We start from the raw sequence: 144,179 nt of genomic DNA, 5'->3' as shown, positions 1-144,179 counted from the left end.
AAGCAATGATATAGCTCTCACTAGTGTGCACAGCTCCCTCTCCAGGGGGGGCTCCTTACGAGACTATTTTAACCCAAACAAGAGTGTTATATCATGTTGTCTGATATCATGTTGTAGCATTCACAAAGGCAACGCATGGCTCTCACCTGAATACTGCTGCCGGATGCCTTCATCTCTGGAACTCTTAATTCTCTTCACAATGGATACAACTGACTTTTCTATTGAGAGTATTTCTGCCTCAACACCTTCCAGCGTTATTCTGAGGGTAAGAAAATGGCCATACCTTATATGTATACATATAAGTAAAGTCATTAATATTTGCTAATATGATCTCTCACAATTGCAAAGGATGGTTCTATGCTTACAGAATTTGACAGTTTTTTTCCAAATGACCATGACATATAACATTTATCTATTTTTTCAAGCAGAAGGTTTGCTTTCTAATTTTTTATAACACAACGTCATGTCCCCCAAAGTCTGATATCATGTGAAGAAATGGGTTCAGAAGGGGATTATATTTTTTGCTTTTTAAAAGTAATGACTGAAAATAGGGGGCTAGGATTATTTATGATAGCTGATTAAGTTAAATTTTACAGCATGATACTTCTCAACTTCTAATGTTAATATGAATTCAGTTCAATGCATAGAGAAAGTTTCTTGATACATCACTATAGGCTTTCCAAATTTCCTCAATGATTATTTACGCTCCATTCGATTTCAGCACCAGCCATGGCATATTCAATACACGAGCGACAAAAATAAATTAAAATTTCTTTTCTTTTGACAAAATCAGAAATCCGAAGCTAGTTATCTTGTATTTCAATATTTTAAAATAATTCATCATCATAAATATTGCTCATGTCATGAATTATCATACTGTATTGTTTTTGCAAAAAATTAAAAGGCTTCCCAGACGGCACAGGAAGTTTTCGTACCTGAATACGAGGGTGGACCATCAAGATACAAAAATCGCGCTTAGGAAGTTAGGAAAAAGGTTTTGTTTCTTTATTTCCTTTAATGACGAAAAAAGATGCAAGAGGACTGGCAAATTCATATCGATATCGCATCGATAAAATTGTATCTCATCGATAAAACTGTATTCGGTCTGGGACTATTTTCTTTCGCGGGTGGTGCCATCGTGCCATATCCTCCTAGAAAGATCACATGCCTTCACAAGCTAGCACAAGCCGTTGGAGATCGCATCGTTTACGTCACGTCTCACCACATTTCAGGGATTTTTGTGGTTAAGTTTGTGAAAAATAGTGTCTGGTAATGGTGAAGTTTCCCTTATTCTTAAATTTCATTCACTGGGCTTCAGAAACGTGTTTGTGAGATATTTTTGTTAAAAATGCCTTTCGTGTGTGTATTGTCGGGATGTAATGGAAACTCCGGGACATAGTTCAAGTTTTTAGCTTTCCAAAAGATCCTGAGTTGAAGAAGAAGTGCATTTGGGCGATAAGAAGAAAACATTTCACCCCTACGAAAAACTGTGAGGTATGTACTCTTTCTCGCTGTAATTATTTGGATGTAATTTTAAGTTAGAAGTGGCTTCGGGATGTTGATGCATCAACATCCCGAACTATTCAGTACTCAAGTACTATAGTACTATTCAGTACTAAAAATGGTGATTCAAAATATTGTAGCAGCTATTCTTTTGAAAATCCTTGCATTTTAGTTGTCTTTTTTGTATTAATTCATTTGGTAAACGTGTGGTTAAAGGAGAAACTAGGAATAAGCTGCCAAGTTTATAGGATCGAATATTGCTTCTTAGCTTGCCCTATGGTGTATTACACGTCGGCTTTCATCATTTCAAATTATCTTATGCTATAGTTTAAAACAATAAAAATATCAGGCATACAAATATTTACTATATTTACGAGCCTAGTAATTTGATTTCTCATGCAGAAATACCAAAAATTGGAAATGATTTGACCTAGGTAATAAGTTACATGGTATTTTATTATTTATTAATTTTAGGTGTGTGAGCTTCACATCGCACCTTGTGATATCAGAAAATAATCTGTGGCCTTGGACGAGAAGACGAGGAGAAAATTCTTGCTGAATTGAAGGTGCCCAGATTGGAGGAAGGTACCATTGCTTCACTGTTACCTGTCGCCAAGAAGACAGACATTGTGGCAGAAGTGACATATTTGTGGATGTGGATTTGATTTGTGCAAGTTGATGCTGTGATAGTGGACGTTCATCGGAGAAAGTATTGAAGATAGTTTTTATGTATCGACCAGTCCTCTTTTAAATAATTTTCTATTCGAAAGAGAATAAGAGTAATTGTTTCGCTAAATTAGATGTGGGATAGAAGAGAAAATTGGAAATATTATTGTGGTTGACAATAGAAAATACATAATATATGTATTGTATTTCTGTGGGTTTTTTCTTTCCTGCCTCTTTAAAATTTCTTGTGGTGGTGACTTCATGCAAAGTAAGTATAAAATCGGAGGTGTGATCTAAGAGATACCATGTTTTATTTTACAAGTGTTTATGCTGGTGATTTGGCAGGACTTTCATATTTTTAATAGGTTGATACATTTACTGCAGTGACCTAGAGACTTTTACTCATCCCAAATAATTTTTCAAATACTTTAGCGCCTGATATGGGTAAGTTTTAGTAGCTGAGACTGAACTATACGTTAATTTTTGCTTGCATTTTGATGAATTCGATCATACTAATAGCAAGTGTGTCAGCAATCCTGTTTCATCGGCAATTTTTATTTAAAAATTTTATTTCGTCAGGCTTTAGGGTAAGCTTTTTAATGCTCGTGGGCTATGTGATGTCTTATTTAGTGTCAAAATTAATAAGAATTTACTCTTATTAACATCTCAAGATTTCCAAGTAAGTACGAGCCACTTAAGAATGCTGGATGCTGGGGATGCGTGAATTAGCCTTGAGAATCTCATTTTTCGCAGTTATTTAAGTGGCCGAATAAGTTTTGTAAGTTCTCAATAGGTAAATAGTACTGTATCATGGTAATTAGAATTCATGATATAGTATTATTTACCTATTGAGAACTTACAATTCATAATGATTCATAACATTCTCGCTACGGTTGATAGCTATCGATTGTGTTGCGTTCGATACATTTTTCGATCGTGCGAGTTACGATATATCTAATTTTCGACCCAATCGATTGAGATTAGCCTGAGTGCTGTGTTCCTGCGCGCTTCGTATCCTATCGTACGTGCTTCATAGCGGACATTCACATGCTGCGTACGCGCTTCGTCGACAGGCCACGAATGGAAAGTATCCATTGACGAAAAGCGACGGAGCGGCATAGTATCCCCGTAGTCAATGGGTACTATGTACATACGAATTAGATACGGAGGGTTCTGATATGTTGGCAGTGGCAGTGGCAGTTGGCAAGTTTTTATATGATTTGAATATATCAAAATTCAAGGTAATTTATGTGGTGAAATTGAAGTTTCAAATTTCTTAAATTTATTTTCTAATGAATTTTTGTATTTATGATTCATTCTTCATATGTACTTATCAAAAATATGTTTTCAACAAAAAATTGGACCATGCTTGCCATGAATTCCATGTAAATGCATATCACCAATATTTCAATAGAGTGCATTATACATATGTAGTACCTTGACACCTCATGAACATATTTTATCTCTTTGGTGAATCTCGGAGGGCCTTTTTGATCTTCTGCGGTTCTCTTCCCATCCCCACACTCAACCTCCATGTTCTCAGCAAGCTCGACCAAGTAATGCAGCAGAGTAATCCTCGGAGTGTTGGCTCTTGTTTGCAGGAGACTTGGAAGGGTTGCAAGGCGGAACCCACTCGCCTCACCAGCGTAACTTCCCTATATACAAGGAGAGAGCAGATTGGATTTCAAAGACACTCACAAGTTTGTACTAGGGGCCAAAAAAAGTTTGCCAAGAAATTGAGTGGCACTGCTTATGCTCAAGTATGACTTCCTCTACTGTTGTACATGTAATTCCAAAGCCAGGCATGTAGTAATAAATTTCCATTGGGGGAGCTTGCCCAGTGAGAAATGGGTGGTGGAATCCACGTGGAACTCACGTGGAGAATTGACGTGGATACCTCGTGTTTTTGGCCGTGGAATCAACGTGGAACCCACGTGGAAATTTGGTGGAAAAATTAAAACAGCAGTTGGTGCTGTCCTAAAACCATTAAAACCTCAACCACTCTATATCTAAACCTTCTATATATGTGTCTACGATTTTTCATGTGCTCTCATGGCTGCCTTTCCACGAATTATATAAAAATAGAATGTGCGATACATTTTCACATAACTAGCGTGGTTTCAGGATGATAAATGACGCAATGTCACCAGAGAGTTAAGTTCCACAAATTAGAAATTCTGTTTAACATTTTATGATAATCACCACAAATCCACTTGAAATCAACGTGGATTCCACGTGGGTCCAACCACTCAATATCCACCACCACCAAATATCCACCACTCAACGTGGATTCCACGTGGGTTCCACGTGGATTCCACCACCCATTTCTCACTGGGTGGGTGGTTACTTACATTGATATTTTTTTGTCAATTAACGGAACTCACATCAATTGGAAAACAATGTCTTTTATTAACACGCTGCGTACCGGGGTATTTAAATTCCTAGGAACGCCGATTCTGGGTGGAGGTGTTGAGATTGGAAATATGTGCCTGTTAGGGCGTAATGCCTTTGGTTTAAACATGGTTAAAAAGCTAATGTTTAGAATATAACTTTACCCAATCAAACGTTATGATGCATCAATTCATTATGAATAACGAACAACAACTGAAAACGTACAAACAAATACGTATTGTACGCTTTAAAATTGTTTAGGTTGACGTGCCTAAATGACGAGAATCTTCGACATCCGTTCGGAATGTTCGGGAAAAAAAATGACGAGAATTCTCGCCATCCGTACGCAACGTGTTAAATCAGCTTCACATTTCATTTGCATAATCCTGAATGTTGTATTCATCTTTAACCAACATAAAAAAAAACTTTGTTAACTTCCACGGGAGTGTTTCTCCATGGTTTTTTCAAACTGTCAACATCATCGGGATACTCATTGGTTTAACATGAATCTATTCTGAGACATGCAAATCAATCACAATCAAAGAAAGAAAGATAATACCCACTGCATTTAAATAATTTCCAGATTGAAGAATCAACGCCAGAAACTTTTTCAGTGAATCATTTGTCATGAGTGACTCACATGTGGATTGTATTTTTTTGAGCTGAGGCTGAATCTCTGATATGGATGGCACCAATTCTTCTTTCTGAAAAAGAGATTGCACAATTCAATGCTAACACAATGGTCAATATTATTGCATATTCAATCATGATTGATTTCTGGGGTATGTTCTCAATATTGCATTCTTCGCATCAAAACCGTTCTGAACCAAAGTTTGGAGAGTATGAAGTGGCCCTGGAGTGAGCACTATCAATCAAAGTGAAGGCAAATGAATCAGAATGTATTGTAAGAAACTTTCACCATTAAAAATAGAGGAAAGTACAAAAATAGTTTTATTTACTTTTTTCATTGTAGTTCTACCATATTTCATGGAATACTGAAAAACTTGAATTATAAAGCAATATTCACGGTTGTTAGTGGGGATCTCTCTTTTTAAACAAATTCATTTTGGGACCTCTAAATGACATGAATGCACTTTGCACATAAATGCACCAATGCTTCGAGTGCTCCAAAGTGCACGTCGCCAATGTGCAACAATGACTGTTTCAGCATGATTGCAGTATTGATGTGCATCCAGTGATATTCAGAACAACACACCCCAGCTGATCAAGCAATTGATGATGGGAAAGATAAGGGTAGATACCAGAGCCATTGCTTCAATTCGGAGACTATACTCAGGAACAGCTGACAACTGAAGGTAGAATTTCTCGGCAGCTCCTAATAACTGAGGGTCACCTGTGAATGAAGTCACCAGAGCCAACTGCAAAGGAATGAGTGTTGATGAGACTTGAGCAACTCACACTAACAGAGAATACACGTACGAATTAGGAAAGCTCACTCCTCACTTCCACCATAGAGCATATTCATTCAGGTAAAACCAAAACCATGTCGAATCTCTATGAGGTCTTCTATACAGATATATGTCACTGATCCCCAAGCTCTGAGATCACACTTTGTAACATATTTCCTTCAGATAAAAGGCTACTGCTCTCCCATATGGACCATGCAGCTCTGACAATACATGCTTCCCACAATAAATAAACTAGCTTCATTGCTAAAATGGTCCGGCACTATTTCCCTCTACCACAATACATCTTATGGCTTGATCTTATCCTCTCTATCAATCAAACAGCTCAGCTGTCAAACAAGAAAAACAGACAAAGAAGACAAAGTTTGTTATTGAAAGCTTTCATTATAAGCATTTGCTTTTCTTTGATCATTACCCTCCTTCTGTTCATGTGTTTCTCTAGATAATCAAGAAATTGCACCCTATATTTATTATCAGATGTTTGTTTTTAGGCCTGGTTTGTGCGTTTAACTTGACTGCTAGACAGTAATTAAAAATGAAATCTATCCATTAATATGAGCACAGAAGAGTCGCAAGGGTGCCAAAACATTTCATGGCGGTAGAAGTAGAAATAAAAAGAAATACAAATGGTGTATGAGAAATATTTCATCTCCTCTGGTTTGTTGAGAAAATTTACTCAAATTTGGATTACCATTAAATAGCAATGAAAAATAAATCTTCCCATTCTTTCCCTAGTTTATAATAAGAAAAAGCAAAAGTTACAGCCCACAATTCATGCGTTATTAATTGGAATCATTACAGTTCTCGTTCATTTTAGTTATCAAAGGATTAAATCCAGTGACTTTTTGCTTCGAATACCTCATGAAGAGTCCAGCTCATCCAGAAAAAGAAATATACATGTTAGGGATGTGCGAGTAGTACTTTTTGATCTCGAGTCGAGTTGAAAACTACTCGCGAGTATCGAGCTGAGTCAAGTATGGCACTCGTGAACCAGGCAATTCAGCTTTTCTATTTTCTATTTCAATTCTATGCTTAGCTTGATGTAAAAAGGAAAAGTTAATGAGAATGTAAATCATGTCAGAATTAGCAAATCAAAGATAGAATGATAGGAAACAAAAGTATCGCATTAGGAAATATGAGCAGAACAGCGGTCCACTCCGATTACGCCGCCAAGTGGGAAGATGGTCGGCCACAGCGTCTGACCAAAAAGTATTCGCTGATCATGTTGACCACTATGGTGGTTGATTGATACATATACTACAAGCTGAACCTCATAGGTTATGGGATTAGAATGACTTATTGACCATAAAACGGTTTTATTACATGAGTTTTCTGATATAACCTCCTGTCAGCAGGTTTCTGTACTTACTATCCTCGACAGCTCTGTAACTGAAACTACTCGACTCGACTCGACATTTGTAATACTACTCGAAGCACTCAGGTCGAGTACTACGTACTCGACTTGAATCAAATTTTCGAGTACTCGCACATCCCTAATACACGTCCCTTCATTTGTCAAACTCTATCACTATTGACAATAAAAGAATATTGGTCAGCAAGCTTATTGCTGTTTGAAATCCCACTTCCTACCATCTAAGTGGCTGATGATGTCCCAATGTGTATAGTACATACATTATTGAGTTAAAATCAAGAGGGGATTAGAGTGTTGGCTTCCTTCCCTGTATGTCCAGGTTCACATACCAAAGGTGGCAGATATTTTTCATGGAATGCCTAATCCCTGCTTAAGTGCTTTGTGGAGGGGGCTTCAAGCACAGCACACCATCTTTCTGATGGGACTTAGAGCCATGGTCCCCTTGGCAGCTATCATTTAGATCAGACTAACTGGCCTATACTGGGTTTTTCTCTACCTTTTCCTCCCTCATTGTGCAAATGACCTTAGCTGTTGGCCGCCTCCTCCAAATACCTTAATGGCAAGTGAGCATTCCCAATGCATTGTTCCCCACTCTCACAACTTTCAATCATCACAAGTCACCTCATTTTGCTCTGGCAGGATCCTCTGTAGCCTCCTCAGTCGGTCTGCTCCGCCCAGCTCAGCCACTTTCCCTGACTGGATATACTCGACTATTTCACTTGGTTTCTTTTTGAACTGCCTGAGGAATATATTTACTTGCAAACTGCGCTTAGAGTCCAGCAGATTCACTTCCACTTTTGAGTCCTTGAGAGGTTTCTCTGGGCTGCCTCCTACGCTGACCCTCTGAGCATTATCTCGGCTGAACAGCTCCTCCAATTTTGAGAAGTCTACCTTCACCCTCACCGAGCCCACTTCTTTCCACACAGAGTTGCGGTTTATTCCTCCTGGGAACGAGAACAAAATCAAATTAAATGGGCATGCATGTATTTCAATTTATTGGTCCATAATAACAGGGAGTTGCAGATAAAATGGAAATGTTAACCCTCTTAGTGCTGCAGGCTGATATATTGGCTTATGCCTCTCAACAAAATAGGGCCACAAGCAAATGTATCAGCTTTGAAGTTCAAATAAATATGTAAATATACAGCACTTAAACTATGAAATAGAAACTTAAGATAAATTATTCAGTGAAAAGTTTGATACAAGAGCAAAATTTAAAAATTGGCATGTAGATATGCAGCAGACTCCTGTTAGTACGAACAATGTTGTTACGAAGTTCTTGTTTTACGAAGCAAATAGTTGGTCCCGACGAAAAGCCTATCCAGCCCATAGTAAAAGAAACATTATGGCAAAATTTCCATTAATATGAAATTACAAACCTCGGTCCCGGTCCCAGCGGTTACAAAATGGACTTTACTATGAAGTTTCACAAATGAGCAACGGTATTAACATTTTAATTATTGCGTCGCGTTTAAGTTTTCCTTGTGTACTACTCCAAGAGTGTTGATTATGGTTCTTTCTTCAGTATGCATGCTACATAATATAATAAGTTTCATCCCTGTGGAATCATGGTGACCCACTCGTTACCGCTCGTAAATTGGACGAACAGTTAGTCCTCTTCCTACGCACATTCGATTTACAAACTTTCAGAAATACAGGCATTTTATGTATTTGTGCGTAATTTAATCGCATGTAATATACACATTTTTTTAATAGATTTATAAAAGAAACGTTCCTACCAACTTCCTTATTACAAACCTCCGGTTTTTTGGTCCCTTGAACTTCGTGATAAAGAAAGTATACTGTAAAAAAATGTGACATCACAAAAAAAATTTCAAAGGTGATACATTTCTTTTAAATATTCTTAGCATGTCTCACTACGCTTTACCTTTATTGAGTAGGTGGCAGTGAAGGGCTTGGTTAAAAGAGCCAGTAAAGAGCTAAGGATTATTCCTAAAATCTAGTTGATTCTCTGAATGTTCTCAGCTGGGTACTTTGCATTTTATTTCAACTTTACTTTTTATCATTTACACTAATAGTTACTCAATATAAGAGCTGCCTATTTAACTCAAAATACGCAGTTAGTAAAAAATATCAAATGACAATCATCAAATTATTTACATAATAATTGTTTAAAAATAGATCAACAAAACAATTAACAACTAATTATATTTTGTTTGCATTTAAGTAATATTTTTGAAGAACAGAGAACAAAATTAATTCAACAAACATCTTTTCATATTGTTTCCAAAAATGTGATGCTAAATTTGATGCTTAACAAAAACTCCAAATACACCCATACACACACCATTTATCGATCTTTTGTTCCCACCACCCGTTCCCGTTTGTAATCACAAATTCACTCACCAATGGCCTGAGCGGGAATCTTAAGCCAATTCAGAGTCTTCATTTTTCTGCTTGGCCTCGGAAACGTATGACTCCTCCGATCTGCAAATGTAGACGGAGACGAAGCTTCGGAGAAGGAGAGTGCTGCGTGACTTTGGATAAACGGCATTTCCATCGCAGGAGGGGGTGGAGGTATGCCGACCCCTGGGGGCATAGGAGGAGGGGGTGGCCCACCCAACAATGGAGGTGGAGGGGGTGGAGGTGGGGGTTGAGACAACAATGGTGGAGGCAGAGGCGGAGGGGGAGGAGGTGGGGGTTGAAACGTCAATGGTGGAGGTGGAGGCGGAGGGGGAGGTGGTGGGGGTTGAGACAACAATGGCAGAGGTGGGGGTGGTGGGGGAGGGGGTGGCATTGTTGATCCTTCCACAAGTGATGATGGCTTTTCAGGATTCCCAGGAGATGACTCAATCAGCCCGTCTCGGTCAGTCTGCGAGGGGGACGACGATGACAGAGGCATCAATGACCCTGTCTGAGGTTTCTCTGTCACTGTTTGAGTTTCTTTTGAAACTGCTTGCAATAATTTAGGCTCTGAAAGGTAACAATTTCCACGTGTGATATCATTCCTAGTAGTCACCAACCCAGAAATTTCTTTCAAATGAAAAATAATTCATCCATGCCTAGGTTTTGGAATTTTATACCTAGCAACAATCACAATAATAACGATAGTGTATGTTTTTTATTTAAATCACATTAAAAGCTTTTATCGGATTTTGAAGAATATCCAAGCCCTGGTGATCACAGACACTAAATTCCGAAGCGAAGAGTGTGGATAAGATGCTTTCATTTAATAATAATTAAAAGAAATATATAACTGAAGTGGTATTGATATCAGAGGTTGACAAATATAATACCCTGAGGCTATTTAGGCTATTCTGCTTGTGCCATGTGTTCATTTATACCAGTTTCTTTCCTTTGCCCCTCCTACGCATACTAACCCTCAATTTTGCACACTTGGAGGCATAGACTTTCGTATGGAAGGAGCAAGTAGAATACTTGTCTGAATATGCAAGACAACTCCCTTCCACAACTCACCTGTTGACAGATCAGAGCCCATGATCCGAGCCACCTGAGCTGAGAATTTTCCCTCGCTCGCCTGTGCTGTCACCTCCTCCACTATCTCCCACATGCGGTCCCCTATCTCACTCGAGAAATCCACTTTGCAGAGGTTTTCCAAGGTCATTTGGAATAGAAACCATTGATGGGTATCTTGTACCTAAAATGGAACATGCAGCATCAATCTTTGAAACCATCCATCACAGTAGCATTATCTAAATATAAATATGCATATAATGCCAAGTCTAACGTGATGCTCAAGCTGTTTCCTCAAGGTTAATAGATGAACGATTAATCCTGAACAGCAATGAAACATAGGCCATGATAAAGGGTAGCTCCAAATTAATCAAAAACATTTCTATGGCATCATTTCAATATCAGAAATAGATAAAGATACCATACAGTTGTCAAGAATTTGGGAATTCTGATGAATAATTATAATGTTACATGGTAAAATAAAATCAATAAATTCTCTAAATAAATTGATAGTACATATATAAAAATAGCTGAAAACCCATAGACATCTTTTACCAATTCATACTAGGAAGCAATTAGTTACTGAATTATGTACCATTCCCTCACTTAAATTACTGCTCCTTAGTGATTTGTGGCCTTTCATAAGAAATCAAAGACGAACTTCAAAAAACCCAAAACTCAAGAATAAGTTTCATTTCTAACCTCTGCTATGATGAATAAGTGCCTTGGTTAAGGATGAATTGCCTTGGTTATCCATAAAGAGCAAGTGCTTTTACCTGCTCAGCATCTTTCTTTTCCACTTCTTCTCCGTTTCTGAACCTAAATATGTACCTAATTGACATGTGGCACTATTATATCTACCACAGTCCAGAGTTGTTAGAAGTAGGAGTCACTATCTGAATTATATTTCCCCACCCATAGAACAACCAAATATACTCCATCTCTCCTTTCATGTCAAATCAATTTCACCGAGTACAGCATACCTTTTCAAAAATCAGCTGGAATAGCTCATGGGGAGGACGCAGTTTGCTCTCATTATTGATTGCCTCGAGAAATGCAGCGGCCTTGGGGAGCGAGTCTGCATCCAAATGCCAATTTTTGTCGAACGCCTCCAGCTGCACCTGAACATTTGACGAAGAGCTCTCTCGCATCCTCGACAACACATTTGGCAGTCCTGCAGCTGTAAAACAGGCAAAATTAGCATCGCTCTCACAAACTATCACTATTGTAATTTTCTCTTTTCTACCATCTTTATGCCCTGATAAATTTTCTCCCACTGAAATTGCCCCTTCTTCTATATCAATTAAAAATTTTACTGACTTGACATCAACTAATGCAATCCGAAAAATCAATTGTATCAGTTTCTAGTTTGAATACCATTTAATTTGCAATTTTGTAAAATTCTTTCATTTATTTTTTGTTGCTAAATTAGTGCATTTTTAATTGGCAACAATGCTGTACATGAACCATTTTATTCATAGAAATAAAATATTCTTACATAAAATCTCATTCCTCAGAGCAACTCGCCTGTGAATAGGGTCAGTGACGGCCAGCAAGCAGTTGATGAAGGCAAGGGAGGTGTGGGCAAGCGTGTCGCTGCTTTCGCATGCCTCCACCACTATGACAAAGCGGTTTCTGCTCTCCGAGGTAGTCTGTTCAGAATACATTAATGCTTAGTAAAATCAATTCATATCTACCATATATTAAACCAGATATGATTACATCTGCTTCACATTAGCACTGTTAATCTTGTGAGACCACATGAAGGATTGGATGCAGCCCATTTCTTTCATTATCTGGACAGATGGACTGTTAATATTGATTGGGCCAAATTGAGCCACATTTTTGTACCATTTTCCACCCACATTTTTAGTATAGAGTTTTTTGTCAAAACATATAAGAAGCCTGTTCAAATTTAGGTAACTATCAGACTTTTTCTTTGGCACTTGGTTTTTCTTTTTTCACCAATTTTTTCCTCCATAAAATTTATACGTATACCATCTCTCATGAGTTTGTAAGAAGGTTTTTTTTTCACATACCATTGAATTTTCAGATAAATTTTTTCATGTCTTTGGTAAGTGCAAGTCATTTTTATCTCACAAATTAAAAAATATAATCTACATTTGCACAAAGCCATTCATTATAAGATTGGGAGGAGTTCTGTTGAATAGAGAAAGCACAAGGCTGAGATAATTTTACTCAAATTCCTACAAATCGGGTAAAAATTTTATCAAATGGGATAAAAATAATGCATCAATGTCCGCCAATCAATTTTAACTGTTTTATCTTATGTTCAAAGTTAAATTTACTAAGTGACTGAGGTGAAAGAAAAGAATAAGGGACAGATGATGCAATGGTCTTGATGGACAACTCAGATAGGGCTGTTTCCATTATTTTGCACAATGCAAATAACAAATTGAGGGAGCATTATTTGAGGAGAGACTGCATTGAATTATTGTTACTTCAATATTTATTGGCATCAGATCCATGACATACCCTCAAGTAACTTAAAGCATCCAAAACAAGAGAGAGGCCTTTTGATGAGTACAGGCAAACAGCACAAAGCAGCTCCAAAACATTCATTTTAACAGTAGCATTGCTTGAAGTCAAGCCTAATCAGAAAAAAAAGAAATGATAATATTAGGAACAAAAATGAAACACATTTTTTCGTTAGAACATGGGTATTTTCAAACCATGATTATAACATAACCAGCTCCTCTTTAAGATATATCCACCTCCCATTACCTCTTTTCATTCAATATATTCACGGTGCATGCAATCCTTTTTACCAAGTCCACCTTCTCATCCATACACTAACACTCACCTGTTCATTTTGTCTGATTTTGACTGATTTTGTCACCCGGCTTCTCTCTTCCAAATCAGAGTTTGCCATTCATAAATCACTGCATGAAGCAAGTGACTTTGTATGCAGTCATTTTCATGGGTGCCAAGTTTAAGTTTAAAATCTAAGTTTCAAATTTGCCATGAACCAAGACTTTGATTTAACTGGGATTCAAACCCAGATCTCCCAATTACCAGTCATATTGGCGACCAGTCGTTCAGTTAATCAGGACAGATATTTACCTCAGAAGAAGATGAGGTGGGGTAACTGGTAGCATAGAGCAAAATACATGTAAATTTACTTTACAAATTTTGAGAGAAGTTTTATGCACTCAGACGATGCAAAAAATATCCTTTGTTTACTGTTGAGCTATCGTAGATGGGAGCACAAGAAGAAAATTGACTGCAAAATATAGAGAATTCAAATGTAATTCTATCATTACACTACCCGGGATAAGAATTTCTTGATTAATAAAATTAATGGAGTCACTCTCGAGGTTTTTTATTGTATATTTTTATGAACGTTTGTTGTGCACATGGGGATCCTGTTGCATTGTGCAAGCTGGCAATTGATCACCCCCTGTCAAATATCTTAGAGGTGGATAATATGCACGGTATTATGTAGATTCACATGTAGCATAGCTGACCAGCAATTACAAAATCCAGGTTCGAATTCCAACAAAGCTAAATGAATCATTCCTCACAAATTTCACCCCTGGAGTACATAAATTTGATCTTTGATTGGATGTGGATGGGTCACATGACTTAATGACATGGAGAGCTAACATTTGAAGGAAAAATATATTTCTTGATAATAATATACATATATATCCTCCTGGATGTTGAATTTTAAGGGGGTGCACGGTGGTGATTACTGGATTACTAGGCCATGGCTGCTGATCCAAGAGCTCAGGTTCAAAACTTTAATGAAGCCTTCTGACATCCCATAATCAAAATTTCTCACTGGGTGAGGTGGCCCAGAGAAAGGAACTGGACCCCCTTCCATGAATGTGTGAAAACTTCATACACATTTGGCTTATTCCAGGGTGAGCTCTACCCACACATATCCAAACCAAACTTTGAACTGATAAGCTGAGTGGGCGAGGTTATCAAAAATACAAAGTGGCTAATCACCATAGCTTCACAATCAATGAGGACTCAAGACTTGCCCCCTATATTCTGTTCATTTTATCTCTGCGGGTGAGCTGGTGTGGCCAAAGCAAGTGGAGATGAGGGGAGGAGAGTTTCTCGACATGTAACTTTGCTTTTGCCAATCAGCAAACAGTAGGCGTGGCCTCTGTCAGTCGCTCTCAGACCTCCGGCGAGTGAACATCGTGAATCTGCCCGTGGAGCAGTGTTGCCAAACCTTACACAACCTCCTTGTATGTGACTAAGTATGCCCTCCACCAACGGTGCCTCATTCAGCGCAGTAGCTGACAATTTCATGGGCTTCTGTGAAAGGATTATCCCCAATACCTTCCAAATTAGTAGGTATATTATCTCGACGCCAGAGCCAAAATACCTGTGATCACCTATGACTCACATGTTTTCATTGACAAAGTAGGGCGGCTATGTACATTTGGCAACGTTATTTTTGCTCCTCCTCTCTCTCTCGGTAATACCCCTCCCATATCAGTGAAGCCATCCGAAAGTGTCCGGCTCTCACAAAAGCTCACCCGCAGACAAAGTGAACAGACTATAGCACCAAATGAGGTCTGCAACAATGTGCTCCACTCACCTATGGCCAATTGTTGCACGTGCTCTGGGTGCTCAATGATGGTACGCAGGCCGGCACGGGAGTTGATGATATGGCGTAGGCAGGCAACACACTTGGCCAGAGACAGTGCCTCAGCCATTCCATAGGCAGCACCATTGCCTGTGGTTACGTTCTCCCCTACTCCCTCCAGCACTACTGCCTTACCCCTCCTCCTCCTGCGCCCTCTCCTTCCCCTGCTCAGTGGCAACCCTTGCTGTTGTTTCTGTGGCTTCGGGGACAGTTCCTCCAAGGATTCCAACAATGCCTCCAGCCCACCTCGCTCCAGAAACTCCTGTAGCCAATCGCTGCAATAATTTTTGATCTTATTATATACAATCAACACTCCATTATCCATGATATTGAAGGTAAGGTACATGCCCCAATTATCATACAACACAGATAGCTGCAAATATAATGAATGTGTAGGAAAATAGATATTTTACAATGAAATAGACGGCCTCCTCCATTACAAGAAAATGAAGAGGACAGAACAGGAACCAAGATGGCATATTAAAATTCTGGCAGGGGAAGTAAATAGATAAATATTCGCCTAAGTGGTTGACAGTAAACTAGGAACTGGAGAATTGACACATGGGCACAAGGGAGAGATCGGATATGCTGAAGAGAACCATCACAGAAGTTGCTGAAGAGCAGCTGTCAAGCAAGAGAGCTAAAACAAGCCATAGATAATGACAGAGTTAAGGGAAACAATAAGAAAGAAGAAAATACAAGAACACCAGAAATGAGGTTGAGAATAAGGATCCCTACTAGAAGTAAGTCATATAAAGAGGGTGGCTTTCTTTTTTATTTTTAACTTAAGACAGCATGACTGAACGAGGTGGGTGTTTTTATCGCTTTGAAAATCCTTCCTATTTATATAGGTACCAAATTCTTTTGAAGAATTGAAGTCTCTGATCTGAATAAATGACCTCACTGACCAATTAAATACTGAGATACAATACTTCAAACTTGAAAAGCATGTCAATGCAGGCACATAGCCAGAATTTTGTAACAGGGAGGGCTTTGAAAGTGCACCTTGTATATACTATTAATTTGCTGTCAATAGGCAGCCATAGTAAACCCCTATTTTTAATTAAACTTCTTATAAATTTCATTTAAATAATGCTTAAAGTTAAAGTCATCACTTTTTAATGCTCAAATGGCTGTACATAGTTATCATGGCTTTGGTTTCCATAAGCATTTGATTTTAAAATCCGCCTGATTTTCACTTTAGGGCTCTGGCAGCATTCACAAATGCCATCCAGTTTTTAAAAATTATTCCTTCAATTGTCAAATTATATCAAAAAATATACTCATCATTGAATCATAGATACTCGTCTCCTCAAAGAAAATTCTGAAGAGATTCATTGAAAAAATTGTACTTTTTTTAGTTCAAACTAAGTAACAAGCAGATGTATCGAGGGCAGCTAGAATCAGGGAATTATTTCATTCAAGGCCAAAGCCCCCAAAGCCCTTCCTCTGGTGGCATGCTTAGGACACATAATCAGGGTGGGGATTCCGGCCCCATTTACCTCCTTCTCCCCACACCCCATCCTCCCAAAATAATTTTCCATTTTGGTAACTGCCTGCAATACATCCCCTAAGGATACTACTATCCCAGGGGATCTCACTTTCATTCCGCACCTGAGAATTGTGGACTGATATCATAGTCTCAGCAGGGACGCAGCTTGGAATTAAGGCTAGGGTGTTGTCTTACGCACAACTAATACTGGGGGTTAGGGGGATACCCGCCAGGTTAGGAAGCAATTTTGTGCGAGGGCCCTCCCCAGAAAATTTATAAGATAAATGGTTCAAAATGGTGAGTTTTACAGTTTTCTGAGGAATTATTAATCCTTACACTATTCTATAAGCAAATTAATCCAATCACGTAAAATGGATTCATCGTAAAAATTTCTCTGAGCTCTGATGGGGTTTTATCCTTCAATCCCCCCCCCTCGCAGCGCCACTGGGTTCCAGTTCCAAAACTTGTTAAATAGCGGATAGCATGATCTGTTGCTGCCAGAGTCCTTCAGTTTGAAGAAATATTTCGAAAAATCGGCTGAATTTTCTTTTAAAAAATGTCTACGGAGACAAAAACCATAATAGCTACGGCCGTTTTGGAAGGAACCATCAATGGCTATAAATGTAAACTTTATCCCAACGAAATGTATTGCTTATTTAATGAAATTTATGTTAGATCTAAGGTTTCTGCGGCGTTTCTCCATTTGAGTCTCGCCTTTCCGGCGTTCCTCCGCGTCGAGTTATCCATCGGTGACGACAGTTTCTTCAGCCATCCTCCTGGCGTCTTCAGGTCAGAACTCAAAGCGGAAGAGCACCCGAAATCCGAGACTCATGATGAAATTTATGGTTTTCTGATGCCTGAGAACTGGCAAAAATGTCCAGTATAGGCAACCGCATACCACCCACGCCCTCCTCAAAGCAAATTTCTGTCTATGTACCCAGTGGAGCGATTGGCCTTGGTGATTGATAAATGGGCGTTGAATGATTGGACGAAAAACCAACCTGGAGGCGGTCTGCAGGAGTACGAGCAGCGCCGCGTAGTTCTGCACGGCGGGGATGCGAATCATTTGGATGCAGAGGTCGGGGCTCCATCGACTCAGGTCCCGTCCCTTCCTCGCCTCTTCCAACAGCAGGCGTCCCGACGCCCGGCGATGCAACACCGACTTCCCATCTGCAATCAACACAACGAATTTATTAAGGCCGTTTTACACGGAGCGCAGGTTACAACTGCATTAATTTCTAAAATGGCGTGGAATTGCGCGAATGCATGAAAGAAATTAGAACATGGGCTCTCAGGCAAAAAAATCTGTACTGTGACTGCACTAAATCTGCACTGTAACTGGACTAAACTATGCGTTTAGCACAGTCACAGTACACTCTTCTGTACTAGACTGTACTATGGCAGCTAGAATTTGAGAAGAACTGTACTGTAACAGTGCTGGATCACTGTGCTTGAACTGTGCTAGAGCTCAGACTGCACTGTGACTGGGCTGGGTAACATGACTGGAACTGTACTATAGCTCAAACTGGACTGTGACAGGGCTATAAAACATGACTGGAAGTGTACTGTGGCAAAAAGTGGACTGTGACTGGGCTGGGTAACTGGACTGGAACTGTACTATAGCTCAAACTGGACTGTGACAGGGCTAGAAAACATGACTGGAAGTGTACTGTGACTAAAAGTGGACTGTTACTGGGCTGGGTAACTGGACTGGAACTGTACTATGGCTCAAACTGCACTCTGACAGGGCTGGACTTAAACTAGTCATTGGCGGGAGAAAGTATTTCCTATATTTACTATGGAGGACGGGGGTCCACAGCAGGACACGTGTCTATGTGCCGCTCCCGTATAACCTCAGTTTTAGTGGCTAAATCATTGATTAACTGACGCTGATTATGTCAGTAACGTCCGTGAATGTTCCCGCTGCCGCCTACTGTGAAAATATTCAAGATCCAACCAGTTTTGGCTCTTTTGTGGCGTTTTTAGTGTTTGCCTCAATCTAGCCGCTGCCGAGAAATTTCAAAGTCCCACCAATCTTAGGGGGTGGCTTTGCCCACCTTGTGATTCTATGTGCTTCTAGTGCCATTTATTCTACTGCTCCTGTGAAAGTTTCGTTTCCATAAGTGCATTTTTCTTTCAATTACAAGTGTCTTAAGTTTTCAGTTATACCGAGTTGGTTTTTGTGTTATAATTCCCTGTGTTATTGAAAATCCGTCCTAATTGAGGTTAATCAGTGTTTCGGAGTTACTTTTCCTTTATATTTCACCCCTTCAGTGACATTCTATGCCTTATTTTTGGTTATTTTTGAAGTTTTGTGTTTCACGCTTGAACATGTGTGACGAGTTGTCGATCGTGTTCCAATAATACGTTATTATTTCTTATCAGTGCATTTCCAAGTTTTTATATCCAGTGTAGAATATCAATATTATCTAATTATACTATTCTGTGTGCCTTTTATCTCGAAAAGTGAAAATCTGGGGTTATTTTTTGATGTTTTTCGTAGTGAAGGCGATCGTCCTTTGTTTTTGTCGACTGGTGTCTCCTTATAACCTCCCTTTAGAACCCAAAAATTGTGTTCCGGATCGGATTGTCAAGGTCCTGGTGTTATTCCGAACGTTCTGTGTTTATTAGGAGGCCGACAAATCATTTTTCAAATTTTAGTGATTTTTGAGTTGAACTTGCTGCGGTGGACCTCCGTCCTCACTACTCAGAACCCGCGAATCGATCCCGTCCGACCCCGTTGCTGGTGACTTGTTTTTGCTCACCATAGCGTACCAGATTGAAGGACACTACCTCACTCCACGCACGACAGTGCACCGGTGAGCTAAAGACGGTGTAGGCAGGTGAGAGACACTGCAGGCCCTTAAGCCAACAGAGGATGATACGTTAAAGTCCCACTCGGCCACTTTACGGAAAACCTCCGCGAAATGTAACACCATGAATTTATGTAAAATGAAACACCATGTAAAATTCACCATGTATTATTGAATTTCATTGTAAGATATTACATTTTATATTAAATGATTTTATATCTGAATTGGCTTTCATGTCATTTGTATCCAATATCAAAACAGGGTTTAGATCATTCCCTTTTCCAGCTAGTTTTTTGGGTCATCTTCAGAGTTTATCCATGGCTTTGGATGAAATTTAGTCAAACTTCCAGTCAGATTCTTTGTGTTCATTGAAGTGTCAAAGAGGACTCGGTTGGACATAAATATCAGTCTGGCCAAATCTGCATCGCTACTTCAGTGGATCTGATGAAGCCAGCTGGAATGTTGGTGAGTTTTCATAGAGCCATGGATAAAACGGAAGAAGACCCAAATAAATCACTTAGACTGTACTGTGGTGACTTCACTCTGACTGTGCTGAGGCGACTGCACTCTGACCGTGCTATGGCCACTGCACTCTGACTGTGCTGTGGCCACTGCACTCTGACCGTGCTATGGCCACTGCACTCTGACTGTGCTGTGGCCACTGCACTCTGACTGTGCTTTGGTAACTGTACTTTACTGTACTATGGCAACTGTGCTGTATTGTTTCAATTAAGTGCAGTCTTAAGTGCATTCCCAGTCCAGATATTAAGTGCAGTTAGAGTATAGCTTTAGCTTATTTAGAGTACAGATTTTTTTGCCTGAGCTAGCTATTTTGCCATCTCACTTCCACGCATTCTCGCATGTGTTCTAGCAATTCACCGCTTCACACGACGCCTTCGTACACACGTCAGATTGTGCAAGTACGTGCCCCGGGGAAAACGGCCTTTAAACAAGTAACAGATGAGTCTCGCTCCTGAGAATTCCCTACAGTTTGAGCAGAACATAATGGACAGCACACAATTATAATATATTTTATTTGCATACTAATTAAACATTAAAAAAACAATATAGTGCTAGAGGTTAGAAATGAGAAATTTACGGCAAGATATAAAGATGTGTCAATTGTATATCAATTTATTTTTCAAAATGAATGGAATTAAAATACAGCTTAAATGTTTCCATTTTTTTATCAACAATTTTCAATCAATGCACTTTGGACGTGACCTATATTTCCAGATTTCGCATGATGTACTTAACCCCGGATGAGTGGAATATATGTATGTATGGTCATCCATTCATACCGAGGCAGATACAACGCTCCCCGAGTTATGACCAAATTTCGCGTGCTAACCGGAAAAGCGGACTTGCGCCTTAAAAGTTAGAAGCTTGATTTTTGATACCGCTTATAGCACATATTATTTGGTTTCCAAATAAGATCGCAGCGCAGCTACGAGTTCATAGCATATAATTTGCTCCCAATATATGCAACATAGTCTTTTTGTTCGCAAGGATAAATCTTGAAAAGTTATGAACTTCGTTTATTATATCAATACGAATACATTACTCCCTCTATAATCCGGCAGTTCATTACTCCCTCTACAATCCAGCAGTTCAATTCTCCGTCCTGCCACTAATCCGGCGCATTTACACCGGCAGCTACGAAGAGGGAAACTCGGTAATTTCGAGCAGTCTACTTCGCAGGCGAGGAAGGGCAGATCCAGGATTTGTTTCTGGGGGGGGGCACCAGGGTCTGACCGGCAAACGGTCTTCTCATATTTGGGATTAAAAACTACATGCAACTATTACTATACGAAATACACTCTTCATTTTAAAATAAAAGTTATTAATACGTAAATATTTATAACTTTTATATTAAAATATAAAATTTGGTGATATTTTTAATTAAAAAATCGTCTATTATTTAAGCGTCTGGAGGGGGCGCGTGCCCCCCCTAAATCCGCCTATACAGGTGAGTATAGTTCAACCCAGAAAAAAGGGAAGTAGTGTTTACTTAGAGGGGAGCATTCCACTTCAAAGAAATAATGCAGACTAAAACGAAACAATGTGTATAAGTACTAATATAGAGTATGATACAACATATTATACAAATTTATGTTAACAATAAAACAGCTTCTTCCGTTTAATTGTCTCATTATTAGCGATTTCCAGTAATCCGGCGTTTTCGATAAGGCGGCATTGCTCTGGTGCGATATCTGCTGGATTACCGAGAGACCACTTTATATGTTAACAGACCTATTCACAGCTTATTTCTTCGTGAAATTTGGCTCGATCAGCCCGTCAACGACGCGAGTGGCGGTTTTTGTAAACCCATTTCACGAGCATTACAAAAGAGAAGCCTCAAGTCGGGCTCTAAATATGTTGTCACCCACCACGCGTTTAAATAGGTTTACAAAAGTCGCCACCCACGTCGCTGACGGACAGAGTGATCCCAGTTTCACGGGGAATTGAGGTATAATTATGGTGAGTTAACCGAAATTTACATACATAATGATGTGATTTGTCAAATGCATAACTCTTCAATGCTATTCCTCGCATTAACAAAGATTATAATGCAAAACATTGGTAAAAAAAAGTGAATCGAATTATACTCATCACCGCGCCGGGGACAGTTTTGAAAACCTTGATTACAATGCGACCGAAGTGACAACAGAAATCAGCCTTCTAAGGGATGGAATTGGGCCTCCTCTATGCAGTCCTCATGACCCATTTAAGTGAATGGTGGGTGACAACACATTTAGAGGCCGACTGAAGAATCCTCTACCGTAATATTTTTGTTTTTCCCGTCATAACTTATCTTTCACTTCCACCCGTCGAATTCTTTTGAGAGAATCGTGATTTCGGGTATGAGTGAAGGACCCTATTATCCAAAGAAACGTGCATGGAGGAAGCGCCTTCCTGCGGACTTCAAAGACGTATTATCGCAAAATAAGAAATCGGCGAGAACACTCACGACAGTTAGGGGGGGGGGGGGGGAGAAGTTCGGGCTTTTTGATATACCGACACCGGGCTGCTATCCGTTTGGCAAACGTGAATAGAGTGGGTGGAGAGATAGAGAGCCCGATCAAAGGTCAGAGTAGGCCTCTTTGAATTGGTTCCGAAAGAAGTTAAATGTAATTCATTGCCGACCATTCCACTTAAGAGGAAACCTAGTTTTATAATGATATCAAGAGATTGAGAACAGCCCTCTGAATTTTACATTTCGGCTTTATCCCCACCGGTTTCGAAATTTTTCAAGAGGACAGTATATCCTTATTTAAGAAGGGGGCCAGCCCCCTCCCTGGATGGAGAAAAACTGTCACGAAATAACTCAGAGAGGATAGCCAGAAGGAATAAAATTACTAATGATGTTTATGAAGAAAAATCACAATTTTTAAACTAAAAAAACTTTGAACGAAGCGCTCCGATTGTTGCCGGATGCCTTCGATACATCGCGATCTCCAGAAGGAAAAGCATTCGAAGTCATCAGTTGTCCAGGGCATTCGGCAATCGGGCAAACTTGCGGCCAATCGGAGAGTTTGTCTCAAAGTATTTTTTAGTTTAAAATAGACGAGTTTTCGACCTAAGCATCATTGGTTATTTTAGTTCTTACTGGTATCAGTTATCCAGGGTTAAAATTTCGTGACATATTTTTCTCCACCCTATTCCTATAGGTTATGACGAGCAGCAATAAGTGAGTTTGGCTATCATGGCTGCGAGTACTGCCACTAAGCCAATATCTCGGATAGTTCGTTGTTGGTCCTCGGAAAGATGTCATAATTTCGGAATGAGCTCTGCACTAAGGTCTATCCGAACTTTCCGTCACGGAAACTCGGCCGAGAGCGTCCGAAATGACGGAGGTTCTCGATAAATGACCTCCCGTTTATCCCGTGATGTTCCAGCTGGTAAGTTACGGAATATTTATACCGCGGAAGTGGAGCTGCAGAAGCTGGTAAGAAGTCACAAGTAATTTGCAATGCTGGCACGGTATGTGTACTAAAAATTATGGGAAATGGATTATTATGTACAAAGTTCGGAATTGAATAAGGTTTATGGAAAAACCAGTGGCCATCAAAGGCATTAACGCTTTTCGAAGCAGTAAATTGATCATAGTGGATATCATGAAAGCGCTTCCGAGTGACTGAAACGGAAAGTTCGATTCCGAAATCTCGCAAACGAGGAGACGAAGTTACTCGATAGGGCTCCAGGTAGCCCTTATTAGAAGTGGGGTCCTCGCTCTCTCGTGTCATAAGCCTGAATCACGCGATCATGTTTTTTACTTTGTAATTTCTTTTCTTTGCTCTCATAGGTTATCCTAGAGCACGATAAACATTCATTCATTCCCTTCCCGGGGACAGCTCCAGTTATCGCTCCAATGATGGTGGAAAAATGACCGTTTCATGAGATCATTTTCCGCGATGGCTCCAGGGATGGAGATCCCATCCCTTTTTCCATCACTCGGCACGTCCATTTTTCCGTCGCTGAAACCATCGCTGGCACCGTCCATCAGTCGATCAGAACGCAAGGCCGCCAACAGCGATTGTGGCGTCACGCTGAGCTTTTAATTGAATGGTAGCTCCGTCACTATGGAAATTGACGGAAAAGGCTATGCTAAAAGGGACGGTTGGAATGATCGTGTGATTCAGAAAATGATGGTCCGAGCAATCACTCTTCCGGTTCCTGAAAACTTATCGCTTGAGGTATCATTATGAGGGACGGAAAAAATGATCGTGTGAATCAGGCTTTAGCCCTTAACCCTTCGGGGCCTTTGGTCGTCTTCTTTTCGTGGAGAAATTTGAAGCTGTGAAAAAAAATTAATCGAGGATTATTACCCCTCACCCTCATCCCCTATCCATCATTATTGACCCCTCCAGGCACTTCACTTCGAATTAATTATGTCTCCAAATTGCCGCAAAATATTTAGCCAACACTAACTGTACCCACTGTAAAAACATGTAAATACCAAAACTACGTTTTCAACGTTCGCACCACAATCGCCTGAAATGAGAGAATAGCCCCCCGTAGATGGTTGCGCACATCAACCGAGATATTGGTTCCGGAATCTTAATATATTTCCTACTTGGAATATTTACACTCTACAACACCAAACCCAGCAGAAAAAACGACCACGGAAATTTAAATTTCTACCGTGCTTTTTTCCTACAGAATGCTTGTCTGAAGAATGTAGTATTTGCATTGGTTACATTCGGGCGATGAGTGATTTATAAGCGAAACTTGATATCTAAAAAGAGCCAATCCCGGCGTAAACCTTTTTTCGCTGCACATTGAAAATTATATAAGCCATTAAAGTCGAAAGTTTTTCGAATCGGTTTTTGGAGGGACAAATCGTAGTCTGACGTTACAAGCCCTGTTGCATGGGTAATTTTTACGTTTGTTATCAACAGCAAGACAACGACAATAACAAATACGTGACGATGCGATGGAGCTTTATAAGCGCTTATTTAACTAATTTTTGTTGTTTTGCAAAATTACATGAAGCAGTATTTCTTCGATCCCATCTTCCCCAGTGTTAATTTTGCAACGTCGGCTGCCAGAGCTTTACATTTTGCATGTGATATCACGGAAGCTTGATATTTACTAGTCAAAAAATCTTGTAGAAGCTGGAAAGATTCACTTATATCACTAAATGAGGAAGATGACGACCGCTCATTCCAGCGCAGGATCTGATAGACGGCTATCGCCTAACGAGTACAAAACTAACAGTATTAAAAATTTTAATATGGAGTTTTTATTTCTCAAATAGTCTTTTTCAGTTATTTCAAAGATTCCGGATTAGGCACCTTGAGTTATAATCCTTAGAAAATAATTTCAAGTACAAAGTTGGGTGGGCTCACCAGAGGCGCTGTCGTGTCCGTTGGTGGCGCCATCCTCGAGGGATCCGTGTGCTGCGCGCTCCTTGACCTGCGACCACAGCTGCCGGCCGCGACGCGCCGACATTGTAGCTAAACCTGCAAAACAAAAGAGCAGAAGATGAGGCGGCCCTCCTGGCAGAAACCAAAATAGGGTAGTTTCCTTAAACAAAGAAAATGAAAGGCATTGATTGCGATTCGTTACCGACCATTAGTGTATTCATAATTTAAATTATTTGGTTTTAGAAATCCCAGTTTAGACGAATGTTATAGGTCAATTTTCACCTATTAGAAAAAGGTGATATTGGCAGCCCTGCGATGCCACTCCACGCGACGTCAAAGGGGCCCTGATGCTATGCGAGTAGTCAGGAGTTTTACATCGTCTGAGATTACCAATGCATGCATGAGGCACAGAGCTCAGGGAAACATCCTTTAACACGTTCGCTGCCGGGCCCGAATTCTACTGTCATTCCGCGTGTGCCAGGCGAATATTTTCGAACCTATTACCAAACGGCAATAACGATATTGAGCCTATCTCCGGGTGTTACTAATATTTCTCGGTATATTTGGACTCATTATGTGATGCGCTATCGATTGTAACTTTAGTCACGTGCGACGCCATAGGGCGTCTCCCCACTTTTGACAATGCCTAAAATTTGATGAGACGCCATTTGGCGGCTCAGGCCATTGGATCTTCGTTCCAACGTTTTAGTGTACACTCAAAAGCTATGGTTGAAAATACTGTTGAAACAAATTTTAATTGTTGATTATGCTTTTAATAATATTTGCTATCGTATCCGGAGATGATTAGTGCAATGATTTATACTTGGGAGGCTTGGGTACGGCTGATCCGGAGAGATCATAAATTTTGTAGAAACACGTTTGGCTTTACTGAGGGCAACTTTGCGACTCATCGTCTGCAAGAATTATTTGTAACATCCACGACAGCCAACACGGGCTTTTCTAAAATGAAGAAACAGCGCTAATATCTAATAGTGCGAAAAATACTAATTCTTGATTTTATATTATGATAATTTTATCCTCTAAATTACCAGACTTCGAAGGCTTCCTTCAGTGTTATTTGTATTTACCAGGTAGTGCGTCAATTTTTTTAGACCCTATCAACGGAATCCCGAAGAATATGCAGCCATTCTTCTATAATTTATCGTCTTAACTACTGGAGAGAGATCATGTGGGCACCTGGATTCCGTGTTTCATTCCACAGTATAAAAGCATTAACAATGCAAGTCCAAAAAAGAGCATCATCGGCCACCTTGTGGTACCACCTTACTTTTTTTCGATGGGTGCAGTGACACAACGAAAGGGTCTCAGCAATGTCAATTCCTCCCTTTATTTTATTGTACTCAAACACCATCTTTGGCTTAGTTACCATGGCCCTCTTCGATTTCTTTCCCCGTTGGGATTATTTCCTATCTGATGGTGGTGGAGATCATGAATACGTCACGCTGATCTTTTCATTTCTTTACCGTTGCTCCACAAGTTTTTCATAGCACTGAAATGCCTTTCTTTAAGTTAGCAGTCGTTATTTCTCTTAACAGCCCTTTCCTATTTTTCCTAATGGTACCCACAAAATGAGACTTATCTCACAACATTTCTTTCCATAAGCGTGGGATGAATCAAATCACTATCTAAAGTATCTAAACATTACAGCAGGAGTAGGGGTGCCGACTTACAAAAAATATTCGGGGGGCCCAAACCGGGGACCCTGTCTCTGTAAATTTTATAAGTAGTGAATGTTATGTTTTTTAAGCATTTTAGAATAGTCATATGATCGACAGTAGAACCCTGATCACTCGAATCGCTATATCTGGACACTCCGGGGAAAATTGACAAGCATGAACATTTTTTCCTCACATCTGTAACGAATTTTTTTGGGGGCTCGGTCCCCCTCAGGCCCCATGGAGTCGGCGCCACTGAGCAGGAGTTATTAGATTGTGAATAAAAAAATGGAATAAGGAATCATACCTGTATTAGAAGAAGAAAGATTACCTGACTCTGAGGGTTCATACGACTCCTCAGACACCCTGAATTAGCGGTGTCTCCTTCAGAAAATCCTTCAAGGTCGTTGGTGGAAGCCGAATTGTCAGAATGAAACATATGCTCGATTTCTTCTTCGTTAAAACGTCTTTTTCCCCCAAGAATGCGTGACGGAGTACACATGATATATTCACTAAACTGGTTATCACTTCCGTATCGAAGGCACAGACACAAAGAATACATTTAGGCTGCTATTATGGATAAGCGTTGCAAAAAATAGCATACGCTATTCTGCGGGTCATTATAGCAACGACCCCGTATTATGAATGAAGCGTAGTAATAATTTTGTTCGGAATAGCAGCATGCTATTTCATGCGCGAGCTATTTGGAAGCTCCGCCTCTTCCCGTATGAAAAACTTTCTGAACAGTTTGCGTAACCAATGAGGGAGAAGATATTTTATATATTTTTCTGTATTTTACGGAATATTGACTTGAAATTATATATAATAGCTTTATTTACATTTAAAAATTATATTAAACCTTGGAAGTATATAATACGCTTTGAAAATCTCATTTAAGAAATCAGCTGTTTGTTGTGGTTGTGATAATTTCCCAATGGCTTCAGATAGGTGGGTTAGGTCATAATTTCGTTGTTATAATGATGATTTATCGGACATAAATATTCAATAATTTACCTATATCCGAACGGTCCTTTACCGTGAGATATATGCTATGCGAAATAATCATTGAAAGCTAAATATGTTTGATTTTCTTCGTAAATGTGTTAGGCTTCGAAGTCTGTTTGTTGCATATCAGAATTAATATATGTATCAACTTTTATTGTATTGCTCGTGACGATATCGTTTTACTGTATGAACTAGAAGCTTTCGTTTCTAATGTTATCTATATATTATATGACTCCCTAATTTCAGTGTTCATTCTCTGTTTAGGAAATGAAGTAGGTGGCAACGTCACAGCTGTGCTTTCATGTATTATGATGGAATAGTATCGATATTTCAGCTGCATATTTGGAAAAAGCAGAGGGAGGTGATGGTGAATTTGAGGATGGATGGAACAGCTGTGAAAAAGTGAATCTAGCAATAGTGAATCGTGTGGAAAGTGCTGTTGTGTCAGTTATCATTGTTTTCGTATCAGCTGATTTTAATTTGCTCACTGAAATTTTTGATAGACCCTGAACTGTGCCGATAAACTGAAACTTAATTGTGTGAATAACTTACTTGTCTTTAGAGTAAACAATTTGTATTCAATTCCACATGATATATATTGCATTAATGATGTAGTGCATGGATGTTCCATTAAACGTTTGTGGTGAATCATATTTGTTCGGAAACTTTATTGGTGTTCGGAGAAATCCTTTGTTTTCAAGCAAGTAATTCAAGTCGACTGCCCGTGTTTATAATTTAGTAAATTTTTAGTTTTAATTATAGAAGGTAGCGAATAGTGGGGAAAACAATTTCGACTCGTTGCATGTATTTGTATATACTGTCCAATTGAGGAAATGAACGGCTGATCAAAGTATATGGTATTACTATGGTAATATATGGTTTTCATTGAAAGCTATAACTATTAATATATTTGGCGAGTTAGTGTGTTAACACAAGCTTGAAATTTTTCAAGAATCGACCTGATAGCCTACATTGAGGATATTTTTAGTAGCAAGTCAAGTGATGAAATAAAATTATGAATTGTAAATATGAATAAAACACGTAAATTTTGGGCTAATGGTAGTAATTCTTTGCATTAATTGCTATTGTTTTCGTACTGTCGATGAAGCAAGCTTGTGCTTCATATATTAAGCTCGAATGTTAATTCCTAACCAAATCACTTAACTAGTTAAATATTCATCACTTATGCTACTATTATTTAATTAAAATAAAGCTGATATCATTTTATTTTTGGCTATTATTCCATTTTTCAAGGCTTGATTAGGTTACTTTAACCTCAGAAAAACAATTCGACATCGCAATGCGCACGTTTTCTGGGTTGCAATACCGAATTGCTCGGCCTCAAAGACCGCGTAATATTATTGCAACCCTATCGGTTGCAATTCGCCGTTCATAATAGTAAATAGCAACGGGCCTATGCTATTCTGAGAATTACGTCTTCCGGTGTAGTAAAAACACGAATTGCAACCGTTCGTAATACCAAATAGCATAGGCGTTGCAATACGCTATATTATAGCAACATCGGTTGCAATATCGAAGAATAGCATAATGCTATTCCATCCATAATAGCAGCCTTGGTATACTGATACGCTCCAAACTCGGTTAGGTACGAGGGACAAGTGAGGGAAGGAAAAAAACGAAAAAAGCTCTGCAAATGTAATTTGAAACATTGTGTGGAGATATAATACCTCGAGCTTTCACTTGAAGCATAGAATGATATAGCCATTGAAAAATGGCACTCTCGAAAAAAACATGAGAAACCGAAGACGAAAAAAAAATGAAATTCGAGCTGAAATGTGTTACCAATACCCTCCCTTCACAGAAGATAACATTGTCTCGTCAGTGCATAAGGAAATGTAGCTTAAATTTCAAGTTCTATACATCGCTTGATGATTCAACGAAAACGCTACTTTGACGCCCATTGGCGTCTCACTAGTAGCGTCCAGCAGCTATGCGAGACGCCATATGGCGTCTCACTAACTCGAATTTGAAGTTATGTGAGACGCCCTATGGCGGCGCGTGGCAGGGAACGTGTTAATAATCATCTATTAAAATTACCTAAGTTTGGAAAGTTTCCTTCGTTTGATAGGGTATTAATAATCCTTATTTACGCCAAGCGCTACCTGCTAGCAGCCTGAATCGTATCGGCGCTCATAGCCTCGCACCAAGGTGGCCTCAAACAGCGGCAGCCGGAACCAGAATGACGTCACGCGGGCTTTTCCCAGCATTCATACTTAGCAGTCGCGTTTTCGCGTGCTTGAAAATTTTCCGTTTTCATTTAATCGCTAAAAATAGATATCGTCATTTAAAAATCTAAAAGCGTGAAATAACGAACATTATGATTAATAACGTTTCGATTTAGGCATTAAAAAAATACGAAACCACCCTATTGAGGAATTCATTCATTGATGGGAGAGTCCAGGATATTCATTCAGAGGTATTACGGAAAATGGAGAAAGTTAGCAAAGGATAAACTTAGAAATGGTTTTATTACAGTTCGTTTAAAATGAAAACTAACTTCTCCTTCTCCGTGAGTGACATTTAAAAAATATATATATGTATAACGCTGTCGCCGGAATAATTATTCAGAATCGGGTTTCCTGGGATCACGCTCACACCGACGACATTGGGAAGGAATGTGGACACTCGCAACCGGAGTGCGAACGATTAAGGTCGACACTCAATATTGATGCGTCTGGTCCATTCAAGTCCGGTGACCTTAAGAGAAAGCACCACACACGCTTGACCGGTGTTTTATCATAGAATTAGATATTTTAAACTTGCCGATCTCATTTCACTATTCTCTAATCTCTCTCATTATACTTCTCATATGAGCTAAACACACATATACATTGTCATTTTTACCAATTCATTCCACATTATGTCCATTAATGTAAAGGGGTAATAATAATCAAGCCATTCTATCATTAGTATCACTACCATTTTTACAATTACTTTAATTGTTGTCGCAGTGCTTTCGTCATTAGAGTTGGCATGAATAAATTAATTCATTCACACGACGCCATAAGCGCAAACACACAAATTAAGTCATAGAATAGGAAAGAAAGGGATAGGAACACATAGTAGAAAAAGAACGAGGATAATTTTGCTGTGGTACATGGAAAAATTAAAAGATAAGAGGGTAAAAATGCTGCCCGACACAAAAATTTCATCCAGACCGGGAATGACCGGGAACTTGTTTCCGGCCATCATTTCATCTCCACACCACTGCCGTGTCATCGTCATGTGTTTATGTCTCTTTGATTCAATATCTGTATTTATATATGCTTGGATATTCACCTGTGGCGACTTGTGTGAACGTGACTTCGAAATTTTCGTAACCTAAATGGTTAATTTCCTCTTGTAGGGATCGGTGTTTCCCGAAACACATGTGCTATGAGTATCCTACAGTCTGTGTGTGTGAGACAATCTTTCATGTCACACAATTCTTCTTCTGTTTGGGTAAAATTCTTCCTTGGTGGCGAAAATCAAACTCTGAATAATGTATGATCCGAAATTTGAACTGTTTTCTGAAACCGAGAAACTCTCTAAAAGAGCCCTGACCCAAGGGAAGATGGGCCCGGATTGTGGTCAACAACAATGTCAACAAAGAATCACAAGAACAACAATCAAAAGAATTGTATTTAACTTTAAAAAATTCCATCATCATCACTGGTCAACAATCCCAGGATTGGTTTGATGCAGCTCTCCACTCAGTTCTCCTATCAACTAATCTTTTCACACCTACGTATTTCTTCTCCTTCACATCTCTCTTTACTTCTTCCATATATTTTGTTCGGGGTCTTCCTTTTCCATTCTTGCCTTCCACTTGTCCTTCGACGATTGTCTTCATCAGGCCATCATGTCTAAAGATGTGGCCTATAAGGTTGTTCCGTCTTCTTACTAAGGTTTTCATGAGGCTTCTCTTCTCTCCTACCCTTCTTAGGACTTCCTCGATACTAACTCGGTCGATCCATTTGATTTTCATCATTCTTCTGTAGCACCACATTTCAAAGGCCTCTATCCTTGCTTTCTCCGCTGCGGTCATTGTCCATGCCTCACTTCCGTATAGGAGCATACTCCAGATGTAGGTTCTTATAAATTGTTTCTTTACTTCCATATTTAAGTTTCCCGCTGTAAGCAGGTCTCTCTTTTGGTGAAATGCTCTCTTCGCCTGGGCTATTCTGCTGATAATTTCTTTCTTGCTTCTCCCGTCACTAGTTATCTTGCTTCCGCGTTGGAGATATTTGAATATTGAGTCTAACGTATAGCGAAAATACCTGCATCATTCGCCTCATAGAGAATTCTACCATGACCCAACGAACAGTAAATTAGTTATCGCTAGAGGTAGCCCGCGTCGTGTCGCCAAAATATGGCACGGGATTTTTCTTTTCTTTCCCTTCCTCACCTCCGACACCTCACCCCGGAGGCGTCGCGTCGGCTCGTATCGCGGCGGAGCACAGTGGATTGAAATCTAAAAAAAGTCCTAAACCTCAAAAATGTTTCTTTTAGTATGTAGGCTCAAACTTCGCACAGTTGTTTCAACAAAATACATGGCCTCAAAGTTGAAAAAAATCAAATCGTAAATTAAGATTTTTTTAAAAGTTCTTGGAAAAGGCGATAAATAAAGAACGAGGTTATTATTCTCTCGTAACTATCTAAACTTTGCATGTAACTTGATTATTTTCAATACTATAAAAGTATAGGTAGCTCAATATATCTTTTGCACTCCCCCTTGAGTTTTTTCTGTATCCTTTACTGGTGAAATCGAAGTGGTTTCAGATATAGATGTAATACAGAGCAAGAAATTTTTTTGAGAATATCACAAAAAACATAGTGGGTTAACTAAATTAATTAGGAATTTTGAATAGGAAATACAAACCGATCGAAGGGAAAAATTTAGATTAAATCATTTGCGGAAATTTCAAGTGGAATAGTCAAGAATATCTTTCATAACAAGTGCACGTACCACTAACTAATTGTGTAATATTTCTAACCCTGCCACGCGAGCGGCGGTGAAATATACAAGAATTGCCATTATAAAAAATTCCCCTGGAACGGAAATCGAAACACGGACCTTTCCGGGCCAATGCGCAGACCACTACGCTATCCAGGGGGGTTACCATGTAAATTCGAGACCGTCTTCGGATTCGCCTTCGGCACGGAATTCGACTTCGGGTCCGCTTCCGAAGGCTTGCCGAAGACGAAGCCGAAGGTGCTTCGGCGCGACCACGTAACGACCTTCGACTCGCCGGCTTCGAATTCGAAAAGCGTTTCGAAGAGACGCAATAACTCACGGATGAAACAATGACGTAATCATTTGCAGCCAATGAAGAACGTGTGCCACATTGGGTGTGTCTGCTTCCGTCTGCTTCACAAATACACAGAATAAGAGGTAAGTATGTCCATTTGAGGTAAGTAACTCGGATAGTTGCTCGTATTGTAAATATCCTTCATTACTTTTAAGGCGCAAGAAGTTGTTTTTATTGTATAAACTTATTTACGTCGATTACGGTAAATAATGAAATGCTAATGAATGATATTGAATAAACAAGGCAACGAAATCGAGGCCAACGATGCCGGAATGCCAAACAGCAGCTGTTTCAACATTCTGAGGCTTTTATTTTCGTCTCAACAATAGATGAACAACCTTTTAAAATGTGAAACAAAGTATTTCTCTCATAATACGTAATGCGTATTTCAACAAAGCAAATGTTACATGCCGCCTAATTCGTTCGTTCATCCACTGTTGGAACTCCTGAATTTAATCAATGTGAAACCAAGCGACAATTAAATTAAGGTATCAAGAAATAACTCATTAACCGAATATATCATGTGACCATATCATTGATTCTTTAATATCCATTCATTCATCAGTCACCGTTGCGGCTTCATCTATTCGCCACTTTTGGTTGCCATTCTCTCTGCACAAATTATACTAATACTGGTTTTTCATTTTAGTTTTTGCATTTAGAAAGTAAAGGAGACTGGAGCCATGGAAGGACAACATCATAAGGTGAACTACAATGTTTGTTAAGCTACTTCTTTTGAGGTAACACATACTTGATAATTTTTCAATTTCTGTAACAACTGTGAGCATTGATAGTTCCCTGAATACTGACGGGATAACCGAGAAGGCAAGTGGTATAAACCTAAAGGTATGACATAATCATTTGGCGCATTTTATGATTTAAGTGCTCTATATCACTGAGATGGTATGTTTTGCAATCACTGCATGTCTTCCTTTACCAACGAAATGGAAGTCTTATCCCGGAGAGGTAAGTTGTTTGTTTATTTGTTTTGTATACGGTGGCGGGAATATTCATTTATATGGTGGGAATGTGAGGAAATATAATAAGTTGTAAATGAATTTGCATTATGTTTTTGTACATACGAAAGGCGTACTTGATACCATGAGGGAAGGTATTTACCAGAAAAGTAATATTTAATGGATGCTAGTTACTTTGGCTGTAATAATACTTGCATTGAATTGAAATGGTTGGTAAAAAATGCCTCTAATTCTGTAGTAAAAGCATAAACAGTGACATAAATGGTTGCAATCCTCCTGAAAGATGAATTATGTACATCTTTAGTTTGAGTGTTAGTGCCATTGATGCTATTCCATGATTAGATGGCATGATTCCTGTGAGGCTTTTTTTTACTGTGTTACCCAACCTGGGTTATATTTGTGGTAAATACATTATTAATTTAATATATTAATTGAATGCCTTTCTACGTAGTTTATAAAGTGTGTTGTATTTTAATTAGATCATAAAGCTACTGCCAGTACATGCAGATGTTCCGCGGTAACAAATGTCATTTATTTTTCCAATAATGGGAGTTATATTTGTATGCCTGAGAGGCTAGCTGTTTTTGCTGTATAATTAATGTTATTTCTATTGCTTTATTATGTTTTCTAATCAAAGCTTGTGTTTCTCTACTAGCAAAGATTACATGCTGTTGTTTGTTACATGAATGAAAGGTGTGCTCATACTCAAAAGGAAAAATTGAAACCTTAAAATGCTTTTTAAAAACAGTTTTACCTAACAAATACATCTTTAAGATAATATTTTTCCCTCAGCATTCATATGTCGTCTAATCCATTATGATATTTCTAAACGATTCCTTTATTGATTATATTTTGTTTACAAATTGTTTTGGCTAGTTAAATGAATGTGAATTATTATAATTGAAGGAGATAATTGTTTTATTGTGATTGATTATTCACAATTCATCTTTGCAGAGTACTTCAATTTACAATTTCAGAACATGATGCAGGCAAAGGAGCCAATTTCAGGGTCTCTGTAGAGCAGCGAGCCATAATGCTGCAATTTATGGAGGAGCACCCTGCATTTGCTCGTGACCAATTATGTTGCCCAAAAGGAGCTGCCTCCTCCTGCCTCATCTCATGTACCTTCTACTTCACATGACCCCTCCCCAGTTCCACACCCAAACCAGCAGAGCGATGAAGGCTCTCAGGGAAAGGGGAAAAAGGAAGAGGGAAAAAAGTGGTGAGTTTTCTGGCTATCTAGGGATAAATGAATGTCAATTACTGTGCTAGAAATGAAGTGATCTCTCGAAATATAGTGACTGAAAGTAGCTGGCTCAATAAATACGAAATGCATAAGTAAGGGATGTTCAAATAGTGATATGTTTTCTCATAATAATATTCTATTCTTCACTCTTTTAATTTATTTTGTTAAAAAGTATAGATATATCCGGAGTGTATTTGGGTTACCTTTGTCTCCAATCCAGCCAGCACTAAAATACCATTAATACGGATGACATCCGTAGAAACTTTTTTCCCAAATAGCAATATGTTTATGGTTGTTAAAAACTTTTATCTTTGAATGGAATGAGATTAATACTAAACATTATTTGTAACGAAGCCTCAGTTAAGATCATTCATGTGTAATTTTCTCTGTCATAACAAACATTTTGATGTTCATGACTTGCTGTGGCCCAAATGGCGGAGACCTTCCAGGCTGTTGCGAATGAGTAAGTTAAATTGGAGAAAGGGAAAGGTATCCATACATCTTTCAACATTTCGAGAGATTAGAGATGTCTCCAAGTTAAAAAAATGCTTTATTATTTCATGCTAACATTTTCCACTGGCCACTGCCTTTATTGGCATAACATTGAATTAAGTCTGCAAAAAGGCAAATTTCCAAATTTCACAATCTAAGAACATACAAAAATTACATAGAGATAATTGAAATTTCATTAGTCGTTCTTAGAAATAATTCAGTCCTAACGGTGAACTATTTTTTTAATTGGATTTATTTGAAAAATATCATGTCAGTAGATTTCCACTAACTATCATAACATTGATGGGATGAAATGATTTTCTATTTAAAAATACGTTTTCCTGCTCTTTTGGTGCTTTGATGACTAAATAAGTCCCATCAACATAGCCTATTGTGCCAGGTATTTGTGTGACTAGGTAATTCCTGGGTGAAAAGAAAGTATATGTTATTATTAATTCTTGATTTCTCTCTTTTATAGATTCATCGAGTACCTGAGAAGGCATTAACTTTGAAATTTTTTAATGGTAGTATTTCATGTAAACCAAATTGATTTTTTTATTAAAAGTAAATGTATATTTTAATTTATTAATTTATTAAATGTATTGATAACTTTGTAATGTTATGGATAAATAAATCAAGAATTAAAATATAATGTATCCATGCTTGCGAATGATCCTGCTCATTTCCTCTCTCCTCAATGGTAAGTGGATCTATTTAGCAAGGATTTCGTTTGAGTTGAGAGCTTCTGTTAATTCCTCAATGGAATTGGACACGCTACTTTGGCAGAGTCAGAGATTACTATCGGTTCCGGTGCTTTTTTGGTAGCTTCCCTGACCATAAAAGTGAAGTGCATAGAGGACCTACGTAAGTAATTGGAATAAGTCAGTAGCGTATAAGTCACATGCAGAGATCATTTTCTTAGCCTTGATTTATTTTAACTAACTTTTGACTTAATGGGTATGGCCATGCTCCTCCGTGCCACAAATCCTTTTCACCATTCGAATTGTAGCTCCCATTATGTTATATTAGCCTAAAATATGAAAGTTCGCGAATCATCACTACTGCCACAGCCAAAATTGCAATATTTCGGAAATTAATTAATGAATTCATCGAAAATGTTTAGTGTCATCATGTTTTCGTGACAGTAATATTCCAACCTAACTTCATCAATGTGAATTGATTGTCCATATTGGACTTTTATTGAGATAATTGATTGGCTATGGCATTATGGAAACGTTAGTAATGACGATGATTACTTACCGATGCAGCTTAAAAACTCCATATTTAATTAATCGTGAAGATGCCGGCCCAAACAACGCGAATGTATTAGTTGCATTCCAACTTTCATGAAGTAAATTCGAACGATAACATAACTTGGGCATTTTAATTTGAAAACTTGACTATTTCATTACTTCAAAGGAAGCTTCAGGATATTAGATATATTCAATTTCTTACTCATACCTCAACGTAACTGTAATCAACATAATACGATAAACGGAGTCATCATCTTGGCCAAAACACACAACCGGGAATTGATTCAAATATCTACAATTCGAAGCCTGTAAATGGATTATGTTATTGTGCCATGTTTAAAATTGATTAAATTAAATAGTAGCATCATATAAGCAGCGTGGTTAACCTCAGAGGACACAAAAATTACGATATACGAAAGCTCGTCAAACCTTGAACCGAGAATCCGTGTTCGGCACTGAGTATTCGAAGCCTCAAACCCCTTCGAATTCGCATGCCGAAGTTCGATTCGAAGGTCGTGCCGAAATTCGGAATGAAATGCTTACGTGGTCGCAACAATCGGGAACCACTTCGAATGTGACGTAACTTCGGCTCCGCTTGCCGAAGTCGAAGTCGAGAGTTCGGAATCGGCGTTTACGTGGTAACCCCCCAGGTTCTTTAGTTCCCATGGCAATTATACCGAGGCTCATGGTACTAGGTGTTAGGCCCTCGCGGTCCATCAAGGATGGCAACTTTAATTGTTTTTCTATTATTAACAAGTAATTTCATTTGCATGGTAGCATATTCGCGTCCTTAGCACTCACCTAGTTTCTTGTCCGACCGCGCATCGTTATCCTGACAATGAGTACTTGGCCTACGTCCGGCGAACGAGCGCGTTTTATGGCTAGGTAAGTGCTGTCGAGGAGCATCATAATGAAGCAGTTTGTCAAGGTTCCCTCTCAATCCATGCTGAGCACACGAAGTCAAGCGGTACACATAAACCGCCTTCAATGCCTCCAGTTGGCTCTGCTGGCCGGGGTTACCGACCCCGAGGGTGGCAAACATTCCGAAGACGAAGGCGGCTGGACGAACGCCCATGCTCCCAATGGCTATTTCTAAAGCGGTGATCTCACGCGAGTACGACCTCACTAAAGGCCCGATTGCGGTGGGCCTTTGTGGTCAGTCCAAAGGGCCCTAGGTCCTTATCATGTAGTCCCAGCTGTTTCGCTGACTCACCACAACCAGCAGGTTTACAAAGACACGTGAAATGTTTTCGCTCATATGCCTGCGTAGTCAGTGCAGTGTGGTGCTCTCGCGAACAGGAAACTTTACTCCCCAAGCCCGTATCTTTTAGTGAGACATTGGACCGCACTGAGGTTTGCCACACTCGTTCAATAAAAATACAATAACTACGCTATAAAATTCGCACACACGCTCGAGCGCACACCTTTCGGACTTGCTAAGAATAACAACTGGGGGTGTGGTCACTGGCGTAAAAAACCTCCTTCCTCGACCCTTCCTCGACGATGAGGGCTTCAGGCAACCCTCGCACCAGCGGGGGTGAGACCCTGGAAATCTGACCGCGCTCGGTAGAATTTCTATTTACTATGATACGCAACGTAGCCGAAAATCATGGGCTTAATCATGACCCTCGCGTATTGGTCATAAAAATGTTTCTTTTTAAAGGACGTTCTACGATGAATTTAAGGTTTCCAGGTTTATTTTAACTGAGTTGACATGGCAATAATATCAATTTGCAATACAAAAGTGATAAAAACTACTCCATTTTTGGTAAAATAAAAAAATGTGATGAAATAAAAAATAATAACAAAATGAAAAAAGATTTTGTACGCATGTGAATTAATAAAAATAGCCATACACCAGTACATTCTCAACATAAATGTGGTCAATGTTAAGATTTAAGAGTCCTATTCATTCTAACAACACACTACACCAACTCTCGGGTTGCATGCACACTTTGTGGGAATTCGCACCACCTGCACGAATTCTCCTTGTGTTTCTGAAAGCATGTTTTAGCTTCATAGGCAGCTTGCCTTAATATATAGGATAAATTATTAACATAGCTTAAGTGTAGTACAGTGCGTAGTGCATGTTCGAGGAAGTTAACTTAAATTACCATGAATGGTGCAGTGCATGGTGAATGTTGTTGATGGTTCACTCCTTGCCAATCACCGTAAATGGCTAGCAGGGTAATATGTAGATGTTAATACGGGTAAGCAATTGCAGTTGTAAAGTTAATTTCTGATACTTTATTACTATTTTACCAGTAAATTCTAATAGACTAATATAACTAACTATAAAAATATACAAAAACTAAGAAATATAAAGAGAAAATGCAGAAAGAACATATACCAATGGAAAAAGAAAAAAAGGAATGAGTCGTCCTGGCAATTGAAGCCTTTAAATTTAATGGAGATATATTTGCTACCCCTAATAGTACGAGGAAAGAATGAAATTTCAAATCTGAGTGTTTTGCTGTATATTCCCTTTATCTTCTCCTCGTGATCCCGTCTGCCATAATCCGATGGTAAACGAAAGGTATTTTTCACATCGTCTGAGTAAAAATTCTTTGCGAATTTGCTAAGTAAATTTAGCCTTTATTTTTCTCTACGTCCCTATAAAGATCCCCTTTTACCGCATTTGGGAAGAATCGATCTATATTGACTGTGTCCATACTCGCACGGGCGTTGTCTTCCTTGATTGCGAGCCGGGAAAGAATCTAAGGGACACCTAAGCACACCCAGAAATTATTTCATCCTTCTGAAAGTTGTGAAATCGACATAACACAACACATTTAGTTACCGTAAGGCCATTCTAACATAAAGTTTTTTTAATGATACTTATACAACCCTTTTCTTACCACTGACCAACTGATTCATACAAATTTTTGGGGTGAACGAGACGAGATACGACAAAAAGTCATAGAATTGGCCTCAACTCAAAATCGTCAGAACTCATCGGAAAAATTGTCGAAATACTAAATTTTCTATTGCACTGTTGCCAACTGCCTCTATGCCTCTACTTTTTGGGGAAATTAGGGGGTATACGATGTTAATGAGGAATTAGCATCGCGAAGAAGCTTGTTAATGGGATCAAAGTCAATGTGGCACCTATATGTCCACACCTCGTAACAGCCAGAAAGTCTGTAAGCCAAGAACCGTTTGGTACTCTTAGGATTCAATTTAATTAGTTCATGGTGAAACAAAACCCAGCACTCTATCTGCCTCCCCCCCCCCCCCCCCCCAGCTTTTATACTTTGTGTTTTGACCCTCCAATCCAACCTACAATGCCCAACCTCCCTCCTCTTTTAGTTCCCCCCCCCTCCTCCTTCCCTCACACTATTATTGGATAAATAAGGCTGGACGTTGTACGCTATTGCTCTGTTAGTCTTGATAATGGCGGTGTAAACGTCGATACTAGTACAAAGTTTAAATAAAAGTTTGTGGAATAGTACTGGGCTTTGTTTCACCTTGAACATTTCATCGTTCCACCAAGTAACACCCAAATCAGTTGATTATATTCAATTTAATTAGGTTAGATATCACCGAAAAAAACGATCCTTAAGAAACAAACGGTAGACAAAAATTGTAAGAAACACCAGTGTGACTAAAAAAGACCGCAGGCCTTTTCTGGGAAATTCTGGAGAGGACAGAGCCCCCCGTCGAGCGAAAGCAAGCAAATACATATTTCTACAATTTTATCCAAATAAGTCGATACATTTGTCCACACGTAAATTTAATTTTTTCCTTTCCCATTTAAAGAGGCCTTCCATTAGACTTAGTCCCTCCGAAATTAATTACTGTGGAAGATAGTCCCGTATTGCGTCGTCCAACTTGCAAACAAATCCTGTATTAAATCTGTGACATCATCCGAATTTGAGCTCGCATTGAGAAGTGCAGAACTCCCCTCGCTGCTGCTGGCCTGCTTCAATGCAAACGCGAGAAAGAATTCCCCGGTGGAGGAATATCACTTACTCACTCACTTGCCGCAGCCCGACGACGTCGGAGTGGTGACCTCATTTCCGGTTATCGCGTTATCGGGCGTCATGGGGCGCGGTAAAACCCCGCGCTCACCGCAAACTTCCATTCACCACCATGCAACCCCCACTACAAGGTGTGAGCGAACGGAAACTACCAAATATGAATGGTTCATAATTCCATTTTGAGTTCAACCCGACACCCTACATTACCATTTTACACATGATCTAGTCTACCATAGTACGAAGGATATTTTTTACGTCGTCTGAGTAAAACTTCCACGAATATTAATGCAGTCTCCTAGAAAACTTCTCTCAGACTTTAAATGTAGCCTTTATTTTTCTCTGCGCTCCTGTAAATATTCCCTTTTGGCAAATAGCAATTTGCATAGATCAAACGGTCGACGAAAAAATCACAGATTCATTTGATTCATTCATCATTCTTCAGCAGTACCAATTTTCGAATGCTTCCAAATTTGATTTTTTTCGCTGCGGTCATCGTCCAAGCTTCAACACCTAAAAGTAAAATGGTCCATATGTCCCTTAAGTTCCTTTTGGTGGAAGGCTGGAATGCGCTCTCGGGTCCCTTTTGTACCTCCAGGTATGTTGAGGGTTAGGAGGGGTTGGGAGGGGAGGGCAGTCCCTGACCCACAAGACACTTGACCTTGCTCATCTACGCTAGGAGAGTTCCAGGGAATCTGGATTTTATGTAGGGTCACCATACATTTCATAAAAGTATGCTGCGGTTTTGAAAATAGTTTAAATAAAAATTACTTACACCTTATGTTTTTTTCCATTTTCCGACTGTGTCGTCAGACAATTCAAACAATTTTTTAAGTATAAAATAAATTTCAATGTGTGCGCCCGAAACCCGGGTTCGACATTAGCCTCCTCCAAACTAAAGGCTTCGATGGGACCACGGCTTAACGTCCCATACAACGGTCGTAGTGATGCACTTGAAATGCCCTCCTCAAGGCACTCAGTTAAGTATCGGACAGCCTCTGAAAAATCTCTGCCACCCTATCTCTTCTATCTAGAAGATGAATGGGTTCTAAGAGAGCTCTTAGCGACTGGAGGTACGCAAGTTTGGCCTTACATATTTGATTCCTTTTTTCGGGGAGCCCGAAAGTCCTCCCATACCCTCATACGTCCCTGAATTCAATTGATACATAAATTATTAGACAGTAAACATTGCGGTTTGTAAAACCAAGTTTCGAATGTGAATTCTATCCACAGCAAAACAGAGACCGTGAAGAGCAAGTAATGCGATCTGTTCAAAGGGATATATTTGTGAAGGCCACGCCGTCAAATTTTATCCTGTTTCTGCTGAAGACCGCTAGCAAATAACCGCATTACTTATTCGATGTTCAATTTATTCGTTCGTTGATCACCTTCAAAAACTTTGATTTCCTGCTTTTCTAAAATTACTAACATTTGAAACAACGTATAGTTGGTTCACGGTAATCGGTAATTTTAGGCTGATTCACTTGAAATTATTTATTGCCCCATATGCATACACAATAGCTGCAGTCATGCATTTCTCAACTTGGAAGGTGTAATGCGAAAATTCTACAAAAGAAAAACTATTCGCCTTGATCGAAATTCGAACCATGATCTTTGGAATTCGCGCCCAGATGATCCGCCGATTGAATTACCGAGACGTCATCCACGGAGTTTTGTTGGCTTAGGAGGATAAGATGGCTTATGTTGGCACCATGGATTGTGTACCGCCTGACAAGTCCGCGTTTATGTCTTCAAAATAATATCTAAGGTGAACGCCCCAGCGTTCAAAGTTCTCCCTAAAAGTAAACAAATAAAAAGGTAACGCTCTAACGAAAATCCGCCAAGCACTTATGAAACTCCTTTATTGTTCGCGGGGAAAGCTAATTCCATAACCTATACGTTCGGCAAAATATCTCTCTCAATTTATCGTTTATGTCAGATCTGGAAATAAAGTGAGATTCTAACAAGATGTTCTATGCGTAGCTTTTAAAGATATATTTTCTCTATTCAAACTATGCAAGCCTACCGCGTAGCCTCCGAGACTCTCGAGGCCCCCAAGATGATTCGCCTAAAATCTGTGAAAAGCTTTCTGTACGTTCGTCGCAGTTTTTGACGCATCGCGCAGCTTTCCTCGGTATTTTATTGAGTTCAATTTAGATACAAAGGTTAGTGCTAAATACAATGTAGAGGACCCTAAAAATTACTACAACGAAAGCTGAGTATTGCCTTCCAACATCTTAAACCAAATACCCGCAGAATATGGAAATTCTTTTCCGTATTCTATTCCGGCATTTCCGTAATCTATTTCGTCTCGGAGGATGTCACGGAAATATATGTTATAATTAGGGCTGTTAATCGAAATTTATATTAATGACGATGTTATATATTAACCCTTTCCCTTGCAATTCCTCGCTGTTTTGAATATTATATAGTAAATATTGGAAATAAATGGATCGCTCTCCACTCATCACCGCGCTCCGGATATTCTTGAAAACTGATAAAAATGCGCCAAAAGTGGCAGCAAAAATTGCTTCAACGGCACGGACTGTTACCTCGTCTATGTAGTCACTTTGTCCACAGCCTTGTATGTTTGACAGCACAATAATCTTGTCCTCTAAAGCCAAAGAATATGCAAAGGAAGGAGACGCCTTAGTATTTCAAGAACGCCTGGCGCAAATTAGAGAAATCCGTGTTCACGTCCCAGTCAAAGCACGATGCGCAATTCAGACCTATAGAATCATTTCATTTTATTTATTTCCACACCTCCGAACAAAGCACTATTAGTTTTTTATAACATTTAACAATCAAACGTTCACAAACATTCATGCCCTGGATAAGGGTAACTTACCCAGGCGGGACTAAAACCCGCGATCTTTGGTTTGGCAGGCGGGGACTTTACCCCGCCGCCGCCGAGGCTGACCTTACAATGTTGAAGTTATGCCTGATGATCCTCTCCGTGTTGCTCAGAAAGATATTTATTCTTAACAGCCAAAACAATCTAGGTCTACCACGTAGTTTCTGATCCTCAAGCGGTTGTTACCCTACTTCGTGAAAAAGCTATGTGACGCTCTCTGTTAGCTCGTACCAGTTTTTGACAAGAAATTCATACGTGAATTTTCATATCTTTACTTCATTCATTCCTTTATGGGGACTCCGTAAATTAGGATTTTAAAACCACAACGGACGATTTTATTCGTCGACCGTTCATACGATTATCGACTAAACATTCAGCGCAGAAATTTATTTAAGGTTATTTCTAAATATGTTGAGGTTTTTCTGGCGCACTAGATAATTAGTTAGGAGTTTATGAAGGGCTGGTAAAATGTTATGCCTGATAGCCAACGGTTCGCCCTTCGCAACGAACTTTAAGTTGATAATGTGGCCACTAAATCATCCTCAAGCTCAATGACCTCATGCACGGGCGGATTCACCATCAAATTAGCGGGGGCTGTGAGCTGGGTCCGCGGAGTATGAAATTCGGGAGAGAGAAGGGCCTTCTGTCGCATGAAATTTTTTGCATGGAGTGCAATGCTCTACGATAAATATAACTCAAACTTATCTAACTCAAAGTCGTGACCCCCTTAACCCTCTCCCTAAATCCACCCCTCACCTAATTATCATTCCATTTGTAAAACAAAATGTCCCCCAATATCTCGATGGAACGTTGAAATCACCGACAATTATTTGCGAATCCAAGGGCCTATTGTGGAGTGATGATTGATTGTAAATGGTCATATGTAATACGTGTTGACGACTTGTGTTTCTTTATTGAAATTTAGCGATGGTTTGATAATTGAAGATTTTTCTCTCATATATACATAGATGTTGGACAGTAGTCTTTGACTAACAGCATATTCCCTTAGTGCCATATCATAAGATGTTGATAACTTAAATCACTATCACCATGGAGACCAATGGAGACCGTCAAACAATCACGAAAACCTGCAGTCAAACAACTTTATTAATTCGATCACTTTTCCAATGCCTCGATTTTGGGCTAACAGGAGTCAGACACACCGTTTGAATTCGCGAGTTGCCATTTTTCTGGAATCTAATGACTGATCTACAATGGGAAATAATCCGTAATACGTGCGTAAGACGCATGCCATAAGGGATCTAAAATGCAATTCCATATTGAGCTCAAGACGTAATAAAGATGGTTAAGTTCATCCATACGGCTTACGTATAGCCAACTAGAGTGCGTCGCGACGCGTCGTGAGCATTCCTGCATTCAATGCACTCTTCTGCCAAACCGGTAGTGGGTTGTAGTTGATTCCATTGACCACAGCATAATGTCCAAAGAATGAACACCATAGAAGTGACATGCTTTATATAACGTAGCTAAACAAATTTCAAAGTGAAAATTATGTTTGGACTTCAATAAGCACAATATTAAATTCCATATTAATGAAATTAGTATCTTAATTTTAACTACCACCTAAGTATAAAGAAAATCATCAACAATCGAGTAACTAGTAACGAAAATTATGGGCAGAGTTTTTAGGGCGGTAGGGAGGGACTTAAATGGTAGTTTGTCCGAAAAAAGTACGAAACTTGCAAAAATGTCAAAAAACTCGGTTTTAAATAATGCTTAAAATGTCATTTTCAGAGGATAATTTTAATAAATTTTCCAAACCAGGTGCACCGGGAGCCCCCTCGTTTCACCGGAGGGTATACCATAGCCCCTAAAACCTCGGTAGGATTGTTGCCCCCCCCCCCCCCCCAAACATAAAATTCTAAATTCCACTCATCACAACAATACTTACCTCGATGAGGTTAAAAAAAATTTAAAAAATATGTTCAGGGTTATAGTGAGCGAAAAATAAGTGTATTGAGAGTTTGGAAGAATATATACTTTTAAATTTGAAATTTAGAATTTTGAAAATTAAGTGCATTGAATTCATTGAGAGTTTGAAAGAATATTTTTTATTAAAATTATGAATTTTGAAAAAAAAGGTCGGCAAACCTTAATAAGCATCATGCGAAAAAATTCTATGACGCCAAATGTATAGTTAACGGTACATGCTTTAGGATCTTAACTGTTTACGTCTCCGACTTCATTTTGAATTTTTGTCATACGGATCGCTGAATAAGCAATTCCTTGCGTTTTTCTGCATCCACCACACACCTTACATGCCGTCGTAGATCAGGAATAATTCCAACGTATTAAAGGCTCAGAATTAGGTGATCCAAAATACGAGCATATTTGAACTTAGGCGAGCACTCCATTGAGAACCACACCCTTTGAAATCACAGTCTGAAAAAAATCTCGGCACTGCCTGTGATATCATCCTTGACGGCAATAAATACACACGGCCGGTGTTCCATATTTTCTTTGAGTCTCCATTGAGATTTTTCGCGGAAATCGGCAGTCTTTGTTATGTTTGGGCGTACGCACGGTCAAATATACGGGCGTGGGCGTCATATATAGCACGACTCCGTGTTGGCCGCCGCTTTCGCGTGTCTTTCATCCGCGCCGCGCCGTGAGTCATTTGTTTTTTTGCGCCTTCCACTTTCCCTCCTTCCTCCTTCCTCGCGCGCACTTCTTCACCAGCTGGAGGTGACGTCACGAGCACTAGATGCAGATTAACGAGCGATCGTTAATTGTTTCTTAACAGTAGTCGCTGTTGTTTCCGTCGCACGCTCATCTGTTCGGCACAAGAATCCATCGGCATGCGCACGTCAAACATAACTGACGAATAACGGGTCGTGCTAATCCCAAATTAGATCTTGCGAAAAGTATTCTCGGGAAGCGCTAATCCGAGAAATAGGTAATTTTTCTCTCGCGAAACCTCATTGGGAATACGCAGCCAGTGAGTCCAGTCAATATATCGTCAAAAACGACCTTCAATAGAAAGTTTTCATTCCTTCTTTACTTCCTGTTTATCTTTTTTGTGTTGAAAGCGAACCTGAAGTTTTTTTCGACAGCAATTCATGATGAAAAATTGCAAAAAATGGCAAAAATGGGTCAAAATGTGGTAATTTTTTAATAGATTTTATGGTTGCAATAATCAACTCTTAAGTCACAAGTTTTCAGTTCATTATTAAATTACTTAAATTTCCAACAAATAAAATACGATACAATACCACAACAGAATCCACTGCGAATTGAAAAAAAGGTCTTCCGTTTGACAGTTTGCTTCATTTGTTGATTCCTTGCTCAAAATAGCCAAATAATATTCCCAGTGGCACTAGATGCCATTGTTTTTTTACCAGGGGTACAATGTGATGGTAGCGAGTTTTAATGAGCGGATCCATGTGGAAAATGGGACAGCAGGATAAGATGAGGAAAATCGAAAATATTTTTGAAAATTTCAAATTGTTATCAATTTTAGTAATCTTTCTAACTATACTAAAATAACAAATTAATTTTCTTTCTGAATACAAGACCTTTTTAAATTAGTCATCGCAGGCTTTCATAACTTCCTTATTTCCTAAGATATGATGCCGGATGCGATTTTGAGGCTTTCGCTAACGGTCGAATTTGGGTGGAATGACCCCAATAGACAAATAAAATATGTAATCAATATTACTTGCGACTGCTGTTTGTGGCAGGGGGTGAGTATGTATGCTCCAACTCAGTTATATGTAGGAGTTACCGCAACTGTATGTACATAATGCAATTACACTGCGATGGTTAGGTCGGTTAGGTCTCCCCAAGCATTCACCCTTCGTTCCGCTAAGACCCTTTTTTGTCCCCGTTAACCATTCATCACAACTAAATGTATGCAAGAACTCCACAAGCCCATCGACTATTTCGTATTACTGGACATATTACTCGGAAACAATACGAAAAAAATAACTAAGTGCCTAACGGTAGACCATTATTAATTTCGCGGCGAATTCTAATTTGGTCTTTTATTACTCTCGGGAAGAATATTTTTTTAAACTTCTCTGCTCTTGAATTACTTTCCCTGATTTTGCGTTCATCGCCCAACTTATTGTAGTACGTAGGATCCCTCAATACATCCTTAGCTTATTCTCCAAATATTTCACCCTAAAACTTCTTGAAAGATTATTTATATAGGATTCAAATGACGTTCAGACAATTGTGCAAATCGTAATCACTGAGGTAGTATGGATAATTATTTAAGATTTACTCTATCATCGTATTAATTGTTAATATACTAAATTATCAAATCGACCTTTAGCGTACCTCGCTGATCTTCGGTGTACGCTCTCTGTTAATGATTAAGCCTACCTCTGGACGGTCCAATATAATAGTAACTTACTCAAAATGAGGTCTCACGAGAGAAAAGTAGCCCATTTCTTTAACTTGGTTATCTCCATTCCCAAAACTTCTTTTCGAAAGACGTAAATTAAGATTAGTCCGATTCTTATATCTCCTCGACTCACAATCAGATATGTAGCATATAGGGTTCCCCCAACCTGCTGAAATAACAACTGCCCGCGATACATCCACTTACAAAAAATCACTTTCCAACTACTTCGCAGGTGAAACACCTGTGAAAAAATTGTATAAACCTGTATAAAATTTGTATACATTCTTAGACATTGTCATGACAATTGTCTCTCCAAGAGTTTTGAATTTTTTCATAGGAGAATACTTGGCTTAATGTATGGAATTTATGGTTTACAGATGTGTGGAAGTTGGATAATAAAATATCAGTACAGCCAACCTCCAACACCTCACCGGAGAAAATTCCTGGGCACGTGCCTTCTTCGACAAGTTGGTTCCAAGTAAGGTCATAAGTCATTTTTACAAGGTATCTTCCCTGAGGTATTTGATTGATCTTACGCTTATCGACATATTATTCCCTATAGTGCATATTCTTCCCTGCCCTATAGTATATATTCAGCCCTGGAGATAGCCATCCTTTGTTCAAAACATTCATTACCACACATTTTGCCAAATTTAACTCCAGTCGCCACCTCTTGCCAATTCTCATCCTAGAATCTTCCTTGTTTTGTTGATCTCTAATAACGCTCTCGTAGTTCTCCAGTAAACATTGACAAGCGACTGGACGGCATGGCAACCATCACCTGATCGCCGTATCCCAGACAGTTAACGCGCTGACCAGATAAGTCGCCTACGACACTCCACGTGCCTTTTCACTGCGTTCCATTCGCTACGGACGGGAACGAATTCATATTTTCTAAAATAGGTTTATAAATGACTAGCCGGCCACCTGGCGTTGCTCACGAAGTACCCACAGAAGGGGAAACTTAGAACTTGGAATTCATGGTCATATTGATCTCTCAGTGGGAAAATATGAAATAACTTTAAAAGAAACACGATTTGTCAGAATGCACGGTTAAAAGACAGCAAGGTTATTCCTGGGCCATTTACCTATGAACGGTATAAAAAAGTATTGGCACTTGAGACCGCCAAATCGGCCTTCACCTCGCACACACCGTGAACAAAGATATACAAAAATGGCAGAGTGAATGGGGATGTTATTGAAAGGTGGGAGAGATAGCAGAAGGTGGGGAATGGGGGCTAGGTGGCGCTGAGCGCACTTGCAGGGTTCGGTAATGAGAAAACGATGCAAAGTACGCGTCGGACATAACCGAAGGTTCTACCGGCTACGGGAGCATGAGATGCACTTTTGTACAAACTTTGGTCGCATCGGTGCAGCCGGGTCGCAGTAAGAAGGCCCGCTCCCAAAATCTCCGTCGACAAAAGCCCCGCGACAAAACGCCCTAGACAAAATCCCCGTGGCGACAAAACGCCCGGGACCTCAGGGGATTTAGTCGCCGAGCCTTAAGGCCGTATTACACGGTACACGGAATTGCGCAATCTGACGTACGTGCGAAGGCGCAATCAAAATTTCGTCGTGTAAAGCGGTGAATTACTAGAACACATGCGATAATGCGTGGATGCGAGACAGCAAAATAGCCCGTTCTAATTTCGTTCATGCATTCGCGCAGTTCCACGCCATTTAAGATATAAATGCAGCTCTAACCTGCGCAATTCCGTGCCCCGTGTAAAACGGCCTTAATGACGGCGGGGGTTTTGTCGCCGGGGATTCTGCGCCGGGCCTTATGTCCGTAACCCGGTGCAGCCGTTTGGAAACGCGTAGCAAACAGGCAAACAGACATCCTCTTTTCTTTATATAGAAGATACCAGAGTCTAAGGCTGCGTAAGGAGTAACAACGGCTCATGCCATTACAACACATGAAATGTATTTTATTTTCCTCTCCACGGGCAAAGTGGAATAACATCTTCTTCCGTTTTCTCAAAGGTATGCTCATCACGGAATATTACTATACTGGAGGATTTTCCTTTCGGCCTCTAGATAGTGATTTCACTCTCAGCGCACGTAAATGGGTTAACAGAAGTCCCCATTTGTGTCACTGACGACGGAGCGACTTCAAGCGATTTGAATATCACGGGGAATAAATAATTAAAACGGCTATTTCCCGATATTTTTATCCGTTAAATGTATATTTATCAAATGCTTTACTTTTCCATGATATTCCTCACGAGCAAGGCCGGATCCAGATTTTTTTCTGGGGGGTCACAAGGGCCTGGCAGGCACACGGTCTTTTTATATTTGAGATTAAAAACAAAATACAACAATTAATATGCAAAATATTCTCTTTATTTTAATATAAAAGTTATTAGTATGAAAATAGATGATAAAGGATCCGTAATACACAAAACAAAACGAACGTAATGATATCGTATTAAAAATCTTGTCCATTTTTTTAATCATTTGGGGGGGGGAAGTGCCCCATGTCCCCCCTCTCAACTCCCCTATGCTCGCGAGTGAAAATATCTTTTGCAAACATTGAGAATAAATGGATCGATTTCGAATAAAGTGACTGAAGTGGTAGCAAAAGTATATGAGACGGATTGGGGCCTCCTCCATAAAGTCACCTTGGTTAATAAACCGAGATTAGACACACTAAGAAGATATCGGTTCTATGCGCTACCCATGGGTCAACTCTTCTCGGGATTCCCACAAGGGTTAATTTTTTCATTATGTGCTACCCGTCTGAATAGAAAGCTACACCGGTCGGCAGTGACCAGGGGAAAAATTGGAAATGATCTTTGAGTAATATAATATAAGCCTCTACCTGAACCATTATCAAAATAACACTTAAATTATGCAACATTTCTATGTGAGGGAAAAATTTTTCCAGAGTCGATGTTTATTATTATTAATAGTGGTTACAAAGGAAATATGTTATTGTTGTTCTTTCAAAAAAAGATGTCATATTTTTAGCTACTAACGTGATTTTCAGGACAACAAGAATCTTACAATGAAATCGATTGAAAGGATAATAAACTTCATACATTCATCTATACTTTACTAATATCACAAGCCTCTATCTTAATTAAAAGTAACTTTAACAAAGCAAAAAAAGGAAACATCTGCTCTGGAAGTCATTCTTGGCTTATGAACCAGCAGAGGGGTCCTTTGGTCTAGTTTAACAAATAATTAATTTTTTCCTTGAAAAAATAAATACATTTTCCAACGTCCATGTGTGATGAGGATGGTTGGTGAGGTAATGCAAAATGGACAAAGAGACATACATTCGTTTATAAGAACAAATATTTAGGTCAGAAAACAAACACGTCGGCCAATGGAGCCAGGAAACGGACCTCACCCAACTAACGACCTGACAACCTCAACTTCCGTTCACCCTTTTTCGGGATATAAAGAAAAAACTGAATACCTCAAAAAACATGGTTAACGAGAGCAATTTGCTAATTATCCTACACGAGAAGACTTCATAGATGTCGCGGTTCTGTCGGTCATAAATCGTCGTTTGATGCATCACCTTTCTCCGTCTTGCTTCAAAGAATTTGAAAAACTTTCTCAGCGAATTCGGAGAGGAGTTTTTCTCGGAAGATTTGAAAAACGTCCTACTTAAACCGTCGTACTTAGGCAGAAGAGATCGCAAGTGGGAGATAAAAAATCCAGAACAGAGACATATATGGTCTCATTCTTTGCACGTACTATCACTGATAGTTGCGTAACTCATAAGTAAAATCGCTGTACTCGCCAGGATGACTGTTTGTACGTTTCATCATTTTCCATTTGCATTAATTTAATTCCTTTTCCTTCTCATCAATGTTTTAAGCATTGTTCGAACTGTATTCCTTCGCAATGCCTATTTTTTTATCCTAACCTTGTATGGATTAGCTAATATACTAACCGTCAACTGATTTTCCCTCTATGTAATTAGCGTATTCACGCTTCGAGGTGTGTTCAGAAAATAATGAGAACTAATTTTTTTTAATTTCTCGCGAGTTAGGATAGTCCGATTTTCACATTTTTATTATGTTGGTATACATACCCCTGATATTTGATAAAAATTTCAGCTGTATTCACTGTTTACTTTGTACGTGGCAACCGCTGAGGTTAGACGTTTTAAATGATTTTCGGCTCCAACTTCATTGCTTGATCTTGAATTTTTGGCCAAAAACGATACTGTAACGGTGCCTAAGTCTCCATATTCGCCAGGAATGGCTCCGTGTGACTTTTTCCTATGGAGGACTGGGAGAAGCGCCGGCACAAGTGCATAATATCTAATGGAGACTTCTTTGAAGGCGACAACATTATTGCAGACAAACAAATAAATATTTTTTTTAAATTCACGCTATTTTCTAAACACACCTCGTATATTTCGCTGATTTTATATGCATTTTTGTGTAATTTTTTGGCAGTGGAATAAATATCTCTTTTTTATTTTTATTATTATTTTTATCTCGCATTGCATGCTTGGCGAGGGCTCCAATCGCGCCTTCACGCAATGCGCAAATGTGTTGTTTTTAATTAGCCAATAACCAAGAAATGCGCAGTGATGTAATGGAACGAAGTAAAAGTAATCAAATTACTGCAAACGATTACATCTTTGGTAAGTTTTACATGTAATAGACTTAATGCTTACCTCAACTCCATCGAATTAACTCAGTCTAGTTCGTTTGAAAGCTGGGTAATGTTTTATTTCGCTCGCAATAGTTCTTGAAGAATCGCCCAGCTTTCCATAGTACTTCATAAAGAATACATTACATTGAGGCACTGAATTAGGTCATTTGTGCCGAACACAACAGCAGCGGTCCAAATAATTACGTGAGGTGATAATTTCACCGATATTTCGACCCCATTCTCCACCTCCTTGGCGATATTTGATTTGTACCCGCTTCCCTCCTTTCCTCATCACACGTTAGAATTTTCAATATACGATATTTTGGTTATACACGATAATATGTACTTGATCACGTGGGATTAATCTAAAAAACATAATTCTCATCATTATATCACAATGTTGATATATTTAATACCAATTACGAAGAATATTTACGACCACCGTAAAACGGAGCCTAAAATCACTGTACGAAAAAAGAACAATAATAAACCTAAATATGAGCTACAAAAATTCGTAAAAGAACACTCATTCTAATTTGGTCCAAGGGGACTGAAAAGTGGCTTTTGAGTCCACATGATCCTATTAAACAGGACTTGCAAGAATAATCTCATCTCAAAACAAGACTCATCAGAAAAATCACGGGAGCTCCATTGTTCATTAGCAAACGCAACATTAGCAAGTATTTGAAACTCACGCCCATCCTAACATCTATGAAAAGTGAGCAAAAGAAATTCTCAATTTCATTTTCCAAAATCGACAATAAACTTTTTAAAAAAACTTGGTAAATACGATATTACTGAAACACCTAAATATGATCTAAACTAAAGAAGCTCCTAAATGTGCCCTTAAACCTTCCCATATCCCCAAACCTAATGAACTCCAACCTAAAATGCAAATCCATGACTACCATTATCCATAAAAAAGTAAAATTTGATATATGATAGCAATTAAGAGACTTCGCGACTCCCACAGTTTATTTAAAACAGAACAACCAGTTCGGTTGACAAGCCTTGTTCAGTTAGATTGAAAAATATGGAGCAGACAGGTTTATATACACTATGGGAAGTTGCTAAGGGAGGGATCTAGGAGCTCAGGTTGGTTGAGCAGGGAGGGGAAAGGAGTGTGGGAACAAAGTATGTGTTCCTTCGTAAAATGTTCTCGGGATCGCCACTGCATAACTGACGACGTTTCGATGGCCGAGCCGGACATTAGCAGTTATGCAGTTCCTGACCCGGTGGCGATCCCGAGAACATTTCACGGAGTATATTCGCCGGGAAAGCACTAAATCTTTCTTAAAGTATGTATTGTAACTAGGAGGAAGGGAAGCGGGGGTTAATAACTCGGATAGTGGGGGTGGGGGTATTGGGAAGGTGATGAGTAGTAGGGGATATGGAGATATGGGTTGAGAAAGGCATTCATGGAGATGTTGTCCTTGTAAAGTAATCTCCCGATTTTCCAGGGCATCCAACCTCCTTCGTTTCCCGGTAAAATAAAGTATTTTCGGCTTAAGGTTGCTTCCGTGCCCCATCCCCAAAAGTTGTCGGACGAAGGCTGACGAATCGTCCTTATTCATCGCTATAATGGAGCCCTTCCACCACGTCATAGCTTCCAATTTCGATTAAAAAGATATGTGTGAATGTTACAAAAAAGGATCCTCAATTTTGCCTCTAAGTGTATTTTCACCAACCGCGCATTTAAATGGGTTTACAAAAGTCGCCACTCGCGTCGCTGACGGACAAATTGATCCGAGTTTCACGGGGAAATAGGCCATAATTAGGGATGTCAACCGAAATTTACATTCATGGTGATGTAATTATCAAATTAATAATTCTTCAATTTTATTCCTCCCACATGCAAAGACCATACTCCTAAATATTGGAAAAAAGTTGATCGCACTGCCCTCATCACTGCGCAGTGGACATTTTTGAAAACCGATCAAACTGCGACCGAAGTCGCAACTGAAATCACCCCTTTATGGGATGGAACTGGGCCTCCTCTATGCAGTCCCCTTGAATACATAAATCAACAATCTACATAAACACTCAGAAGACAACCTTCCGGCCGGTAACTGTGGCTTAACAACTGATGATATAACGTCTTGGCACGGTTAGGCAGTGGCGGATACAGTACAGGGGGCGCACGCCCCCTTTGCGGGCCCGTCCGTATTGCCAAACATTGCAGAACCACAATTATAACTTTTTTTATATCATAAGATGGCATTGTCCTATATATTCGTGTAATAAATTGAACTAAAATTTTCTTTAACTCTGCATGTGACTTGATTCTTTTTAATAGGATAAATGTAAAGGTAACACAAGATATCTTTTGCGCCCCCCCCCCCCTCGAGTTTTTTCTGCATCCGCTACTGCGGTTAGGCCGGTTTCATAGTGGCTAAACAATGTACGGGATAAGTTTTCTTGGATATCACACAATTACTTATACCTCTTTTTTACAGAGCGCGACCCGGGTTTCAATGAATTATCATAATCTTCAGGCGCAAATTATGATTTATCTTATTGTTGTTCCCTAGTTACTAGATGAATTTTAAAACGGACGCCAGAATAGGGGAAAAGGATGGGTAGAGATATTCATTTATAAGAGTAGTGTCCTGACTTTCAAATTTTTTTTAAATTTCTAACTGCTCCCTAGAGTCCAATTCACGGCGGTCATTGCAAAATTTTCAAATATTCATGTTCGCATGACCGCAATAAATGTCATTACGTAGAATTCAGCCATTTACGCCATAGAAATATGTTTTCCATAACTAGATCGAATTTTCCCGCACTTTTTCTTATTATGTTGCGGGAAAAATTACTAAATTACGCGTTACATACCGAGACCCTCATTCCCCTTACTAAACGCTTCACATAATTAATCGACGCCCCATATCCCACGCTTTGTTATGACCGACTACTATTACGTCACGTGGCTAAAGTGACCTTGCATTCTCATCTGAGGTGTTTGGGCGTGACGTGATTCGCAGAAGGAGAGGCGAGTTGAGGGGGAAATGGCATTCTCCCCGGAGAGCAAGTCACTCCAATGGGATTCACTCGAGACGAACAGGAGGAAAAAGGCGACGCTCATGCGTTAAGAGTTTAACAGACGTGAAACATGAAGTAGTACCAATGCGTGTCCCGTTAATCGATTCACTAAATAGGACTACGAAATGGCTACGAAAGAAGCAATGCGATCATGGACAAAATGAGTCCAATTTCTGCCTCTCGATTTGACTATTTCATTGACATTCATCATCGAAAATAAAGTATAAAAGTTTTTAACGGTATAAAACAAGATAATTTCTAAACCAATTTCCGACTTCTTATTGATTTGCAAATTTAATGCACGGAGAGAGCTTGTCTTCCAAAGGTCCGTGGTTCAATTCCCGATCCAGGGGATTGATATTTATATGACGAATAAGCTACTTGCGCGGATTTACCGCAGGTTCAAGGTTCTCAACAGGTTGTGGCTTCATGGAAGTCATTTCTCCCACGCATTGCCATCTTGGATGGGCCGCGTGGGCTTAATACCTGGTGCCATTAGCCTCGGCACAATTTCCATGGGAAATCAGGAACCTTGATAGCAGTGGGGTAGCCAGGAATTTTGTTAGGGGGGTCCAGAACCAGGAGGGTAATTTTGAAAAAAAGAGTACTTATTAGAGAGTTATAAACAAATCTTAACATGTTTCATAATCGACAAACTTCATTTGTCAAAGAATTCTTTTGAAAATTCATGATTTTTCGATATTTTATTATCTTTTATGAAGCAAAATAATTGTGATTTTAAATGTCGGGCTGTTCAGATCTCCCCGGATCTCCCCCCTCGCTACGCCACTACTTGATAGCGTATTGGTCAGCGCAGTGACCCGGAAAGCCAAAGGTTCGTGGATCGTTTCCCGGTCCAGGGGAAAATATTACTTAAACACTCATTTCGCCAGCAAAACCTGACATACTTATCCACTACGACTGACAGAGGTTGTCCACCGTGGTGCTGGCATCAATGGTGGCGAGAAAATTCTCCTTCCTGAACCCATCCTAATGTTGCTTTTTATGAGGACGAGACCCCTGATGTTCCTTCCCATAATGCCGTTCTACGTGAGGGTATGAAAGTGGAGTCGTAGGGAGTTGCGAAGTAAATCATTTGCAGGGACTGATTTAATTATATTCTCTTGAAGGTGGTTGTCACGGGTCGAAGGATTGCACTGCGGTGAGATTGTGCCAACGAATGTCGCGGCCAACTTTGACATGCTTTGCATGAAATCGAATTCCCCCACTTATTCCCTGCTGTGCGTGTGCTCAATCAAGCGATGTAGCCGGAGCAGGAGTTAAGAGGACGCCACACTCCCGTTTGATACCTTCTTCAAAATTTCAGGGTACAAACAGCCACAGAAGCTCCAGGTCAAATTTTTCTTGCATCATATATATTTGAAAATGTTACATCAGTATTTTATCAGATGCTATTTTTGTTAATTAAGAAACGGGCAATTGTCGACATGTATTCTCAAATTTTCAGGATAAAAGCCTGTTAACACAGTACATTTTCTCGTGTAATTTAATGTCTAAACGTATGAACGCGAGAATGAACGCCGAAATGCACCGTGTAAACCACTCGTGCGAAAGCATGAACAGAAAATAAAACCTGTTCCAATTCGATTCATGCATTTGTACATGCACCGTTCCGGTCCACAAAAATCCTTCATGCAATCAGACATTAACTCGTACGCGTTAATGTATCGTGTAAACAGCAGGGATGCCGACTTACAAAAGATATTGGGGGGCCCAAACCGGGGATCTTGCCCCGGGAAATTTTGTAAGTAGTGAGTTATAAGTTTTTTAAGCATTTAGAAGAGTTATATGATCAACATTAGAACCCTGATAACACGAATCTCGATATCTGGACACTCCGGGGAAAATCAACAAGCCTGGCACATTTTTTCCTCACACCCATAACAAATTTTTGAGGGGGCTCGGGCCCCCTCAGGCCCCATGGAGTCGCCGCCACTGGTAAACAGGCTTTATAATAGCCTAAATTTTGAAGGAACAACATGACATAAAAGTATGCAAAATATGATCGGTGGATAGAGTTGTATGCAATGCCCTCTTTTAAGGACAGCGGGGAAGGGTCGGAAACATGCTTCATTCTCTCCAAGAGGGAGTCGAATTGTAGTACAATAGTGCGCTCCAAATTCCTCTACTGCCCTTTGGTACTACGTGCTGGCCACTCATTGTCAGCCAGTTCCCGCACCTTCCCTTTTCCACACATTTTTTCACTTTTATTCAGCGCATAATCTTAAGGGAAGGAGATGCTTTCGCGGAGAATGTAAAACATTTCATGACATTTAGACCCGGCCTAGTAACCTCACAAAATCGAATGGCTTTAAACCTAGTTTACACGACGAAGTACACTGCTATATATAGCAATAGCTCCAACACGCCATCTCGCAACAATTATCAACATAGAACACAATAATACACTACGTGATGTATGAGGTAGAATAATGAAATACGTGAAGGCTGCCAAGGAGCAATATTTTCATCCCCTTTTCCTTATGAGAAAACTTAATTAAATTTTGCCTTGGCATCGAACCCTTCTGAGAAATAAATCGAACAAGGCAATCTGCAATTCTGTTTATTATCCTATTGCCCAGGGGCGCAGCTAGGAATTAAGGCTGGGGGGGTTTAGGTGCAACTAACACCGGGGTGTGTGGGGGTATGGTATACCCACCAGGATAAGCGGTATGTGCGATATTAATAAATTACGGAATTTTAAAGATAAATGGTTCAAAATAGTGAGTTTTACGGCTTTCTGAGGGATATTTTATTCATCCTCACACTATTCTATTAGTAATATCAATCCAAAATGAGTTAAACTAAAAAATTTCTCTGAGCTCTGAGGGGGGTTTTAACCCCCAAAACCCCCCCTTGCTGCGCCACTGCCATTGCCAACGTGGGTAAATCAACGATTGTTGCTTGTGATGTACCCATTACTTCCTACTGCGTTCAAAGTAGAACTGCTTCAATTTCGTGTAAAGATCGAATCGAGATCGACCACGTCCTCAATGGGAAATATTTCAACAATAGCTGTCAACTCCCTCACGTTCGAGTCGGCAGTAACATCCGACTCATCTAGCACTCCACTTCGACATGTAAGCACACAGTCCGATGATTCTGGGATCGAATAGCCTGACCGATTCGACCGCGATATGCACTCACCTGTTGTCAGCCTCGTGTCCGTCGCAGGCCAACGCAATACAATGGAGTGCCAAGCGGATGAATGAAGAGGAATCGCCGAGCCGATGGGAGAGCCGCCCTGAGTGTCCGTCCGCTTCCAGCAGCCGACTGACGAAACGGACGGCCAAGGACGCGAGTTGCTCAAAGTGAACGGGTCGCGGTGACCCGGATCTCGATCATCCGGATCTCGATGCATCATCTGCCGACTGGAGGGCGTCGCCGTCGGCTGTTTTACGCGTCCAGGTAGGTTGCCATAGCATATGGGTCTGGTAAGAGGGGGTCACGCCCCGCGCCCAACCCCCAGACAAGCACGGATTCAGGGGGGGGGTACAGGGGCCCAACAAATCCCTTCAAAACTTTTATTTTTTTATTAGTTATTGTGTCCTTGCAAAGGAGTACAGGGGGTGTATAAGCAAATGCATGTCTACAAGTCCCAAACGTGAGATAAGTTTGAGTTGTATGTATTGTAGAGCGTGGCACACCCTACTGTAAAAACACCCCTCTTTTCTAGAGGGTATTCCATACTCCCCAGACACAGGTCTTGACCCCTGCCCCCAAATAATGTTGCTGAATTCACCCCCCCCCCCCCCACAGAAATCCTTCCACCCCTCCCCCCCCCCCCAAAGAACTTCTTCCACCCCACAGCCAGAATAATTTAAATTTATGATTTAAAAAATATTCAGTATCACAAAAAATTGTTTTCCAAATTTTAGTGAAGGTTAATTGAAAAAAATACCTTCCATGTGAGAAACACCCCCTCACTCGATATATATATCACAGTGATATCCACCCAGATCCCACCGAAGAATGGGTGGTCATTTTCCCCCAGTCACTCGTTTCCAGAAAGTACATTAACCTTCATTTAACAGTAAAACAGCGTGCATGGTGAACAGTTTGAACATTTGATTAACGTTTAACCCTCAGTGGTCCAACATTGAGGCAGCAATCCTGCCAGGGGTTTAGGGGCTATGGAATATCTCCCAGTTCGGGGGGGACGTTACGGGACCCTTGCATCCACCCGCAGCATCAAGTCTCAAGGGAATCTGTCCTTTTTAGATCATCTTTTCCAATGGCCAGCCCATGTTCCTGATCTTTAGGAGAGCTCAAATGAATGTTTTCACATACTGTTTCATTGTCTCCAGTATTAAACTCTTACTGGCATAGGGGCAGACTTTTTCATGACCTACCCCACACACTGCATTGTTATTCAACCATTTTCATCCACCAGGGGGCAAAAGGGGTTTTTGACATTCAGAAGTGGTAAGTAATCAAAATTGCACAATATTTCCAAGTCAAAAAGAAAGAAACAATGAAATAGGCACGGTACTTTGTTGGACAAATTGGTACAGGACTTCTTTATCCCTCAATAATATAGAAAAGCAGCATAAGCAACCAAACTACTGCTTACCAAATCCCGAATCCCACCTTAGTTTATTTGAATCCTCTGACAAGTTACTAATATGTCCTCATATAGCTATTAAAGTAGCTTGCAGTGCAGGACATGCAGATGAAATTAAACATATTCCAGGGATTTCACTAAAATTTATTCATAGAATTAAATAATTTTTTTCAGAAAGAAAAATTTAAGGGAAGTATTGCAGTGGTTCAGATCAATGCCACTAGCACTGTTAGGTTTACAATGTTTTGATTTATAACATGTAAACATATTGCATCCAAATATGAATTTATACATGGTCATCACATTGTGTTCATAAACACATTATACTGGCAGCCAATGCCCTACGATCCACCTCTTGACAATACAGGTATATTTTGATGAGAATAATTCACAAAGCTACAATACACACATTTCTCAAGTAGGTAGTACATCATCACATTTCAAGTAAAAATTGTCATTGGCTAATGATACCAGCGGAACACTTTCATACTTCACATATCGAATAAAAAATATCTACTCACTAAAATAGTTAACAATCATTCACCAAATATCAAAAAACTGTTATCGTGGAATGTATTTAAATAAAATAGAATTGCACATCATTTATGAGACACTAGTTACGCTCAAATCATTCTTAGAGTAGAGTAAGCGTATACAACTGGATGAGTTTAGAGGATGTTCACGTATGCCTTAAGTTGAACTTTGGCCAAGATTATGACAGATGCCACAGCTCATGCAGCCTTACATCCTCACACGTCTGTTGAAATTCAAAGCACACGGTCCCTTCATGAGAGTAACACATCCAACTATTTTATGGCATTGATTATTTTCACTCTTTGAAAGAGCTTAATCAATAAACATTCATCGCTTCAAAATCACCCTAAAAATTCTGGAAAATAAAATAAAAATTCAATATAAAAAGAGATTACTCCCACATCTGTTCTTGCATTCAAACCAGCAAGTCCAAATTCACAGAATGTGGACAGTAGTATAACAAATGTGTCTTCTATCAGAATGTTTGTGTCATGACAAACCCTTTGGTCGAGTACAATTGAACCTGCTTTCTCGTGGGCACAACAAACAACAACAACACCTAACATGGTTTAACTTCACATTCAAATGGACGGGGAATGCACATGAGATGGGGGAATACGAAGATGGCCTCTCTCAGACCGCACGCTATTTTCCGTTGCTCTAGCCATCTCATATGTGTACTCACTCCTCAAGAAGATATTCAACTAGCAAACTCAATACATAGAAACCAAGATGTCTAACCACTAACGTGTCTGCCAATAAAGAGGCAGATTTTAGTCTTCTGGTTTTGTCCATTCAACCACCAAACATTTGGATCTTAATGAAATGGCTCCCATAATATTATTGATATGTTAGTGAAAAATATAAGTTACTAAGTACGTATCCCCATTTCATTATATATAGTATATTGCCCATGCATTTGTCATGGAGCCATTTTAACATTTACATTCTCTAGAGAAGGGCACAAACACAAAGGAGGAGAAAGGAGTGAAGCTAAGGTCATATGTATTTGGTGAGTATTGTTTATAGAAATTAATTCTTGCAACTGATACAGTGAAAAAAATTCCTTAAGATGTAGGCTATAAAATTGGTTTCTTTTGGTAATATTCAATTTGGTGCTGCATGTTAAAAGAAATTCATATTTCATTGAGAGATCAGGGCAAATATATATGCCCCCATCCAAAGCAGCATGTATTCCCGTAAGAGTGAAATATGTTGAATTGATCACAACATTAAAAAATCGTCACATTTGTATGAGATTAGAAAATCTATAATTTCAAAATATTCCAAAATTTTGCTCCTTTAGCATCGATTAATTGATAGGGGTCAACTGCAAAATATAGCAACAATGCGTACCAAGTTATTTTCACAATTTTCCTGATGAAATATTTGTTATTTTTTACATATATGTGACAGCCTAAACCATAGAGTTAAGCTAGTGGAGTCCATTACTCAATATTTGGAAATTAGCACTAAATAAGCATTTCATGATATCTGCAAAACATAACAATAAAATTCATGTCCAACATAAAAATTTGCAGACCGAATTTTAACAGAAAAATTTTAACAGAAATGAATAGTGAAGAGTTAATGGATAATTAACAATCTGGAGGGAAAATTCCGGAAAAAGTTGTATTAAAATTACAGTAAAAATTGTACCCAATTTAAATACTGTTCCTTAGATAAACATGTATGCAACCACACATAGGTTTACACTCAGCATTCATGTCAACTTATTTCTATCTGATAAAAATACTGACTTGCACTAACAATACTCAGTCAATAAAGAGGATATATAATTCGACTTCAATGTAATTAATCGCTGATCAGTCTGAATGATAGGGTACTCATTTAATCTTTCTTGTTAAGGGCCAAGTGAATGCTTTAGAGAAATCATATTGGGTTATACGCACATAGCATTCACATGCAACAACCATATCACTGTGGGTGTCTCCCAAGAAATATGAAATTCTCGCAAAATTTCAACGACTCTATTGAAGACATTTCTCATTAAAAAAGAGAATCAAGACTCAAAAACCAATTGAATTGATATCCTTGTACTCATAGCACCTTTCAAAATTAACTAGAGCAGCTTTCGATATTGCATTGATTGTTATTCCAGCATTTTCCATCTAACAAACACATCAACCTTCCTGCAAAGTGAATCATTATCAAAAGTGCATACAGTAGGTATACACTTAAAATTTTGATACCTATAACACATTAGATAAATTAAAAAGAAGAATAAACTGCCACCAATAGGGAACAAGCAAACAAGATATTCACTAATACATACATTAAAGGGATGCATTACTCCAACTTGACCAGTGGCACTTTGTCTTTTTATGTGATGTATAACAGATTTAAAACTTAAGCCATTAACTTGAAATTTTGTGGCACAGATCTTTGCCTACATTTGCATTTATTTTAAATATAAAAATGTGACATCTGAGTAAACTATATTAGGTGTACTTTTCAAATACGAGACACAAGAAAATATTAAAATGCCTCCACAATACCTAGCATGAAAATTTTAAGATGACAGCTCAAGCTTTAAATGAGTAATATGTCACGAAAAAAAAACTGGTTAAGTGGGTGTCATGTGCATCTGATTATAACAAAAATAATTGACATATATGTTTGGCAGTTATCACACTTGTGTTACGCAGCACAAAACACCGATTATTGGCCTCGTGTGAACCAATCTTGGCAATTGACTTCATTTAGCTGCTCTAGTTACATCTGCCTCCACACTGAGGTGTCTCAAATTTTTAAATACCGGGGTCTTGTTAAACCATTAAAATATACACTCATTTCAGTCATAAGACAGTCAATTGTTTCAAAAATTCAAAAATTACATTGCTTCAAATGAGTGACTGACAAAAATATATTTTGGTATCATAACCAATAACTTAATATTTTATTGATTATCCCCTAAATGACTGTGGTGCATAATGATAAACCACACTCCCACTGCAATACTGAAATTGAGACCAAATTCCTTATCCTAAGGTATAATGTTCTTTTGTGCAGACTCACTTAATGCATACTGTAACAACCCACATATTTATTCAACTTCAAGGATTTAATTTTCAAGGGTGTCCGAAGCCTTCACTTGAGACCCTTCCATCACTACTATAACACTTTTCCCAGAGAGCCAATGTGCTCCCCTTGCGATCAACGTAAAAAAATATTTGACAAAAATGTCATGTAAGAGAAATTTTCAATGATGACAAAAATAATTGAAGTTACCTAAAGCTGTAATGGCTTGCTTATGGAGAGGGAATTTTTTGAACCCGGAATGCAGAGACTCAGCAAGTTATGACATTAATGAAGAGTATGAGGGATACAGCAGGGGATAAAGAACACCACCATGATTTGCATGAAGTAAAAAATTAAATATTTTCAGCATTGTGTCATAAAAAATTAAATATTTTAATCAATTTTAAGAGGATCCCCAAGAACCCATCTAAGAGTACAGACCACCATAAGTCATACATAATTAGCAGACCGCCTGCATTCGCAAATATGTATGTATTATCATTAATTTTTTAACCTACCCATTGAAAACCATTACCTTTTTCTGTCAAAATAGAATCAATGTACTATAATAAGAGTATGCCAATCCAAAACAAAGCACAGCAAATCAGATGTATGGAGGAACAAAGTGTTCACTTTAAATCCAAGAAGTTCACAACTTGGTCGAATTACAAAATGTTTCCTTTCTCCCATTAACTCCAAATGTGCACAATTGCACTTCTTAAAACTGCCATACAAATATTTTCGTAGGTAATAATTCATAATTTTGAACTTATCTCTAACTTTAAGCAGCATCGTTGCCAAAAATAAATTCTTCAATGAACTAAAAAGTCAATTTGAGTGACTTTGTAATTTAAAAAATTGATAAATGAGTAAGAGGGCACAAAACAAATACTTTTAATGAAGACAAAAACCTATAGTCGATAACATGCCTAAAAATTATATCTTTTCAAAATTATAAATGAAGAGAAAACCTATTCAGTCCAACATTAGGAAGCAAATAAAATTCTGCCTGATACAGAAAAGCTTGAGAAATTGATTTTGTGTGGTATTTTATGATATGTATTAAAAAATTTTATGGACAGCAGTTTTACTCTCCATTTCCTCTGGCATGGCATTCATAATAAAACCGAATTATTACAGCACATTAGCCACCAAGGTTAAGATTCCTTGAATTTCAATGGGTTACTCATTCATCACAATGCAGAGAGCCAAATGAATTTGTAATTTTATGCACACTATGATGGTCACTTTTAAAATGTAATATGAAATTTCACCTGTAAAATGCATGTAAATGTAAAAAAAAACATTAAAGCTGCACAGAAAGTTAAGGGAACAGTCACAGCAGTAAGAATAATTCAGAATGCAAGGTGAAATTATGTGCAGTACCTTCCATGCAGTGCATGATGATGCACAAAAACACTGTTGCCATAATTTTCCGTTTATAATACGCATTATTTTCAATGGAAATTCATTAATAACATTGGGTGCGCATTTTTCATGGTTGCAAATGCGCATGTTTTCATTTAAGGATGGACATGTTTGCAGATCATTAATTTTTTACAGTTGTTCGCATTTGACATGTTGAATTCAACATAAAGTCTCCCTTAAAGGTCATTTTATCACTAAAACCTTGCAACTAAAAGTCACTCTCATCACATTTTTCCAAGTTGCGCGCCATAGTGCATAAAGTGCAAAGGCCATCCTACATAAATGTTGTTTTATACCAAGTGCCAGAGAGCAAATGATGACCGATACATAGACAAATACTGTCCTCCCAGAACGAGATGTGTATCAACATAAGATATGCATCTCGCATGGGAACAAGTAAATTATTATTTATAGTACGCTTGTAAAAACTTGAGGGTGTGCTTCGCTGGGTGCGTATTATATGCAGAAAATTAGGGTATATTCTTTGTCCTCCTTCATTGCTAACTCCAAACTTCAAGGAAAATATTATCTTGGTAATAAGGGTTTGGTTTCCTCCTCATCAAAAAATGCAATTTCCTTCTCTCGAAGAATCACCATCAATACAGTTTTAAGAGAATTTTTCTATAAACATTTTCAAAGATAGATAGAAACAGGGCACAACGTGCGTGATTATTTTGAGTAATACTCCCCCAAGTGAGAAATTCTAAATTGGTTCCACATTAAACCTGTAGATGCTATACAGTATATAATCTTTCCAAAATAGTTAAGTGCCCCTAGGCCTTAAGCCCTGGTCCCAAAAGTGAAAATATACTTTTCAGATGATGAGAAAATTTGAAGATAGGTTGTGTGTTTGTTAATAAGTAGAGATGGGTCAACTCCTCAGTTCTTTGGTTCTACTAGTTCGTGAGCTCAGAACTGGAATCCAAACTCAAGCCAAAAGAAACTGTCGGCACTTAAGTAGAAACTGCACTAAATCCAATTAGAAAACCTCCACAGAAAATGAAGGTGTCTGATTGAAGCCTTGAAAAATGCAGTAAAACCTCCAAATAATGAATTCTACAGGACCGAAAAAATGACAAACTATTTTTACAGTCCAGTTAAAACTTTGTGGCCCCTAAATGTGCAGGGTTACATTGACCACAGGAGGCAGTGCCTCTGGGGGAACTTCGGAGGCAAGGCAAACAGCTTCATACTGAGTCAAGTCCCAAGAAAAAAACTGCAATTTCCACCTATACACCCGGTGCAATACTACTACTTTAAAATATACCTGCCCAAGCCATAAACCGACGTCCATTCATGGGCCACCCAGTTTTAGACCGACTGCAAAGGGGGTTTTTGTGCGTTGAGGGTTGCATTGTTGCAGGATGAGAAAAGAGTAGACACGGATTGAAGGGGTGAGTCACAAGTATAGCTGCTGAAGTGTTATATTGTGGGGGTGTTTCATGAGGGGAAAGAACTATGGATGCAGTAACAATTAAAGCATGTCCTTTATATACATGCATGACTGTACATGTCCTTAACATACAGCCCCTTGAATGACTCAATGACTGACTCACTTATGGATTAGGATTCCCAACCACTTGCAGAGAAGATGGTCAGCTGAAATTTTTCATTGAGGTGGGTGAGAAAAAATGATTTGGAGAAAAATTCCAGAAACTCCTGATTTCCACAACCTTACCCTAAAAAAAAATTCTAAATAGCAAAAAATTCAAGTTTTTCAGTGCATACCTCTGATGCCTAATGTCCTCCGGAGATCTTAACCTAGGTCAATCATTCGGACAGGGGAAGGATTAGTGCTTCTTTTGGTGTGCTTACTTTTCTGTTTTCCATTGGAATCTGGGGGAACAAGTCAACGAGCCTGAGCTTTGATGGGTACTCAAACATACTACGGATGTAAGCTTCATAATTTTGCTCCTTGGGTATTTTAAATTATTATTTTCAGATGACTCTCGAATCTGCCGCTGATTAGGAATTAAGCAAAAATACTGTTGACCGGATATGCTTCCTCGAAAAATATCAAATACCCTAAAAATTCCCCTTCCTTCCTCTGGAAAATATTCAAAATGCATTCATTCTGGTATTTCCATGCATATCTCCAGTCAGTGGCCACTATCACTGAAAGTAAGCTCACAATCGGGGATTACTTCGCATTAGGGTGTCTTAAAGCAACAAAAGTTCTTCACTGATCTTGCTGGCATCTTTGCATTATGTGCTCTCTTCTCCAAAATCATGAATTGTGCAGGATAAAGAAAAAATAAGTGGCTGATAGCATAATGTAAGTCCCTTTTTAAGTCCGATGTCCATGGTAGGCAGAAAGATGGAGAACCAGAAAGCATCATTGCCCACGCTTGAACTCCTGCTAGATTAGCTGTACAGCTTTTAGCAATGACTATCAGAAATGTGAAAGCAAAGCCATTAGTCGCAATAAAGAGAAACTCACAGGATGATATACACCTTTGACGTGACATTGCTTATTTACTTATAGCCAAATAAGTTCAATGTGAAAAATTTTGCTATGGAGATGCTTTTTTCCGAATTGGAGCCCACATGCAGACTATATTACAAGAAGGCTTAGTAATTGAAGAGACTTCTTATTTGTGGTTGACCTTTATGCATTACGCATGGGAGGGGCCTGAGACTGAGGCTACAGCTTATAATGAGGTTTTCGTAAAATTGCACTATATGGAGGTTTGTTATTGAGGAATTTTACTGTACAACAGTAACTCAATATAAGTAAAATAATGAATGAGAGCAATGCATAACATGATGGATAAGGCATTAAAAATTAAACATATTCATGTTAAATATCAAGACAAATGACAAACAAATTCTATGCCATATTGTGTCAATGGAGTGTTTCACTGTTGATAGTATGCCATTAAGTGATAGCCTACCATTGATTATACATGGCTTGCGCATTCACGTTATATTGATTGAAGGAGAAATTATGTCTTGACAAGATCATCTGATTTCCAATACAAAAGCTTCCCAATGGTAGCTGGACAAGGATCATGTATGTCACAAAGGAAAATGCTCAGTAAGAACCAGAACCAAGAACTGGGACCAAGACCAGGAACCAAATTGGATCTGGCCACACAATGACCCATCCATAGTTATAAGTAAATGAATGCCACCATGTGTAAAATACATAGTTGGGTTCATGGTTCAAAGAGAAGAATAGTTGACAAACGCTTCCAGCCCTCATCAATGACTTGCCTCAATATTGACCACAGGAGCAATTTAGTATTTCATCACAGCTTTGCCAAATTGTAAATAGGTTCTTGCTCATCTTTTTCTGCTTCTAACTATGAATGGCATCAACTACATTCTCAAAGATACGATTTCTTTGTTTCACAAAGTCAAAGCTTTGCCATTTGTCATTGAGGAATACACACTACTAAATGCAAGCCATTAGGGACGGCCATCAATAGATATCAAGCATCTTCAGTCTTATCTTTGTCCTTAATTACACCAAAATGTGCAGAAAACCCCAAAATTATTTTCTTCTTCGATTAACAAAGACCAACTACCTATGACTCCTTTCATATTCTTTCAAACTATCTCTCCCTAAAACTTTCTACATGCTTCCTTACACCAAAGATACTGATTTACAAAATTTTAAAACCACATGAATTTCACCGCATTGTGTGCAGAAGGAAAGATTGCTAAAGAAGACGCCTTCTTCCCAAAAGCCTTATTATACATAATATGTGCCCCAGAGATAATTTTGGATCCAAATATGACTCACAGTCACACCCAGCATTACCTCTCATTGAAATCCATCATTTTCTATACTCAAGTAATTCACACTCATTCTCCAGCACAAATTAATGATAATACTGTCAGTGGGTACAAAAATAAAAAAATGCCATAGGCTGCCTCACGCACAGAGAAAGAGACATTTCCCATCCAGGTCAGTGCTCCTCCCAAAACACGAGAAGAATCACAATCACTCACTCACTCACTCACTCGTCAGATGGCGTCAGTGGTCACACGCCCGAGGCGTCGAGGAGCGCCTCAACGGGCAGGGATCCCCTTCGCTGCCCCGCCCAAGCGCCCAAGCCCCCCTCGACGAGCGGGCCCACGCTAAAGAGCTCAGGGCCCCCGGAGCTGCGTCTCTCGAGCACCTTTTGCTGGGCAGCCGCAGTTGAGAACGAGTAGTCTCGTCTGGGGGCCGACTCGTTGCCCCGACTAGTCGCCCAGTTGCCCTGCCCTAACCCACCCTCACAATCCACATTGCATCGCTGCACTTCAGCTAGGCTCCACTCCGTCCCTCCTGACAAATACAAATTGATAGCTCCAATGTCATTTGGCAACCATGCATTCAAGACAGTCGTCATCACTCACTCATTACTAAGTAACAATCATTCCATGAATATTCCCCATCACGCTATGTACAATTACATTTGGAACATCCCAATTTGCACCCAGCCACCCCACCAAGGAATGTGGACTAGGATTATTCCATGTGAATTCAACATGCCTCCGATTCCTGTGAAATCTGGCAAGACTCTTTGAGAAATGAAAAAATATCAATTTGCAGAGTTTCACAACAATTGACAAGAAAGATAGAAAACAATGGAAATTTTGTGAAATTTGAGGAAGTCTATCTACAGTTGAATAATCGTAACTTCATCCGTAATTTAAAAAAAGCACTCAAACATGCATTTTTCAAGAAGAAATTAATAGAGCTCAATATCGCTATGCAATATGGCCTAATATCATGAATTTTGGAACAAGACATTATGGGGCTTCAGTTTAACCTTGGATTTCTCAAAACACCCCCTTCAATTTTTAAGAAAAAATTATGAAAATATTTTTTGCTTAAGTGCATTTCTGTGTTCTATGAAAATATCAGATGAGGTAAATTGGAAGCACTATCCTCTCAAAAAAAAAAAGTCACCATTACTTCACTGCACCATCAAAATTTCATTATTGTCATCACCATTTGCATACGTGGGCAGGCCGTAAAACGTAATATTTTTTAATTTTCAGTAGACATACTTTCATTAGGATCTCTTATTTTTAAATTGAAATCACATAATGTTAACCCTGCAGCCAGTCTAAAAATCCAAAATTCAAGCACAGATGGGGAAAAAACTGCCTCGGAAAACTGGGATACCAACGATGCAGGTGACGATGCCAAGAATATAAGCACACTTAGATTTTTACATTTCCATCAAACTATTGAAATGTATCTAGCAATTTCACAAAAGCTATTCCATCAAAGGAAAGACCACACTTTTTTGCTAAATGACAGCTACAATGATTTTTTACATACTTTTTCTTCAAGCCAGCTCTAATGTGTACCTCTGTCAATGTTGATGCTGATCATGAAATTTAAATGGTGCAGTGACTTCACTGTAAATGTTTTTAAGAGTCACAGCACTAACTTTCCCTTCCAGAATTTTCCTGAGGACATAGTTATACAATGGAGCAATAAAATAGCATTTTTTCCAAGGTTGAAGGAGTAGGATGATTTGAGATATTCAACGCTAGATTTTCAAGTCCATGATGTCGGGTTGGAAAATGAACACAAGCAGGCCACACTCCATAGCTCCATTTATTACCTTTTCGAAAACATATATCTCAATGTCATATTTACATTTTAAATAGAGTTAGAATAATTTATCTACAGGCCAACATGCTCAAATCTCATAAAATTACCTAACTTTGGTGTCCTTTTAGCTACTCTGCAAACGGTTATTTATTCATAACTCAAAAGGGTCACTAAAAACACAAAATTATAAATAAATCAGAAGGGGATAAAGCGAAACCTTTTTGTGTGAACACGGAATGACCTGCTATTATCATGGAACTTCCCTAATTTATGCATTTGGTCGATAAAATGAGATACACTTTCCTCTTGTACAACCAACAAGAAAACTATACTAAAGGTATCATTTTTGTCAAAATGAAACAAAAGTTCAATTAAACAATCACTTACTTTATTAACAATAAAAATGTATTTGACAATAATTATATCCATTGAAATTGAAAATATTTCACAGCGACATGCATCATCACATTTGAGATCACCACTTTTTCACCAACGACAATTTCCTCCTCTACGCATATACTCTATCATACAATATGATTTGGTTCAGTTTTTCAACAAAAGATAAATATAATATTAATAATTTAAAGACATAAATAATAATTAGAGTTGCAATAATTTAAGATTTTCACAGGAAGACCACAAATGGTTCAGAGAGTGTATGCTGATCCATGAGTCCATTAAACCTCCTGTATTATGACATTACCTGATTGAAAATTTAAGCATTCTAGAAGACTGGAGGAACTGTGCCGAATTAAATCGTACGGAAGCGAGGCCCTTCTCGCCATGCACGACAGGGTATTCTCTTTTGATCCCAGCGACCTCAACACACCTACATTGGCAAAAATTAATCGGAGAATTAATCACAAAACCACGACATCTCAAGGGTGTTAATATGAATATCATTAAAAAAATTCCACACACAGTGCATGCAAATTTCAAAATTAACCCTTCCTCAGCATTATTTAACATGAATGAAGGATGATGATAAATAATAACTGATGTGAGTTTATCCTAGTGTGGTATATCTGACAATGTTTCTCAGTTATTGCACTGACAATGCCAATGATTCATTGGTGCAACCTCACACGTTGGCAACAAAGACACCATGCACGGTATAATGGGCCGTACCAAAACATACACCAAAATGCAATAAGCATGTTGAAGAAGAATGGAAATTATTAATTAGCCAATGGGACACATTTAACTATCAGGTGGTTCCTCATCTCCATTAATGATGCATAAAAACTGCCAGTTTGAATCAGAGCAATATCATACAGAGCAAAGATAACACACCATGATGACAAGTAAAGTCATCTTTAGTTAAGTAAGCGTAATTGGAAAGCATCACCTGCTGCAAGGCTTGAGAAATAGGTATTCTTAAAGGTTTACAAAAAATACAGGAATATTCATTAAGTAAATTTCACTCACTCAGTGATTCAACCCAAAGGTTGGTTTGAGTAGGTGGTAGTAGAGCTCACCCCAGGCCAAAGCCACAGGTGTGTGAGTATCACACATTCAAGGTAGGGGGGGGGGAGTATCACACATTTCTATGCATAGGCCAACTCACACTTCGAGCATTTTATTTAGGGTGTTCAAAGGCCTTTGAACCCAGGACCCTATAATCAGCAGCCAAGCACTCCACCCACTACGCTACCACACACCATGCATAAATTTATAATTATGTATTGATAACAAATTCTGTAGCAAATTTAGCATGTTGGCAATCGATTTAAAGGTGACAACAGGCTATGAGAGAATGGCTATCCTCATGGAAGCACCCCAGAAGATAAGGAATCGCTCAAGAGGCTGTTACACACCCTCTTTTTTTCCAAAAATTTTGTAGATTTCTTTGAAAGGATTAGGAATAGCAACAGGGTTGTCACACAATTCCTGAAATCAATCCTGAGTTTTCCCTAACAAAAATCTTAATTTTCCCTGACTTTTTCACACTTTCCTTTGGATAGAATATGACATTTCTGAAGGGTAAGATAAAAAAAGGCAAAATTCTAAATACAATAGTTGAAATCATTTTAAACTGTATTTCTTTACAGTGAACAAGTAGAAAAACAGTAACTTGTAATTTTAATTCCAGGCAGATAAAAGTCAAAATATGGTATCATGTTCAAATTAACATATTAAACATTTCGTTCCCTTCATGTTATTCCCAACAGCTCACATTGCCGTCAAATTTTCAACAAGAAAAACATGACAAAGTTGAACATGGAGAGGAGAAATTTGCTTTTAGAATTCGCTGTAGGAAGGAAAACACAATGAATAATAGGCGATAAATTATACTCAATAGTAAGCAATGCCATGTTACCAGAAAATCATTTCCCTAAAACAACAATTAAAATTTTATAAAGAATTCATCTACATACTCTCAAAGGAGAATATTCGACCATACCTTTTATTCAAAAATATTTTTTATTGGACTTTACCATATTTATCTTTTGGGAAATTCTGACCTCTATGTAGCACTATGTCTCCTGGAATATTATGAATAGGTGAATATTCTCAATTTCATATTTTTGTACGCAGGTCAACAGTAAATCATACATATGCATCCAAGGCCATTTCAGAATGTGATCAATTAAATTTAAAAGAGTGAAATAACAAAAAAGAAGGTAAGTCCACTACACAATATTCCACAATATTTCATAAAAGAAACATAATTACAAACTTCTTCATTACTAAACTCCTGATTTTTTGGTCCCATCAACTGTGTAATGAGGAAGGTCAACTGTAACAGCTGTGATCGACCAAGATGATGACACCAATACTGTGTTGTAAACCCGGACGGTTGAAAAATTTAAGTGAGGATTTAACCAAGTTATTTTTTAAGTATGAACTGTTACTTTTAAAGGTTGATTTGGTTTTAACTGTCTTCATGTGGATAAGGGGCAGATTTAGCGATCAAAGGGGTCATGATTCCCCTAAATTCCATCCAAAATTTTTACTTTTAATTAGTTTAATAGTTATTGCATCCTTAAATATCTAAAACTGTTAAATTTCATCTGTTGTTAAGAATAAAAAAGAAATTTTAGGCTCGAAGATGCATAAAAAATGGATATTTTATATGGGAGAACGCTCCTCTTAACCATATTATTCCATACTATTATCGTTATTGGGTATTCCATACTCCCCACACCCCAGTCATGACACCCATCCCCCAAATTCCCAAATTTAATGCTGAATCCATCCCTGTGTGGACCCTGAGGAGCTACACTACAACTAGAACCTTTTGCAACTCAACTGCCAGTCACTAAATTAAAGGTATACAAATTTAAACCGAAAGCAGCTCCACATGAGTCCCAGCAAAAATGAACAGCCCTAATGCCAATGTATAATCCAATGCACTGTGGGGAGAGGTGCTTACTTTGTCGTGGTACTTCCGCAGGCATGGATCCCCGCCGGCACGACTTCTCGGGGTGTGATACAACCATGGCAGAGAGTACGGTGCCGACCACCGCCGTCTCTACAAGGGCAGGGGGGAGTTGTGGGGGCATGGTGGCACCCTCGTCCAGCCGCAGCAGCGCAACGGGTGCCGACCCCCGCCGACACTGCAGACGCGCCAATCCCTGCAATCACAATTGATAACACATGATGACCAACACACGTATGCCCGCCCTTGATCATGAGACTGTGGTGTTGGGACTAAAACATGTGGCCACATCGTGTCTATTCTATCTAGACTGTGGCTATTTTTCTTAAGATATTTTGTTTCAACCCCAAATATATGCTCAATGAAAAATATATATTAGAAGGAACAGGCTAATTGCTTTCAATTTACAGATTGCGCTAAAGGGCAGAATGAAAAAAATTCCCAAATTGGCAATAAAAACCTAAGGGGTTAAACCTAGAGTTACAGCACTTCCAAAATCATTTGTAATGACAGCATGAAACATCTTCACCAGCCAGTCGCTTGCAGTTGTTAATTTTTTTCTAACTACAGAAAAATCTGTTATCAGTTGTTCAGCTCCTATAAAGACTCGCTGAATTTCACCGGTAGGCTTTAAATTCATATCAGGCTGGGCAGCATAGGATGTGTAGTATGCTGCTCTGCCACGTTTGGTGCTCCAATAGAAGCAACTTATGTTAATCTGAGGATATTTGACAGCATTCCTTACCTATTCGTCCCTAAAACCTTATCCTTGCCTTTTAAGTCCCTAGGCTTACAATACGCTGCTTATTAATTTTTTTCGATAAGAAAACCATAAGAAAGGATAACTCTCTCACTTTGTGCTATTTGAGCTTCAGCACTTCCAGCACAAGTAAGAGAACACATTCTACTTGGAAATGCTGATATCCTGTTACTTCTCCTGCACAACATCACTTGGCTCCTTTGGACAATCAAATGCCTACGGCAAGAGCCGTGACAAAACCAAAAGACTGTGTTGTTTAAAGTGCGGGAAATGGACATGTATACACCACATGAGACATTTGTGCAAAATACTCTCAAGAATGATAGTTTTGCAACTGCTCTCAATCTAATTAACTGAAGATAAATTTTGTTTTAACATTTGATCAAATGATTTAAATTTGACTTGCCAAATTATTCACCCTTATTTGATGGGATGTGATTGATGATGGAGCAGTAAGCAGCTTCTCTGTATTAACCTCTGTGTAAACTTCCGCATTTTATATTGTTCGAGTCTTGATCGTTAAATCATACTTTCTTACTTAGTCTAGTATTTTTAGAAACATTCCTTGTAAGCAAGTAAAGAAAATAATTACATTACTTTTTACACAGGGAATTCCCAAGGAACTAATAAGTCTTGAGAAAAATTGCATTAAAATATAAAAATCCTGGTCTTATTGCGTCTGATTTTCTTTTTTACAAAGATCACGAAAAACATCAAAAGAGGGTGAAACTCATTTACAGATAATTCGCAACACGGATTACCCACTCACGGATAATCAGTAATTTACTGAACTTAATAAGAATGCTTTTGTCAGTCAGAAAAAATACCTGTAGAAATGACTATGGAGGGATTATTCAATATTTATGATGTTTATAAACAATAAATTTACAATGAAAGACTAAAATTTCCTTGAGTATCATGAGCATACCTGAAAATGATATCATATTACCAATATTCTTTGCTATCCTGACAAGAATCCCAAAAGAACTTAACATCCTGAATACTTTTTGCTGGTTGAGACGACATTACGAGACCAGTCACACTGGCCACACACGCAAGGAATGAAAACTGTGGCACCCACCTGAGGCGTGGACTTGCGATACGTGCTCCCCCTCGCCTGATCTGCCTCGTCGGCCACCAGCGCCTGTCCTGGGTCCCGGTTCTCCTTCCCAGCCAGCAGGTGGTGGCGTGGTGAGTCCTCCGAGTCCCCGTCCAGCCGCGCCACCTTGCTACGCTCCCTCAGTCCCCGTCCCCCATCGTCCGGGGGCTCCCTTTTGCCTTCCTTGCCTAACAACCAGCTGCCGCGCCCACATCCCTCCTCACAATCAGGAGAGGACACTGCACTCGTGCGTGACGACGTGTCCGTGGACGACCGGGCCTCCTCATTGGTCCTCTCGTCGTGCGTCGACATGTCTATTGTCGTAGACATGTACCTCAGTCTTGAGAAGGGGTATCCGACGGGTTGGAGTGGGGGGAACGTCTGCTGCCGCGTCAAATACTTGGTCCCTCCGCCACCATGCAACACGCCGCTGATGCGACTCGCTTCACGACTGCTCGTCATTGACGTGATGCTGGGCTCGGGCAGCAGTGTGTCTGCACTCACGGGCCTCTGCTCTTCCCCACCCCCTCCGCCCCTGCTGCACACAGAGCAGAGCGACAGGGACGACTCACCCCCCTCCACGTGCACAATTGCGTCGGAGGGCAGGCGACGTGGTGCGCTGCCCGGCAGGCTCTCCCTCCGGATGATGGTGAGTGCCGTCGGCTCTCTGGGGGCACTGAGTGGCACCGAGTGCCGGCGCCCAGCCCTCCGGCACCACCCGCCCCCATCAACAAGAAGAGAGGGCAGCGGTGAGGGGACTGTGTCATTGTCAGGGGAGCCATCTTCCGTGGTTGAGGCCACGTCATCCACCTCAGGCAGTTCGGCATCTGAAACTTCGGTGCGAGTCTCCTCCGCTTGTTCCTGCTGTACAAGGCTATCCCAACGAGCACGGTTCGAGTTCAGGTAGTTGATCATCTCGGTGGAGAGAGATGTCTGAAGAAATCTGTGCCACTCATCAAACAATGGAGCGACCACAAACCGAAAAAACCCTGAGGATAATAAAGGTAAATAAAAATCATGATATCAGAAAGAATTTAAAAAAGTGTTTTTAGAGATGGATTGTAACAAGCTGTTTTATTTCCCACATTTTCACAAAGATCTTAAGACTATAACAAGTGGAACACCACATTGTGAGGAAATAAGTGGTTCCAATGTTGAAATTACAATAGCATTTATATTCTTAACCCATAGTTGACAAAACACAAAATTTAGTGGCAAAACATCTTATTTCCTTTTGTATTCTTGTGACATATTTAGTTTCCATGAAAGTTAGCATCAAAATGTTTGTTGAATTCAAGATGTTACTTTCCCTTCCATGTGATTTGAGTAGCCAATTATTCAAAAATTTGCCAGGAGAATTTCAAAAAAAGTACCTAAAAATAAAAGGTTTTTCCGACAAAACTTAAAAAATGTTTCTTTGATAATGGCTTCATATAGTTAGTGATTTCTTGTCTGCTCTCAACTGATAATGCTGCACTAGGTTAAACCTCAACTGTCATTTTATAGATATTTACTTTTGATTTTAATGTTTAGTGAGCTACATATGTGCATCCAAAATTACTTTTTAACAAATCACACTCACATGCCAACACATCTGCAGGACCAATATCATAAATAACATTCTCATCATTATTATTATTATTATTGTCACGTGACTTTACGTCACTAGGCAAAGACATTTCCCCTACTGACTTTAAACACAAGCAATGACTTCAATGAGAATATGACAATCAGTTTACCCAGTTCCTGATCATTTTCATTGACAGAGCTAATTTTCAGTTTTTAAGCCCTCAATTATTCATCCTTCAACAATGTTACCATTGGAGTAAGATTTGTTGAAGCATTTTGCTGAGGTAGTTATCAAAAATAGTAAGTAATAATCTGTACAAGACAGAATGGGCTCATTATAATGTAAATGTGTGGCTCAGATGAAAGATAAGTGATGGTATCTCCAGTCACTCCTACATGTTCCCCATGAATAAAATTACCAATGCCACTGGCCAACAATATTTGGAGTAACACTGAGGACCTCACACAGAGAAACGCGCTTTCTGGAGGGCTCCACAATGATTCTACCAATAATCATGAAATAGTGCTAGCACCTTACTTGTTTGAACACAATTAGAACCTATTTGTCAGTACATTAATCCTAAAATGGAGTCGGTTTACAGCCAATTTTTTTATTTATTCAAGTGGGCGGTGGGCAATACATTCTAAGAAAATGAATGACAACAAGATAGCATCTTGTTAAATTACCTGTTTGGATCTTGGGTACAGATGTTGTATGACGGTCACAGAGGGACGTGACAGGAAGGTTGAGTTTCCTCTCGTAGTCACCCTGACGGAAGAATTCTTCACACACTTTGTGGCTCCACTTTTTGCTCACTTCCCATGGGCGACAAGGATTTGAGATGTCTGCACATTTTAGGGCGATTTGTAAGATGAAGTGGCGATCAGTGGCTCGCTTCATGTCCAAGAGGTCTCCATCTAGATATCTCTGTTGAAGTTGACAAAGACAAAGAAATTAGCTTACATTAAAGCTTATTTAAACTAACTCAACTCTTGCAATTAGGGATGGGTGGGATGGGTTGGTTTGAGATTCTTTGATTCCACAAGTTCTTGAGCTCAGAGGCAGGGGGTTATTATGTACTCCCAAATTAGAACTTTGAGAAATGTATGACTCATTGGAAACTCATTTTCAGTTCCAACAGCTCTCAGAATGCAGTCATTACCATTTGGAAAGACAGAATAACTCCCCTGAAATCGGAACAGAAACCAAAAATAATCCGTACCAAAATACATAATTAGCACAAGAGTCTATTAGAAAACTAAACTATTACTTAATTTATTTTTGTATCCAACTTCCCCATAAACAGCACATAATGGGCTTTAAAACAGGGGTTCAACCATTACCAGAGCACAACACAAACATCAATACCCTGTATTGGGACCAGCCACCCACATGGGATTCGAACCCATGAACTACAGTTTGGCAGGCTAGGACTTTACCCCATCACCACCGAGGCTGGTAGAGATGGAAATGAAGGCTTTGGATTCAAGCTATGCAAAATATATTCTTCACGCACTCATCAAAAAAGAATTAAGCAAAAGGAGGAATGACAGGTATGACATATGGATTTGACTCCATCACCAAAATTATCAAGAGCCATTGCAGGTGAATCATGCTGTAGTAAAGTTGTCAATTTGTTGAAGACACTTCTGCAGCAATTTATCCTGAATTTAAAAAAATAACAGCCTAATTCTACTTGGTACCACCACCCCACTTCAGCACATGTCTTTGTTAACATGTAAAAAAATTGAATTGCATGGTCATCAAGTGCTAGCTGTAATACGATTGATTAGGCAACTGATATGCTCTTATCTCTTCGTGCTCTTTTTTTACAGTTTATTAATTTGAATAGAATTAAAAGACTATTACCCAATTTTAAGTGAAAAGAGTGTAATTTCTATCTCATCATTTAGCAAATTTAGTCTACCAAGGTTGTTGCCGTCTCCACAGTCACAGGAAAGTGGAGATACATGACAACTCTCTAATGATGATTTTCCAATAGCTAGGAGGATCACCAGGCCTCACCTCAGTCTGTGATAAATACTTACTGATATAAATAAAATGCATATGTTGACATAGCAGAAAGCTAAGTAATAGTAAAGTTGTGGAAATGCACTTTACAATTAAATCACGAATGAAAGAGTGAGATGTCCCAGTACATACTGCATTTCATGAAATTGCTTGCATTTAACGAAATTAATAACAGCTCTTTTTTTAAACATTAATGATTGAAGCTCTATTCATAGCGCATATAAGTTCGAAAAGGTACCACAATTCTGAAGAATTAAAGGGACTTGCTTCTAAGTTATCGATAACATAGTTGTTGCTTCGCTCAAACACCCTAAAACATAAGTAATTCCTTTCTTTTAGCCACAAAAAAAACTATTGAATTGTATTTCTAAAATTTACTCTAAAATAACACAGATTGAATAAGGAAAACTAAGATGTGATCAATTTTTTGATGCTCCTTTTTTTGAATCAGTTATTCGTACCCAAACTCAACAGCAAATACATACGAGGGACATCCAGAAAATAAGTTATGTTTTGGTGTGTAGATCGCTAGGGGTGCTCTTGGACAAATGTGGTAACATTGAACAAAAGAGGGGAACCTTCTGAATAGAATGAGAAGGATATGGGCTCAGTAGCCTTGAAAACATGGTCACAGCAAGTCATTGAAATGGAGCCCTCGACTTCGTGTCCCGCCACCTCACTGCCTGTTCTGTCTCGAGTTGTTGAGCACGGAGTGATTCAATTTCTTCATGCTCATGGTTTCAAATCAGTTGACATTCATCAACAGCTTGTTTCTGTGCTTGGAGAGGATGTAATGAGTGATTCAATAGTGAGGAGATGGGTTCGTGAATTTAAGTTTAAGGCGGGAAGACATTCACTTGAGGATAAAAGTGGAAGAGGCAGAACCTCAATTGTCACAGACGAACGTTGTGGAAAAAGGCGAATGCGCTGTTTGTGAAAATTGCTGTTCCACTGTGAACAAACTCCATGAAAGTTTCCCTGAGATCTCACTATCTATCATTCATGAAATTGCCTCATAAAAACTCGATTTTCGAAAAGTTTTGCACCCATAAGGTTCCAAGATAGCTGACACCTCAGACACATGTCACAACGAGTGGTTGCAGCTCGTGAATTTTTGGGCAGATACAGAATACTTTCCTCCAATCTATAGTCACTGGAGATGAAACTTGGGTGTCACACTATACCCCAGTGGAAACACACCACCTCCACAAGTGCAAAAAGTTCAAAGTTGTCAAGTCCACCAGGAAGATCATGGCCTCTGTTTCCTGGGACCAAAAGGAATCCTCCTGATTGATTTCTTGTCTCATGGAGAAACAACTAATGCTTCCCGGTAACTTTTTTTCTGGATGACCCACGCAATTTGCAATAATAGGCACAGAGGGAAATAGCTAGAGCAGGGGTTCCCAAACTGGGGGGCGCACCCCCCTGGGGGGGAGTGGAGAAAGTCCAGGGGGTGCGTGACACCCAAATGAAATAAATAAAAAAATTACAAAAATAATTTCCTCAGATCTTTGAAATAAAGTCTTTCTAAGTTTTAATAATTGTTTTTGTAAAGGTTCAATAAAGTTGTAAACTTTATTAAAGAAGGTTAGAGTTTTTAAAACTACAAAACACAAGAGTTCAAGGTTCTCAAAACCGTGCCCCTCCATAGCAGTTACTGTCAGATGCAACGGGTGTGTGTACCGATTTGGGTTGCAATATCCGTATACTTCTGTTCAGAAAGCTGTTCGGATGTACTTGCCTTTTTCAACAACATACATGTGCGAAAAAGCGTTTTCAACTCTTTTCAACTCCCGGTTCCTTGATTTCAACATCAATTTTACACAGGTTCACGGTACTGGGCCAACACAGTACAGTAGAACCTCGTTAAAGCGAGTACGGGCTATAGCGACACCCCCGCTATAACGAGAGATAGCCGATGCACCGTCAATTGACCCTATAATAAGCGTGTAAAAAATTCGTTTTTACGAGACCCTTTCGGCATCGGCTCTCGCCATAGCGAGGGTTTCACCGCCGGAAGACTTTCATCAAGACTCTTTAACCTCTGTAACTGCTAACGATCTGTTAGAAATGAAGTTAATGGAGTGCTCAGTCTCAAATTTATTTGGTAAACTGTCGTTCGATAAATATAGTGATTGACGAAACAATGCTTTGCATGATTTTTATTCAGTGCGGCGCTTTAAATTGTTTGAATAGTTAGTCGTTATTTGAGTAAGGAAATTTAGTGATGCAAAAAAACATCGCCTTTCGTCTGGATTTACGTTTATCGGATAGATGTTTATCTGTCGCCGCACCACTCCCGTTCCTGTATATCTGTTCACAACAGGTATATTGGCTATTATTTGCTCCATCTCCGGTAAAGCGACAATTCGCTATAGCGAGTGTTTAGTAGTGCACCGTGGGGTGTCGTTATATCGAGGTTGCACTGTATATTCATACAACTCAACACAATGCAAGGGAGAATGGACTCCCACGAACCAATAGTTTAATCCACAGCAACACTCAAGACCATGAACCTCAGTAAAACTGTCACGAGAATTGTGGAATCTACGTAGGGTAGAATTGTCTGTGCAGTTTTTTGGAAAGCAAAAGGTCTGAGGTTCAATTCTAGGTCCAAAGGAATTTTTTTCCATCTCAATCAATTTTCCCCACCATTATTAACCCTTTCGCGCCGAATGCCACACCTGTGCGGCGAGGATTTTCTTCCACAAACAACGAATGCCACACCTGTGCGGCGTTAATTTTCCTAACCTAAGCAACGAATGCCACGCTTGTGCGGCACAGGTCGAAAAAAGTGACCATAGCGGACACAATAGACCCACGGACGCGGTCGCCCCTCGTGATTCGCCTTAGCGCGAGCCCAGTCCCATCTTCGGCCACTCAGGTTGACCCTTTCTTATCCTCTCCATGCGGTCAACTACTGTTATTTGCAGTGTGTTTTCAAAAACTATATTTGTTGCTTACTTTTGATATTTATTACTATAAATGGATTAATCTTTTTTTGCTGACCACATGGAAATTTAAACAAAATTCTAACGTTAATATCGACGGAGTTATAGACCAACTAGTAAATCCGTCTATATAAACGTTAGAACTTCGTTTAAAATTTCTGCACGCTCAGAAAAAAAACACAAAATTCATTTTGAATGTAAAAAATCGATGCGAACAACAAATATTTGCAGATATTTTGCATTAATATTTTAGCCAGTTGACCGCGGACTCGTCCTAGGAAGGAGCTTTTAATCCCTCTAGGGTCTGGGACAAAGGCCGAGGAAAGGGATCGGCGCCCCACTGAGTTGGGTCCAAAAATGGTTAGGGAGGGAACCACTGCCTTCAGTCGACGTGAAAAATCTTCGTACAGGGGAGTAAATAAAACTTTCAAGAGACTCGTATTGAGGAAGAATTTCCCTCAACGAAGGTCCGGCGCGAAAGGGTTAATGAAAAAGAATACTATTTAACACTTAGAGAGTTGAAGACATAATACATATTACGTCCATATGGATTTTAACTGCAGCAGTGAGAGATGTAATATTACTTCTCTGACCATTTAAAATTAAAAATTTTCCCCCACGTGAGATTGGGTGTGAATCAGCTTGACTCCCTCTCCCCCGCCTCCTAAACGCCTCGAGCAATGGCAACAGCGGTGACAGAATGAGTGAGGGTGCAGTTTTGAGATGACTTACGCAGGTGTAGGGAGTAATAAAAATTTGTTAACAATTTTAAATTCACTCAGTAAAAAGAATCCAAATCTTTCAATCAGAAAAATATTTGACAGTGAGAGGACATATTAATGATTCAACCTCAGAAATTTTGCATGAACAGCAGAAAAGGCCAAAACTAAATGCGATTGAATCACTTCTTCAATGCTAGGCAAAGTAATCTTTTACATGCAGAATTGATTCCTGATATTGAGTAGATCCAATGAAATGAGGCCAGGAAGCTTTGAGTCTGCAATTTTTGTGAGTGGTGGAAAATGTCTACATACAATATATTAGCTTTGAATAATTCAAAGCAAAATAATGTCTGGTGAATATTTCTGGCAGCCATCATTATGTGAGTAATCATAAGCAAGGGGAGTGCTTTCTAAGCAACTTAGCAGCCATCAGTGATTCATTTCAAAATTTTGAAAAAGACAAAAAAAGCAAAAATTAGTAAGCCTGTCATCGCATCAGTTAACGAATTAGTAAAGGAGATATTTGGGAAACTAATTGCATTTCAAATACACAAAATGTCAATTTACCAAGTACATACATATGATATCCTTACAATTAACCAATACTGCATGCACCATTACAGCTTTTACATATACAGATTCACACCACCAACACTATATGTACACACATACACACTCCAAGCCCATCCACCCAAATATGTTTACATATGTAATTCAATTATAAGTACAAAATCAATCATTATCATCATTACTATTTTGATGATATAAGCACATGATATCAAAATCATCGTCAGCAGAAGAAAGAAATTCATTAGAATGGTTACTCCACCCTAAATAGGGTCCCCATTCATGAATAAATTAGGAAAATTTCCATGCATGACCAACATTAATTTGCAAATTAAACCTAGTAAATAAATGTTTTATTGCAATATACCAAAGCACACTAACATCTATGAGTTTTTCTTTCAGCACGAGCAATTAAATCCATTATGACTGATTGATCCTGCCTTGCACTAGAGAAATGGCTGTTTCCCCTTCTTCCCAACTACTTGCCTACCACTGGGTAAAAGCTCCGTAGACTACTGTGAAGCCGCAAATCAAAACATAATAAATATATAGATGGGATTGATGGAACCATACCCTCATATCGGGAATGTAATGCGATCTCACAGAGGTTGATGAGTCAGAGAGAAGGCCAATCTCAGCTACCTCGTGGCTCGCAACACAACTGCCACATTCTCACTTGCGCACCTGACAGCCATTTTTAAAACCACGATATCAGCAGTAGCACACAAGACACATTTCAATCAATTCTACTCTTATCACACTGAAACCAACAGATAATGATTTTTAATGACAGAGGGATAAAACAACCGATGCATGGAATTCAAGCAATAAATCAACAGATGATAATTCACACTCAACCCATAGGTTGGTTTGAATAGGCAAGGGTAGAGTCCACCGTAGACTTAGCTAGTACAGGCATGTGAAAATCACACGTCCAGGGTAGGGAAATCGTTTCCTTTCCCTGGGTTGCCTCGCACTTCAAGGATTTTATTGGAGTTTCTGAAGGCTTCACCTGGGATTTGAACCCAAGACCCTTCGTTAACTCTAGCTGCCACACCAACCCAATCCCCAGATGATAATAGAAATAAGAAATTCAGAATATTCCACAAACTTCTCCTTCACCCAACCAGGCTTTTTGGCGCTTACTGCTTCATTTTCAATGGCCCAACTTCTTATAATGCATTTGGAAGTGTGTCACATGCTATATGTTAAAATCATTCTAAAGGGACACTTAACTAATTAAAATTGAATAGTCATTAAATGAGGAATGGAGGTCACTAAATCATTCAAAGAAATAACCAATCACAAGCCTTTATCATACCTTTACCAGTCACCCTCACAAAAACGTAAATTTCACAGAGAAAAATCATTTCTATCGACTAGTATTTGAACTATAGGATTCAAACCAGGATTCCCCATTATGAGTCTTGGTACAACACAAAAGCTAAAAGAGTCACTTTAAAACCAATACATTAGGAACACCTTGTCTCTGCACAAACTAAACAAGTAGAATATATTAAGTTTCAAGTTACGCTTGATAATAGTGCAGTAAGTGTCAAAAACAGTCGGGTACATAAGGAATGAGTGTTCTTATTTCTCCCCTCATGCCTAAATTTTGCCATATAGAGCTGAAAGCAGTAGAATTAAAATGATTACATGAAAATATTTCACTGATATGGGGAATTATTTATACAGGGGATGAGCAATTCTTGAGGTAATTAAGTTCAGCCCATCACAAATTCATTATTGGTTCAATAGCACAGGCTAAAAGGCAAATATATTGAAAAGGCACAGGTAGCTCACAGACGAAACCATTCCATTATACATTACCCAGGAGTATATTATCTTTGATTCTTAAGATATAGTAACAATACTACAAACAATAAAAAAGAATACACTAAAATCATTGATTGATAAAAATCTGCGACACAAAGTGGCCCCAAGTTACGAATTACTCACCTGGATATTTATTCTGGTTCTTTTGCTGCTAAGTGTTAGCTACAGCTATCATTAATTAGCCATAAGAGGATAATGCACTATTCACAGCAAGAGAGGCAAATTTCTCCACTAACTCCAGTTAGCAGCAGTTAATAATATCCGGAGCAAATGCCCTAGTCTCGACCACATATATAGGTAAGACTGTGTAAAAGAACCTCCAATTCAAAAATACTACATATTTGATTGTGAGCTATGTCCTTCAGGTTGATTCCACCTCCATTTCAAGAAATCCATTAGTTCATCAGTTCTCCACAATAGCTGATGGACCTCCCCAATCAGCCTGAGTGGAATGGCAACGTTTCCAACCCGATTGATGACACTAGCTGTCAGCTCCCCTCCCTATTCTAAACCAACACCCAAAAACAGGTTGAATAGCCACCTTACTTCAATAACGACTTCAAGCAAGTAGTAAATTCTGGGTGGTGTTTGGCGGACAGCAAATCAATGTGAATAACTTTGCCTTCACATTAGAGGTATGTAATAGTTTTGCAGACAATTGTACTGCTTTCATAGAATAATTAGAGCACAGAGAATAATTCAACTCAAATTCAAGCAGAAAGAAGCATAAGAAGGTAGTTGCTGACGTAGGAATGACTTAGCACCATTAGATCAAAAATAATACAAATATTATCTGGTGCAGGGATCAGGAAGGAAAGAGCAAAATGTATTATGAGAAAACAAATCAGTCGCCTGAGTTGAAAGTTCCAGTGCAATCTTAGCAGAAGAATGCCAAAAAAGAAGTACTACTGGGCAGATTCATTCAACTCTTTCAGAAACAATGATGAGCATAGGCAGATCCAGGGTGGGGGCACATGCCCCCCCCCCCAGACCCCTAATTAATATGTACGATTTTTAATATGGTACCATTATTATTGCCTTCGTTTTGTATTACGAGGTATCCTTGTGCCCCCCCAGAACAAAATCCTGGATATGGCCTAGCTTGTGCCCCCCCCAGAAAGAAATCCTGGATCCGCCCCTGATGATGAGAATATTCTTGTTTTTATATCCACATAGACAATAAAGATAAAAGAGCTACAACTCGCCATGGCACATACCACCTCAGTAGTGATAAGAGTTCGCTTCTTGGATTTCCGAGACTCCTTAACCTTTATGCTTCCGGCGTGCTCTTTCAATAAAGATATCAAGACTAAAGACCAACTGAATACTGCACCTAAAAATTCTTTTCCCTCAAAAGGATCATTTCAGCTATAGCTCTGATTTCAGAACCAGCATTACAATCACTTTTCATGACAATGCTGATTCCTTTACACTGTTTTCAACAAAAGAAAAATGAAGCTTTCTCAAAAATGCAATTACTTTTATCTAGATGAGCATGTTAAGTGGACAAAAACTATTTTAAAATTAAATTGAGCTACTTGAATGCTAAATTGAGAACCGGAGGTAAGAACCAAACCCGAACAAAAATATGGAACCAACCCATCCCAACTGTCAGAACATATATACCATAGGACGCTCCTGTCTTTAGGACATTATAGGCTATACTGAAATATACTAAAATCCTAAGTAAACATTGTGTGAGAACACAAAAGTAAATATCAAGGGAATGTGTTCTTGATGCAAAATATACTTGGGGAGAATACACAATATGAAGTAAACATCTTATAGGCTAATTATAAATTAGATAAATTATTACTTAAAAGGGTTAAGAGAGAACATATTAATGATAAATCACCTTGAATCGTGTGAGGAATTCCTGCTGTCTGGTGATGTCCGTGGCAAGAATGAGAGAGCTTATGTTGTGCTCCAGTTCCTCACGGCGGAATCCAAGCTGAGCCGCAACGCCACTCTCAATCAAACAGCCAACAGCAGAGCGCCAGTGGTGGTTCTCAAGGACAGACGTGTTCTGCCGACAAAGTCCATTGATCACCATTTGCTCATTTAGAAATCTCTGAGAAACACATCATCCTTAAGATAACATCCTCAAATGACATCAGTGGTGGATACATATGGGGGGCACTCGCCCCCCCTAGCTGGGCTGGCCGCGTTGCCTAACATTGCAGAAGGACAACTGTAACATTTTATATCATAACATAGCATTGTCTTGTATACGCATATAACCAGTTTAAATGAAGCTATCTTAACCCTTAGACTGCAGAAACATTTTTAAACGGGTTGTGCGCTGACTGCAGGAAAAACGTTTTTCAACGTTTGACCATTGCTCGACTACCTAGGGTAGTTTTTCGTATGAAGATTTTCACAGCTTCTTTTATCAATGTTGGTGGTTGTTTTCGGGAATTGCTGCGTGAGTAACATTTTCTTACTCAAAGTTTCACTCCTCTTACTGGGAGCGTTATCAAGAGAATGGACGGGAAACCGTTCTCCTCCCGAGCCTATATATGTTTTGTTAACACATAGTTGACCCAATTTTGAATTTCCAGAGAAGGCGATAGCCATTGGTCATTATATCGGGCCAGGAACCCTCTTGATATACAGCAGACTCCCGATTATCCGGCTGCGGTTTATCCGGGTTGCGGATTATCCGTGCATGATTTTAACTCTCGCTCAATTTTTTCCGCAATCTTATAAAAAAACTTAAATCGGACCCAAAATCATCGGAATTACTGCATTAATGCTAGGATACACCAGGCTTATCATTTCCGTCAGAATCCCGTTCGTAAAACGGAAGCGATCGCGCGCTAGCCGCATTCAAGGGAGCACCGATTTCGTGTTTTCCAAGCCTATCAGTGCGCGAACGCACTCCGTGATCACGGATACACGTCCCGCAGCAGATGCAACCCGGGCAACTTGTGCGAGACGCGACTGCGTGGCGTGGTGCCTTACAATGTAGTTTCCGACGTCGAGCAGTCGTTTTGAAGCATTCGCGCAAATCACTTTTCTGTATCCGCGATCACACACCCACGAAAGTGTGGTTTTCGAAACCGGGCCTTACATGAAGCATTAATAATACGAGTACATTCATGTTATTGCCGCTAAAAAGATCGCGAACTGGCGAAGAAAGCTCTCATTGAGTCCGGGAAGCACGCTAATAAAGCAGAATAACGGCATAAATAATAATATATTGTTTGTTTTACGTAAATTATGATCATTACAAGACATTGGAGTTGATGTTTGGATTATCCGTGTTTTCCGATTATTCGTGCCGTCTCTCCCCATCATTAGCCCGGATAATCGGGAGTCTACTGTACTCTTGTGTTTACTTGGACAGAGACATTTTTCTCTCAGCCACATATGGAGAGGGTTCCCTCCCATTCTCTTGATAACGCTCCCAGTAGGAGGAGTGAAACGTTGAGTGAGAAAATGTTACATATGCAGCAACTCCCGAAAACATCCACCAACATTACCTACAGTAGTTTCCCAAAATTTGTATTGCTACCCAGGTAGAGACCAAGTGCACTTTCCCGGACGTAAAGGGATTGCTAATGCGGCTTAACTCTCCCTGACCATCCCTCACGACAGAAGGTGCCTCCCTGGATTTTCTATCCTACTGCCTATTTCGTATTGTTTCCTTCCCACTCCACAGTGTTAATATGACAAGTGCCCAAATGTAGGCCCATCTGTTAGTAAGAAAGAATTCCCCCGGATTAAAAAGGTTCACTGCTTGCGAGACACTCGGCCAGGCTAGAATGAAAAATATTTCTAGGTTCTCTCCTGTACAGGCTGGTAGATAAAATCAAGTACTCCCGCAGCTAAATGGTTAAACACTGCAGTTAACTTGATTATTTTTCATTACGATAAAAAAAGTAAGGGTAGCTCAAAATATCTTTTTTGCCCCCACCCCTTTGAGTTTTTTTCTGTATCCATTACTGAATGACCCCCACCTACTCCCGTAACTTGATGCCGAATCTGTCCATACCTCTGAAGCCAACAGAACTTCACATAGGAGATGAAAGATGCCTAGGTAGATTAACTCTTCAGCTATGGTAGCTCGAAAATCTTCCACTCTAATTGGGAAAATGTGCCCAGAGGCAAGAGCCTTATCTTCTGCCAGGAGAGGAAGAGTATGAAAAAGACCCTTGTTAACTCCTCACAAGCCTTTTCCTGAGGGCCCGCAGGAGGATACCAGCCATTAAGGGATGAATTATTGGAATATCAGACAATTTTCTGGCATTATCTTATTGCCCAAAATGTACAAAACAAATAGTACACAGAGTTTGTTCATAATTTTCTGTTTCATTTGATACAAAACACCAAAGAGGTTGGTGGCTATTTACCCACATTGGTTAAAGCTCCAGCATGTATCTAATTTCTTGCATACAATCTCCAGAGCACATTGACAGGATAATGGAAGGGCACGCAAGTACCTCAAGGGAATGGACTAATTTGTGTCAGAAGAGAGGGTTGCTAACTGTCCCACACAAGAAAGAAAAAGTTCATCAAGAAAAGGGTCATCGAGAAAAGAAGGGTCAGGGAGAGAAGGTAAGAAAAGAGGGTTAATGTTCTTGTATGTTCTTCCCCTAATCAACAGTTTACTTGAACGTATGTATATGTCTCCTGCAGCCGAAAGGTTAATCAGTGGAGCAACAAAAGTGAATTCAAGGGATCTGGGGTCAAATCCTGGTCACAGCATAGTATGTACTATGTATTTCCTCAGTGGAATTTTCACACTTCAAAGTCACTAAATTGCTAAGTAACTGCAAGGAAATTTATCAATAATACTGTTTACTGCATTCCAAGGGAAGAACTATTACCATGTCTAGCAACTGCATAGCCACAAAAATTCTCAGTTTACGATGCATTGATGATTTAAGGAATATGAAAAAAAATTATTACTAAAAGGGTACTAATACTCCACAGGACAAATTTATAGGTGATCACTTACCTCATACAGTGCTGCCAAATGGTTAGATGTGGCGATGAGGAATGGCTGGTTCACCCCAGGGTGGTCGAGGTCATGCGTCACAGCTCCAATGAGGGCAGCCATTATCTCCAGAGGGGTCAAATGCTCTCGGATCTGAAAATCAAATCACGATGGATTGAGTTTTTGGACACAACAGCAAGGGCTGTCACAATCATCAAGACAACAATTCAGAGATTATTTTGACACAGCTCTTCAAATCACGATGGATTGAGTTTTTGGACACAACAGCAAGGGTTGTCACAATCATCAAGACAACAATTCAGAGATTATTTTGACACAGCTCTTCACTTAATCCTCCAATCAGCTGATCATATAGCACACACATTATTCTTCTGATTTAAATCCTTCATCACATACTTCATACGTCTAATTCTAGGCCCTCCTCTGCTGTTTTTCCCTAACATCACTCCCTCAACAATAATTTTCATCAGACCATCACGTTTAATGATGTGGCCAATAAAATTACATTCCTATCTTTGACCTTCCCTGGATATCCCTTTACAAATATTGCAGTTTCATGCTCATTAGTCATTAATTTTAAGCATTACATCACTAGTTTAGTTCATGATTATCAATTATACAGTTAGTTTTAACAGCAGTTTGATATGCTTGATATCCAATTTGATTATCATCATTCATCATCATCATCATTGGTCAACAATCTTAATATTTGTTTGACGCAGCTCTACACTCAATTCTCCTATCAGCCAATCTTTTCCCTCCTACGTTTTTCTTCTCTTTTACATCCTTCTTTACCTCTTCCATTTATTTTGTTTGAGGTCTTCCTTTTCCATTTTTGCCATCAACTTGTCACTCAACGATTGTCTTCATCAGGCCATCACGTCTCAAAATGTGGCCTGTAAGGTTGTTCCATCTTCTTATTAAGGTTTTTATGAGGCATCTCTTCTCACCTACCCTTCTTAGGACTTCCTCATTACTTACTCCATCAATCCATTTGATCGTCATCATCCTTTGTTGCATCACATTTCAAAGGCCTCCATCGTTGCTTTCTCCACAGCTGTTATCGCCCATGCCTCACTTCCGTGTAGAAGCACACTCCAAATGTAGGTTCTTATAAATTGTTTCTTTACTTCCACGTTTTAATTTCCCACTGTAAGCAGAAAATCCCTCTCTTTAGAGGGAATGCTCTTTTCGCTGGGGCTATTCTGCTGATAATTTCTTTCTTGCTTCTTCCATCACTAGCTATCAGTCAGTAATTTGAAGATAGGTTTGATGCAGCTCTCCTCTCATTTTTCCAATCAGCTTATCTTTCAACACATATTTCTTCTGCTTTACATTCTTCATCACCTGCTCCCTATTCCCCATCCTAGACCTTCCTCTCCCACTTTACCCTTCAACCTGTCCGTCTACAATAATTTTCATCGAACCATTGTCTCATGATGTGGTTCAATTAGAGCTAATCCACATACAATACAGTACCGAAGTCACATAAGTGCCGATGTCAAGCACGAAATTAAAATAACGTTCCAGTCATATTCCTCACCCATACAAATATTACATTCACATAAATGAATATTGTCTAGATGATGATAATAGGACCTACTTGTTCTTCGAATCAGTTAAAAACTCGAATATCATTCAATACTATCTCAGCCATTATTTTATTGTTCTCCCACATGAAAATCAGAGGAATCAATTTAGATAGTTTAGATTTATTATAACCAATTAAATCAGGGACTCCATTGTTACATATGTAATATCACTCTGAATGTGAAGATGAAATCATACCTTCTCCTCTTGCAGGAAACAATGCATTGCTTGAGTCACATCTGCAGCGTGGATGGCATTGTGGTATGGATTTGTACTGTGATAGCCTTCCTCAACGAGTGCTGAAATGAGAAACCATAAAATTTGAATTCTCCAAACTCCATGTAGTAATTGGCTACCTGAAACCAATAGCATGAACCAGCTATCATATTTTACATGTAACCAGATATGTAAGTAGCTCAGTCATTGCAAGAGGTGTTGGTCACCCCTGCAGCCAAGAGAATTCTGTTAGCACACGACAAAACATGCAATCCACTAAAAACTATGTCAATAAGAATCATGACTTTTGGTAGAAAATACATGTGAAGAGATATAGAGTTAAAACTCACTAAAAAGTTTCCAGACACTGGCAACGTCCAGGCCAAAATAATCCAAGAGGCCATACCAATGGAACAAATGAACACAGAGGATTGGCACGGAACGACCTGAAAGAAGGATGCAGATGTTAAGTTGAGAGTGCTTTGCATTTTAGATAAAACAAACATAGCAAGACTAGGAAAATTTGTCATAAATAGATCACACTTTTTCCCTATTGCAAGTTAGAAAAGTGGCTAGAGCCTGGAGAGTAAAGATGTGGATTACATATACAATATAGCAATGTATTAGAATACGATATTTTCTTAATCTACAGATTGGTTGATTGTTTATCATTTAAACACACAATAGTGTACCCACAGTTACTTCTTTGGAGCACTTTTGAAATGGTACTTGTGGAACACATTTGATGCTGCGTGATAACTTGCAATAAATTGTAGATTAGAAGAATGGAGCTACTTTTTGACAGTAGGTTCTAGGATGGTCTCAAAAGCGGAGATCTTTCTTTGATCTGGTTGAATGATTGTGATTAAGACTATTTTTTAGGAAGTGATCAGGATTACTTTTCATGGAAGAGATATAGAGGAGTACATGTAGTGATGGGAATTGTATTATTAAAATGTAATCACAATAAGTCATGAGACAACGAGCCATGAGCACTCACCACCAGTTTCCGTGTCGAGAGTGAAAGCGTTGAAGGGCCATTCTCCAACTCGATCCAAGACAATCTGCAATGAAGATAATTTTTGCCATTAAAATTGCAGAGAAAAAATTCATTCATTTTATTATCTTTTAAATGGCACAAAACACAACAGATATAATTAAAAAGAACATAAATGATATAAATATAGCTAATGGAAGAACCATTCATTAAAGCAGGTCATATTGCCACTCAGAAGATTCAAGAATTATAAATTACTCCCAAAAGAGCCAAGCTTAATTACATAAACTTTCACCAATAAAACCGTAACTTAGTTTCCTCTCACCAGGGGTGCAGCTGGGGGGGGGGGGGGGTTTAAGTGCAACCTATATCGGGGTGTGTGGGGGTATGGAATACCCACCAGGATAAGCGGTATTTGCGAGATTAATAAATTGCGGAATTTTAGGATAACGGCGAGTTTTACGGCTTTCTGAGGGATATTTTATTAATCCTTACACTATTCTATTAGTAATATCAATCAAATTAAGTAAAATGGATTAAACTTCAAAATTTCTCTAGCATTAAATTGGTAAGGGAAAACAATATAGCATAAGTGAATTACACAAGAACTCAATTTTAAATTCTTCTGCTGCATAGAATGCACTACAGTTTAATTTCTTTTTGGAAGTTTACATTTCTGCTAGAATTGTATTCTTGGTTTAGAGATTTTATATATTTTTAACACATGCTTTTAACATCACAACGTCTAAAACTAAGGCAACAGAAGGAAAAAAACATTATATCAAATTGATATTGTGCCTGAACATGCCACTATATGAGGAGAGACATTCAAGAAAAAGTAGAGAATATTAGCATGAATTTACGCTTTATTTAAAGAATTCGGTAGATGGAAGGGAAAGGTAAGCTATAATGACAAAAAATCTTTCTCATTCTGCCATTCCCTTATAAGTTAAAAAAAGAGAAACACGAAGGTTGCTACCCACATTTCATGAGTTAATGATTTCATTAGAGTTCCAGTTCCACTTTTCATTGAGGGAAGGAAACACTTGAAAGAGTGTAAACAATAATGAACCACACAAGACAGATGCATGAGGCTGAGGAGTAGCTGAGTAGCGGTAGCCCCTCGGAATGAGCTCATGACATCATAAACTTATCTAACTTATCTGCTAATGGGTTAAGGTTGTTGATTTTTTTAGTAGAAGTAGAATTCAACGGATCCAAAAACAAAAATAGAGGTAATTTATTTTTCATACTTTATCACAATACACAATAAAATACAATTAAAATAGAATACCAATGTGAGTTACAAATTACCAATTGAGTGTTACTCACCTGGGCCTGCTTGTTGTGAATGTCATCGAGGAGAGCAGCGTCACCCACAAGGGTACGAGTTGTCAGCCTCCGCCGTCGCCGCTTGTGGTTCATGGTCAGGAAGCGCCCCGTGTGGAGGGGGCGCGACTCTCGCAGGTCGAGCGTCTCAAGGAGTAGCCGGTCGCCATCCGAGAGGGGAGAGGGTGGGGCACACCCACCACCTACTGACAAGCTGAGCGATGAACTCGTCCTCTCCGATGAGCCCCTAACCGGCTCTAAGTATCCCTCTTCAGGCCCTGCAACAGACATAATCCCATGAAATAAGACATGATGACTCAATAATTTCCATGAGAAAAAAATTCCACAGGACAAAAGCGGTTAAGGTATTCGGCTGATCTAAGGAAACTATGAGGACTTCTGAAGACGTTCATTACAGAATGTTTCAATCTTTTAAGGAAATCTATAGATACTCTGACCAAAATTTTAAGGAATTCTATGGAAAACTACTGTAGGAATTTCTGCTAAATTTTCCAGCAATGCTGAGCTAGACATTACTGTATGGAATTCACATCCCTTGCCATGGAAAAATTCCCCCTGGACCAGGCTGAATGGAGCATTCCCTCGCAACCCACACCCATTCATTCCGTTAGTTTTATGAAACTAAAATTCTCCTTCATTCATGAGAAACACTTACAGACATAACTTAATCCAGGAGTTGGAACAATATGTAGCGAACAATCTGAATGCTGTAGGTTAAGTGGCAAAGGCAGTCAGTAGTTTACTGTAAATTGATCATAATTTACCAATTGTTCCAAATCTTTTTTATTATGTACTTGTTTGCTGTATTTTTACATATTTGATCCTCATTATATTTTATGCATTTGAGTCCCATCACATTTTATGCATCTGATTCTCGTTAAATGTTATATATTTGTTTCTCGTCATATATTATATATTTGCTTTTTATTTGGCCACTGTAAATTTGCAATATTTCTGTGTGTGGGCATTTTTAAAAAAAATTCAAAAACAAAATAATAAAATGATTCACTGTATATCCACTGTTTTATGTATGTGTACATGGATCATTCTGATCCCTCTGCCTGTCCCTTCTCCCCAAATTGAACTTCATCCATCTTCAATTCCCATTCTATCTATCAATCCCATTTTCTTCCTCCTCCTTCCCAACTCACCTAGCAGTCCTCCTACTAAAATAGCTTTCAACTGTAGCAGTGGCTACCAAACACTCTAACTTGTCCATATCCCACCTAAGAGCTTCTTCTTCTCACCCACTTCCTCTTTCCTTTTCCTCCTCGTCCATGTCACCTTCTCCATTCGCATTCGGACGCACATCTTGAACCCCTCCTGTCTCTTCTTGTCCTTCTCCATGTGTGTCCCTGTTTCTGCACCATAAAGTGCTACACTGCATACCAGACTCTTCCCCAGCCTTATCTTTATGCTTTTACATAGCAATGCCCTCATTAGCTCTATCTTATTCAAATATGCCTCCTATGCTAATGCAATTTTCTTCCAGATAATTTTACTACTGTGCCCGTTTTCCTCTCACATAGTGGCCAAATTATTTAACTCCTCATCCAGCTCTACTTTGTGACCACTTCCTTCTACTTTAAGCCTGCATATATTTTACTCACATTTTTGTAAGAAAAACAATAACTTAGTCATCTTGAGATTGATCACCATATTATTTGTACTATTTATCTAACCCAACCACTAGAGCTAGAAACGCTCTCACAAATTGACTAATAAGTGCCAAATGCTAAGCAAGCCTTTCTAATTTAAAAACATAATTCTCCCACTTTGAATGGCTACCTGTATTTTGTTATCTTTTCCATTAAGGTCATTAGATTGGGGGGCATTTAAAAATTATTGATGAAAATATGAAAGACAACAAGTGCCTTTCATATTTTCATAAATAATTTTTAAATATTGTTTGTTAAGCTGATAAAATAAAAACTTACATTAGAGAAGAGCAGTAAAAATTACCCTCCATTCAATTTTTCTAGAAATTATGGGGGGAAGTGCCCCCTCCCCCACACTACCCTCACTGTAATCCACCACTGTCCAACTGTATCTATGTGAATTTTACACCAATGAATAAGATATTATCCCTGCATAATAACTTTTTGTTTAGTTGTCATATTTTTAATTAGTGGATTATATATAATTACAATCATACCTAATTTGGAAATTTAAATAATTAGGGTATTTTAAGTTGTAAACCCTTTTTGGTCTTTGAGATCTTTTCTCTGCTTCAATAAATTATTTTAAAATCCTAGCACCAAATTTCATGCCACAAACCCTCCCCCCCTTTTCACCCACCCATTTTCTCAATCTCCAAAAAACATTAATGTCAAGCCAAGTCCAATTCCTGCACCGTGCGACCTATGTAACACTCCGAAACAATCATCCTTTGCCCATACAAGGCAGCCACAATAAAAATATTGGCTTTCACTTGACTCTCATTTCAACAGTGATCCAATTTCCTTACATGCAATTTTCAAAACATTATCAGGCATATAGGTACTTTTCAAAAATTGATTTACTCATTCATAGTACTGGAATCCAAAGATCGGTTTCCACTAAGCCCTAAATTCTTCCCTTTCCTCAGACATTTGCAATGGTTCCCTGGCATTCTTCAACATAAGTGTCCTTTTTTATCAACTGTAATTCGACATCTTTTGGAGCATTCCTCAAGAGAATTTTCCTTCCAATTTTCCCACCATCATATTTCACACATAATTACTGTATCTTTTGACAAAGCCAATCCTTTGTAGCTCCACTCAATGAAAGGAAAATTACCATTTTTCCATAATGCGCTTGAATGGGAGATGTTGACAGGGCCCTTTATGCTAGAACTCCCACTGGACTATTTCGTTCACATACGCACAAAGCATTAGCATTATTATTGGCAAGTTGGGGAGCCAAGGATCTCACAGGCTGCCAGTGGGAGTGGGGAAGGGGTGCCCCAAAAAGGATGTCCTCCCCCAAAATTTATCAAACTTAGCGTTAAAATCGTAGCTTTAAAAGGCTTTTTAAAATATTTTTCTGCCATAATATAAATGCCAACATCCTCGACTCGCCACAGCATTATCTATGTTTAGAGGACACATCACGCTCGCTTGACCGTTTTCCTATCTTCATTTTAAAAAATTACGCTACTACCTCTATATTTTCTGGGTACAATGCAGTAAATCCTTATTAAGATTTACTTGTATCTCAAATTTGAAAATATTACTCGACTATTTCCTTGGGAATTCAATTTTTTTAATGCTAGACGAACAGGTACCTATACGTTGAAAAGGGTGTACCCTACAAATAATGAAAGTTTCTAGGCGACAGCGAACCTACGTTCTGAACGTTTAATGCATTAAGAAAACAGACAAAATACGACAGGTCGACCGGGAGCGATGCGTCCTCTTAGTCACAACATTCCCTGGCGTCAAAATAGGTACGGGATCTCCGAAAATGTTGAGGGCCACCCGTCGCATTCACACCTGCATAGAGGGCCGAGGGCCAATTGGGTTGCGTAGGAGGTGTCAATGGAAGCGTTTGCTGTCCACGGGGTTGATACCAATCCCTCGGAGGGGGAGGCATCGCGGACGGTTAATAGTAAATATACAACATGAGCGATTGTCGGTATCTGCGAATGTGATCTAGATAAAAATGGCAAGATCCCAGAACACGTGGACAGGCCCACTACGACCTTCTACGTCGATTGTTAGTGTGTTGTTTATTTCGATTGGAAATTTTATTTCTCAAAGTTTGAATGCTCGCTAAGAAGGATAGGTTCCAAGATTTAAATAAAAGTACGTTCAAAAATATTTTACTAGCAAACGTTTTTCCATTTCACATAGTAATACTTAAGTTGGGGAGTACAATGATGGCCTCGGCTTATGGTTACCGCGCAAAGCCGTCTTAAGCGCTCTTGTTTATACTCAGAGGGTTGACGCCAGACGGAAGGTCCGATTTTTTTATATTTAGGCCAACACGTAAACCTGACATACGAGGACAATATTCAAGAGGCCAAGACCATAAGTAAGCACGTGCTAATCGCTACGAAGGATGTAAGAATGAAAACTTGAATCGTAGCCAAAATTCAAATCGGAATACTTTGGCCATGGAAAGAGGTGTCAACGAAAGATGACAGGACATCCTGTGTTCCAAAACGATTTCTGTCGCATACTTAACATCCACCTCCCGCATAAGCTGCACTTCTCTTCGTTTTCTGCCAACACAAATGCCACAGAACCACAACAGAGTACGAAAGACCATTGGTAAATGTCATCAACGCAACATAAATACGTCAGGTTCATCGAATGAGAGTTTGGGAAACCTGAGTGTCCAATTATTGGGGTTTATCGCCTGCCTTCAAATTTGGCGAGGGATTCAAATGACAGCACGATCAGACCTGTCATCGGGAGCATGCACTGGCGAAGACGCGTGGTCCCGAGACGATGCAAACAAACAAACGAGTACTCACCGGTGACGCGGATGAGGATAACACTCTGCTCCCTCTCGATGGACACCCGGCCGCCGCTCCTCCGCTGAAACGGAAAAAGGTTCAACAATGAGCACACGTCAACAAGCATGGCGTCGCACGCGAGAAACACAACAAACCGAATCACTCGCGAGCGAATGAATGAATGTGTGGGCTGGCGTGGGACGGATGCTAATCGAGAGACGACGCAGAGCCGCCGTCGCCGCGCGGAATAACGGGCAGGAATTCTCGCGCCGCGTGACCTCGTCGCAGCTGTCCCAGGGACCACTCCGGTGGGCGACCACGGGCCTCTCTATCTCGGGTGCCCCGCCGGGTGAGATTCCCCATTACGGTCGAGGGCCCCCATTCACTCGCCGCGCAACAAGGGAAGATGCTTTAAAGACTCGAGGTTCCTTACGAGAACACCGGAATGGGAATCGACCTCGGTGCCGTAGTCCCGTCACGAACTAGAACGGGGTCACGACGAGAGGCCCTACGGCAGCGAGAAACGTCACCCGGACGGATACCCGAGAGGACTCTTGGGGAGGACTGGAGGGAAGACAGTGGGAGGTGTCGGGCGGGAGAGAAACTGGTTTCGAGGTGGCAAGTCGCTGCATTGGTCAGACATGGTTCTAACAGCTACCACGTTATTTATACGAGAAAAATGATTTTGACCTCTTGCCGTTTTTTATTAACGACGCTATGAAGTCCAGCTTTTAATTATTAGATTACTATTTCCTTTATTCTCCTCCGATATGCAGGGGAAGTCAACTGTTTCATTGGGATAACACTCAAAATAGGTATTGAACGTCATAATGGGCGTCAATAGGAACCTTGTCATGAGACCAATGCAATGCAGCTGTATAGGCAGTAGACTCACTCACAGGAGGCTGGAGGTGGCAGCAGTGTAAAAGTCGGTGGAGCAGCCCGGCCGCTGCCGAGCGCACGGCCTGCATCCGTGGCCCCCGCCGCGCCGCGCCGCCTTGTCCGAGCGACCGTCTGCGCCCTTCTGCCGCGCCGCCTGCTTCCCCTCGCGGCCGCCAGATGGTGCGCGATCGATATAGGAGGGGAGTGACGCCCGGGCCGCGCGCGCAAGGGTGGGGGAGGGGGAGGAGAGAAGGGCGGGTGACCCCCATCGCAATATTTCGATCAAGACATCTCTCTCGCTGCTCACGGACAGCATTCTAACAAGGCCTCCATACATACTTCCGCGCACTTATATTTTGCGACGCAAATAATTCAGCCATAAAAAAGAATCTCTAACGCATAAGTATTTATTCATCGATTCATCCGAGAGATATCGCAGCCAATTTATGAATAGGTTCTTTGTCAACAATTGTCATAGTGATGTGATGCTGCTAGTCGAAGAGACGTTGTCATGAGAGACTGGAGTGCGCACGACGGCTGCTCAGCCACAATCGCAACAGAGGGGGTGTCCCGGGCGGACGCAACTGGGTCGCGGCCTCCTGCTTCCTCCGTTGTCCACGGGGCAGCGCGCGTGCTCCTCCACCGGTCGATATTCCCCAATTGGTCGTACGGCGGCGGCCCCCGACCACGTATCTGAGCCATCGCACCCGAACCACCGACTGCTCGCCTCGAGCCTAAGCTGTGTAGTACACACGATGACCACAAAATCAGGAAAAATGACTCAAGAACGGAGAAAACTAATACTTGCCGAGAAAGATAAAATACCACCACAGAATCCACCGCGATTAAATACCTGGCCTGTGGTGGAGGGAGGTTCGGGGGCTTCCACCCTCTCCGAATTTTTTTGTGGCCGCTTGAGGCGACCGCCAGCGATACTTTTGCTAAGGAGTCCTCAAGAGGGCACCTACCCTCTGACGATTGCTTTTCCGAGTCACACACGGTTACATTTCAGAATATCTGCCACCGATCACTTTAAAAAAAATATCGATGATTCTAGCCATTCAGTTGAAATTTTTTCGATAAATAATGCGGAATTCAGGTAAAAACGCTTACAGAGTCCAAGCCATGATAACTTCGTCCACTTCGCTAAAAACGAACGAATAAAGTTGACTAAAGCATTAAGAAAACGGAATAAATAGCCTATTTAATGACAATTATGCATTTCCATAATGTGTGAATAAAAAAACTAGCATTTTAGGCAACCCGCATACCACACAAGCATCTCCCGAAGCAAATGCCAGGCTACGTGCCTGTACTTGTAAATTAGTGAGTAGTAGGTAGTTTAGCAGTACTTAAAAGATTAAGGCACGCGGCCCGTGTTTTCCAAATCGAGCTATCGGCTCTCAACCTCAACCGACCTCAATAACAGTTGTTTATGTGACAGGGGGAGGCAAGAGTACGTGGGGTTGTAAAACGCTAAGAAGGGATTTTCCGAAAGCTATTCTCACGAATATTAAAATAGAGGATTCTCCAGACGCCCTCTATATTGTAATCACCCACCGCGCATTTAAATGGTTTTATAAAGTCGCCTCTCGCGTCACTGTGGAGCAAAACGGTCCGAATTGCACGGAGAAATAAGCTATAATCAGGGCTGTTAATTGATTTGTGCGAAAATTGCGAATGATTTTTCTCTGTGGAATTTTCGCTCAATTTGTGCATTGCGGCTGACTCCGTAAAGTTATCACCGTAGCCAGTCGCGGTATACTTGACTGTTAACTAACATTTATATTAGTAATGATGAGATCATTATATTTATAACTTTTCGATGATATTCCTCGTGATTTTTAATATTAGGTACATGGCAAACATTGAAAATGAATGGATCGCTCTCCACTCATCGCCATGCTGTGGACATTTTTGAAAACTGATTATAATGCGCCCGAAGTGGCTATAGAAATTAAGCTTCCATGGGACAGACAGGCTCCTCCTCTATGTATACCCCTCGGCTATACTGCCAGAAAACGATTCAACCCTCATCAACCCAATGGCCTCTGTGGGTTGCTTGTCGGTCACCCTTCAATCATGCGGCTCTCGCCACACGAATATCGCTCACTCATCAGTGTTGCACCCGAATTCGGCGAGAGGCGATCGTGCCAGCACTGGGGAATTACTCGTGAGACATACAGCGATGAGCGTCGGGATTTCTCCCTCACGCTGGAATCCGGGCGTAGCGCTTCCAATTACAGACCTCTAAGAAGAAGGCCTCCTCGAATTTGTTGTCCGCGAATAATGGATGTGAAAGGGACGCGAATAGGATAAGGTTATGGCTCGGGGAAGTGGAGAGTGGTCAGACGGCCTAATCTTCAGATGCGGGCAAAACCAGGGGCCTCACAATCGAGATCATGTAAACAGCGGAAGCGTTGCTAGCGGAAAATACTGTTCCTAACGTCAGGGGCGGATTAGGGTAGTTTTTTTTTTTTTTGGCTCGTCACTTTCTGGAACGCTATGGTGGTATGCAATACCTCTCAACGATGATAAATCTAAAGTCTCATAAGCGAAAACATCAATTATTCTTAATCATTCGTCAATTATTTTGGAACATTATATTTTAGCTGTTGACACATAAATTTCCATGAAAAACCCAACTTATTGACAGCCGTCTTTTCAATTTCCCAATAATTACGAGGGGGCGGACGCTCCCCTTCCCTAATCCGCCACTGCTGAGCATCAAACCGTTTTTTTATGAGGAGCTTGCCCAGGACTACAAGCGTCACACGCCTCTGGAGTCTGGAATTCTTTCCTTACTTCTATTTTCGGCGATAAGAACATTCATCTTTTGGTAGGATTCGCCAGCGCCCCTCAAAACCCGATTCCTTCCTTTACCCAGTGGATCTCTGGTTACTCTGCTACGCAACAATTCAAGCTTGTGTTTTAACTTTGCTCTTGGCCTGCTATTGCATTGACTAATTCCATCCATCTAATCACCCGCCCATGCATCCGCCTGTAAGTGCCTACATCTATAATTGAACTGCACCCTCCCTCCTCCGAAACCCTTCTAAAAATAAAGACGCAGCGCAGACCGAACGATGCGTTCCACCCCGCCCCCTAACCACTCGGCGGCGATGACGGACGGCGACCGGCGTTTACCCCAAGCGGGGGAGGGAAACCCGGTACTCGTCCTTTCAGACCGCTTTAATCCCGATGAGAGTTCAAGAATCCGCATCTGGTGCTTACTATCCGATAAGTGCAACCGACTCAGGCGTGATACAGCGGAAGTTCGACAAATTGAAACAAAAGGTAGTTGCACTTTTCCAAAATTATTCAATGCGTTCGACGCGTCCCGCCTCACTGAGCAATACAAGAAATTGTAGTACATGATAGCATCACATGTATTCCTTTGAGGAAGGGGTGGGGGACGATTTGACAAGTTTGAGGAAGGGATGGGAAACGGACGTACAGTAAACACGTCGCACGCATAAAATAACTGTGGAAAAGTGCAACTAACTTTTATTTCAATAAGCTTATTCTTCTATTTACTCAGTGATCTAACTCGAAAGTTGGCTTTTATAGGTGAGGGTAGAGCTCACCCCGAATTAAGACACGGGCGAGTGAATATCACACACTCAGGGTCGGGGGGCAGCTCCTTTCCCTGAGTCAACTCGCACTTCGGAGATTTTTTTGGGGATGTACGAAGGCTTCAGCTTGAATTTGAACCCAGGACCCCTCCATCAGCAGTCAATCACGACCGTAAAACACGGCTATCCTTCCATAGCTTCTTCATCCCCGCAATGACATCCATCCAATGATATCCACGCGGCAGATTTGGAATGCTCCTGAGTAAGACAACGATGCTGGTATGTACGGGCATAGAGAAAGTATATACATGGAAAAAATGTACAATATACTTTTCCTGCAAGGTTCAAATTAATACTAAGAACAATCTGTCGGCAACTAAATTAGGAGTATAAACTCGGAAAGGCCAAGTTACTAGCCGAAATTCAAGGAAATATTTTTTATAACAATTGTTATGAACAAAATCGACAAACTATTGTCACCACTAAACAGAGCGACCCTTTCTGCTTCAGAATATATTTTCAGGCTTGTGGGACGAGCAAATTCAAAAAATTGCTAAAAAAATCTTCCTCGCCATCTAGTTAATTCTTCCAGAACAGCATCAAAAATATATACGATTTTTGTACGTGCGGTGAGCCCTCAAGGTATACTTACTCTATGGTACGGGGCACACCATCTTGGCATAAAGTGCAAAAGTTGTAGCGGCAATTGGTAATCTTTCGTTACATAAACACCATAAAACATTGAAAATCTATAAATATACAGTGGATTTTTGCGCTTCTGAGATAAAAAGACTTAAGGACTGTTAACAAGATGCATTAACATGTACGAGTCAATGTCTCATTTCATGTACGGTTTTGGTAGACAGGAACGGAAAATGTAGTAATGCATGAATCAAATTAGAACAGGATCTATTTTCTGTACATGCATCCGTACAAGTTTAAGTACATTCTCGCATTCAAACATTAACTCGTGCGAGTAAATTTACCGGGTTAACAGGCCTTTAGACACCAATTCAGCGATCACCAAGTGTGTTCGTTCTGAATTTAGGTGAGCGTGGTAGCCTATTAGGTTGAGGGGTCCCGGGTTGTGATCCCGAGTGAAGTCTTCGGACACCCCTAGACTATATCCTCGGAGTGCAAGGGGGCCCATGGAAAGGAACTGCCTTCCCTACCCTGAATGTGTGAAATTCACACGCCTTTGGATTGATTTGGGGTGACAAATCCCTCACTTACTCAAACCAACCTTCGGGTTGAGGCACTGAATGAGTTAACCGAACATAATTTACGAATTTCGAAATGGAGGAATTGTTTCATCATACATGTACTGTTGGAGCAACTGCGATTTTCCACTCATTCCAACAATTTAATAATACGACAAACTTCGAAAAAATGATTGCACATCAAAACTAGTCCTCTCATAAAATTGATTTAACTATCATAAGTGAAAATTTTCAATTCATTCAACGCTAAATGACTTTCACCCGATACTTATACTCGAGATGATCAGGAACCTAGCCAGAAATTTGTTTCGGGAGGCTGTTAGGTAGTGTTCGGGCCGCCGATAGTGATATTTTTGTCGATTCGCACGCAACGGAAAACCATAAATTTCGTTAAATCAGCTCATTAATTCGATTAAATTGAATTCTGAAAGTTAATGTCATCGTTAGTTATTGGCAGACATAATGAAATGCAACTACATCGAAAAATGGAGTGTCAGAGTGGGTGCCCCTGGCAGTGACGCAGCCAGGGGGAGGTCCGGGGGGTCCGGACTCCTCCCCCCGCCGAAATATGACTACACAATCATTTTTCTTCTTACAAGAAAACAAAATATTGAAAAATCATGAATTTACAAAATATTTTTTTAACAAATGAAGTTTTTTCGACTATGAAAAGTGTTAAAATTAGTTACTTATTACCCTGCTTTTTTTATTTTCCCCTGGTTTTGGACCCCCCTCCCCGAGCGAAATTCCTGGCTTCGCCACTAGCTCCTGGCTACTAGATCCTCAGCAGCCAGCATATGAGTCGTGGATAGTCGCCGCAAGAGAAAAAAAATTCGGGAGCGAGGGGGGGGGGCCTAAAGTCCTTGAGTGCCCCCCTCCGGCTAAGTGCCTGGAGATGATATGATCTATCGAATTCAAAATTTTTCAATGTTTTTCCTATTCATGTAAATAATTTACTGCAAATTTGAGAATAAATGGATTGCGCTGCACTCTTCACCGCGTTGCGGACATTATTGAAAACCGATAAAAAAAAGTTCGCGAAAAGGGAGCATGAAACAAGCTTCCGAGGTAGCGATTGGGGCCTCCTCTATGCAGTCCCATTGATTATCACCCAGGAGTATTTTGGGCTGTCCATATTTCGCCCGCTTCGTTCCGCTTAGCAAGCAATCTGGGCCTTCCCCTCGCATCGCGATATAACTGGTCAGTGTGATTGACGTTCTATTTCTCCACGCAGAGTAATGGCAACAAACAGTCTCTAACGTGATAGCTTTCATTGGGGGGGGTGGTTTCCTTAAATCTCTGAAAGAGCCACGTGTTTTTCGGGCGGCTCAAGATTTTCGTTTGGAATAGAAAGCATTTTGAACTTCGATTTAAAAAGGAATACAGTCAATTGAACCAAAATTATAAATTTTCGATCGAGGAAAGAAAAAAACTGGGAACTACCCTATTCATCTGAATCCAAACAAAACCCTTCGAGCCTTCCCTAGGGTGAGAGACAGAGGGTAAGTATTTTTCTCCGAGATGTACTCAGCTACAGTAGGGGCTATAGCAATAGGTTTCCTATTATTTTTTATTGCCTAAATCGAAAGATTATTACTCCTGGAGTACGCATTTCACGCTCTTAGATTTTCGAATGACCATGTCTATTTTTCGCGATTAAATGAAAAGTGAAAATTTTTAAGCGCGCGAAAACGCGACAGGTAAGTAGGAATGATGGGAAAAGTCCGTGTGACGTATTTCTGGTTCCCGCTGCCGCCCTGTGAGGTGATCTTGAGGCGAGGCTCGAGCGCTGATACGACGCAGGCTGCTAGCAGGTAGCAGAGTACCCTGCTAGCAGGTAGCGCTTGGCTTAAATATGGATTATTGCTACCTTATCAAACGAAGGAAACTTTCCGACCTTAGACAATTTTAATAAGTGATTATTAAGAGATGTTTCCCTGAGCTCTGTGACTCAGGCATGCATTGGTAATCTCAGACCATGTAAAACTCCTATCCTCTCGTGTAGAAACTTGGTCTCTGTGACGTCACGTGGAGAGGAATCGCATGGGCGATAATCTGGCCTTTTTCAAATGAGGTTAAAATTGACCACCGCCATTCTTTTAAACTGGGATTTCTAAAACCAAATAATTTGTATATTATGAAAAACCTAATGGTGGGTAACGAATAGCAATCAATGCCTTTCGTTTCCTTTGATGAAGGAAACTACCCTATTGCTTGCGTAGTTACGTGGCAGGGGTTAGCTCTCATTTCATTCATTCCACTACATACGACAGTACTTCGTTCCAGATAGATATGCACTGCTTACTTAGGGCTCCAAAGAAAAATTAATTCGAACATTTAATACGGGGCATACTATTCGGTCATCATCAGCATAAGTCAACAATCCTTCCATAATTTGACGAAGCTCTCCGTTCCTCTCTCTTATTCGCTAGCCTTTCCATAGCGACGAATTTCTTCTCTTTTACATCTTTTATAATCTGTCCCATGTAGCTCATTCGGGTCCGTTCTTTGCCCATTTTCCCTTCCACCTGTTCTTCTACAATTGTTTTCATCAGGTCATCATGACTCGTAATGTGGCCAACTAAGTTGTCCCGTCTTCTACTTAAGGTTTTTAGTACACTTCTCTTTTCTCCCACTCTTCTCAGCATTTTCTCATTAATTACTTGGCCAATTTCAATAACAAGTGAACAAATAACTAGTCAACTAAATTATTGCATAAAAATTAAAGCTAAAAAATAACTGTTTACCATTACTTAACATCAATGTCTTTTATCGTTATCGAATGAATGCATATCTGAGCCTCTCCGTTTTCGAATTTTCCTGATTTTGCGTTCATTTCCCAATCTGCTGTAGCACGAAAGGTCTCTCAAAATATCCTTCTCGACTATTCAGTCAGAGCGCCCAATGAACCACTGATGGATTACGGGGACCAATACGTAGCGCCTATTTCAGAAGCGGGATTCGCAGAACTACACGGAAGCAATTCGTACTGGGAAGGCTGAAAACGACAGCTATTGTCCGGGACAGAGAGAAAAGCCTAATTTTGATCGATACTTTTTTCTTCCTGGATTGGACGCCCGAAAAAAATAGAACTTGAAAATACTCAACTGTGTGTTATTTTGAATTGCTTACCGAGACTATTTGGAGCATCGTTAATTTTAATATTTTTCGCAAGGCGTTTGATTCAGTGCCACGAATGCGTTCGGTAACAAAATAATCAAATAATTTCCTGTGAGGAGAATAGTAAAGATTCCTGCGCCATCTTCCACGACATTCGTTCCGAACAAAATCAAATCGATAATTATTCAGAATAGTGTTTCAATTCCTAGTACGTGTGTAGGACTTCCGGTCTGGGAAAACGGTCGACTCCAAACGCAACCCTCGTCTCCATAGCGACGACACATCGGCCACCTGTTGGCGCCCGAGCACAACACGAAGAGGCGCCGCCATTGGCTGGACGCCGAAACTGCACTTCCCCCCTCTCAGCAACTCATCATCGCGATCGAAATGGCACAACAAGTGTCTCCCCTACACACATACACACAATCGATGAGGGAATAGCGAACCCATTTCACACAAACCGATTGCGGAAGGGGGTAAATTAGCTCCCCAAAAATATCTCATCCACACTAGGCTATTGCCCCATTTCCACGACGATCTTCATAAGCCGGGAAGCGATGATCGGGGAAACATTTCGCGTGGCATGGTATTTGGAGGCGATCGACGGCTAAGGTCATTTGCACTATGTGGGAAGGGCCGGGAAGGAAGGATGGAGAGCAACCTGGCGTCGACATTTACCTGCCCTTAACGAACGGCGCCAAGGGGATCACGGCTTCACGTCCCATTCGACGGACGGAGTACTGCACTTGAAATGCAGAGCACTCAAGCAGGGAGCCAGCCTTTGAAAAATCTCCGCCACCGCCGGGAAATGAACCGGGACCCACTGAGTTGGTAGCCGAACTGTAACCACCACACCGCCCCAATCGTTCCGCATGACAATTAGATCCAATCTCGATAAAGCCTGATTCAAAAGATCCTTAAACTTGCACAAATCCGAGAACACTAATTAGTATAGGACATATGCAATGCCAAGTATCGAGAGATTCAGACTACGTTGGATACCTAATAGTGCATGCTACGAGCCAACAGAGAGCGTCACACAACTTTTATATGGTCTATGATGGGAGCTGCTTGAGCCACGGAGGCTACGTACTAGGCTTAGATAGATTGAGTTATTAAGAACAGATATATTTAAGAGCGACACGGAAAAAATCTTAGAACCTCGCCATGTTTCTGGATAGAAAAAATAAAATAAGAGATAACATAATTTTCTGACTGGATAGGTACATTCATTCGTTTTTCCTCCGAAAAAAACGACATAACAAACGTCCGGTAGGACTCAGTACTGAGATATCTTCAACGCGGGTAGCATGTGGACATACATGAAATCCTGCGTCATCGCTGGCATTCTAGCTGGTATGCTTGTCCTCATCCTTGATGCGGTCTTAGTTTCAATCTTACTCGCTTTAGGAACTGGCAGCCGTCGACCAAAACAGACTGACGTATGCAGTGAGATCGCAATTTTTTTACAACAACGTTTCCATTTTCTTCTGCGAACAACAAGGTTTTCCATATGAACATCAGTGGCGCAGCGAGGGAGGGGGTTTGGGGGATCAACCCCCCCCCCCACCCCCCAGAGCTCAGATAAATTTTTAATCTTAATACATTTTACTTAATTGGATTGATATTACTAATAGAATAGTGTAAGTAATAATAAAATATCCCTCAGAGGGCCGTAAAACTCACCATTTTGAACCATTTATCTCAAAATTCCGCAATTTATTAATCTACCTACCTACCGCTTATCCTGGTGGGTATTCCATACCCTCACACACTCCGGTATCAGTTGCATCTAAACCCCCCCAGCCTTAATTACTAGCTGCGCCCCTGATGAGCATAACAATAACCTAAAACTATCCTTTGTAGGCAAGGACGACGATCGAGAGTTCTAGGATATGTCCAGGAAATCCCGAATTCGCCAGCATCCTTGTAAAAGGTCAAGTACCGTGTGGTATATTCAGAATTTGGAATAGTAACCCGAGTTAGCTGACGCGGGTAACCTAGTAACGTGTTGGCTGGGTTAGCGCAGCCGCAGCGGAGTTAATTGATGCGTACGTGACCGCCACGACACCTTACGCTTTCCCTCATTGGTCCATGAACTTTAGCTTGATATGAAATAATTCATTCTAGCCACTTTTGGAGGCGAAATCAAAGATAATTTTAGAGACACTGATTACCACAATAGATTGGGCGATGGGCACTTAAATCAGAGAAATATATTCGAGAACGTAAATTTTCAGAAATGGATTCTTCCCAAAAGCGATAAAAAACCACAACAACATTAATCGCGAGATGAAAAATTACCTTTCGTTAGACATAATATTAGCACAGTTATTTTTTACTTATTATTCCCCATAGTATTAACCAGTAGATTCGTACGTAGAAATCTTGTATACCCTAATTTGGTGATGCATTTTCAGCGGGGCCAAAGTACTCTATGGGGAAGCAGAATGACTAATGAGCTTCGTGAGAGCTCACAGCTGCAACGTAATTGCGCGTACATATGTGGTAGCACACACATGTAGACGAGAGCACGATGAAGATATAATATTCATCCCCTGCCTCCCACCCCAGAGGTGGTTTGCAAGGAAGAATGTAGATGTATTTCTGGTAAGGACGGTCACGCGTGGGGCGGTATGGTTAAATTTGAATCATTTGGAACGCTAAACGAGTTATCTATCATCTTCCAACCACTACATGGACAGAGTAGTAGAAACAAATATTAGAGGGATTTACGAGAGAGCGTTTCTCAGCTCAGAATCATTATAATCCTGTCCACTTACACACACATAAATACGCGAGCAAGGTCCGTCCGAGAAGCCTTTTCGTTCCTCAAATTTAAAAGCACCAATCTCGCAAAAGCGGATTCTCAAGTCAGCCACTAAATGGGTTGTCAGCAGCCGCGCATTAAATTGAGTTTTCGCCACTCATGCCGCTGATAGGCAAAGCGATCCAAATTTCGCGGAGAAATAACCTATAATTAGGGCTGTTAACAGATATTTTAATTTGAAAAATATATATCCAACCAAATTCCTATATGTTCAACTTATTCTGGCGTTATATAGTAGAATTTCGACATATAATCTGAGGTTTCAGGCGAGATGGAGTGGAAACGTGACATAATGAAAAATGAAAAAGCAGGAGCAATTTCCACAATTTTAAATTTATTGGTACCACCAGTTTCGCTTTACAGCATCATCAGGTCCTATCAGGTCCTGATGATGCTGTAAAGCGAAACTGGTGGTACCAATAAATTTAAAATTGTGGAAATTGCTCCTGCTTTTTAATTTTTCACGAAGTTCGACATATTGAAATAAAATGGATTTGCACTTTTCCACAAGTATTTAATGCGTACGGCTCGTTTTGGCTCACAGAGCCATCCTCTTGTACCATAAAAGTGCAAATTCATTTCATTTCAAATTCATATATTCTGAAGTGCAGTGAAACAAGTGGACTCCTTTTTTTAAATAAATATTTATGTGGGAAAGTGAAAAGTATCTTTACTTCACATACTATAACTTTTCAATGCCATTCCTCGCGCGGAAAAATACTATAGTGCAAATACTGAAAATAAATGGATCGCTTTGCACTCATAGCGAGTCTGTGGGCATTTTTGAAAACCGATTAAAATGCACTCAGAGAGGAATGGAAAATAACATTCTACGGGACGGGCCGTGGCCTCCTCTATACAGCCTCTTCACGCTAAGTCCCGGGCAGCGGCCGCTATAATCTCTGAGACTTTTAATTCCATCACCTCCACAGGTCAGAATTAGTCCTCATCAACTCACAACACAAGTGGTATTTACAACGAAATTCCCGAACAGCCGAGGGCTTAGCTTATCTCAGTTCCCCTAATGATCGCTAAACCCTTCAGCTCCAGCAGCTAGATCGCAAGCACTCCAGCGTTTTCGGAAAATACTCGAATGAGACCAGACCCTCTTTTGTGCAGAGAAGGTAGAAGAAGACCCTTATAATCTTAACCCTTAAATCCTGACCTTTTTTTCGATTTTACAAGGGGAGATTTCCGGTAATTAGGTGATGCATGACTGAAAATTGTAAGCAGCGACTCAAATGTTGTAGTATGCGTGGATTAAAAATATACGAGTATTAAGTTAGGTTTTGGAATTTTCTGTTTTATTCAACAAAAAACCTAACTATATCTATTAATGTGCAGTGCACATATTCGGTTTAAAATATCAAGGAACCAATTTTATATCCCACTAGAAAAAAATAGTGCTTTCTAAAACTTAATTAAAATTATTTACATTTTTAACGTTTTTGGCTAAAAATTTCCTTAATTTCAAGACAAAATGGCGAACAGAAGATATTAACCGATTAAAAAAAAATAATACCTGTGATACCCACCCGGGTACGCAACTTTTGCCGGGTATTACAATTCGCTCCTTAAAAAAAGTGGCAAAACGAGGCACCCTAATGTGCACCCAATTGAGGTGATACTACTAGAGATGATAGAAAATAATTGGAAGAAATTTTCTTGGTCCATGGCTCTGGAATGTGGCCCATTAAAATGCTTTGAGGGAGGGACCAGTTCGGGTAAGAAGGTATTTGGGTGCCAAATGTCCCTCTAGAGACAGAAAAGAAGAGCTAGTACCCTGAGAATACGAGAAGGGACGAGTAGAACAGGTGAGAATAGAGGATTTTAACATACACGCAGGTTTTCCCCGTTGTTAGCGATCATGAACGTCCTCCAGTAAAAAATATTAATAATAAATGCAACATTTGACATGACAACTCAAGCCGTCCTTTTTTGAGAGAAAAGGGTTAGTGGATAAAATTAGGTGTGATTCTGAGATAGATATTTTGATGGTTACTTTTTGCGAAAGGGTTAAAAATAAAATTGAATGAGTAGATTGTGAATGGCGCATACAAGGGAATACAAGGAAGAGGCGCCAATGCGTCCCGTTGAAGCCTGATTATTATGGTTAAGCGCATTTTAACCAGTTTTCAAAAATATCCACCGGGCGGCGGTAAGTGCAGATCAATACCTTTACAATCAATGTCTACAATATAATTCTTACACTGCGAAGAATGACGGTGAAATTTTATGGATTTGACAGATGACATCATCACTGATATACATTATGGTTGACAGCCCTTGACTTAGGCTTATTTCTAGAGTTCGTTAGTAATCGAGTAAAAGTATTCATGGTGAATCAAAACTCAGTACTATTCCACAAACTTATATTTTAACAGTCTACTAGTTTCGACGTTTATACCGTCATTATTGTCAGTCTTGATAATGACGGTATAAAGGTCGAAAATAAAAGTGTTAAAATAAAAGTTTGTGGAATAGTACTGAGTTTTGTTTCACCATGAATATTTCATCGTTCCACCAAGTAACGCCCGAATCAGCTGATTTTATTCGAGTAAAAGTAATCGGCTTACTAGTAACGATAATGTTTGCAATCAATAAGTACCATAATTAGCTTGTTTAGGTTCAGCCACTCTTATCTTGTAGCCTATTTATGATGGGCAGAAAATATGACACCCCTTGTGTTGTTACACCAGTTATAATTGTATGTATCGTAAGTGATATCGTAATTAGAAATTTCCACGACTACATTATTCCACACCTTTACTGCAATATTCGACAGTTGCCACGTGGTCTCTAGAGTGGTATATCTTAAAAGCAGTAATTGTAACTGTAATTTTATTGATTACTTTTCAAAATCAGTAATTCGTACACGTAACTGATTACTTTTTGTGCGAAGTAGCTGTGCTTGAGGTCAATTACTTTTCCTCAGTACTTTTACCAACACTGGTTCTATCTACATGATATCCGGATCGCTCAGCTCGTAAGCGACAGGAGCGGTGACGACTGTAAATTCATTTGAACGCGTGGTGGGTGACAACACGTTTAGCGAACGACTGAAGAATCCTCTCTCGTGATATTCGTGGGCACATATCTCGCTCGCGTGCACGCGCCGACGCAGCCGCAAACGCCGCATAGCGCAGTTGCCCTTCGCCTCCGCTTCGGGTCACTGGCGCTCGAGTCGCATCCCCTGAGCGAGGGGTGGCGCCAGGCAAGCGCCCCCTTGGGAGGAAGCTTCGTCGCGCCGCCACGGTCTCCCTGAAGGCGCTCGCTTCACCGACAGGCGGGTGGGGGGAATCGAACCCGGAGTACCTCGCGTTCTTCTCCCGCTTAAAGCAGTGGATGCACACGTGGAGATCGGTCGCCCTGCGCGCCGCGTAGTGAGATTCAAGGATAATACAGCTGGATCCTACCTTCGTAGTTCTTTCGCACGGTGTGCTCTACTTCAGCCACTGAGGAATCTTCCTTCTCCGTGCTTTTAAGGTTTTAAGTTCTAGAGATTCAATACCATCTGCCACATGGGGTCATTATCATCACTGTTCAACAATCCCCATATTGGTTTCGCACAAATCTCCACTACATTACCCTATCCACTAATGTTTGTATGCATATAAAGCCTACGTCCTGTAAAATTGTACTGATAATCGAAGCAATGATTTATGACACGGCTACGTAAACATTTCTTCAAGGATAGTAAGCAAAAGTAAGCGTGTGACGATCACTTTTTTATCTTAATGGGATGGATAACCCCATTAAAACAGTCATTTTCTTACGTATTTATAAACTTGAACTGTCACATTTTATATTTTCAGGGTGCGTCGAGTGACCAAAATGATTAGAGTAAGTATCTCGATTATAATAATGTCAACTCCAAAAAAAAATACTGAAGAGTGATTTTTAAATACCTATTCTGACAAGGGCCTACTCTGTATTCGCTGAAATTTTCAAGATGCATAGAGGGTAAATTTATACACAAGTACTAGGAGACGAAAAAAAGGCCGATATTGTAAGAGTGATGCGTCCTTCGAAGCGCTTTGATAAGTTGCGGATAATTCCGGTCGTTTAGAGCGATCAAGTTGGACGCAGGCAATCTAAAGATCTTGAAACTAGTAACTTCTCATTGCCTTAATAATGACTTGGGAGTAGATGAAGCCCTGGTCGCAAATGAAAACCTATGACACGTTACGAAGTTATTGTTTAATTTTTTCTCGTGAAACTGACACACGAATGCTATTAATAATCGATAGAAATGGGGTTAGTTCATCGAAAGTTCTAATACTCCAGTTTAATCAATCTGGACCGAGAATATATTTCTATCAAAGCAATTATTTACTTTGAGGGTGGAGTTAATGATAATCTCAATTAGCAGTAGCTCGCCGTAGCAGTTCACGTATCCCAGAGACCTGGAGAAGGTAGGCACAGAAGTCCGGTGAATTTCTAAAGAAAGGACAAAAGTGTTTTATTTACTTCCGCAAAAAAGACAAATGGTTCATTCCACCCAAATTCGACCAGGTATATGCCCCTTGGGGCCACCGATTTCGACCAAATTTGGCAAACCGTCTTCACCTCATTAGAAAAGGAAAACCCCCCAAGTATTATTGTGGTTTACAAGGAATTGCAATGTTGTAAAAAAGCAATTTTCAGGGGCATTTTCGCATTAGACGAAGTTTTTGAAGATTTTTTTCTCCGCAAAAAGATTTTATTTGCCCAAATCCAGGTTCAAAGTTTGCAACTTGAATTTTTTAACTACCCAAATAATTAAGCCCAGACGGGTTGATGTTAACGAAGACAGTTCGATTTCCTTGTGCGGCTGTCACGGATCTACAAGAATGTTTGATTCACTGAGAACGTAAGAGACAGTAATCACACATTTTTCGTCTATTTTCCCCTTAACTTTCAAACATTTGGTGATGCTCACTTAAGGAAATTTAAACGGAGATAACTTTCACTCCCTTGTCTTCGTTCTTGTCTCTCCACGACTTTTCCTTCTCGAGCTAGTATTTTCAAGACCAGTTTTTTCTTCGACAGTCGCTTTTCGTATTTCCGTCGTTTTTAATCGCTCCATTAATTCTCACGATTAGCCAAAACTCCCTATTTACAACGAAGGGCTGCAGCGTGTTTTTTTCCGTTACCGAAAATATATGTGAAAATAGCTTCTTTCAAGCACACAAATTTCAACCGCTGGTCTCATATGTTCATAATAACCCAGGCCAATAATAATAATTCAAAGTCGGAAAAAATGTATGTGGCGTTCATTTGATTATGATATCGTACATTGACAAGATACTTATTACGGCCCCATTAAATATACCATTAATATTACCACGGATATTATCTTGCACCCCCATATCTTACTGAAACACTACATATCTTAATAACCTGAAGAGAAAACTGGATGCTCAGAACGCTCTATAATTACCGTAATAACACAAAGGGGATTTCAGCACGCGAAGTTTACCAAAGCAGCGGAATTAGTTTGATTGAGTCTTACTTGCGCGGAGATCTTTTTTCTGAGCGCAAGATACAACATAAGACTTTCAACCTCTATTTCCTGATGAAGAGCGAATCACAAAGCGGTGAAAATTCTAATGCATACAAGGCTTTTATACGCCAAACATTTTTTGCAATTCTTACAAAATTTGTGCAAATATGTACTCCACCCATCATTGATAACCATTCATCAACCACACTATCTCCCTTCCTATTGTTTAAATAAAGAAAGACAAATTATTCGCAAACTTAAGTGCTATAATAATAATAATAATACCTCCCACGTAAATTATTTTATGAACTGATAATGCATTTCCCAGCCGGGAAAAGGCTTTGAATTAAGCAGCAATTACTACACGCAGACAGGCCAAAGGTTGAAAGGCAGTTGACAAGGTTATGAATGTCATTAACAGCTACTTCCGCGCTAAATACAGGGTTCTATAAAAATCCTGCCAGTATTATTGCTATCGCTTGGTGATCCACCTTGCGAGTGATCAGAGCTCTTGGTCGGTCGCCGATTATTACCAGCCCTTGCACGAATTCGCAGATATCTACGTATATGCTCGTGTTCCTCTCGGGAAATGCTGAGTGCGATTGCTTGTCGTCGAAACTAAGTCGTACTAACAGAGGAGATTAAGTGGAACGCAACCCTCCCTCTCGACCGATAGTGTTTTTTTGTGACGTACTACTCAATTTAAACTTACGCAATCAACAAACGATCGTTTTTGCCATCCCATTCGAGCGATAGCTGATCATTTGATAAGTGATCATTTTCAATGACGGCTACAGGGATGGGAATTTAAATCCTTTTCCCATCTCGCGGAACGTAGATTTCTAGAAAGCACCGTCTTTCAGCGAATCAGAACGCACGGCAGTTAACACCGATCGTAACGCGTACGTTTGGCATTTAATGGAATGAAGAGTTGTAAGCATTAAGCACGCCAGCACATATCGAGGTGTAAATAGTCAGCAGCAGCCAATATCAGTCAACGCAGATGTAAATTATCCATAGTGGCGCTCCCAAATACAGATATACTCAAATTAACCGAGTGAATAGATCTTTCATGTTGCAGGACATGCACCTACGAACAAAGGAAATCGGAAATGACGCAAAAATGACGAAAACAGAGATGGAAGAAGGGACGGCGGAATGAATGCGCGATTCAGAAAAAGATGAGGTAGAGAGATCACTCTTTTGGTTTCTGGAAAGCTATCACTGGATAGCTATCACCCAGAGGGACGGAAAAATGATCGCGTGATATTGGCTTTACGTTATAATCATGACATTCAGAGTTCATGCAGTATTGTGAACATTTTCCGTTTTTTATGTAAGAAACATTTTCATCTGAGGAAATTCAGGGGTAAAATCTTCAAATTTGAGATACGGTCAAATGTTGAATAAGGTGTACTCCGTATACCCTGAAAATATCAAGAAGATAGCGTTAGTTTTGATTGAGTTATAAGTCCAAGCCGTAAAAAGACCGATGGAACTGGAGGTATCCATCTTTCAAACTCAGACTGCTTAAGTCAAAAAAATCGAACGGAAGAATAAGAAAATGGAGTAGAAGGGTGTTTTGCATTTCGGAGAGCATTTTATTTTACTCCATACCATCACATCTTTGACCAGAGTGCTCTGAATTCTCAACAATTCCAAAAACTCCGATGCAAAGCAGAGCATTCTGGCCGAGAAAAATGAAGGGGAAAGAACTAAGGAACGCAAAATGCAAATGGGAAAAAAACTCCCTCTGTCATTCCTTCTTTCTTACGCACAGAGAGTCAACGACGCCTGCAGCCGTGTATACTTCTTCCCCCGTTCCATCGTTGGCTAGCGCTGAGAGGGGCTAACGGAAATTAATGGAGCACATGTCAAAGACGGATTGCTCAGTGAAATCAATATGACGGGACGCGTCATATATTTAAGGAAAATACTTCTCAGACAGCAATATTTGGCAATATTAATCTGTATAAAATATGGTTATGGTGACAGGAGGATAGAGAACTTCCAACTTGAAACTTGATTTAATTTGAAAACAGACTTGGCCCTTCATTTCTGGATCATGGGAGGGATTTGGTTGAAGGGAGCACTAACTTGCTGCCCTCGCCACTCACAAGAAGACTGCATAGAGGAGACGCCGATGCGTCCCGTTGTTGCTTGATTTTTCCTTCCGCTTCGCTCACTTTTTAATTATTTTTCAAAAATGTCTACAACGCGGCGATGAAGAGAGAGTCCATTTTCATAAATATTCATTACATACTATATTTAATCGTAAAGTATTGAAAAGTTTTAATTTGATAGATCACATCATCGCGAATACAAATTTCGGTTGAAAATATTAACTATAGCTTATTTCTTCATTTCACCCATTATGACCCAATGTTGCTTCTAAGCAACATCAATAATATTTTAACTATCAGCTCTATTTAGGATATATCTAAACTAAATATTATTTTGTAGCGTAAATTGTAATGACGAAATATTTAGCTTCCAGGATAATTATCATTGAGCGTAACAATTTCAAGTTTCCAAAATGAAAAATCTTGAGATTTGATTTTTCCCAGAAACAACTCTGGGTTAGAAAGGGTTAATTCGAATCGCTCTGCCCGTCAGCGACGCAAATGACGACTTTCATGAACCCATTTAAATGGTGGGTGAGAAAACATCTAGAGGTCGACAGGAGCAGTCTCGATTGAAATATTCGTGCCCCCTTCATTCGCGAACACAGTACTTGCTGACGTCACTTTATCCAGGAGTTGAAATAATGGATAAGTGCACGAAGGACTGTGGGTTAGAAAATGGCCTTCCACCACCAACTCACGAAATGCACAGTGAGGCATCCCCCATCCCTCAGAAACTGGAATCGCCCACCTGTGGATTTGCCATCCTCTTGGGTCGGTCGCCACCACAGACTACGGTCTCCACAGTCGCAAATCAGTCTGCATTTGTGGGTCACTCCTACGTCACCACGTTTCCAAACATAATCTTCTCCAATTTACCTCACTGACAATATGTTTAACATAGCTTAATATAAAGCCAATGAGGCACATTGCAACAGTAATACTATTTCCTTGCTCCGCATGTTTTCGATGGATAAGAAACAAAATTTTCAGAGCTGTGCGTTAAATTTTGGCAATTTCCGATGTATTCACAAAACAAAAATAATTATATCTCGAGCCATTCCCTCGGCACAGTCTAATTTCGTCATTACACACTCATTGGCATAGGCGACCAGCGAGAAATTTCTCCGCAGTAGCTGTTCACTTCTCCATTCCAGCGCTTACGCATAGGGAATCGCACAAGGTTGGGATGGTTTTCTAACAATTTGGTCGATTCATAGTGAATAAGTTTGTCAGGGGTGAGTATTGTGATAGGCTGTTTGATAATATGTGGAGCGTACGATGACTACCAGAAAAAATGCAACCCCCCACGTAACCAGCTAGATGGCGAGGCGACCGAGCATCAAAATAAACTGGCCTAACTTGCTTCATTGCATAGTTTCGAGTACAACTTGCACAGTGATGGTTGCCTTTATTTGTTGCCACCTCTTGTTGCCTCACTCAGCTGGGAATTCAAATTCATTATAAATTATCACAAATAATCGAGAGTCACGAAATATGGTAGACATGGAAGTTCTTTGCAGTTACTTACAGAAAACAAAACAATTGACCGTGAAAATCTGGAAAATATCAAAATTAAAATTTTTAGACACTTCTTACGTGTAAAATTCTATGTAATAGCTATCTGAAAAAATGCGAAGGCTGAATATAAGCGAAAATGTCTGAGAGTGAGAGCATGTGAAATCCTAAGAAATAATAATTCAATGAAAATATTGGAAATCATGACAATGAAAGAGAAAACCTGGAAAAAAATATTTGTTTTCCTTAAAAAATTATCTAAAAGTATCCCAATCTGTTTGCGAAGAAATCGCAGAAAAAATTCCCAATTATACCATTGTAATAGGTTCACACCCATACCATTGATAAATGCATCAAATCAGAGATATGATAGAAGCCAGCTAAGAAAGGAAGGCAGTGTAGGAGAGCCCCTTGATATATTCGAACCCATGTCTGTATGCAGCAGGTAACCCAGTAGATGGTGAGGCGATCCAAGCATCGAAATAAACTAGCCTAATTTGCTCTATTACTTAGTTTTTCGTGTACAAGTCTCACAGTGATGGTTGCCTTTATTGCTGGCCACCTCTTATTGTCTTACCATGCTGGGCATCCAAAGTCGCGTTTTGCTCAGCTCCGCATCTCTTCTTGTGTCTCCAACAACTACATCCTACTGCTGCACCTAATGCGTTCGCGGCACTTAATTTTGAGAGAGGGCCTCCACGGTTTGCGGCAGCCTCGAGGCCGTTGGTGAGGACTGAGTGTCTCCCAAAAGAATTTCCATTTAAACCATCAATAGATAGCGTCACTAACGAGCATGATCGACAATGGGTGTAGGTGAGAAAGATAAGCCTTTATCCAAAGCGAATATTTCGTCCGATGTGAGGGAGTAGGAAGATAAGTGGACCTAATGTTTAACTCTTCTTTCCCATTTTGTGAATTTATATTGATGAATGTTTACGCTAATGGCCTCGAGTGTATGAATGATGGATTATGCATATAAACACAATAAATAAAAAATATATACATAGAAGGACCATTCCACTCGTAGACACTACCAGTCTGCGAGACTTACAAAGGCAATTACCGACATCGATCGAGGTAAAAAGGCAATAATAGCATAGGTGATGTGTATAAATCAATTCTGAAGCATTTTAAGTTAACCCCATTTCGTTTATTTATTCTTTCAGGCTCCATTATCATCTCATCACGTCATCATCATGACTGGTCAACAATCCTAAGAGTGGTTTGAAAGAGCTTTCCACCCGATCCTCCTATTAGCTAATCTTTTCACATCTCCGCATTTCTTCTCTGACACACCCTTCTTTACTCGCATATATCTATTATATTCAGGGTCTTCGTTTTCCGTTTTTGCCATCCAATTTTCCCTCAACGATTGTTTTCATCAAGCCTCAAGATATGGCCGATTAGGCTGTTCCGCCTTCTTCTTAATGAGTTCACGATGTTTCTCCTCTCTCCTGCTCTTCTTAGCGATTTCTCATTACTAACACGGCAGACCCATTTGTTCCTCATCATCCATGTGTTGCACCGAATTTCGAAATCCTTCACCCTTATTATCAAGTAAGTAACGAAATCTGACTGCATACACAGCATTCATTCACTAAAGGCCTGTTTACACGGTACATTAACCCGTACAATTTAATGCCTAAATGTTTGAACGCGTGAATTAACACCAAAATGCACCGTTTAAACACCTAACTCGTGCGAATGCATGTACAGAAAATAAAACCTGCTCTAATTCGGTTTATGCATTCCTACACGTTCCGTTTCGGTCCACAAAAATCATTCATGCAAACAGACATTAACTCGTACGTGTTAATATAACGTGTAAACAGACCTTAATAAATCATAAAGTGGGCGTCAGTTTCATTTTTATCAAGTTACTTAAAATAAAACATTGCCTTAGTTTTAGACGAAACGAATAAAGGTATTCACGTGTTAATCAATATTTGATTTGACAAGAATCGTCCGAAGAGCCCCCGACTAAAAATGCTTCATTTCAAATGCAATCTCCAGAGAGATAAATCGCGGACAGAAAATTTGATGGACATAAGTCGATGAAGCATATTTGGAATGGTTGGTTTCCGAAATTTCATTTCTTCGCTGCGCAAACCTCACTAAGGAGATTCCGCCGACAATAAACAACTCGAAACGATAAGTACTTCTCGCATTTTATTGCTAGCTATTGGATGAGGATGACCCGCACGACATAGAAGCGCTATGATTGTCTACTCTCCAGGATACAGCTGGCCGCTGTTGTGGCAAGGATTCGCTACTAATAATGCATTGCACTAATTCCCCAACACCACCTGAATGAATTGAGAAATTATGAAAGCTGGTGCTCAACAAGGGCTTAAGCTCTTTCTACAAAATTCAGATAAATTATGAACACAGTTTGATATTTCTATGACGATAGTATCGCAATAAATTACCGACAAGAAACTACTACTCTTCTATATTGTGGACAAGGGAGTACTTGCCCTTGTTGCCAGAATTATGCAATTTCAACGTTAATTTAAATACAAAAAAATTACGATGTTATATAACTAATATTTTTACCATCGCTATTTCCAGCTAAACATACTTCTCTCAGTAATATTATAATGAAATGAGTAAACATTTCAACAACTTTATTTTATTCGCATTAGAATGCATGAAATTACACCTAAGAAGCCTAGTATAATGACATGAATTCCTTTTCATCATCACTAATCAGCAATCTAAGATTGGTTAGACGCAGCTATCCAATCAATTCTCGTATCAGCTAATCTATTCACACCTACTTATTTCTTCTCTTTCACATCCTTCTTTACCTGTTCCTTTTACCTTGATTAATACGTTTTTCCCTACGGTATCAAAACTGATAGTCAATATAACAATATTGCGCTGCAAAGGGACGAATAGAATTGCAGTTTGAACATAAACCCAAGGTCTTTAGTACTCGCATAATTGTTTTTTGTACCAATGAGAAAGCATCAGATTGACACAATACGCCACGATCACAAAGAATTACACGAAGAAAACCGACTATTATCTCAATCTATAGTTATAAAAAAAAGCATTGTATAAGGACAGCCAAGAAACAAGCGCTTTCAGGGAAGCATACAAATTTTTTCACTACTAGACCATTTTAAGGCGATGAGGTGTTATAATTACGCGGAATTTATGTTATGCTTGCATACCTGTATCTAAATTACGGCGAATGTGTATGGCACATGCCATCCTTTTCATTTAAAATTGTCAACTGTTTTTAGTATTTTCGCTAAGATTTAAGATCCTACCTCGAAAAACGTCACTTTCTAATTTCATTTACATATTACCTCGCAAGTCACCACAATAGGCGCGTGGCAGAGGACGTTGGGACTCCAGCCGATAACAAAAAAAGATAGAGCGCGCTGGATGTATGTCTACTGGTCCCACTTATAATATATCTATAAGCCTGTTACTGCTCGGAGGAAAAACGAATTCCTTCACCTATCCGCTCAGTAAAACATGTATCTTATTTTACCGCTTCTGTCGGACTTCGAAAAATAGAGAGCTTCTAAAATGGTATTCTCTTTGCCGCTATGACTGTTTTAAGTATCTCAAGCAATCTTATTCAGCACGTAACCTCCAAGTCTCCAGCAGCTCCCAGCCCAATTCCTGTAAAAGCTGTATAACACTCTGTTTGCTTGTGATAGTTTTAGCAATTTCACCTATTTTTTTAAGGACTCTTTCCCACTGCCGCAGCGGAGTGGAATGTCGAGGTACAATCCGGAGCGGAATTACAGTCAGAGTAAACTTATATAGCTCATATTTATTGGCTAGTATTGCCATGTGCAACTCTCTTTCGCAGTGTAAAGATCTATGGACGAGCATACATCAGTCAACTGATATATATGCTGTTGATTTTACAACTACACGTTTTAAAGGAATCGAATAGTAGGCTACAAGTTGATATCCTTACATCAATATCAAAATATTATAAATTTCTTCATATTCAGCATGGTTTCAGGAGACTTGACATTTCAGATTTTACTCCCATGTAATTAGGGGTCATTCCACCTCACACCGACGAACAAAGGAACCAATAGGAAAGGATTCAGAATTTGATAGACTAATTTCTAGGATAGGTGTATATTCACCCCAACAAAGCACCTTGCGAACTTTACGCGAAAAACATCTATTCGTCGGTGCTCTATGTAATCATGCGATTAGGGAATCCAGATCAACAAAAGCGAGGCTCCTTACATTAGCAAATTATCATTCGTCACCGCGACGAAGTGGAACCCCTCTTGAAATAAAAATACTTTTTTGAAGTCAACGATCTTTGTAAGAGAATTATGTAAACCTTTTTAAACCCAATGGCATAAGTGATCGTAAAAACAAAGCGAGAAATCAACGGAATAATAGAATTACTTTTATTGATTTTAACATTGTAGATTTTAAATAATTGTGGGTATGTTATAAACAGATTTACCACTGTTATGGGGTCTCTTACCATTACATATCGGCACGTCATGGGCTCCCACCACATAGATCCGGACTATTCCCCATCATGTGCTATGCGCCCAGAGTCGACTCTAGCAAGGACCCGGAGGGGAGAAGCGAATGAATGATATGTGCAATGCAGCTTCGAGTATTAAGGAGCTACAAAGGGTCCCACCACATCAGCCTTGAGGTACGTCACCTAAGATTCTGATAAGTGAACAACATTTTAAACTCTGGTCCAATGGCCTCGTACACCAATTTCATTGTGACTGTGACAGTCTAAAAAATAAATATGCCAGTGTTTTTCCTTTTCTCGATCAGTCACCAACTTTTTTAGCTGTTCATCTCGACGGTCCTTTCGCAGATAAGTCGATGACGCCAACAACTCAGGCCCCACAGTGCACCGCTTCTCAGCCGCTTCTCGGCCACGTGGGGTTCGTAGTCATTAATACTCGTGTGAGCGATTCTTAATTCCCTTCATGAAAGGTTCACGCTGTATAAGTAATTGAACAAGAGCTTTCATAACGTCATCAACTCAAGAAACGTCTTTCTTTCAACTTTCGATTTTATTACTTTTAACTTACGGTTTTACTATTTTAGAATGACTGAGTTGGGAATATTGGATTTTTCACAGCAATTTATCTCTCCCTTACATCTTACGAAACCTTTAAATGATTTTCCATTTCGGGACACAATGTCCGAGCTCACTGAAGACAAATGGCGAAACACAAATAAAAGTAGGACAAGGAAATCGTAAACATTAGACCATCGGTACTACCCGCGACAAGCAGCTTCAGGAAAACAGACTCCCAACTCTCACAAACGTCACAAATGCCATTAGCTTTCTCTGAGACAGGATCGGGGACCGAACCCGGACACCCGTCCTTCGGGTCCATACGTCTTCCAAGGGCGCCAGTTGCCATGGCGTCTCGTGCAAACAAAGACGGGTGCTAAAAGACGGGCAGACCCGCTAAACGCCCAAAAGAGAGGAGGAGAATGTGAGGAAAGCGGCGCTAAACAATCTACAGGATAGAGAGAGAGAGTGGCGGCGCCAAGCGAGAAAAGGTTGAACTAACGCGAGACAAGAGATAAGAACTGACTGAATGAGCGCGTATTCTCATGAATATTACAACTATATAGGAGGATTCTCTCCAATCGTCCACCAAATATTATGTCACCCACCCCACATTGAAATGGGTTTCCAAAAATCGCCACTCGCCTAGCTGACTGGAGAGTAGACCGAATTTCACGGGAAAATAAACTATGATTAAGACTGTTGACCGAAATGTACGCTCATTATAATTTGATCTATCGTATACACAAATCTGCGGAGCTATTTCTCATGAACGCGAATATTCAATTGAAAATATTAAGAATAAATAAATCGCTAACTACCCATAGGCACGCTGCGGCCATTTTTGAAAACCGGTTGAAAAATCGGCACACCACCTTAGGTTAAATGAAGATTCTAATGGCCCCTGAGGCCCCTTCGGTATGGAAGTAATAACAAAACCCAAAAATAGAATAAATACCATCAGGGAAATTGAGAAACATGGTGGTCCACGTGGCTTAATACTGGGTTCGTAGTGACAGCAGTTTCGCAAGCCATCCAGTATTCATCTTAAGGTCGAAAGAAAGATTTTTCCTTCTAAGAGAAGATGAATGAAGGTCGGTTTTTGAAATGCTGTCATTTATAAGGAGCGAACATGGAAGAAGCTATTTCATCGATAAATCAGGAGGTTCGTTCAATGATCTCACTCGGTAATTCAGCCCAAAGGTTGGTTTGGATAAGTGAGGGTAGAGCTCATCCCAGACTAAGTGGGGTTTTCGAAAGGGCGAATAATCAAGTTAACTTAACATCGAGTACACATGATGAAGTTTGAAAACGATCTCCTAAGACAATTTTCTATTTACATCTAGCGGCCATCGGCGCGATTCACGTTTTTTTCCCGGACCCATGGATTTTTTGGGGGTGCCCGACGGCTTTAGCCTGAATTTGAACCCAGGATCCTTCGATGAGCACCCAAGCATGACTGTAAAACACGACTATCCTTCGATAGCTTCTTTAGCCCCGAAACGGCACCCATCCCATGACATACACGCGGAAAAACTTAAACACATTATAATAACACAACGATGTACGGGGCACACCACCTTGGTAAAAATTTCAAACGTGGTAGTGCAAATGATCATCTTTCTTTACATGGATAATATAGAATATTGAACATTCTCCAAAGATACAAATGGATTTTTGCGCATCCAATATGAATTGACATAAGGCCTGCCGAGGATTTTGTTTGGCGGTGCCCGAAGACTTCACCGGATCGTTTGTAAAATCATCAAACGATTTCAAGCACAAAAACTGATGTGAAGGATAACAGCAAATAATCGCACATATAGACGTCCAATCCAAGATACGTGATCGTCGCTCAATCCATTTTCTCCCCATACATAGCACAATCTGTGGTATTTAGCCCCATCTCGATTGCAGCTCCGATTAACTCACTCACTATCAACAAACGCCCCAAAGAAGAAAACGCATCTTCCCCACTCCAATGGCCAGATGTCGTATATTTTAACCTATTACCTACTCTTTGGATAAATAACAAGAAGGCCAAAGTTACGCAGTTTTATAATGCATCGCGAACAAGGACTGTTAGACTTAATATAAATGTAGGCAGTCCCAAATTGAACAGGTGGAGCAGTTCAACTATTTGGAAATCTCTTTGGGCAAAGACCTCAGGAGGCAGAACAATTCATGTCTTTGAGCAGTAAAGTAGAGGAAAACAGATAAAGTAGTAAGGACAAAAGGAGGAGAATTGCATTAGCTAAGGAAGCATTCATGCATGGGAGAGAGCTAATTAGAGGGTCGTTATGTAAAAGCATAGAGAAAATATTATTGAAGAGTTGAAGGGCTTAACGGTTCGGAAACGTGGAAACTTAGGAAAGAGGAGGAGAAACGACTGAAGACCTTCGAGATGTGAATATGGAGAAGAATAGAGACTTATAAATGAAACAAATTGCACTTTTTCACAACAGTGAAAAAGTGCAATGGTTATTTTTTTCTATAATTTCGAACTTCAAATATATTTCTCCTGGATCGGTTGAATTTATTAAGACTAGACGAGAACTAGACTAGAAGAAGAAACGACTGAAGACCTTTGAGATGTGAATATGGAGAAGAATAGATACTTATAAATGAAAAAAATTGCACTTTTCCACAACTGTGAAAAAGTGCAATGGTTATTTTTTTCTATAATTTCGAACTTCCAATATATTTCGCCTGGATCGGTTGAATTTATTAAGACTAGACAAGATGAATTAAATGGATAGGAACGCTGAAGTGACAAACATGGCAGGGGAGAAGAGGAAACTCCTAGAAGTTATTCAGCGGAGACGGATGGTTTGAATGGAGCAAGTAATGAGCGGGGAGGGAAGTTAAAATCCGTGTTAGAAGGAAGAATACTAGGTATGCAAAGGTGAGGACGGAAGATAAAAGGATTAATAATGGGATAAAAGGTAATAGGCGTTAACATGAATTAAAGAGAGAGGTTCAATTAGGGCTGGTTAAACTAGCTCGCAAAACACTCCATGTAACTCGACCTTAACCGGAAGAATACTTTACTAATACTACTACTACATACTCTAAGCAATATTATTCCATTATATATCAGAGTATGTAAAGTAGGCCCTGGTCAATATTAGGTTACATCTCAAATTTGATCAATTTACCACATTATTTTATTAGTTGACTTTTTAATATTTGAGAAGGAGGTATACGTTGACTAATGTTGAATCTATTGAATATACTCTAAAATTTTCAGTGTGATAACATACGCTATGAATGACCAATATTTTACTAAAGAAGACAGAAGAGAGAGAGATGCGCCCTCTTAAGCTAGTAATTCTTTCGAAAAACGACCGGTAGATGAGAGATACGTACCCTTAATATTGAATCCTAGAAGTGATGGAGGCACTGAAAACCCGATGGACAATAAAATATCCGGTTGGGCGCGAACGTGGACTCATCCCCTGCGAGAATTTCTCCCTTCACCTCTCCTAATCCGAGCCTAGGGGGTCATGATCCCCGTAATGAGGTTAAGTTTCAACGTTAACCGTGATTTATGAAAACATGTTTATCCGTGCACGGTTAGCATCACTAAAACGGATGATAGGATAAACCTAAGAGAAATAATAAGGGAAAAAGAAAAAAACATGCGATAGGCTTGTTCATCAATTTAATTGTCGATTTTGATATGGTTTAAAAAATTTACAAACACGTATTTTTTTTCGTTTTTTTTTATCCGAAGCTTACTTACCGAGCTATTAGTTGCGAAAAATCGTCGGCCTCGACCCTTTCGTAGATAGTTTATGACGTCACGAATTCATGCCAATTGCACTACCGTTTCTCAGCTTTTTCTCGGCCTCGCTCATAGTCCTTACATGGTTCATTACTGTTTAAACTCATGCGGCAAATTCCTTCCCTCAGATGAAGGTTATTTTTGAGCGAATAAATAAACCACAACTCCAATTATTTCACAAACTCATGAAAAGTGGGCGGCAACATGCGCGTTTTCCTATATTTTACTCACGAGAGAATGGCTGAACGGGGAGGACAATTTATTTCATAGTAACTTATCTTTCCCCACCATCTACCGAAATAATTTAGTGCATTGCGATTTAGGGTCTCAGTGAACAAGCCCAAAAGTCATTCTAGCGGAACGTAGCGATTAATTTAATGAATTCCGCAACTTTTACTGACTGTAAATTTCGCCGATAATCCGAGAAAAGAACGACATTTTAAATAATACCTTTCACGGTGTATATATTTTATCTCCACACGGATCTACAGGGTTGCCAACATCAAATTTCGAAATTTCTCTCCGCCATCGGCGGACATCCTCGGCGGGGCACTCCGACCCCTCGATAATAATCAGAGCCCTCCTCCCCCGGTTCCAACATATTCCTGGCAGGGGCGAGCGAGCCCCCGGGGGTGGGTCGATACGGGGTCCTTGGGGAGTGGGTCCCTCGAATCCAGGGCGAGCAGGGTCGAGACGGAACCAAATTCAACTAAATCCGCATTCACTCCATCGTCGCCCACTTCCACCCAAGGGAACTACACAGATGAGGCGCCAGTCCGTCATGTTAAGTTTCATAAAATCGGTTTTGAAAAGTGTCCGCAATTTCGCGAGGAGTGCAAAGCTATACAATTATTAAAAATAATTGAAATGTAGCATCGGCAGTCCCGAAGAATAGCATTGAAAAGTCACGATTTGGTGCATCATCATGAATAAAAATATCGGTTAACAGCACAAAATAAAGCTAATTTATACGTGAAATACCGATCCCTCTTCCAGCGAACGACGCGAGCGGTGACTCTTGTAAAGCCCTTCAAATGCTCGTTGGGTGGCAACACAATTAATGGCCTACAAGAGAATCCTCTATAATAATCCTCTATTCGTGGCCTCACCATTCACTAAATCGTCAGATAGCAATAAACAGAAAATTCATTCGGAGCGCGATAAGGAATAGTTGACTGCGACCGGGTGCGGTACGTCCCGTTTCCTGCGAGAGAGATAAAAAGAAAGTGAAACTGTCGAAGGCAGTAAAGTCCTAGCCAGCCAACCCGTAGGTAGCAAGTTAGAGTCCCACCTAGGTTAGTTTACCATTAAGAGTATGATTGTCCATGGTTTCCATTTTTTACGCCGTTATAAACCACAATATAAAAATGGCCCAAACGTGGTTGTTTCCGGAGAAGTGAATATCATGTCATCATGCATTGGAGACAAAAACACCTACGTGCACTAGTCCTCGTCACATACGATTAAAAAATTAAGAATAAAGATATACATACACTTCAATACAAAAGTTCAATGAAAAACTAACAGGGATTAATCACAGAAATGTAAGTCGCATATGTCACAAGCTTATAAATAATCATCAATAGAATAAAATGCCTTTTTTATGAGTTAGGCATACGAACTTTAATTAACAGAGACTGCCATGACATGCCTCGGGGGGCAAACTGTTAATAGACGCAGCTTTACAATGTTAAGAGTAGCAGGCTTTGGATAGCCGGTAGTGGGGCACCTCAAGAATACCCCTATTTCTCGGGAGATGGGAATGAACGGTGGCCCGCTAGTCTCCAGGGAATTTAGATTGGCCTTCGAACAGACATTTAAAAATATTCAAGCAATAAAGTGATGAAATATCAAGCTTCGAAAACAGAGGTATACTTAGATCTAATTGTCAACAAACCTATGGAGGATGAGGAGTGTCCCCATAGCTCAATTCCATGGTTAATATGAAAGTGATATTAGGCAAAAAAATGCGGAGGTAGGTTATTCTGTCGGGATCAGTGATTTAAGCATGTTTAGATGGAGACAGCTAAAATAGTTTACCTAAAGTAACTGATACCTGAGGTACCCAACTTAATTCGTGGTCAGTTTCAAAACCAAGGAGCTTGATGGTATTATTTGAACTAACTGCAGTACTAAAGGTGAAGGCAAGGTGATTTAGTTTTGTCATTAATTAAAAGCAGCCCATAGGCTGAAAACAATTTAGATACTTTGGCCAGTATCAATTTAAAGGAGTCAATGGTACTGAAAAGATTATTTGAGTTATGGATTAAAGTAGTATCACCAGCATAGAGTAAGACGGTACAAAAAATGTTTGATGGCAGGTCATTAATCATAATGAGATGTAAAAGAGGACTAAGAACTGAGCTTTGCGGGACGACTTAGGAATTTCTCCGTGGGTAATTAGACTACTATTGATATATACATTGAGAACGTTCGGAGAAATACGTTTCCAAGAGTTGAAGCTGCTGATACCATAGAAGTGAACCTTTCGAAGAAGAATTGGACGTGATATACAATCAAAAGCTTTTGAAAGGTCGCACGCAGTTACAGCAATAGGTGATTTTTCTTGGAAAGCATCTATTATAGATGTGACAACAGACGCTACTCCTAAAGTGGTGGAATGGTCTTTACGGAAACCTAACTAGCAATTAGAAAAATAAATTAAGAGTTTCAAAATTATTGTGCAGCTGACCCTTAATTATCCTTTAAAAATTTTACCAAATACAGGACTTATTATAGAAGTTAGCCTATTAATTTCAGTGATTTCGGAAATATGCCTAACTGGAAGCGAGAGTTTTTAATTAAAACGAGAGGATCATCCATTACGCTGCCTAGTTTTTTTATGAGATAAACTAACAACCCATATATATCTGTGCAACTGGGACATTTAACAGATTTGGACAGATGGATATTAATAATCCTGCGTTTACTGCAGCCTTTGGTGATTGAAAATAATGATCTGAGGCATGGTGGTATGATTCAACAGGATCAATGACTTAGAGTGCATTCTTTTCTGAACTAAGGCCCGTGGCGATGTTGCCCAGACAAGAAACGAGTCTGGTTGGTTCAAAGTTAGCACACTGTAAATTAAGTCTGTAATAGATATTGAGAACAGGAAGAGGATTTACATACATCGACATTCAAATCACAACACAGGAAAATTTCAAAACCGAAACTGGAAAACGAGATGAGGAACTGCTCAAGTTGATCACAGAAAATCTTTAAATCTCCTGATGGGGATCGATATACACGAAGGACAATTGCATTGTATTCTCTCATGGACACAGCAACATTTCTCAGTGGAATTCCATTAAAAATTGATTCACATCAGTCTTCTTACTAAATAGATTTACAATCGTATAAATGGCCGTCCCTCCATATTTTGCAAGTGAACTACAACTAAGTTTGGAAGCTTTGATGAGCGGTGTAACAGAAGAATAGATTGTGTGCGAAATGTAGAAGTTCTAAGAAGAGTAGGAAAGACTTCTTTTGAAAACTTTGAGTAGAGGACGGGACAACTTATTCGGCCATTTCACGAGACATTCACGGACAGTCTGATGGAAATATCGTTGAAAGACGGGTGGGAAGGTAACAGCTGCAGAGGTTGGCATCAGATTAGATATATGTACCTATGCATAGCAAGTATTGAAGAATGTAAAGCAGAAGAATTATGTAGGTTTTAAAAAAAAAAAGGTTAAAATATTAAGATAGGAAAATTGAGTGGAGAGCTGTGTCAAACCAATCTTCGGATCGTTGATGATGATGATGACATAGAGAGAAATAAAATTTAAAAACCCGAATGCTCACTACTGTATTTTTCACGAATATTTCGGAAGTGACGGCCCGAAAGCCTCTCGCCGGATCTGGGTGCTGCACGGAATTACAGATGACTGGCAGGTGCCAGACAAGCGATCCACAGCGGCAGTTGAGGGTTGATACAGAGTAATAAGTGTATCCAGGCAGTAAGTAATATAGAATTCGGAAAACCCCTTCGTAAACCTTAGGCGACTCCTAAGCACCGCACACAGTCTCCCCGAAAATAGGTATAGCTAGAAAAACTTCCTTTCCCAAGAAACTAAAAGGATTTCCCGGTAAAATTATCATAAAATAATATGAAATAACCCGATTTCGACGAAATACAGTCGAACCTTGATGAGTAAGAGTTCAAGGGACATGCGTTGTTTTCTTGCTTAAAGAGATTTTTTACTGACCAAGTTTCTCATTTACTAAGGTTCCGGAATGACCTCTCACACTTATAGAGGTACAAATAAGGAAGTAGGAGAGGAGAGTGCAGGGAGGCCACTATTATATACTAATTATAAATGTAATTATATATAGTTTTAAATAATTTACATTGTTTCTCAAAAGAAATCAGTTGATGTCTTCTAAGATTCTCCAGTGGTATAATTAATATGTTTTTTGATCTCATTTCTCTTATCAAAAATAAATTTTTACCTATTTAAAAGGACTCAACAACTGAATGTCTTGATTACCTGGATTCGAAGATGCAGCAATGTAAACTTCTGAAATTTTCTTCAAAGAATATGTGTAATTTGTATTCAAAATAAGTGTGTATTAGGAATTGATAGAGTCATTAAGAATGTGTTCCATCCAAGTCAATGTTAACTGAAATGTAAACAAATCTAAAGTTTGAGTGCCACATTTGGTTTCCCGTCATCACATATTGAGTCAGACAGTGTGCACATATTTCCCCATCTGAAGTCGGCCAAAAAATCTCTTACTTATAGAAGTTCCTAGACTCTCACTCACACAGGTTTCTCACTTATACAGTTCTCACTTACAGAGGTTTGACTGTAATCGGTAGTAAAAAATCGGTACTCGTGGAGAGGAAGAACGGCATAGGTAGGCCTCGAATGAGATCTTTGGAGCAGTTGATGAAGTATGCCACGCAGAAGATTTATGTAAATGTTTAAATACGTATTGAGGGGGAGCTGGGTCAAACGAATCATCTTATTGATGTCTGCTAAAGATGGTGTTATAAAAATCCCTTATAACAAGAGCTGATATCTTAGGAAGAATTTGAGAGGAAGATTTAACCGACCATATCATGAGAAACGATGGTGTAATGAAGACGACGGCAGAGGGACAAGTGCAAGGGAAGAACGGTAGACAAATGTCTCAATTTATACATACGAATCAGGTGTGGAAGGATGTAAAAACAGAGTCTGTTATGCAAGTGTTACAAGAAAGGCTGATAGGGAAACAGAGATGAGAAACGCAACAAACCAATCTTCTCATTATAATATTGGTTGATGAACATACGAGAATATTACTCTGCGTGTTATGGGTTATTACTTTCTACTTCGCTGGAATCGCCAAAATACCATAATATATCAATATGAACCAAAATGGTAAGAGATTAAAAGCGAGACCGCCATGGCCTATTCCCGCGCAAAAATAATAATATTAATAATATTTCAAAATTCTAAGATCTTTTATTTTGAATAACTTGTAAACCTTTAGTTTAATAATTTTTGCACTCTACATTATTGTGAGACATGGCAACCTTCTTCAAAGAGTTTACATCACTACTTATTTATAATATTTTCATTTAAGCCTTGATAATGGAAAGATAAAGATCCGAAATGTTGGCCTTTCATGCTTTTTCAATAAAAAATACCTCTAATGTAATAAGTAGTCTACAAATACGATTATTGTCCAAATTTTGAAGCACATATCATGTAATAACTGATACGAATTTTTTTATATTGTTCTTCCGAACTCGCTCGTGAGAGGGTACATTTATTTTCCTATCCTGATGACGTTGCCCGAGTCAAGGAAACCGAAACGTCGGATATGGACAACTTAACAAATAGAGGAACATCTTTGTTATTTTGCACACTTTTACTAGCGAAAAAATGTATGAAATCACGAAGTTTTCCCTTATCCGTCACAATGAATTTCCACCGAAAAAATCGTCGACTAACGATCTTATATGGGCAACTCCGAGAAGGATAGAATATTTTTAATTCAATAGGTATAAGTGCCATTTTACTTTTCATTTAGTTGTTATATTCATCTGAGTGTAATCCAGGGCTCTACCCTGGAGTAAGTCCCTAGTACCATCTATTGGGGACTCTAGGAACTAGCACGTTGTAAATCAGCACATTAACCCTTTTGACTGTTGTTGTGATTGGCTAATATGCTCTATTTTAGGTACTAAATAAAAAAAACAAAATCGCACTTACACGCGGATGGATACCTTCTTTATCATGGGTATTCCATCTCTTTCAAAAGTCTAAATATGAAGGGAAAGATTCGATCTTATTAGGCCAGTAGCGATGGTCGCGTTAGAAAGAAGGCACGATGAGGCTGTAATTGTCGGATAGGGCAAAATAATAATAATCCCTTATTTCCATTGAAGTGCGGCTGTGTTTTCCAATCTGCCACCCTAAGTGGGGTGGGGTGGCGCAGTCGTTGCCGTGGAGACGGAAGATAGGCGATACCGATAAACACGGCAATCAAAGTGCGCTCACACCACGAAGAAGACAGAGATAGGCCGTGATGAGGGCTCGTGAAATCGTGAGCCGGTTCTCGGAAACAACCGCAAGCAACGACGGTGAACCGGTTCAATAGATTAGAATGATGGTTATTTTATTCAACAGCAAGAACTTTACATATAACCTCCGAGAAATCAATTTTTCATTTCTCTCTTATTAAAAGACAGCCGCAAGAAATTTTCCAATATATAACGAACTTCCATAATAATAAAGGAGATAAAATATTTTATATGCAACGAAAACATCACCTTTACCTTTTAGAAAAAAACAGCACGTCTACTCTACAGCGCTATTCAGACATTTATTTAGTATAAAATTTTGTAATGAACACGATATTTCCATTTTTATACAATGATTTCAATGCAAATAAATAATTACTTTATTCATGATTATAGTATCGTGTATATACACGTTATATACAATGCATAAAATAATTACTAAGTGCTACGAAATCTACCAACGCTATTTGTCCGTGACAAGAGGGAATTTTTTCACTAAACCATAGTTTAACTCTGAATTGGTATATTTACTGAACCATAGATTTTCAGCAGAATTAGGTTAATATGCTTTTTTCAACTTTTTCTGACGTGGTGCTCCAAATTAATGAAGATATTAGCCCACTAACGCGGCAATACTTCCCTAAACAGAACGTAAAACATGAGTATACTCGCGAGAGAAAATGACTTTTACGTGTGACACGATCATGTACTATTGGACTGTACCTACGCAAAAAGTGTGTCATAAAATTCACATATCAGCAGTGTTTGAATTGTTAGCGAAAGCGAAGATGAAAGTCACACTAACTGAAACGATTAACGAATCATTGGACTTGGAATCGAACCACAAACTTTCAGCATACGGGGAAAGTAAGTTCAGTGGTATCCAAATTATTATCACGAATTGAGCGGCGGCACATTACTAAACGGAAATAACGTATTTTTGTCAAATTAACCCTTGAGTACGTTAATCACAGGTAAAAAAACGTTCAAGTTTCCACCGAAAACAACATTATTATGAGTTTAGATAAGTCTGTATTCTCATCCTTGAACTGCATTTACCATTTATTAGACTATGTAACAAATGAACAAAGCGCGTTGTTATTGGGGAAATTTCATTTCAATTTATAATTCCTGTAAAACCAAATAATACACAAACTCGTGTTTGGTAAGCATAACATTTTGCACGAAATTGGTTAGAAGGAAAAGGATTTTTTTCTTCTTGGAAGCATTTAAGTCCGAAGAAATGTAATTTAATACGTTCTTAATATGAACAACACCCGGCAGCCTTAAATTCTAAGTAAATTTATTTTTTAATGCGAGGAGTAACATTATCTTTTATAGAAAAAATTTCGCCAAATTCTCATAAATTTTAGATATTCAGCAAGTCGATCTCATTTTTGGAGTCAGAATAGAGGTTAAAAGTATCCTTTTTCAGCTTTTCCACAGTATCATAATAAGATTGAAGACAATGTCATAGCTTTGTAATATATCATTGTTGAAATCAAAGGTTTCAAAGACTTTTTCCAAATAATTCCCCAGAACTTCAAACAGAAATTACCAGTTGCTGCATGTATCTGTTGGCATAGAATGCCTCAAGTTACATTTTTAAGAGTCTCTGAAGTGTTCCTGAAAAAATTGAAAACTCATTTGAGGCATTAGTACAAAGGTCCATAGACGTTCGATTGAATTTCCAAGCAGTTTCTGTAGAGGTAAGCACTACAGAATTCCTGAGCAGTTACAGTAGAGTAAAACAATTCCTTAGACCGTTATCAGTAAATTCCTTACCATCGAGATATATTCAAGCCTGTTGCGTGGACGGCGGTGAAATTCACATTAATTGTCATAGAAAAAATTCCCATGGATTGGGTATCGATCCCTGGACCTTTGGATATTCTGATCACTCGGTACGTAGACTCCTGGAACCTCAGTAAAATTAACATTAGTTTCAATAAACCAGGATATCGTAGTAGTGAGCGTAGAGATCCGGAAAGCCAAAGGACCATGGTTCTATTCCCGCTAAAGAGGAATTTTTCCAAAGACAATTAATGTGAAGCCATTACGAGTTCACTCCGCTTGAAAACTACGAGATTTATCACGTACTTTCACATCATTCTATAGAAAAGCCTCAAATTTCGGACAAAAATTCATCAGATTTCCTTAAATGATTGAAAATTTTTATTAATTTATTCGGAATTCCTTAAGATTTCCGTTGAGGTTCAGCTGCATTCCTTTGCAGAATAAGTATACCTGCAGATTTCCTTATATCGCACTGCAGAAATTACTTACCATAATTTCACACCCACAAGCTCATAACAAATTGAACTCTAAAAACAGTTTTTTTTACTTAAAACACCATCCCACCTACGATTTCAGGCAATTTATACAAAAACATGAGGGGGAAAACGTAAAGCATGCTCTGACGAACGAATCAACACGTTATTCCAGAGTAGAACTACGTTGCAGATATACCACTTACGTTGGCATTGCATGTCCTCAAGTTACGAGCCCTCACTTTCGATCTCAGTTATTTTTGGTCCAGAATATAATACGCATAGTTCCCACTAGCCTTATTTTGACGGAAAATAATAATTTCCTCTCAGAATACCCATTTAGTGAGAAATGAAGTAGAGTAGCTGAGAATTGCTGGTATGTGCCCCTTCAACGCTAAGGGAGGGAAATGTATCTACTGAGTATCTATGATGCAGGCATTGAAACTTGACAAATACCAAGCATGATAGCAGCCATTACCTGAAATACTTAAAGCACTACTGGATGACAATATTCCACAGTGAAAGCCTCCTGGAGGCAACAAAGATATGGAGGTCCGTTGCTCTTTGATAGAAACCTATCATCATCAATCTATACAACGGGTACTGCATTTTTAAGAATGTAACTCAATACCTGTGGCGGATCCAGAGAGGAGCAAGGGGGCTTCAAGGTAGAAACAAAAGCAAAATTATAAATTTTTAAGCATGAATAGTATCCACCCTCCAAGTCCCTGATGACCGAGTTCTGATACTGGATGCTGGGACCAATATTTGGCTTTGGCAACTCATCTAATGATTACACAATCGAAGGACTGCAACGACAAAAGAACTGAAATTAGGACAATCGGCAGGGACAAGCCTGGAGACAACAATAACAAAAACCAGAGCCGAACTTAATTCAGGCGATCCGGGGAAAGCCGTTCGGGCGCCACATACTGCGAGATAACGTGCATACATGTTGAATCCGCAGATCAATTTCCCAAGAGCCTTTGATTACACGTAGTGCGTAAAAAGATAAACTTCCAAGACTTGATCATTCGTCGCAATGTTTATGTTTTCACCTGAGGGCCTAACATGGTTTCCATATGGGGTTGCGCGTGCGCAGAGCAACTCATGAGGAGGGTGACGCCGGTGGTCCAGGGCAAGCTCCTAAGGAAACTGTTTTGATGTTGGGGCAAAAATATGGCCCTGGCACGGGTCGCTGTTTACACGGCCGACGTTGTCCTTCCATCAAGTAAGCAAAGATGCACTGCTAAAGCAAAATTTAGTCACAGCATAAGAACTGATTCATCCATAGTCTGGCCCTGGACCACTAGCGTCAAGCATATCATTCAGGCAAAGTATCTACTGTTTACATCAGTTTGCTAGGTCCCAGGTCCCACAGACCGACACCAGACCCCGAGGGTACCCGAGAGTTAAGAATGCCAAACAATAGAAGGCAACAATACGCATTCTCTCACGCCAGCACTCCACCGGGCGATCGGGGTCAAACCTACTGGGACGGGAAAGGGCGCTGGGAGGGAAGGGCAGAGAAGGGCCGTGACATCGACTCACTCACCTTGTCGTCGCCGTGTTCTGGCCTCCAAGAGGCGCCGCGGCGGCCGAAGCACAGGCAGGTGGCGTACGGAATCATAGTGCGGCGGGCGGACGTCACTCTCAGGGCCGGCCAACACCCATGGCGGCCCTTATCGAGCGACGCTCGGTCGGTTGCCACGAGACCCAAACAAACACTCTCACTTGTTGTTATTTATATTGCTTGCTCACCATATTGAGGATGATGTGTAAGCGCAGCACAGCGCGTGATACACGCATGGCTCGCTCACTCGCACACCACAAGCACGGCTGATCACGTCACTCACTCACTTTCACTCACGGCAAGACACAATCCTTGGCACATACACGCTCTCGCGTCACCAGCAGCTCTTTCTCGCTCGATGTCCCGCTCCACTGATGAAGCGACGGCAGAGCCATCTGTCGCGTTGGAGGGGAGGGAGGGTGCACTGCGCGGAGGGGGTCATGGCCCGCGCATGCGTCGTTGCCATGGAGACGGCACGCCGTTTGGTTTGAGTGTGGCGGTGGCGCGGCGCTGCGGCTCGAAGGACGCATATACAGAGCCAACGTATAGAAGAGTGCACATGCCAGCTTCGCAGCAGCATTTGCTAGAGGTCTGCATGTATCACGTGATGTGGACGCGTTTAAAGGGAGATTTGAAATTTCGTTTCCGAAATTACGAGAGATTCACTTCCAGCATAACTGATGCTTGCAGCGAAATTTATGTGTGGGTGTGTGTGTTAATTTCAGCGTAAAGCTCATAAGTTTCATTCGTGGTACCTCCATTTCGGAGATTCAATGAGGAAGAGCCAATCATTATCATAATAATAAATTAGGCTCGCAAATAAGCATATAATAACATTCTCGTTTACTTCGATAAAAATCTCTGTATACAACTCGCCGAAATGTTTTCCAACGAAAAAGAAGAAATTCATCATGTTAGAAAACTTGATATTTCGATAGGGTGTAAATCTTGAAGGCCATCAATTTTAAATGATATTTTAATTCCGTTAATAACGTCTGGAAGAGACCATTCCTTATGAACTCACAGTGCTGATAACTTCTATATTATTTATCACGCAAGGATGAATTAACCTCAAACAACGATCATCATAAACACATTTCATCAATCCAATGATTTATTTGATGTAGCTCTCCACTGAGTTCTTTAACTGATATTTTAACTCCAACATAATTCCTCTGCTTCACATCTTTCATCACCTGCTCATGTATCTCATTCGTGGCCTACCTATACCTTCCATCCAGTAGCGGATGCAGAAAAAACTCAGGGGGGGTCGCAAAAGATATCATGAATTCCTTTCGAATGAAATATCACCTTTACTTTAGTCGTAATAAAAAATAATCACATTCAATAAAAGCAACATGAAAAGTTTAAGAAAGTGATAATACACATTTATAAGACAATGCCATCTTATGATATAAAAAAGTCACAATTGTGGTTCTGCAATGTTTGGCAAAGGGGCGGACCCGCAAGGGGGGGGGGCGCCCCCATATGTATCCGCTACTGCTTCCATCCCTTCCACCTTTGTTTTCCACGATAATTTTCATTAGATCCTTGTGTCACATTATGTGCTCGATCAAATTGTCTCGTCTCATACCAAAGATTTTTAAAAGACCTCTCTCCTCTTCTACTTTTCTTAGAACTTCCGCAGTTCTCACCCGAACTACCCATTTCATCTTCATCATTCTCCCACAGCACCAAATTTCGAAATTTCAAACCTAGATTTCTTCGAACCTGTCGGCGTCCATGCTTCACTATCATAAATGAAGCATTCTTCGAAGGTAAGTCCTTCCTCCTAAGTAAAATTGCTTCCTAACTTCAATACTTACATTCTCAACTGTGAAAAGACTCCTGTTTTTTTTAGAAAGGCCTCTTTGCCGGGGTTTTTCCACTGAATATTTCTTTCTCGATTCGTCCATAGTTGGTCACTCGACTTCCCAATTACCAGAACACCGTCACCTCCGCAGGTTTATGGTTTCCTAGTGCCAGGTTGGTCTTCAACTCATAATTTCTATCTCGCACCAACACTTCAGATTTTCTTGGCATTGATTTTAAGCCTATATCCTGTCATTATGTCACACGTTTCCTTATTATTCCGTCTTCACAACTGGATTCAGATTTAATCACAGCTTTTTAGTTTTTTATGCAAATTGTGCATAATAGGGTGGTTTCCTATTATTTTTTTATTGCCTAAATCGAAATATTATTACTCCTGGAGTATGTATTTCACGCTTTTAGATTTTTAAATGACGATATCTATTTTTCGCGATTAAATGAAAAGTGAAAATTTTCAAACGCGCGAAAACGCGACGGGTAAGTATGAATGCCGGGAAAACTCCGTGTGACGTCGTTCTGGTTCCCGCTTCCGCAAGTGAGGTGACCTTGGGGCGAGGTTCTGAGCGCTGATACGACGCAGGATGCTAGCAGGTAGCAGAGTACCCTGCTAGCTGGTAGCGATAGGCTTAAATAAGGATTATTAATACCTTATCAAACGAAGAAAACTTTCCGGCCTTAGCCAGTTTTATTAGGTGATTATTAAGACATGTTTCCCTGAGCTCTGTGCCTCATGCATGCATTGGTAACCTCAGACGATGTAAAACTCCAATCTACTCGTATAGAAACTAGGCTCCTGTGACGTCACGTGGAGTGGCATCGCATGGGCGCCAATCTTGCCTTTTTCAAATGAGGATAAAATTTAATTTATAAATAATATAAATAATAATAAAATTTGTATATTATGAATACATTAATGGTGGATAACGAATCGCAATCAATGCCTTTCGTTTTCTTCGATGAAGGAAACTACCCTCTTTCTGCGGTCATTTTAAAACACTCCGATTTCTTTCAGGATCGCGAGCATTGAATTCCCATTTACGTTATCGAAACTCTTTTCTAAATCCACAAACGCGACTAATTTAGGTTCGCTCTTCTCCATTCCCTTTCCTGCGGGCAGCCGAAGGGCCAGCAGTGGCCCAAGTTTGTCACATGGGTTGGCCCAGTGGCAAATCTAAGGGGGCTATAGCCCCACCCTAGGGTATCCAATTTACACTAGATAGATTGTAATTTTTTTCGGACCCCCACTACTGCTGAGAGGTTAACTCACACTTAGCCCCCCTAACCTATTCTGGATCCGCCACTGGGTGGGCCTAACCTCGTGTTAACTTGGATACATATGTAGGATAAAATATAGTTTAAAACATTTTTTTGACCTTACACGAATGGCACCCCTTTCCTGACATGCCACGCAACCTAATTAATATATAAACTGCATAACCGCAAATTATGCCTCGGCCTTTAACTAGTTTTCTTCAGAAAATAAATTTTAACTCTGGGATCCGATTCTGACATTTGTCCGTCTTATTTTGGTGGTCCAGAAGGTGGGTCGAAAACAATTTGGGTGGGCCCGGGCGCACCCTGTCCCATCCCAGGCCCCGCCACTACGAAGGGCCAATATGGCTTCCCTTGTACCCCTATTTTTTTCCAAAATCTGGATTGGTCTTCATCCAGGAAGTCCTCTGCTATCAGTTTTATTTTCCTGTACACGACTCTTGTAAATATCTTGGACGCATCAGTCATTAGGCTTAATAATCCAAAAATCGTCACGTTTCTCCGCTCTCCTCCTTCTGGGAATAGAAATGATCATACTCTTCTTCCCTTGGTATGTTTCTTGTTGTGCACATTTCGCAGATGTTTTTTAGTGCTGAGTTAATATCTTATACCCTCCGTTTCTAATAAGCTCTGCAGAAATATCGTCGCTTCCAGAGGCTTCACTCATCCGCGAGTCCTTCATTGCGCCATCAAAATTTGATTTTAATATTGAAGCTCCCACATCATCCTTTTCGACTTCACTTAATTCGTTCAATTATTTGCGGTGTAAGATTATTTCCGCTGGATAACTCTTCCTGGTACTTCTTTCATTTCTTCAATTTGTCTTCATTTTCAATCAGGATATTTCCGTTCTTGCTCCTAGTGACACTTCATCTTGCATTATGTTCCTTGAATTGATCCCTCACCATCCTTGAGGCAGCTTCTACTTCTTACTCGTGAGTGATTCTGCACATCTTCGCAGATATTCTTAATTCAAGCGTCTATAGCTTTTTTCGCTTTGCAACTTATTCCGTTCCTTGTTCTCTTGTAGTTTGGGTTCCTCTTCTTCGGTTTTAGCATTCCTGTAGTTACCTCTTTCTTCAATGAG

At 39.7% G+C, this 144,179-nt stretch overlaps 2 protein-coding genes and 2 long non-coding RNA genes across 5 annotated transcripts in view; 2 read left to right on the top strand and 2 right to left on the bottom strand.

Annotated features, from left to right (window-relative positions):
- The window catches only part of LOC124158849 (inverted formin-2-like), a 63,698-nt gene extending 3,873 nt beyond the window's left edge, over positions 1–59,825 (bottom strand). Inside the window, exons 1-14 of the mRNA XM_046534226.1 lie at positions 59,588–59,825; positions 25,579–25,692; positions 17,915–18,083; positions 15,374–15,696; positions 13,291–13,406; positions 12,293–12,446; positions 11,778–11,974; positions 10,798–10,978; positions 9,727–10,293; positions 7,981–8,303; positions 5,823–5,939; positions 5,124–5,264; positions 3,607–3,824; positions 147–259 (exon numbers count right to left, since the gene is read on the bottom strand). Of these exons, the coding sequence (XP_046390182.1) occupies positions 147–259; positions 3,607–3,824; positions 5,124–5,264; positions 5,823–5,939; positions 7,981–8,303; positions 9,727–10,293; positions 10,798–10,978; positions 11,778–11,974; positions 12,293–12,446; positions 13,291–13,406; positions 15,374–15,696; positions 17,915–18,083; positions 25,579–25,692; positions 59,588–59,804 (2,950 nt within the window). The 5' untranslated portion in view covers positions 59,805–59,825. The remainder of the gene's footprint in view (positions 1–146; positions 260–3,606; positions 3,825–5,123; positions 5,265–5,822; positions 5,940–7,980; positions 8,304–9,726; positions 10,294–10,797; positions 10,979–11,777; positions 11,975–12,292; positions 12,447–13,290; positions 13,407–15,373; positions 15,697–17,914; positions 18,084–25,578; positions 25,693–59,587) is intronic.
- LOC124158850 lies at positions 34,300–35,774 on the top strand. Its single transcript, XR_006864877.1, has 2 exons — positions 34,300–34,555; positions 35,544–35,774. It is a non-coding gene; the product is annotated as an uncharacterized LOC124158850 (long non-coding RNA).
- LOC124158851 lies at positions 36,231–36,956 on the top strand. Its single transcript, XR_006864878.1, has 2 exons — positions 36,231–36,275; positions 36,783–36,956. It is a non-coding gene; the product is annotated as an uncharacterized LOC124158851 (long non-coding RNA).
- A 12,109-nt stretch (positions 59,826–71,934) lies between the features above and the next one.
- On the bottom strand, positions 71,935–140,352 carry LOC124158848 (cGMP-specific 3',5'-cyclic phosphodiesterase-like). Of its 2 annotated transcripts, none has more exons than XM_046534224.1 (12): positions 139,970–140,352; positions 100,062–100,125; positions 95,585–95,859; positions 94,256–94,319; positions 93,606–93,701; positions 93,238–93,338; positions 91,450–91,581; positions 88,342–88,512; positions 79,066–79,306; positions 76,792–77,798; positions 74,945–75,146; positions 71,935–72,397 (listed from the first exon to the last, which is right to left on the bottom strand). In XM_046534224.1, exons 1-12 carry the CDS (start codon positions 140,042–140,044, stop codon positions 72,246–72,248), a joined length of 2,580 nt encoding a protein of 859 aa, XP_046390180.1. In that variant the 5' UTR covers positions 140,045–140,352; the 3' UTR covers positions 71,935–72,245. The 2 variants fall into 2 exon arrangements, with proteins under 2 accessions (XP_046390180.1, XP_046390181.1); XM_046534225.1 differs by lacking the exon at positions 139,970–140,352 and adding an exon at positions 100,943–101,228.
- Between the last annotated feature and the right edge of the window lie 3,827 nt (positions 140,353–144,179).

Source organism: Ischnura elegans, chromosome 5 (assembly GCF_921293095.1).
Source record: "Ischnura elegans chromosome 5, ioIscEleg1.1, whole genome shotgun sequence".
Taxonomy (NCBI): domain Eukaryota; kingdom Metazoa; phylum Arthropoda; class Insecta; order Odonata; family Coenagrionidae; genus Ischnura; species Ischnura elegans.
Note: the sequence above shows the minus strand (reverse complement) of the source record. Positions and strands in the feature narration are given on the sequence as shown.

Bases quoted from the DNA above. Each gene is read 5' to 3' on its own strand.
- LOC124158848 (XM_046534225.1), bottom strand. From the start codon at position 101,194: ATGGGGGTCACCCGCCCTTCTCTCCTCCCCCTCCCCCACCCTTGCGCG. The intron at 75,147-76,791 runs GTGGGTGCCACA...TTGTGATTGCAG, and splicing joins ATCGCAAGTCCACGCCTCAG to GGATTGGCGCGTCTGCAGTG. The intron at 72,398-74,944 runs GTAAGCACCTCT...TTGCCAATGTAG, and splicing joins TGCGGAAGTACCACGACAAA to GTGTGTTGAGGTCGCTGGGA.